At 41.6% G+C, this 144,179-nt stretch overlaps 1 protein-coding gene across 2 annotated transcripts; it reads left to right on the forward strand.

The window, feature by feature from the left end:
- Positions 1–12,779: 12,779 nt before the first annotated feature.
- On the forward strand, positions 12,780–88,371 carry SEPTIN7 (septin 7). Of its 2 annotated transcripts, XM_087713079.1 has the most exons (14): positions 12,780–12,798; positions 13,355–13,457; positions 28,901–29,007; positions 35,122–35,222; positions 35,908–36,042; positions 38,162–38,279; positions 46,890–46,982; positions 48,290–48,386; positions 49,650–49,701; positions 52,389–52,514; positions 57,408–57,428; positions 61,808–61,943; positions 84,972–85,111; positions 87,358–88,371. In XM_087713079.1, the coding sequence occupies exons 2-14, from the start codon at positions 13,448–13,450 to the stop codon at positions 87,395–87,397; spliced, it is 1,176 nt and encodes a 391-aa protein (XP_087569205.1). In that variant the 5' UTR covers positions 12,780–12,798; positions 13,355–13,447; the 3' UTR covers positions 87,398–88,371. The 2 variants fall into 2 exon arrangements, with proteins under 2 accessions (XP_087569205.1, XP_087569206.1); XM_087713080.1 differs by lacking the exon at positions 57,408–57,428.
- Positions 88,372–144,179: the final 55,808 nt, after the last annotated feature.

Raw genomic sequence — 144,179 nt, forward strand, 5'->3', positions numbered from 1 at the left:
ATTTATGGCAGTGGTTTTCAAGCGTATCTATTTTTACCAGTGTGGACTTCAACTTCTAGAATTCTCAGTCAGTATGTTCCCAGCCAGTTCCAAGTTTGAAAACAGTGATTATGATATCGAAAGCTTCTAAAAATCTCAGGAGTATAAACACACATACACATCCATTATAATTTTTCAACAGATTATCTGTCCCATTGGAGCAAAAAAGTTTTCTTTGTTAATTGCAGGCTTTATGTCTGTTTGCAAGAATGTTCCAATAAAATAGTATTAGGTGGCTGTGCTTCTGCACATTTGGTGGCATGCAGCCAAGTATTATTTTATCCTGAATGCTCTAGTAATTATTAAGAATTGAATATGAATTTTAGCATGCAATCTTTATAAAAGAGTAGTTTTTGAATAAAACTACATTTTATTCAAAACATTGTAAATGAAGTTATACTTCTTTATATAAATTATATAGCTGAGGATGTTTCTAGAGACATCATTATCATCGATGCAAGTTACCTCTACTACAACTATAGAAATTTTAGCCTTTAACTAGTATTCCAATTATGCATATTCCCAATTCGGAATGGCACCTGGGGGCTGCGGCATTTGTTGGCTTGCGTTTTATGGGATTTTGCTGCTGCTTGTAAAGCCTGCTTAGTATTTTCCCACCTTTTCCTTCAATGACTCCATCCATTCATTCAGCAACATGAATGAGGGGGGCTCACTGGTGAGTTTCAGACATGGCAACGAATTCCATGTCACTGGAGATCTGGAAGGGGGTCAGGCCGTTGTGACTGTGCATCACATTAATGTATGCTATCTCAGTGAATGACAGTAATTCTGCCCAATTAGACTGCGATAGTTGACATAGCACCTCAAGTACTAATCCACCATTGCATTTGTGCGTTGTTTTTTATTTGTTTATCCCTTAGCTTTTTTTTGATGTATGAAGGATCAAAGACTCAAGCCATTATAATTCTACATTCCTTATTTACATAAATCATAACAAAATTTAGAATAAAATTCTAAATCACTGGGAGCCATCTCATATAAGGCGGGCTCTGAGTCCCTCTAACCAAAAAGTGTTTATCGATAGAAGAGAATATTTGTAAGTCATGGTTGAACTGTGGGGTCCTTGGTGCTCTCTGAGCTTGATGGTTTTCTTGCAGATGTTTCCTTATCTAATTAGATAACATCATCAGTACTAGAAGGGAATGGAGTTTGCTCTTATTTTCATATACTAGTGGCTTACCCTGTCAGTGTTGAGCAATTGGGTCACAAAAATGTTATGATTGGTGCCAGGTCTCTACAGCCTCAGGCAGAGAGGGCTATTCTGCATGCCTCCCGCAAATATTCTTGAAACACAGCTTCCCAGCATTCTTTTAGGAACCTCCAACATGCAAACTGTGGTTACTCATCCTAGAATAAATTCTCTTTAGCTGCAGCTTCAAAATTTGCTGTTTGCTGAGAGGTTGTGTAACTAAAAGTCAGTCTCCAATTAGTGTACAATTGACTGGGAATATTTCTTCATAACCAAACAAAAGTGTATTTTCTGTACAGGTCATGGCCCTTGCTTGCTGGATCTGGAATCACAAAGCAAAGCCCACATTTTGTAATTAACTCCCGTGCCCCATTTTGGCTGGCAGAGTGCTGCAGGAGGCTGAGTGCTGTCATGGCCACGCACCCTGGCCATGCCCCTCCAGGTCTCCGAGGTCAAACACAATCCCGATGCAGCCCTCAATGAAATTGACTTTGACACCCCTGCTTTAGTTTTTATCTTCAGAATCAACCTCTCTCAACTTCTTTTCCTAGCATCCTTTTCCTCTTAGAACCTGCTCAGAAACATTCAAAGTGCCAGCTTCGCTAACATTTTTCCTTCTCCTTCATGGAGAGGAAGGAAAATCCCTTGGTGCAAGATTTGAAATCTATTGTTGAGGAACATATCTCAAATTGTCTGAACCTTCCCTGTCAGCTTTTCCAGAAGCAGGCATAAAAGATTGCAAATGTGATTACATAATCACAGGGTGCCTGGCAACAAGTTGTAAAGGGGTAATTCCTTGTCAAGTGGTCTGATTTCAGAAAAGTGCCCCACTCAACCAATATGGATTTGGATGAAATTTTGTGTGAACATGCACACATGTAACCAATGAACATTGGTAAAGTATTACGTGTGCTGATGCAATACCTGTGGAGATATAGTCATTTGTTTGACCCCATACCACAGCCTTCTACAGCAGTGGTCACCAATCGATGCTACATGAGAAAATGTTGGTGCTCCACAGAGAAATATTTGCATTTCTCTGGAGGAGCCCAGCTGAGGTTTCCTGTGCCACGTGCCTCAGTGCTTTGACTCCCAAGGACAGGATGGGGTCCTTCAGGCAGTTAGCTTGGCCACCTGTTAGCGGAGAGAAATGCCTGGGGTCAACCCTACCTTTGCTCCCCATTGTGGATGCTAGATTGCCCCCCTACACACTCTTGTCTCTTGAGTGCTTACTTAAGTGGTGCGGGAAACTTTGGCCCATTGACATTTCAGGGCTTTGGGGCTCTGCCCAGCGGTGGCAGTCTCCCCCACGCATGGCACCAAATGCACCTCGACTCTGATTTAGCAGAGCAGGGGGATTCCATCCACTTCTGCTGGCTTACGCCCTGAGCAGATGTTTCCCATGTGTGTCCCCAATTTTCCAAACATTATGGCAAAGGCTCTGCAGCAGTGTATGGCAGCTGTGCTACAACAACCACAAGCCCACTCCCACAGGGGGGCACACCCTAGAGCACCAGAGAAGTTGACATCCAGGCAGAAGATTCCCCTATCTTCCCTGTCCAGTCACAAGATGATCAGGATTCGAATTCGGAGGAAGGTGAAATTAGAGACAAAAACCTCTCTGAGGACGAAGGTATGCCGCCTGCCAAACCCACCTTTTCTGGTCTCTTCCAGCCATCTTTATTCAAGTCTCTCTTATTCAAGGCAAAAGTTTCAGCTAAATTTGGCAACAAGACATCGGATACACCTGTGCAACCTCCAGGGATATCAGCAGAAACTATCTTTGCTGAACAAGCCATTGTGGCGGAGACGATGCCCACACCAAAGATCTTTCTGGATCTGGTTAATGGACAATGGGCATCTCCTACTTCAGGCCCAATGCCCACCTCTAATGACAGGACATTTTTCAACATTGACAAGGATATAGCCCAGGTGCTACTGTCACCTAGCATTCATGCCACAGTGACTGCCTTGCATACTTCTGCTAATATGCCCGGGGCACCTGAAGATGCTCTAAAGCCTGAAGACAAGAAGGCGGACCTCACTTTACAACAGGGTCATCAGGTGGCGACTACGACTGCTTCCTTTTTTAATCATTCTTGTCTGCTCTGATTACAGGATTTACAGCAGCGGATCCTTATATCAGACGTCACCAAGACATTAACAAATTGGTAGCAGCCATCCAGTTTTCTTCGGTTGCAACCTTTATCTGCAGCCAGGTTTGCTTCTAGGGCAATAGCATCATCTGTGGCATCCTGCCAGTTGCTATGGCTATATCAGTGACAAGTGGACGTTTGCCATAAATGGCGTCTGGAGTCAGCGCCTTTCACTGGGGGGTGGGTGTTACTCTTCAGCACCTCTCTCAATCCTTTTTTGGTGGGGAATAAGGATAAAAGAAAGGTTCTCTCCACCGCACCAAGAAAGGGCAATTTCCAAGCTGCATCGTCTCTTCAACAGTCGTCCTTTCATTCTCATGACTACGGGTCCTCCTTCTGGGGTCAGGATTATGGATCTTCCATTCGGGATTCTGAATTTGGGGCCCTAGGGTTCAGGCAGTGTCATGGGGTCCCTAGGCAGAGATACCAGCCAGAAGGGTAGACAACAGAGACACCCTTTTAGAAGAGGTGGCGAGAGCGATGGTGGCCGCTCCTACCATAGGGTCTAGGCCTAGGCCTGGTTCCCCACCCATTGGGGGACGCTTGGTGTATTTCGCTGATCGTTGGAATTTATCTTCCTCAGATGCATGGGTTCAGTCCACTGTCAGATCAGGGCTTTCCCTGAAATTCTTCTCCAGGCCCCCCAAGGTTTTTTTGGATATGTCCAGTGTCAAATAACCCGACCGGGAGGCAGCTTATGCAGGAGGCCATTCAACACCTATTGGATATTAGGGCTATCCGGCCTGTGCCTCCAGACCAACAGGGTCAGGGTTATTATTCCATTCCCTTCATGATCCCAAAACCTCAGGCGGTTGGAGAGTTATTCTTGACCTAAAGGTGCATTATCAGAGATTCAAAATGCATTCACTGTATACTATTCTGGGAGGTATAAGGCAAGAGAACTTCCTCACTTCTATAGACCTCACTGAGGCCTATCTGCATATACCCATAGCTCCTGAACATCAACAGTATCTCAAGTTTTGTTATTTAAGGCAGTGGTCCCCAACCCCCGGTCCACGGACCGGTGCCGGGCCGTGGAGTACCTGGCACCGGGCCGCACAGCGGCCGGGGGCCATGATCGCTGCGCAAAGGCTCCTGGGCCATGCGCAAAAGCTCCTGGGCCGTGCGCAAAGGCTCCAAGGAAGAGAGCCCCGCGCTGGTACGCACGTGATATATAAACAATCAATGTGTCGTCGCGAACAACGCCCCCCACCCCTGCGCGCACTCAGCGGGCCACGGTAAAATTATCAAAGGCTGACTGGTCCGCGGCGATAAAAAGGTTGGGGACCACTGATTTAAGGCACCATTTTCAGTACAGGGCCTTACCCTTCGCATTGTCATCTGCGCCTCGGGTCTTTACAAAGGTAATGGCGGCACTGGCAGAGTACCCGAGGCAGGTACCTGTAAGACTCCAGTGCTATTTAGATTACATATTGTTACTATCATCCTCTGTTAATGGTGCCCTAAAAGACAGGCATTACCATGTCAACCTTGAGAGATCATGGTTTTTCTATTAATCTAGCGAAAAGGCACCTACAACCTATCACAAGGCTAATTCATCTAGGGGCCTTGTTAGACACAGTGTCAGGCACAGTCTTTCTGTCGCCTGAGAGACAGCAAAACCTCCAGGAGTTGGCATCCCAGGTCATCAGGGAGAGAAGAGTGTCCCTAGCTACGTTGTCCAGGTTGTTAGGCACTATGGTATCAGCCATTGGCATTGTCCCTTGGGCACGCCTGCACACCAGAGACATTCAATGGTTTCTTTTGCCATTTCAGCAAAGGCTCATGAGCTGCTCCCAGATCAAGGTCATTCTGCCAGCAGAAATATCCCGTTCCTTGATATGTGGAGGTCCCCAGCTATCATCAAGGGGGAATACTTCAGGACTCTAGACCTGTGACGGTCACAACAGATGCCAGTCTGTTTAGATGGGGGGCACATCTACATGCACAGATGGCACAGGGACAATGGAGCCAGACGGAACAACCTCACAATATCAATTGGTTGGAACTCAGAGCGGTCTGACTGGCTCTCAAGACAGTTTCGCCAGTCTGTCAGTGGCAGACATATACTTAACCTCACAGACAATATAGCCACCAAGGTGCATATAAACAGACAGGGAGGGACCAGGTCAAAGTCCCTCATGCTGGATGCCAAGAAACTGAGACTTTGGGCAGAGAGGAATGTACTGTCCATTACGGCAGAGCATATGCCGATTGGCTCAGCCGGACCGTGGTGGACAATGCTGAGTGCAGCTTCATCCTTCGATGGGCAATTGTGGACCTTTTTGGCAACCCTCTTGTTGACCTATTTGCCACCTCTCTCAGTGCTCAACTCCCGAGATTTTACTCCTGGTTTCCATCACCGAATGCGGAGGGAGTGGATGCGCTCTGCTGCAGTTGGCCCCGGGGCCTCCTTTACTCCTTCCTCCATTGCCCCTGATCCCGAGGATCATACAGAAGATCATAGAGGAGGGGACGGAGGTCTTGGTTTGCTGATCTTTGATTGCTCTCGGTGGACAGAACCTGGAGGATCCTTCAGGACATTATCTTTCTCAGCCAGGGGTCGCTGGAGCATCCAGATCCTCAATGGCTCCAGTTGACCACCTGGTGCTTGAGCGGAGTGTCCTGAGGGAGGACAATTATTCCTCCAGAGTCATACAGACGATCCAAGCAGCCTGCAGGCCATCCATGGAGCGGATCTATAACTCCATCTGGCGATCATTCTGCTCCTGGGGTGCCGGTAAGAATCTAGCTCCTGTACAATTCCAAAGCTACAATTCCACAGATCTTGGATTTTCTCCAAGCAGGTCTGGACAAAGGGCTGGCGCCTAATACCATTAGGAGACAAGTATCAGCGACATCCTCTGTGTTGATTTGTGGGAGATCTCAGCCACTGACTCAACATCCTATGGTTAAGCGATTTCTTAAAGGGGCTTCGAACTTTAAGCCCCTATGTACCCACGGTACATAGGTACTCTTCTTGGGATTTTCACAAGATGCTGGAAGCTCTTACGAGTGCCCCCTTTGAGCCATTATGGGACGTATCTCTTAGATTTCTCAAACTCAAGGTGGCCTTTTGGTGGCCATTACCTCCGCTAGGAGGATATCTGAATTGCAGGACGATTTATGCATATTTCATCGAGACAGAGTGGTTTTATGGTTGGACCCCTCCTTCATACCCAAGGTGTGTTCCTGTTTTCATTGATCCCAAGAACTGGTTTTGCCTAACTTCTGTCCAGATCCATTTCACCCCTTAGAGAGAAAATGGCACACCTCAGACGTGAGGAGGGCTCTAAGAATATATCTCAAAAGAACATTCCCAGAAAATCTGAGGCATATTTATATCTTTCCAGCCAGGATCCCTGGGGAACAAAGTTACATCTACCACCATTGGCAGGTGGTTGCGTGTCTGCATCGTGGCGGCTTATCAGTCACAGGGGGCCCGGGTTCCAGGGAGACTTACTGCACATTCTACCAGAGGCGCGGCTACTTTGACCACCTGGGCGACTCAAGCTTCCTTGTCAGAGATCTGTAGGGCGGCTATGTGGGCATCTCCTCCCTCCTTCATAAAGAATTACAAAGTAGACTCTTTTGCTTCAGCTGAAGCCGCATTTGGACACAGGGTCTTACAGTCTATTCATAGAGACAGTGATTCCACGGACCATGCAAAAACCCTCCCAAGGGACACCTTAGTTTTGGTATGTCCCAGTCTGGATGCTACTCCCCCCACTATGGGGAAAGGGCATTGGTCCTTACCTGATACGCCTATTTTCATAGTGGGGGAGTAGCATCCAGCCTCTCCCTAAATTTGACAGGGTGTTCTTTGATTGTTAACCTATTGTATATAGATGTCTTTACAGAATAAAACTGGCATTAACGACTTGATTCCTGGTTTGGAGAAGATGACATATCGAGTCTGATAGAAGTCCTTCGCTGGAAGCTGGGTCTGCCTAGCAGCGGGCGTGGCTTAACAGTCTTGTCAGACTCAGTCCAATCAATGAGCGGATGAGGTCAACCCAGTCTAGATGCTACTCCCTCACTATGAGAATAGGCGTATCAGGTAAGGACCAACACCCTTTCTCCATAAATACAGAAGACTCACCTGGTTCCTAGCCCTGGTCTTCTCCATCTAGGGGCAGTGATCAACACCAAACTATCCATAGTCTGTCTCTTGCAGGAACGCTGCAACAGCATACGAGTCCTTGTGAACACAGTCAGCTCTCACCATAATGTGCCACTAATTCTATTCTCCCACCTCTTAGGGAAACTAATATGTATCGGCATAATTCCATGGGCTCTTCTTACACCCATCCATTAGAATGGCTCTTTCTTCCACACCAAAGAGCTGGCACCTCCACGTCTCCTGCGATGAGCCACGTGCCTCGCAGTCCAATACCTGCAATGGTGGACCTCCCATGCAATACAGAAGGGGACCTTGTTGAGGGAGCCCATTCGGGTGACTGTCACCTTGGACACCAGCCTGTTTGGCTAGGGTGCCCATCTCCAAGTTCAGTTGGCCCAGGGTTGTTGGTCGAGGGACGAGCTGGGGAACAGCATCAATTGGTTGGAACTCAGGGCTGCCCATCTGGCCCTCCATCAGTTCCAGAGGCACATATTCAGTTGTCACGTCCTATTGCTGACGGGCAACGTTGCCACCAAAGTAGATGTGAACCATGAGAGTGGGACTCATTCCAGGGCGCTGATGCATGAGGCCCAATGTCTGGGCCTCTGGGTGGAGACCCACATCCTCTAACTGCGGGCGGAGCATATATCAGGCACAGCCAACATTGAAGCAGACTGGCTGAGCAGGGCCACAATTGACCACGCGGAGTGGTGCCTGCATCTGGAACTCTTCCACAATATCTCCCAGAGATTTGGTCAACCAACTGTGGACCTATTTGCCACCCCACAAAACACTCTCCTGCTGAGGTTTTCTTCGCAGTTCCAGACCCCAGGAGAAGAGGGCATGGATGCTCTTCGTAGCCACTGGCCACCACTGCTGCCTGGACAACTCGGGCAGCAGTAGAAGAAGTTTTCAGGGCACAACCTGGGCCTCACCATTGCCATTTATCAAACATTATAGGTTGGATTCGTTTGCCTCGACTGAGACGGCGTTTGGACGATGTATACTTCAGAGGGTTCTCTCTGCGGAAGGGACCCTGGACTAGCCTGTTGCCCGCCCTTGATCATCTATGCTTGGGTATACCCCATGCATGGAATCTCCAAGCAGCACATGGGAGAAAGATGGTTGCTCTTAACCTGAACGGTAATTCTCTGTGTTCTGTGGGAGACTCCATTCTCTCCCTAGGGATCCAGTCCAGGATCCACATCGGATTCTGAGGGGTTCACAACGACTTTCTCCGACCTACACCTTTGTTAAGAACTGGATTCAGTCAAGCCAAGGAGGAGTGTCCAAACAATTCAAACTAGTCTCTGGGCTAATAGGCAGATGTTATAATCCATGCATGGAGTCTCCCGCAGTGCACAGAGAGAAAGACCAACCGTCTTCTTTGTAAAAACGCCAAAAATAGGATATTTTCATCCCCCCCCCCCTTTTTTTTTTTACAAAAGAAGGATCTTCTGGAAAGTCTGTTAAATCATTTCATTAGAAAGTGCATGTTTCAACACCCCTAAAAAAGTAGGGTTGGTTTTTCATCACTGACGTATAAAGCCCTAAAAATAAGAACAGTTCAGGACGTTGCTGTGGCCATGTCACATGCAATCTATTATTTTTTGTTCTGTTTGTTTTATATAGACATTATTATTATTATATTGCATTGGTCAATGGTGACACTATCAGTTCAGTGCAGCCACTTGACCCAGCAACCCCATCACCTTAGGGGGCATCCCCGATAGCTGTGCTATACTAGCCATGGGGGGTTTCTTGGTTCAGGATCCCAAGCCTGTAGTTTGGTTTCTTCCTCAAGGTTCCAAAGCCTTGTGTTGAGTATCTGTCTGGTTCCCAAGCCAACAATTGGGCAACTTATCCTAGGTTCCCAAACCTAAAGTGGGTATCTAATATGGTTCCCAAGTCGAAGTCCATACTGTTGGCCTTGATCTTTCATTTTATTAGCTTGAAAGACAAGATGTTTGCTGAGTTCCAGAACCACATCTTTTTTGGGTGCTTCCAGCGCCTTCAGTTACATCATCAGGACAATAGTATCAATTCCGAGAAGCTACGCTAAAGAACATGGCACATAAATTCAATAATAAGCAATCATTGGAATCTGGCAGTTCATACAAACAGTATGGACTTCGGCTTGTGAACCATATAAGATACCCAAGATATCCAAATGATCTAGATGGATATTGCTCGTGAAAATGTTCTTATTTTGTTTAGTAGAGCACAAAAAGTTGTACAAGATGGTCAGGTTTTGTTTCTCTCAACAAAATATTGCAGGAGATGATATGTCTCAAAGTTGCTGGAACCTCAGAGTCATACTGTAGAAGGCTGCAGTATTGGGGTCAAGCAAGTGACTATATCTCCACATGTATTGCATAGGCACATGTAATACTTTACCAATGTTCATTGGGGACATGTGTGCATGTTCACACAAAATTTCATCGAAATCCATGATAGTTGAGCGGGGACCCCCAGACCACTTGACATGGAATGACCCAGAGGCGAACAGGCTGCCAAGTGCCTGAAGTACAGACATATATAAATTATTTTGAGTGGTGCAGTGCAGAGCAATTTTTCAGCACCACCCAAAGTAATTCAATAATATTATTAGATTTTATCCCACTTTTGTCATATTAACTCAGCTGCTGCTTCCTGTTTTCCCTGCATCAACAATCGCTTGGGCTGAGAAAAAGTGACTGGCATAAAGTCACCCAGCCAGCTTTCATGCCTATGGCAGTTCCAGTACTTGGTTTCTAGTAACATTTTAACCACCACACTAAATTGGCTCTTCAGTAAACATCAGGGTCTTGTTGCCTACCAGTACCTTCCCCTTTTCTCAAAATGTTTTGTAGACATCTTGTCAGGACAATTCTTCATGACCAGCCAATCTATTAAAAAGAAAAACATGCAATCATCAGACAAATGGATTGAGGACATCCGGAGAAAACTAATGAAGTAGAAGAAGAATTCTGCTTTACCAGGCTCTCTGCTGTGTAGCAACTTCCCCAGTTGAGCTGCTGGAGACCATTTCAATGGAGATGGGTTGGCAATGGAGTTTCACTGTGGGACTTCAATCTCCTGGGTTTGTCCTCAAGCGGACCAGGAGTTCAGGACAACCATGACAATTATGGGCTTATCTAGATCATCCAAGACTGTGGTCATTCTACAAATAAGATCATCTTGTCAGAGCAATAGCAACATAACCTCATGACCTTTCTAGGAAAGGTAATGGCTTTGCAACTCTAGAGGGTCCTGGATGAAACAGATTATCGAGACCCTTTTTGGTGAGGTTTCAGGCCTGGTCAAGGGATAGAAATAGCATTGGTTGCACTTATCAATGATCTCTGGGGAGAGCAGAATGAATCTATCCATCCTTGCTTTCCTTGGCCTCTTGGCAGCTTTCAGTACTATCAGCCATGGTACACTTTTGGAAAGATTGTGGGATTTAGGGCTGAGTGTTGCAGTGTTGCACTGGTTCAGTTCCTTTCTCTGGCCAGTTCCAATCATGTTGATAAGGGGCAAGAAGTCCAGCTCAAAGCCACTCCTCAGGTAGATTCTGTATTTTCTGCTTTTTAATATCTACATCAGGGGTGTCAAACTGGATTTCTTCGAGGGCCAGATCAACATTGTAGTTCTCTGCAGCCAGAAGGGTGTGTGTGGGGGAGCAGGGGCAAGACGGGATTGACACTTCTTGCAGCAACCTGCTGGCCAAAACGAGATGCAGACTGCCCCATTTTCAGCCTGAATGGCCTCCTGCAGCACTTTATCGGGCAAAATGGGGCACAGGGGTGCTGCATGCAGCCCACTATGCCTCATTTGGCCTCCCCAGCCTCTTACAGCACTCTGCCAGCCAAAAACAGGCTTCACGGAGGTCTCCCAAGGCCCCTGTTCAGCCCATTTTCAGCCTCCCCAGTCTCCAGCAGCCCTCTGCCGGCCAAATATGCAGAGGCTTCCCAAGGTTCTATAGGAGGCCAAAAACAGACCACGTGGGGGCGTCACCTGGCCTGTTTTGGCCGGCAGAAGCACTATAGGCCGGTCCTTTGATTTTTCCAGGCTGGCCCCATGGGCTGGATTTAAATATCCCTAATCTACATTAAACTGCTGGTGAATTTTGGTGTGAGATACTAATTTGCTGCTGATACTCAGCTTTACATCTCCACTATTGGTGATCCAAGTGACGCTATGGCTGCTCTTTCACAGTATTTGGAGGCTAAAGGGGCCTGGATGGGTAAAACAGGCTTCAACTAAACCCTAGATGGAATTGCTGTGGGTATGTGGAGCCTTGTGATTTGGAGCTTTATTATTTTTAGTTCTGGATGGGCTGGCAATATCCCAGACAAACATGGCGCACAATTTGGGGGTTCTTTTAGACTTGTGATTCCTGTTCAAAGAACAGACGACAGTTGTGGTTAGGAGAGTTTTCACACAACTTCCTGCAGTGCTCCAACTGCCATTTTTTAAATTCAAATTTTGTTTACATTAATATAAACAGAGGGCTTGACTGAGAGTATATACATAAAAGTTTAAAACTTATCCTTAGTTTCATGGTTTCCCTTTTAAAGCTCTCATAAAGAGATTGTGATTTGTGAAGTGCCTGTGAGAAGAAAAATTAAGGCTGTTCATCCATATGAGCCCTGATGATTACACTATCCTAACAAAAAAAATGAGAAATGCAGCTATTTGCTAAGTTCTAATATATAATTAAATTAATAATGTAATATATAATTTTACTCTGTGTTCTGCAATAATAATGATATACTGACTTGTTTTTTTACTTGATACTTTAATATTTGTTAAAATGAGTAATCACTTGTAAAGTTTTAAATTTATTTTTTTTAAAGTTCTTACCATATGTACCTTTCCTTCTCCTATAGAATAATAGTGAAAGATAGACATTCAAAGTATAAAAGTGAAATCATGACACATTTCTTCCTGGCTTGCTTGAGGCAGGCAGTACTGTTTCGTGATATCCATAGTAGATTTTAATTTTGGGATTTGTTTTAAAAGTTCTGTTTTTAACTGCTTATTTATTGTATGATTCTAAATACTTTATTCCTTTGAGCAATAAAACTAAACACACAAACACACAAAACTCTTCATTGTACAAATGTAAGTAACTCTATTTTTTTCCCCTTTCTCTTTTTGATAAAAACTGAATCTGGCTTGTGTTACCAAATTACTGGAATTCCTTGCTTCCTGTGACTTCTGGCTGTATTTTGGTTACTTATGGACATGTAAAATGATGAAAATATGTTGTTTACAAAGTAGCTGTAAGTATTATTGTCTTTTCTAAAGGTAGATTTTCTTTAAAAATAATATTGTATTTTTTCTTGTGTTTAAATAGCATATCTTTAAGAAAATGGAAGGGGAAATGTATATATCTTCAGTAAAATTAATAAATATGTAGAAGATAGCAGATTATTTAAACAACGTATTGGTTTATAATTTTACCAGTGAAAAATGATAGTACTTACCTATCATAGAACTCTTCAGGAAGATGTTACAGCCTGTTCCAGTTCCAGATGATAGCTTGTGTGCTATCTGAACTTAGGGTTTTTATTAGAAACAATATTCCAAGCTAATGCTTTATTGCATTTAAGATCAGATGGTATTCACTTATCAAAAACAGAATACACTATAATACTGAATATCAAAATATTTTAAAATAAGAGAGACTGAAAGTGTGTTTAGGTATTGTAGTTAGAATATGAGGTACAAAGAACATAGCCATTATCCTAGATAGAGAATATGGTTCTTAAAAGTAGTGTAAATAAGAAGTCAGTTATACTAAAACATAAATAACCTAACCATTTGTTTTTATCCTAGCAACAGAAGAATCTTGAAGGATATGTGGGGTTTGCAAATCTCCCCAATCAAGTTTATAGAAAATCTGTCAAGAGAGGATTTGAATTCACACTTATGGTAGTAGGTAAGTTATATTTTTGTAATTCCTTCATTTATTTATTTTTAGTTTAAAAATTTAAAATTTGTTTATAAATCTGCCTTATAAGTAGATGCCCCTCCCCTACTAATGGAGTACTTATTTTATTTTCTAAATCTCTGCTTGATTGTCATTACTTTGATGTAGAAGCATAAGTAATAAAATTAATAGGGCAGAACATATGCAAGCACAGTCTGTATTTCAAGTAACAGAAGTTTCTATTCTTGTTTTACTTAGCAAATAATAAAAGACATTCAATTTGTGAAGCAATTTGATTAGCTATGCTTTCTGACATTGAAAATGTATCATGAAAGATGGTTGATATAGTAGTGCTCTTCAGAATGTTATGCAAGAATTGTTTCTTATTCATGTCTGTCTTTAATAATTACTGTGTTTCCCCAAAAAATATTTTCTTATTTTCTTTTGGGCCAAAAATAAGCACCAGGTCTTATTTTCAGGGGATGTCTTACCCGCTTACCTTAGGACCACCTCAGCCAGGCCCCCCACACCCCAACACTTCTTGCGCTGCTGCTCGACTTCTTCTACATCCGCTCACAGAGAGAAGCCAGGTGGCATATTACTCTGGTGTTGCCATTCGTGGCAGAAGGATGTTGTGTGTTGTGCATGAGCGAGTGGCAGTGACGTGATGCGCCACATGTATTGCCGCAACTGATTGTGATGCACCATGTGACCTTCTGCCGCAAGCGGCGCACAAGCACAGTGAGCACGTAGCCTCCTGCCACGAATGGTAGCCCTGGCATGCTGTACCACATGGCACCCTGCTGCAAGCGGCAGCACCGTTGCGATTTGCCACTTGGCATCTGACTGCAAGTGGCTGGAGAAAAATTCTGGGCATGGGAGGCCTGGCTGAGGTGGTCCTAAGCGGGTGCGGGCATGTGGGGCAGCTCCACTACCCCCACCCCCACCTAGGGTTGGGGAATATCCAGAGGCAAGCACAGTAAAAGTCAAGGCATATAGTTGAAGTTCTACTCATGACATAGCCTAGCAAAGTGCACTCACTTGATCTGTTCTCACTGACTAGCAAAAAGAATTAGGGACAGATTGGGTTATAGTGTCCCTTAGGCCACCATTTTATCTTCCATGCTTTTTAATACCTACATGAAACTGCTGGGACAGGTCGTTCAGGGATATGGGTTGTCATGTCTTCAAGATGGCTTCCAGCTCTATTTTGCCTTTTCCTCTTAACACAGGTGAGTGGTCAAAGTATTGAATCAGTGCTGAAGAATACATTAGATTGAAATTCATGGAATTCTCCAGAAAAGCACTACTGATACTCATATAAACACCTTATTTTCAGGGGATGTCTTACCTGCTTACCTTAGGACTACATCAGCCTGGCCTCCCACACCCCCACACTTCTTGCACTGCTGCTCAACAACTTCTGCATCCACTCACAGACAGAAGCCACGTAGCACATTGCATTGCGGCTACCATTCGTGGCAGGAGGATACTGTGTTGTGCCCTTCCGTAAGCGAGCAGCAATGATGTGATGTGCCATAAGTGGTGGCACTGGCATGATGTGCTCCTGCCACGAACAATGGCACCAGTGTTCTGCACCATGTGACATCCTGCTGCAAGCAGCAGCACCACTGTGATATGCCACATGGCATTTGGCTGCAAGCAACTGCAGAAGAATTTGAGCAGCAGGTGTCTGGGCATGGAAGGTCTGGCTGCGTGGTCCTAAGGTAAGTGGGTATGGACACTGGAGCAGTTCCACTACCCCCATTCCCCTCCTAGCTTGGTTTTTACGTATTCGTCTAACCCCACCTCATACAAACAGACAGTTGGATGGTGTGGGAAGGGTCTTAACTGGGGCTTATTTTGGGGGTAGGGTTTATATTAGGCGCACATGTAAAAATCAAGCTAGAACTTATTTTTGGGATATGTCTTATTTTCAGGGAAACATAGGTAGTATAAATTTAATATTCAAAATCACTCTTTCTTGCCCCACCACACCCAGGTCCACTTGCCTTTCACCTTTTTTTATAGCTAACAGGTATGCCCAGCCTATGCAAGGTGTAGCTATAAAGCAAGCAAATGCAGTCTTTCTAAAGGCTAGAAATCGCTAGCTTTCTAGCTATATCTTTCATAGGTTGGGCGCATCTATCAGCAGCAGCAGAAAAATGTAAAGGAGTAGGTGCACCAGGCTTCCCAGGTCTTCTGGCACCCTTGCTTAGTCATTTAATGACTACAATTGGGAAAGCTGCGATTAGGGTCATTGAGCAAAGCAGTCACATTGACATCTCACTTAAATCTATTGATTTGCTAAGTGACTGAGATTCTGGCCCCAATTGCAGTCCTATGAGAAGGATTACTACTACTCATTTTTATTTTACCGTATTCTGAAAGATGCATTCTCTAAAGTTTTTGGGCACTTTAATATGAACTTTCTTCCATTTTGGAATAGTATAATTTTAGAGGTATATTTTGCTGTAATTTTACATTTCTCTGGAAACTATTATGTTTTTCGGTTTAAAATTAGGCTGGCTTTAATTTTTGAGCATCTTTATTAGTAATGCCTTTTGTTTTATTAGTGAGTTCAGCATTTTCATATATTTCATTTATTCAGCTCACATTGCAGCTTTCAGTTTCCTCCAAAGACAGATATTTTATTTTTATCTTTTAACTTTATGATAAAGTGCCATCTTTTCTTTGCTTCATAAATTCACTAAGAATTAAAGTTAAAAAAAGTTGGGGCGGGGGGCGGGAGAAATCTGGTCATGGATAATATAATGTACATTTATGTTTTCTTTGGAGTTTCTGATAATTTGCTGTCTCTTAACAAAAGTATACCTATGTCCTGCTGCCAAGTTCCAATTAGCGAATGAATTTACAGGGCATTAATACAATTTGAGATTTGATGTTTAAAGATCTCCGTACTCTATGGAAGGTCACATAAAATCTTAAGTCATAATATGGTTTGTACCTTCACATGTAATATATGAATCCAAACACTGTTGGGTTTCACATGTGTTGTGGCTTATCTTACCTGAGTTCTGATCTCCTTTGTGGGGTTCATTTAAAGCATCAGTAATTTCCACTAAAAAGCAGTGCCTTGGTTGTAAGTCATGATGGTCATAAAGTGGGTCATTCATGTGACTGACCCAATTTTATAAACTTTATTTTGTGGCGGTTGTTAAGGGAATCTGTAGTTAACCCATTGTTTGCTATGGTGTGTTTTTGCCAAAACCTGGAAGTAAACAGTAGTTTTCAGTAGAAACATTGTAAATTGCAGTGACATGATTGTGGTTCATTGCAAACAGTAATAAATGTGAGCCAGTTGTTAAGTGCCCAAAATGCAGTCACATGACAGCAAGGAAGGATGGCCATTGGAACTTTGGAACAGGGTTGTACCTACTTTTGGGAGAGAGTCTACCATAATTTTGACAAGTTATAAATTGAGGACTACCTGTGGGCAATCCCATATTAGGTACACTGCAATAGTATTATTTTAGCCAAAACTGCCAGAAGCAGATAAGGCTGCAATTACTTTATCAAAGCTTTGACAAAGACTGTTCTACCAATAGCTTTCAGAAATACACCCAAATCATGAAATACACAGGAAATGCAGAGATAACAATGGTGTTCATAGGCAACTGCAATGAACAAACAGCTATCCCATCTTGCTTTGGCTTAATGTTATTTTCATTCAATCCTTACAACCTTCAAGCACTGGGATAAGATTGACATTCCTCATAAAAACTGCATATCACCAGTGTATTGGCAATATCATACCCCAAATTATTAGATTACCTCTTTCACTGGTTCATATAGTTGTCAAAAAGCAGCAGAGAGAGGATTAAGATTGCCCATCGTGTAAAGCAGGAGCTACTGAGCTGACTTCTCATCCTCACTACTATAGATTGAACACATACTGAGGAAAGAATGGAACCATTGCAAAACAATGTTCCATTTTAGTGTGATTCCATGATAAAAGATACTGAAAGCTACAGTCCAAAAGGACCAAAAGAAATGACTACCTACATCCAGATCTTGACATAGGTCAGCCAAGAGAATAGCTACATCAGCCTTAGAATGTAGACCAGACAGGAAACACAACCAGATAAATGTCATGGTAAAACTATATTGATATATTCTTGCAGATCTGAAAATACATTTTCCCACTATCACCTTTACAATTTAAAAAAGATAAAAGATAAAATTTCTCCTTGCACATATGAGCTAGACTCTAGGGGGCGGTGCTCATCTCCATTTCAAAGCCGAAGAGCCAGCACTGTCTGAAGACATCTCCTTGGTCATGTGGCTGACATGACTCAATGATGAAGGTGCACGGAACGCTGTTAGCTTCCCACCAAAGGTAGTTCCTATTTTTCTACTTGCATTTTTACATGCTTTCGAACTGCTAGGTTGGCAGGAGCTGGGACAAGTAATGGGAGTTCACTCTGTTACGCGGCCCTAGGGATTCGAACCTCCAAACTACTGACCTTTCTGATAGACAAGCTCATTGTCTTAGCCACTAAGCCACCACATCCTTTGACATGGTATATTCTGAGCCTCTTGCTCTGCCCACTGTGAACAGCAGGCAACGCTGTTATCAGATTGTTCCCTCAGTAATATCTCTTTGCCTCATCTCCATGGTCTTTTCCACATACCATTATTGATCAATTCCATCTTAATCCCATAGGTCGGCCTGGGAGAAGGTCCAGATTTCTATGGTATTACATAATTGATTCTTTACCATTATCTCAATAACATTTCTCCAAAAGGGAAGGTTGGAGACCAATCAATAGTTACCTAAGACCAGCGGATATAATCTATTCAAAGGAGATATCCTCCAAGATTGCAGGCTACTCCCTTTACTGTAGGGAAACAATGATAATATCTGGCCTCCAGATCTGCATCTACATCTCTGCTTTTTCCTCTCAAAATCCAGGTTACTGGTGGATAATCTAGACAACCGTGTCTATTTTGAACCCAATGACAATTTTAATTTTGCTTTAGGTAGAAAAAAGTTATAAAGAGTTCCTTACATCATTGACTTTCTAAAGTTTATTTGTGGTTTATTGATAATATTTTAACAGTGTATTTATTACCATAAGAGATGTAACTTAACTATATTCTGCTATATTAAAATTGGTTTTCTGTGAGGGCTACTGCAAGCACTGGCATTGTACTGAAATAAAAAGCATAGTTTCTCTAAGTATAATAAAGCAGATGCAGAATAGGCTATTTCAGCCACTCCTGAAGTTCTTGTATTTATACTTAGCATTCCTTTGATCAAATGATAAGGGTGGATAATTAAAGGAACATGTTCAAATAAAAGCATTAGCAGTCTATACTTGTAGAATTTCTTTGTCCATTAATCTTTGTGCAAATTTTGGGATTTAATTTTATCATAGATAGTTGATTAGAAGGAAAACATCCTTAGGTTACTCCATTAATATAAAAGGATTAACTATATTTAATCAACTAATTCCTAAGTACTAATTAACTACATAGGAATTTGTCAGGTACTTGTTAGTTCTTAAGTAGCTTTGTAAATGACTGTTGAATGTAATAATGGCTTTTTAATCTTAAAATGATACACACTTATGTCTCTTATATTATTAACTTGGAAACGCCCAGAAAAAATTTGGAAAGGGCATTGGTTTATGCATTTTTCTTTAAATATTTTTTCAGTCTTTTTTCCCCCAATGAAATATACTGAAATAGAAACCCAAATTTTTCCTCTCATAAAATAATTAAATTGCTTTTGAGATAAACATCTATTTTACATAATATTTGCCAGTGATTGGTACTTAAATAATATTTCCATTGTTATATAATTGTAGTTCTTATATATTATATGATATAGTTCTGAATCTTAAATTTGAAATTTAGTCCTTTTTCAGATTGCTCCACACTGTAGTGCCAAGATGGCAAACCTATGGCACGCATGGCCGAAGTGGCACACAGAGCCATATTGCCTGGCACATGCAGCAGCTCCCGTGTTTCTGGCACTCATGCACACATGATGGTCAGCGGGTCTTTGTGCATGCAACAGTGCCAGAAACAGGGAAGAGTTGGTCTTCCATTTTCTAGGGTAAGCATGTGTACCAGCCAGCTGATCGGTGTGCATGCATACGTTGCAGTAACCAGTAGACTTGCTGGCTGACACACATGCACTCACTGGAAACGAAAAGTCAATTTTCCAATGAGTGGATGCCCCCGGGCAGCTCCTCTTCCTGGTTGCGGCCCAGATGAGCATGTGCCAAAGTGCTCCCTTTTTGGCATTGGTGCCGAAAAGGATCGCCATCACTGCTATAGTGTGAGCAAACATTCTCAACATATGGGAAACTTTGCTATAGTTGTATGAGATTATAAATCTTGCCAGGCACCAAAAATAATAGTGTTTTCTGGTATAATGTCCTGCTGAGTTGTGAAGGAGGAGAGAGAGGAAGAATGGTAAATAAAAGAGGAGTGGTCCCTTTAATTCCTGACTGTTTCTCCATAGTGGGGGGGGAGGAGTATCCAGACTGGGTTGACCTTGTCCTCTCATTGATTGGATTGAGTCAGATAAGCTCTTTGAGACAAGCCCCTGGCCACCGGGTATTCCCCAGTTATCGACTCAATCCACTCACTGGAAGGTTCACCATTCTGGATCTCCAGCAAATCGCAAAGAATTAAAAGGAAAAAATATTTGGACCCAACGAATCCAGCCATGCCAGCAAGGATCCCTACGGACACCTCAGGCCTGTGGGGCTTTACTCAGGGGTGGCAATCCCCACCCCATTCTGCAGTGGAGTCAGCCCTGCCTACTGGACTTCCACACTTGGGCATTACCCCTGCTCAGGGGGGGCATGGGCTCCAGCCAGACACCCTCCACAGGGGCACCCAACTTTCAGGAGTTGATGATGTGGGCTTTACAGCAATGCATGGCAGCGGCATTCCAACAGCCACAGGGGGCTCCCCTCCCCCCCAGGGTTTCTGAATACCCATGAGGAAGAGCTTCCCAGCTCCTCAGCCTCATCCCAGGAGGACAGTGACCTGGAGAGCGAGGATGGAGAGATCAGGGAGGACAAGCTGTCTCAGGACGAAGGCATGCCTCCCCCTAAACCAACATTCACCAGGTTGTTCCAGCCCTCACTGTTCAAGTCTCTGCTCTTCAAGCCAAGACAACAGCCAAGCTAGGCTACAGAGCAACAGAGGTGCCGCCTCAACTCCAGGGCTTCTCAGCGGAGAATATCTTCGACAAGCAGGTCATCGAGGCTGACACAGTGCCTACTCCCAAGGGCTTCCATGACCTGGTCAGGCGTCAATAGGCATCTCCTACCACCAGTCCCTCACCCTCATCCACGGACAGGGTGTTCTTTAACATGGACCATGAGTTGCTAAGGTGCTGGCACAACCCTCCATCGATGCGCTGGTCGTGGCTCTTCATATGTCTATCAACATGCCCGGGGAGCCAGAGGATGCCCTGAAGTTGGAGGACAAGAAGGCGGACCTTACCTTGCACAGGGGTCATCAAGTGGCTGCTTGGGCAGTGAAAACAGCCACCACAGCCTCCTTCACCACAGATCATCCTTGCTGTGGCTGCAGGAGCTACAGCAACGCACCCCCATAGCAGATGTCTGATTGCATCAGGACATCAACAAGCTGGTGGCAGCCATCCAGTTTTCAACGGATGCCACCCTAGCTGCAGCCAGGTTTGCCTCCAGGGTGATCGCTTCGTCGGTGGCGTCACGCAGGCTGCTGTGGCTACGGCATTGGCAGGCGGATGTTCGCCACAGGTGGTGCCTGGCATCAGCCTCCTTCACAGGGGACTCCCTCTTTGGTTCAGCACTGGGGCCCTTCCTGATCGAGAACAAGGACAAGAGGAAGGCCCTACCCACCACCCCGAAGAAGGGCAGCTTCAGGACGGTTCCATGCCCCAGATGCTCCTATTCCCGGGGTCAAGACTCTGGGTCCTTCTTTCGGGGTCAGGATTCATTCAGGGGGTCAGAGGCAGAGTACTCTGGGAACAGATAGTACCAGGGAGGATTCTCTGCTAGGCAGAGATACCCAGACAGGCAGCAGAGAGGCAGGCAGCAGAAGTGGCCCTTTTGAGGGGGCAGAGGAGGCGGATGCAAAAATTAAATCTAAGCCCAGCGCTCCTCCCATTGGGGGGTGCTTGGCGCACTTTGTCGACTGCTGGGACCTCTCCTCCTCGGACAAGTGGGTGCAGAAGACCATCAGGCATGGCCTTTCACTCTTAATTCCTTTCCAGTCCTCTGAGTTTCTTCCAGATATGCCCAGTTTCAAAGAACCCGACCTGGAGGTTGTTGATTCAGGAGGCCATCCAACACCTGTTTGAGATCAGAGCGATCCAGCCAGTGCCTCCAGAGCAACAGGGTCAGGGGCACTACTCAATTCTCTTTGTCATTTCCAAGACCTCAGGGGGCTGGAGAGCGATCCTGGATTTGAAACGCCTGAATCATTCCATCCGATATAGGAGGTTCAAGATGCACTCTCTGCACTCCATCTTGGAGGGGGTTAGATAGGGAGACTTTCTCACCTCTATAGACCTCACAGAGGCCTACCTGCACATTCCCATTGCCCAGGAACACCGCAGATTCCTCAGATTTTGCTACCGGGCCCTTCCCTTTGGGTTGTCTTCGGCCCTCAGGGGATTCACTAAGGTAATGGCTGCTCTGGCAGCGCACTTGAGACAGGGTCCGGTGCATATCCAATGTTACCTAGATGACCTGTTATTGCAGTCATCTTCCTTTAAAGATGCCCTACGGGATCTAGACATCACCATGACAGTCCTGAGAGAACATGGATTTACGGTGAATCTGGCCAAGAGCCACCTCCACCCCTCTACTAGTCTGATCCACCTAGGAGCCCGAATAGATACCCAGGCAGGCACGGTCTATCTGTCACCTGAAAGACAGCTAGCTATTAGGCAGCTAGCATCCTTGGTAGCCAGGAAGAGTAAGGTGTCCTTAGCCACTCTGTCTAAACTGCTGGGCACCATGGTCTCCGCCATTGGCATTGTCCCGTAGGCTCGTCTCCACACCAGAGACCTCCAATGGTTCCTCTTGCCTTTCCAGCGAAGGCACACAAGCTGCTCACAGGCCAAAGGACTTCTTCCTGCAGAAGTCTCCCGCACAGGGTTTTGGACGCTCTAATAGGCACACCGTCTGAGCCTTTATGAATGGTTTCTCTTAAGTTCCTGACTTTTAAGGTGGCTTTCCTGGTGGCCATCACCTCTGCCAGGCAGATATCCGAGCTGTTGGCGCTGTCCACCAGGGAGGATCTCTGCGTGTTCCACCAAGACACAGTGGTGTTACGGCTGGATCCTTCTTTCATCCCCAAGGTGTGCTCCTACTTCCATTGAGCACATGAACTAATCTTGCCAACTTCTGTCCAGACCCTTCTCACCTGTTAGAGAAGAAGTGGCACACTCTGGACGTAAGGAGGGCTCTGAGGATCTACCTCAAGAGAACCAGGCCAAGTAGGAAATCTGAAGCCCTGTTTGTCTCCTTCCAACCAGGGTCTCTGGGAAACAAGGTAACTGCTTACCAATCACAGGGTCTGCAGACACCAAGTCATGTTATAGCTCATTCCACGCGGAGCGCAGCCACATCCACGGCCTGGGCCACGCAGGCCTTCTTGGCTGAAATCTGCAGGGCAGCCACGTGGGCTTCCCCCTCACCCTTTGATAGGAACTATAAATTGGACTCTTTTGCCTCGGCAGAGGCCTCGTTCGGCAGCAAGGTGTTACAAGCGGTTCACAGGACGAGGGCCATGCCTCACCAGGCATGAGTTGGGGGCATGATGCCTCAGGGGTCTCCCTCCCTAGGGACGTATGGGCTTTGGTATGTCCCAGTCTGGATACTCCCCCCCCCTCACTATGGAGAAAGGGCGTTGGTACGCCTCTTCTAATAGTGTGGGGAGGAGTATCCAGCCCCTCCCTGACAGTGTTTGTGACTAAGCGTTATGTTTGTTGTTTAAAGAAGGTATATTTATGTTGATGTTTAAACCAATAAAAACTAATAACTGGAATAAGAGTCTGGAGTGAATGGTGCAACGAGTCAGATAGAGTTCTTCGCCGATAACTGGGGAATACCCGGTGGCCAGGGGCATGTCCCAAAGAGCTTATCTGACTCAATCCAACCAATGAGAGGACAAGGTCAACCCAGTCTGGATACTCCTCTCCCTACTATGAGAAGAGGCGTATCAGGTAAGTACCAACGCCCTTTTTCTCCTAACCCGAATTCAGCCCTCAACATTATTTTAGGAATGTGCTGGTGATTGGAAAAAGTTGTCAATTCTGGTATAAGAGCATGTGACAGAAATTAATTCATTTATAAATACATATAGTAGATCACTGTGTGGAATGTGCCAGCTTATGAAGCTAAATAAGAAAGCTTGCATTTGTGGAAGTATTCATTTATCTGATAAGTTGAAACACTGAAAAGACAGAATGTAAAGTACATAATTGCAATATTTTTGTTTTTTCATAAGCTTATTATTATTGAGAAGACTAGTAAATCAAATTATATATTCACTGATAAGTGTTTTTTTGTAATATATTATGTGGACAGATGTTTTACAGGTAATCCCTGGGTTACGAACATTCCCTTAGCGAACGTTTGAAGTTACACGATAAGCCCCCCCCCCTCCAGCATTTGCAAAGAAGTCCTGAAAATGCAAATATTGCAGCAGCATGGCAGTTGTTTGCCCTCGTGACCCGTCAAAAGCGCGGACGACAAAAGCGCGATCGACAAAATCGCGCCTTTGACGTCATCACAGCGCGACGAAAAAGATCGAAAAATTCAAATAAAAATTAATAAAAATTAAATTAAAGCAAGCCGATTCACATAAAGGTAAGGGTTAGGGTTAGGGTAAGGGTTAGGGTAAGGGTAAGGGTTAGGGTTAGCTTTAGAGCGTTAGCGTTAGGGTTAGGATAAGGGTTAGCGTTACGTTTTTCGTTACTTTAACGGTTAGGTTTAGGGTTAGGTTTAGGGTTAGGTTAAGAGTTAGGGTTAGGGTTAGGTTTAGGGTTAGGTTTGGGGGGGTTAGGGGAAGGTTTTAGCTTTATTTTTACATTTTTTCGATCTTTTTCGTCGCGCTGTGATGACGTCACAGCGCGCTTTTGTCGAGCGCGATTTTGTCCTACGCGCTTTTGTGGTGGAACCGTTTGCCCTTACGAACAACTGCAGAGGCTCTGCAACATTCATCCGGAACGTTGCCAGCCAAAATGGAGCTTCTGATGGGCGGATCGTCTCCTCTGATGCTCTGTTCGGGCCTCCAGAGGCCTTGCTCCCATCCAACCTCCCTGATTGTGTCATTTATCTTGTGAAGATCTAGTAAGTAGTTTCCTCTCCAGCCTCTCAGCCGAGTGTGCCCTCTGCAGTTACGTTCAGGCCTCCTCAGGCCTCGCTAAACAGGTTCTGGCTGAAATGAAACTTTTGAGGGGTGAATCTGCTCTGTGACACTCCATTCGGCCATCTGCAGGCCTCCCCCGGCCCATTGCAGGCCAAAATGGATCTGGCCCCCAGAAGCTCTATTTAGACTGGCAACGAGGCAGGGGAGGCCCACAGAGGGCCAAATGGAGCCTCCCAAGGCTGGATCCACCCCCTGGAAGCTTCAGTTTGGCCTGCAACAGGCTGGGGGAAGCCTGTGGAGGGCAGAATGGTGCCTTGGAGAGCCAGAGCCACACCCCGGAACCTCCATTTCAGCCTTCAACCTGCCAAGTTGGCAAGTTTTGGATGCCCAGATAGAAGTGCAGAGGAGTGCATGCAGGTCAAGAGGAGACTGCTTGTTAGATCTTCACAAGGTAAGTTATCCTGCGTGGCAGACTGGGGGTGGGGGAAAGCAACTGGGGAGCATGAGGCATTTCATGGGTTGGGGAGGATTTAGATGATCTTAGGCAGGTGGCCTGTTCTATCAGTATCCCCCCCCCCTTCCAATGGCCTTCCCCTCCCTGAAATTCCTCATGTGGACTTAATGAGCCTCACATTAAATTAGTGAATGCGTGGGCGAAAGGAGGGGTGATCTCCTTCAAGGTAGGAGATTCACTCCCATAAATCCTCAGTTTCCAAATGGAATAGGCAGGCTCCATTTCATTTGTAACTTGAGGACATTCTTTCTTTGATAACTAAGTGTTACATACTTTTGCAATTTTTAGCTAATTCTAAATATGCAGCAAAGACTGCAATCATACAAAATACCTTTCTTTGGTAAAAATATGCTTTATTTTGGGACTTTATCTTTACCCAATTTTTCACTTAGGATATATACAATATAATACAATAGCAGAGTTGGAAGGGACCTTGGAGGTCTTCTAGTCCAACCCCTGCCTAGGCAGGAAACCCTATACCGTTTCAGACAAATGGCTATCCAACATCTTCCTAAAGACTTCCAGTGTTGGGGCATTCACAACTTCTGGAGGCAAGCTGTTCCACTGATTAATTGTTCTAACTCAGGAAATTTCTCCTCAGTTCTAAGTTGCTTCTCTCCTTGATTAGTTTCCACCCATTGCTTCTTGTTCTACCCTCAGGTGCCTTGGAAAATAGTTTGACTCCGTCTTCTTTGTGGCAACTCCTGAGATATTGAAACACTGCTATCATGTCTCCCTTAGTCCTTCTTTCTATTAAACTAGACATACCCTGTTCCTGCAACCGTTCTTCATATGTTTTAGCCTAATCCAGTCCCCTAATCATCTTTGTTGCTCTTCTCTGCACTCTTTCTAGAGTCTCCACATCTTTTTTACATCGTGGCAACTAAAGCTGAATGCAGTATTCCAAGTGTGGCCTTACCAAGGCATTATAAAGTGGTATTAACACTTCACGTGATCTTTATTCTATCCCTCTGTTTATGCAGCCTAGAACTGTATTGGCTTTTTTGGCAGCTGCTGCACACTGCTGGCTCATATTTAAATGGTTGACCACTAGGACTCCAAGATTCCCTTCACAGGTTTACTACTGTTGAGCAAGGTACCACCTATACTGTACCTGTGCATTTCGTTTTTGTTCCCTAAATGTAGAACCTTACTCTTTTCACCATTGAATGTCATTTTATTAGATAGTGCCCAATGTTCAAGTTTGTCAAGATCCTTCTGTATCTTTAGCCTATCTTCTGGAGTGTTGGCTATTCCTGCCAGCTTGGTGTCATCTACAAATTTGATGAGTTCCCCATTTATTCCCTCATCCAAATCATTGATGAAGATGTTGAAGAGTACTGGACCCAAAACAGAGCTTGGGGTATTCCACTGCATACTTCCCTCCATAAAGATGCAGTTCCATTGAGGACTACACGTTGAGTGCTGTTGGTCAGCCAGTTACGAATCCATCTGGTGGTGATGCTGTCTAACCCACATTCTTCTACTTTATCTAGTTGTAGGTTATGGTCTACCTTATCAAATGCCTTACTGAAGTCCAAGTAAACTATATCGACAGCATTCCTCTGGTCCACTAATTTTGTCACATTATCAAAGAATGCAATAAGATTAGTCTGGCATTGTTTTTGACAAACCCATGTTGGCTTTTGGCTGTTACTTTGTTTACTTCTAGGTGTTTGCTAATTCGTTGCTTGATTATCTTTTCCAGAATCTTTCCTGGTATTGAGGTCAGGCTAATAGGTCTGTAGTTTCCTGGATCTGTTTTCCCCCTTTTTTGAAGATGGGAACCACATCAGCTCTTTTCCAATCCTCTAGTAGTTCCCTGGTACTCCAGGATCTCTGAAAGCTATAGTTCAGTGCTTCTGAGATCTCGTCTGCCAGTTCCTTCAGAACCCTGGGGTGTAATCCGTCTGGTCCTGGTGATTTGAATTCCTCTAGGGTAGATACGTGCTCACTTACCATTTTCTTCCCTATTTCAACTTGTGTTCCTAAACTGATTTTTGTGGTGCTGTTTTTGATAGGTTGTTTTATCCCTTTGTGTAAAGACAGATGCAAAACATGAGTTAAATAGTTCTCCTTTCTCCCTGTTGCTTGTCACCTTCTTGCCACTTTCTCCCAGCAATGGACCAATTGTTTCCTTAACCTTTTTCTTGTTTTTAACATGTTGGAAGAAGCTTTTTTTGTTATTTTTTACTTTTGTGGCAAGCCTTTCTTCATTGTGAGCCTTAGCTTTCCTCACTTCATCTTTACATGCTCGGGCTATTTGCTAATATTCTGCCTTAGTTATGTCCCCCCCCTTTCCACTTTTTATACTTATCTTTTTTGTCTTTCAATTTGTTAGAGAGTTCTTTATGCAGCCATGCTGGTTTCTTTTGGGAGCTATTATTTTTCTTCTTCATTGGTATTGTGCTAGACTGGGCTATTGTAATCTCATTTTTCAAAATTTCCCAAGCTTTTTGAGTTGTTTTCCCCTTGAGGATTCTCATCCATGGAATTTTTCCCAAGGTCTCTCTACGTTTATTGAAATTAGCTCTCTTAAAGTCCAAGACTCTAGTTTGACTTTGTTCTACTACTTGTGTTTGCATAATGTTGAATTCCAATATTGCATGGTCACTTGCGCCCAGAGTTCCTGTGGCTTCAACACCTTTTATCATTTTCTCTCTGTTAGTGAGAATTAAGTCTAATATGGCTGATCTCCCTGTTCCCTTCTCTACTTATTGGGAAACAAAGTTGTCTGCTAGGTTTGTTAGGAACCTGTTAGATTTTCCACTTGGTGCAGAGTTTGTTTCCCAGTTGATGTCAGGGTAGTTTAAATCTCCCACTACTATTGTGGTGTGCTTTCTACATACCTTAGTTAGCTGACTAGCAAAAAGTTCATCTAGTTCCTCTGCTTGGTTGGGTGGCCTGTAGTATAGACCTATGGCAATGTCATCCCCCTCCCCCCATAACCTTTAATATTGACCCAAATGCATTCAAGATAGTTCTCATCATTGTTGTGCTCTATTTCTGATATTTTCTATATTACCTTCCTTTCTGTTTAGTGTAGAAATGTGTTATAGCAGCATAGCACCATTGTAATTTTGAGCAATCACTAAACAAATGGTCCTTAAGCAAGGATTACCTGTAAATGTAAAAATTCATTTAAATTACTCATATAGCATTTTTCAATGTTAGTAATTTTATGTGATCTTCAACTTCCCTACATTTTATGTTTCTAAGATTGGGAAACACCAAACAGCATCTTATAATTCATGCCTCTTTATGCAGATAGGAGAGAAAAATTGTCTTTGTGAATAATTTCTTAATAAATTTATTTTAAATTTAAATCACAAGTTTTATTTTAGATGTTAAATCTTAAATATTTGGATGAAACTACTCCCTGCAAGAAAATCATATTAAGAATTGTATGCATATTGTTTTTTTATTTGAAACCTACAAAATAAAAAATAGTTATGAACACTGCAAAATAACATGAATTATGCAATAACATGAAGTATATAATAAAATGACCTTGAAAACATATCCTAATGAGTAGGATAGGAGTGTCATGTGATAATTCTAATTGTACTTTTGTTTTTGGTAGGTGAATCTGGATTGGGAAAATCAACACTAATCAACTCGTTATTCTTGACAGACCTGTATTCTCCAGAATACCCAGGACCTTCACATAGAATTAAAAAGACTGTACAGGTTTGCTTGAAAAAGTATACCTTATATTTGCATTCTTTTATATGCTAGATTGAAATAGAAACACCTTAATTTTATTTATTAGTTCAATTTTTTTTAAAAAAATAGTCAAAATCCTCTGAGCAATTTTCAAGAAAACAGACTAAAACATGTAATCTGAGAATATGCTAAAATCAAACCAGGTACAAAATAAAAAAATATATAAATTGGGCTGCAACCTAATACTCATTAAATTATGAATTTAATGTTTGGAAAATGTCAAATAAAAATATGTAGAATAAAAAGTTATGAATTAAAATACGGTTAAAAGTCAATTAAAAAGCTTGGGAAAATAGAAAGATGCCAGAATGTTGCTAATATGAGTATCAGTAGAGTTTTTCTAGAGAATTCCATAAATTTCAATCTAATATATTTTTCAACACTGATTCAACACATTGACCACTCACCTGTGTTAAGGGGAAAAGACAAAATAGCGCTGGAAGTCATCTTGAAGGCATGACAACCCATATCCCTGAACAACCTGTCCTAGCAGTTTTATGTAGGCATTAAAAAGCATGGAAGATAAAATGGTGACCTAAGGGACACTATAACCCAACCTGTCCCTAATTCTTTTTGCTAGTCAGTGAGATCAGATCAAGTGAGTGCACTTTGCTAGGCTATGTCCTGAGTAGAACTCCAACTATATGCCTTGACTTTTACTGCTTGCCTTCTGGATATTCCCCAACCCTAGGTGGGCGTGCGGGTAGTGGAGCTGCCCCACATGCCTGCACCCGCTTACCTTAGGACCACCTCAGCCAGGCCTCCCATGCCCAGAATTTTTCTCCAGCCACTTGCAGTCAGATGCCAAGTGGCAAATCGCAACGGTGCTGCCGCTTGCAGCAGGATGCCATGTGGTACAGCATGCCAGGGCTACCATTCGTGGCAGGAGGCCACGTGCTCACTGTGCTTGTGCGCCGCTTGCGGCAGAAGGTCACATGGTGCATCACAACCAGTTGCGGCAATACATGTGGCGCATCATGTCACTGCGACTCGCTCATTGATAGGCTATGTAATGAGTAGAACTCTGAATACATGTCTTGTCTTTTACTGTACTTGCCTCTGGATATTCCCCAACCCTAAATATGCAGATAACGCTCACACTGATGACCTTAAGGAAGTTATTACTGTTTTCCCCTGAAAATAAGACCTATCCCAAAATAACCCCTAGCTTGGCTTTTATGTCTGTACCTAATATAAACCCTATACCAAAAATAAGCCCTAGGTAAGACCCCATCCCTAAACGACCTGTCCTAGCAGTTTTATGTAGGTATTAAAAAGCATGGCAGATGAAATGGTGGCCTTAGGACCACCTCAGCCAGACTTCCCACACCCAGAATTCTTCTGCAGCCACTTGCAGCCAGATACCAAGTGGCACATCGCAACGGTGCTGCCGCTTGCAGCAGGGTGCCATGTGGTGCAGCATGCCAGGGTTGCCATTCATGGCAGGAGGCCACGTGCTCACTGAGTTTGTGTCACTGCTTGTGGCAGGAGGTCACATGGCACATCATAACCAGTGCCGCCACTTGCGGCAATGCACGTGGCGCATCACGTCACTGCCACTTGCTCATGCAAGGGCACAACACACCACACATCCTTCTGCCATGAATGGCAGCACCAAAGTAATGTGCTACTTGGCTTCTGTTTGTGAGCGTATGCAGAAGATGTCGAACAGCAGCGCAAGAAGTGTTGGGGTGTGGGAGGCCTGGCTAAGGTAAGCGGGTAAGACATCCCCTGAAAATAAGACCTGGTGCTTATTTTGGGGCACAAAAGAAAATAAGAATGGGTCTTATTTTCGGGAAAACATGGTACTAGTAGACCTAAACTTATGGCCATTCATTTTGATGACCATTTGAAGTTACAACAACATTGAAAATTGTGACTTAAAACCAGTCTTTGCACTTGCTACTGTTGCAGCATCTGTAGAGAACATTATCAAAGTTTAGATGCTTTGGCAACTGGCATGTATTTATGATTATTGCAGTGTCCTTGAGTCACATAATCACCATTTGCTACTTTCAGTGGGGAAGTCAGAGTCACTTAACAACCATGTGATCACAACCAGTGATCTGCTTAATGGCTGCAGAAAAAAAGGTAAAAATAATATAATTGGGTGCAGTTTATAGACCAATAGAAGATGATGGATAGTCAAAAAAAACCATGGGTAGTCAAGACTACTTTACATGCTGTTGAGAATATTTTTGTTGACTGGGAAGCAATAGTTAGAATGGAATGTAGGGTAATAGATTGTTACTTCATTTAACTTATGTGAGATAATATAAGGAACACTGGATTAGGGTGAAAAAATGGAAATGTATCTTGGATATGCTAATACCACCACTTGCATGACCAGAAGTGAGGAAGACTTATCTTGTTGAAGATGAAGAAGGGTGTGCCATAAAATTATGTTAACAGGCAGAGCCCTCATAATGCTCAAAACATTCATAAGGATGACAACTGAAAACTGAAATAGAAGATACCAGTGCTTGAAAGAAAGACTACAACATATGTAGTCATACTATACGCACTGCAGAAATATCACACTTAACATGAAAATTTAAGGCCATAATGTTTGCATCTATAAACTATGCCTGTGAAAGCTGAATCATTAGAAAGGCTAAATGAATAAAAATGGATGTCTTTGAATTGCAGTGCTGAGAAAATTCTGAATCTTAAGTGTAAAAAGAAATCATTGAGTGCAAAATAAACTAAAACCAAATTGCTTACTTGAAATATTGTAATAAAGAAAGTTAATGCTTAAATCCCAAAGGTGCTTTTTTCAAGAAGCAACTAAACTTTCTGGTTCTTTGAAGTTGTTGAACTTTCTATTCTCCACCATCCAGTCAGAGCTGAAGAAGCTTCTTGGATGAGAAGCAAAACATCTTCAAAGAAAAACCAGAAAGTCCAGTTGCCTCTTGAAAAAAGCACCTTTGGGACTACCATGACCTAGATGACTGAGAATCTCCATAGACATTAATGCTTTAATATTTAAGACATGTAATATGAAGGCAAGGACTAATTGGAGGAGAAAAGCCTAATGTCTGGGAAATTGAAGCTAATGAAAAAGAGAGTGACAGAAAACAAAGCACCCTGATGTTATTGTTGATGACAATATAAACATGAATGTAGAAGAATTCAAAGAAGCAATTACTAACAGACAATCCTGATAAATGTATTCTTTCAAGTTTACAAAGACTCAAATGTCTAAGCAAAAATTGTTACTGCATTTAGTCTACTAATCTTATTTTAACCTATTTGGCTAGAATAATATTACTGTTTTCAGTTTCTTTATAGCTTTATAGTTAGCTTGAAATAACATTTTAGCATCTTTGTATATGTGACTTTTATTTATTGATACTAATATGCTACCATGTTTAAAATTAATCATTTGTAATTATGTAAATTTTAGGTTTAAGAATTTTTTGATTCTTAAATGTAATGTTTAATTATCTTGCTACTACTGTGTTTCCCCGAAAATAAGACCGGGTCTTATATTTTTGCCCCCCCCAAAAGGCACCAGGTCTTATTTTTTGGGAGGTCCACTTGTGCCTCCTTGCCTGTCATACCAACAGCTTGGTGGTTGGAACAGCTGATCTGCAGGTGCACTCCTGCCTCTTCCTCCAAGAAGCGTGGCTGCTTTTGCAGCTGATTGAGGCTACAAAAGCAGCAGGAGGCTCCACACATCTCATGCCCCCTTCAAGAACAGTCTTTCCTTACCAGCAACTTGGTCAGGAGGCCAAGTGAGGCGCTCCATGTGCCTTGTGCCTCTGTGAAACAGCTGATCTGATCTGCAGGTGTGCTCCTGCCGCTGGCTTCAAGAAGCACAGCCTTGAGCTCAAACCAGATGCTCCGAAGCTGTGGCAGAGCATTGCAGTGGGAGGCCTCCACAGGTAACATTGTTTTCCATGTCTTGCTCCAGTAAGGAGTGCAGGCTAAGGGCTTGACAACTAGGGAAGATGGGGTTTTGAGGTGCAAAGGAGGAAGGGGCGATCTCCCTCCTCCATCCTGCTGCAGGGCCGCCACACAGCTCGCACAGGGCAGCGTGACTGCTGATGAAGGGGGCACTGGCAGGCAGCTGTGGGGGAGGTGCTTTGGAGATCTGGACCGAATTGCCCCACACCAGGCAGGAGCAGCCCAGCCAGATGGGTGAGAGCAGCCCAGCCAGGAGGGCAATGAGGCCCCGTGAAGCAAGGAGTAGCAGATCCAGCAGCCGGGCGGGGAGGGGAACCAATTCCAACGCCCTTTCTGCCTCATCGTAGCAGCAGCCTGAGTAAGATCCGAGCTCCAGGCCTGGCAGAGCACAAACTGTGGTCACCCTTGCTTCAGAACCACAAGTTAATTTGCAAAAGAGAGAGGCCCTCAGCTGCGAGGTTGCCTGGCATTGTGGGCAGGGTTGGGGCTAGCACGAGTGTGCCAGAAACACCTCCAGGTGCCTAGAAAGATAGAACGAGAGGCATTCCCAACCCTCATGGGCTGCAATTAGGGGCCAAGCTGCCGTCAGGTGCCCAGGGAAGGGAAATGTTGCCTCCTGTGCTGGCCATGCCCACTCTTTCACTAGGCCTTATTTTTGGGGTACGGCTTATATTAGGCCTACCCCAAAAATCAGGCTAGGATTTATTTTCAGGGTAAGTCGTATTTTCAGGGAAACACAGTAGTTGAAATACTTAGACTATTTTAGATTATGCATGGAAGGATTCACACTTTTATACATTAAATGTGTTGGGTTAAAATTAAATCACTTTAAATATCTCTGCTTCCCATGAAACAGAAATAACAGAAAGCTGTTCATAAAATACATCAAATAGACAACTTCTAAAGAATAAGAGAACTTTAAGTTTATAAATCTGACATGGTCTGTGAATCTGATCCATGTTTATTTAAAATAAGAGTGCATGGGAAAATAACCTTACTGTGAAAAAAATTGCTTTCTAAGATTGGAGCTAAATTATTTTTCCTAAATCCCCACGGAGTAGTTCTAAAACTAAATAGGATTCATTTGAAGTTGTAATGAGGATTGATGCTATTTACAATAGCTTTCTGGCTGGCTTCCAACAAATAGTGCATTATGAGAATTTGTCCTTGTATGGTCATTTACTTTTTCTTTTAAAGAAAAAATTGACCAAATAGAATGTACAAATGAATTTAGCTTGAATATTTACTGCATATTATATTCATATAATCTTGAAGCTAAGTCTTAAGAGGTTTTAAATAAAAAATTCTAATTGTAAAGGAAATACAATCATCAACAACAATATATTTATTAAAGCTGCAGCAGCTTAAAATAAAATATCTAGGACATGTCTAGGTAATGATGTAGTACAAAATAAAAATAATCACTAATGTAAATTGAGCTGTTTTGGTCTTTCTGTTTCCTTTCTGACATTTTGATCAGCTGTGGAATGGTATGTAGATATTACTTATCTCTATGCGCCTGTTGATGCCTGTTGATGCTTTCTGAGATGGCATTCAGACTATTATAACAACATGGCCTAATTGTAGTACATGAACCAACTAAAGCTCTCCAAAAGCCCTCTGTTAAGCAGAGGCATTGAAAACCTATCTCAATTTTGGTTTCTGCTGTTAAACCATTTATTTTTTTTATGTCATAAAACATTTTTTCCAGAGTTGGAAAAACAAATTGAGCAAAGAAATATGAATAGAGAAAAAAATACATGATTTGGATTCTCAACTGATATGACCAGAACTCTACATGTAGGATACTTTTTCAAGAAGAAAATAAAAAATATTTTTGTTCCGTTTCTTCTTGCGTACTCATTCAGCCTTTCCTGAAGAGTTGGGAAGATGCTTTTTATTAATGCTTCATCCTCTCCTGCCAGTAAAAGGATTCTCCACTGAATCAAAGTTTTTCCCTGAATCAAAAGAATTACTCCATTTATAGAAAAGCAATTTGGCATACATAACAATAACATATATGGTCATATTTTAAACAACATTTTTAGGAGCAGTTGACCTGTAATATTTTCTTTTTAAAAATTCTTAAATTATTCAAAGTTTTTATTAGCAAAGCACCATTAATATTTAATGTAGATGCATTAGTTATCTTTTTTTATTTTTTCTCAGGTTGAGCAGTCTAAGGTTCTAATTAAAGAAGGTGGTGTGCAGTTGCTACTAACAATAGTTGATACACCAGGATTTGGTGATGCAGTGGATAATAGCAATTGGTAAGAACATTCTAATATTAGTAATGGCTATTATCTTGCAATACTTGCATATATTTAAAGTAGAATAAGTTTTTTTCTTTGTAAGGCACTCTTACTGCAGTTCTCTTGGCCAAAAATTACATAAAACATAATTTGCCAAATGTAGTTATCAAACTGTCTTGTTTCTATGTGTTTGAATATTAGTATGTCTTGTTTCTCTGTGATTAGCTCAGAGTTAAATATTATTTGGTTATTACTGAGAAAAGTCAAAAGATTAAGTACCATTGATAAACTATAAGATACATTTTCTGATGTCAAGAATATGTCCTTGGTTATTATAAAAATTAATTTAATATTAATGTAATGAATAAATAAATATTCAATCTGTTAATTATTGTAGATAGTTAATAATAAATGAAATTTGATAAAGACTATTTACCAAATAGCTTTGGGAAGTATGGTTGTGTTCCCTCATACCATTTCTATAACTCTTCCTTTTACTACTAAAACTTCTGCTTGTTGCTCTTGTTTCATATATAAGAATGGGCATTGCTTTTCTCATACAGCAACCTAACTAAATTTCTTTAGGAAAATTATATTTGTGATATTTACATGTCATTTTTAATATTATGATGTGCAACTTGTACTAATATAGAAAATTTTCCAAGTTAATCTGTTTTTAAAAAAATGTGTTTGTACATTGCAGCTGGCAGCCCGTTATTGATTACATTGACAGTAAATTTGAAGACTATCTTAATGCAGAATCACGTGTGAACAGACGACAGATGCCAGATAACAGGGTCCAGTGTTGTTTATATTTCATTGCTCCTTCAGGACATGGGTCAGTATTAAACATTAATGTTAATTAATGTTTTGCTCCTACCATGCGATTTCTCCACTCAGAAACATTTAAACTTAGAAATTGTAAGGAACTTAAATAGTTTTCCTTCTGTTTTTAAAGAATCCAGAAGAGCAAGAATTGGGATTATGTGTTACTAGTTTTATACTTTGGATTTTTCCAATTGGTTAAATTGAAAATAGTTTTCCATGCTTTATTTACAGTATCACAATAAAAGATGATTACTTAAATATATGTTGACATTTTAGATTAGGTTATTTAATGGACTCAATTTGTGCCAATGCTTTGAATTGCTTTTTATCAAATATTTATAAATTATAATTTGAGGTACTGGTAATTTTTTATAAAGCACTTTGTTTTTGAAAGCAGTGGTAAATATTGCCCTAATTCTCAAATGATAATAGATATAAATATTTGAAAAGTTCACATAGCTTCCTCTTCTCTAACAAGTGTACCTTAAATAGAGCTGCAAGCTTGAAATATATCTATTACTTAGCAGTAGAAAGGAACTTTGCTTGTGCGAGTTTTGAAATTCTGAATCATTTTCAGAAGCATACATCTTTTAGTGTAGAAGTTTTATTGTATACATATTTGCAAGGCAGATGCAATTACAGTAGTCCTCCAGATATGAGAGATGAATTATTAAAAATTGAAAGTTATGACAATTACCCCAAAACTGCATACTGCACCTGAGGCCTTGTTTCAAAGTTAGGATGGCTGCAGGGCCCCTAGGTCATTCATCATTACCACTGACTAGGGGGATGCTGCAGTGCCGCTACCTTCCTTCCCCCATCCTGCTCCAGCACCACCCCACACCATTTGGGCTTATTCCTCATGTTTCCTAGCAGCAGCTGCCATTTTCAGTAGTCCTATAATTCCTTATAGAAAATGACAGCTGCTTTTGGAGCTCTTTGCCCTGATCAGCTGGTCTTCAAGAACTTTCAAACTTCTCCTAGCTTTTGCTAGATTTTGGGAAACCAGGCCCTGCATGCTAAGATAGGATGAGCTTCCTTTGCTTTAACCTTCTCCCTCCCCCAGAAAGCCACATTTCTTCAGTGAAAAAAAAAAGCTGGGCGGGACAGACTTCTTGATCTTGATTTTTAGAGTCATAGCTGGGTCCTACAGAATTCAGACACTCAGCTAAAAATTTTATGACCCAGATTTTGTCCAAGTTTGTTTGGATTTTTTTTTGGGGGGGGGGTGCCCTTGCTAAACTTTCTGAGCTGAGTTTTATTTCTGCAGCTGCTCAAGGCAGAAGGCTGGATAGTTTTTTGCTTGCTTTCTTCCTTGTCAGCCTGGAGTCAAGGTAAGGTTTTTAAAAAGGGTAGACTCTGGAGGGAAGAGGTGAGGACTTTACTTTTAACACCTAATTGGGGAAATGGGAGAACAAGAAAGCTGTTCCTCCCAGCTTTTTACTGAAAAATGTGGCTTTCTGGAAGAGGATGGGGGTTTGTAGCAAGGGAAAGTTTTTGTGAAGCTAATGCTGAAGCTGCTACCTTATCATGTAGGGTCTGGTTTCCCAAAGGCTAGTAAGAGCCAGGAGAAATTTATAGTCTTCCGAAGGATTGGTGGCCAGCTGATCAGGACAGAAAGCTCTGAAAAGGTAGGAAACTAATCCTTTTGCCCCAGAAAGGCAGGGACACCTTGGCAGGAGGAAAGGCAGTGGCAGAACCACGATGGGCAGGCACAGCTAGTGTTTCTTGTTGGTAAGACAGCTGTGCAGCAGGTGCATGTAGCAACCCCTGAATGGAGCATGGTGCATCTTGGAATGGGGGAGGCTTTGAGAGGTCTGACGCAGAGGGCTTTGCCTTCACTAGGCCTCTCAGGATCTCCCTCGTCCCTGAGGCACCTCGTGCTCTACATAGTAACACACACATTTGATTAATTAATGAAGTGGGAAGAGCAGGGATGACTGGCCATTACATGAGGCAGTTCATTTAGTGTTTCTCCCTACTTTGAACCCTAATGAGCAGATTCCATTACAGTCATAACTCACGTTCTATCTATATTTTACTTTCTGTACTGTACATGGGTCACATTTTGTTTGGAAGCCAAATTTGCAAAATCTCATTTTCAATTTTTTAATTTTTATTTATTTTAGGCTTAAGCCTTTGGATATTGAGTTCATGAAACGCCTGCATGAAAAAGTGAACATAATCCCGCTCATTGCCAAGGCCGACACACTCACACCTGAAGAATGTCAACAGTTTAAAAAACAGGTAATTTTCTTTTTTTTCTTTTAATATAATTATATTTTTCTCCTTAGTTTCACAATTACATGCATAAGAACAATTTTGCCAGATGCAGCCAAAGCCCATCTTAATCCAGCATTTTATATAGAGTGGCCAAACAGATGGTTCCAAGGTGGTGACAAGCAGAAGTTAGACATATGTGCTTCTCTAATTTCTGTTCCCTTGGATTTTATATTTAGAGACCTGTTATTTCCTACTTGGAATTAATGTTGAGTCTTCAAGATTATTAACCCTTGTTAAGCCTATTTTTCATAAATTTATCCAATCCTCTTTTAAAGCTGTTCAAGTTAGTGAACATCACCACATCTTATGATAATATGTTCCACAGAAGGATTATTTGAAGAAATTCACTCAGCTCATTGGATGGCCCCTGGAACTTATATTTTTCTCAGACATGTCTATTTTTATATATCTCAATAATATCTTTCCTCAGCTACTTTATTTCCAAAGAGCCTCCTAGCCTTTTCTCATATGGAAGATGTTCAAACCCCATATCATTTTACTTGTCCTCTTACGCTTCTCTAGTTCTGTTGTATTCCTATTTTGAGCTGCTGAATCCTCACCCAGCATCTCCATTGTGTTATCCCCTCTGAATCTTTTTCTGTGTGAGATATAAACAATTCAGATTCTAATACTATGTATATAAAGTTAGGAGGGTTTCACCCAATCATGTATCTTTTTTCATGCATTTGCATATAATTAGTCACACAGTGTAAAGAGATCTTAACATCTCTTGCTTGATTTTGATATTATGATTATTTTAGTATCATCCACAACTTTGCTGCTCTCCTGTGCGCTGCTTGGAGAGTCCTAGCATGGGTTAACACAATCTATCTGCCCTGGGACTGAGTGTATTTTTCTTGACCACGCCTCCCTTTGCCTCCTTGAGTTTAAAAACTCAGTCCGGCCGCTAGGACTAATTCTGGGGAGTTCCTCAGTCCTAGAACAGATAGCTGGACTCCCCAACCTCAGTAAATTTGAAATTGTTACTAGTACCTTTTGGAAAGATATTGACGGTTATTCGGAGAACTAACGCTGTTAATTTAAGGCTGAGAGAGTTGCTGGGACTGCTGGCTCCCGCTGGTCACAAGTGGAGCGGAAGCGTGAGTTGCTTGTCCGTTGGCTGCTGGCGAGCAAGGGGGCAGTGGGAGGCTTCCTGGCTGAATTTTCCCAACTGCCAGGTCTAAGAGCGCCATATGGAGTGCTTTTCAAGTTCCATCGGCGTTGGCGGTGCTCAATTCTGACGGGAAACAGCGGCAGCCAGTTTAGAGCCTTCGCGCACTTTCTCTTGCGGACATCGCTCAGAGACCACGAGCGGCACACGCAGCGGCGGCCATTTTTAGCAAAAGAAAATGGTGACTCAGAGCCGTTTGGAGCCGCGTGAAGGCCTATCACCAACGCTCAGTTCTCTCAGCAGCAGATCGCCGCCTGGAAGCGTTGGGCCTTGTCCGGGGCTCCGGCAAGGTCCACATTCCACTTCCCACTGCTCAGAGTTCTGAGGGTGGCCTGAGGAATGGTTCTGTCCCCCGGGCGTCCCTCGCCTCCAGAGTTGATCTGCGGGCACTTGCAGCCAGCTGGCTCATGCCGGGTGCCTGTCTACTGGCAATCTCGGCCTGCTGTTTCTGAATTCCTCGCAAGACTGCAGGGCATCATGGCAGATGGAGGTTTGGAGGCATAGGAGGTGCCGGCAGGGCCCTCCACCAAACGCAGTAGACTGGGAGGGAGGGAAGGGCACCACAAAAAAGGCCTCCCCGGGACCCGCAGGGAACAATGAAAAACCCACGGAGGGGTCCCGAAAACACAAGCCTGCGGAGATAAGATTCCCGCGGCCGCAAGGGCAAGATACATCCTCTGACTGGGTAGAGACATCATCAGGCCCCCCCTCCGGGCCGAGGGAGGGGAGGGAGCCTATTTCACCCTAGGGGAACAGGTCTCCCTTGTCAGCAGGAGACATTTCGAGGGAGTCCTCTCCCGATGCCTCCTGGGGTTACCCTGAATTGCCCAGCTCATCTCTCAGGGAAGAGCTGGAACCTTTCCAGGGCATCCTCCCAGCGGAGGAAGGCACCAATTCGAGTGAGAGCAGAAGCCGTTGTGCTTTGGCCAGATCTTGCCCTAGGGAGGACGGGGCCAGCCCTGTCGGGCGGAGATGAGATAAATAATTATGCTAGCCATCTCCCAGGGCATAGCCGAGGGCATCAAGCAGAGGGAGGCCTGCAAGGTTGGGTCTTCCAAACCTAAATAGACCCCAGGCCAGGCCCCAGTCTCTCCAGGCACCTCAGTTGCCATGGAGGAATCAGTCTGGGAGGAGGAGGAGGCTGAAGAATTTGAATTATCGGAGGATGAAGATCTTCCTCCCGATAAACTGGCCTTTACAGGACTTTCAGGCCCTCCCTCTTCAAGTCTATCCTTTACAAGGCCAAGGTCGCTACTCCTAAGAGTGCGACCACAAGTCTCTCATCTGCTAAGGAACCCAAGGAAGGCCTGTTCAAGGAGACGGCTCCTACTCAGGAGTTGATCCCAGTTCCAGATTTATTCATGGACGTAGTCCAAAGACAGTGGGTTCAACCCGGTACCTTGACCAATCCTAGCGGAGGGGATAAAACTCTTTACACTGTAGAAAACAGGATGGAGGAGGTCCTGAAGCTTCCTGATGCTCCGGTGGTCTCCTTAACATCCAATTTGAACCTGCCAGCAGACCTTCTGGAAGGTCTCAAGGCAGAAATCTGAAAAGGCGTGCCATAAGACTCACCAGGCGGCTGCCTGGGCCATCAGGGCATCCACCTCTGCCTCATTTTTCACGAGAGCATCTCTTCTCTGGTTGAGACAGCTGAGATCCAAACCTCCTTCTGGGGGATCTCGGTGGTGTCACGGCCTCAGCAAAATGATCACCGCAGTAGAGTACTCAGTTGACACCTCCTTGAATGCGGCCAAATTCGCATGCTGGCATCCAATATTACATCTCGCCACTTGCTGTGGCTTCGCCACTGGCAGGCGGACATGAAGGCTAAGTGGAAGCTTGCTTCCGCCCCCTTCAAAGGAGGTCAACTCTTGGGGACGCTCTAGACAAATTCGTCATTGAGACGAAAGACAAACGTAAGATCCTTCCGGCCACCTTAAAGAAATCTGAGCGTAAGGGCTCCGGCTCATTCAGAAGGCAACCCTTTCGAGCACAGGAGCCCGCTCAGCCTTCCACCTCATCTTTCTACCATAGACCCTACCCCCAGACAGGCGATAGGGGCCAAGACAGGAGCTCCTTTGGAGCACGGGATAGGCAGTAGCAGCATTGCTTTTGGAAGCCATTTTGTGGCGGATCCAACTCCTGCCAATTCCATCGCGGAAAGTGACCATCACAGGGCTCCCCCCCCTTACGCTGACAGGAGGGGGGAAATCACCACGGACTCGTGGGTTCTCAACACGATCAGGAGGGGCCTACTCCTGGAGTTTCTCTCCTTCCCTGAGAGAAGGTTCATTCGTTGTCCAACTCCCAAGAATTCCCTAAAAATAGATCTCATGAAGGCAGTGATTCACCACCTTCTCCAAATAAGGGCCATAGAACCTGTGCCAAAGGATCAGGAAAAGCAGGGATTTTATTCCATCCTGTTCCTGGTCCCGAAGAGTTCGGGGGTGGAGGGCCATCTTGGATCTGAAGCACCCAAATCAGCATCTGGCCTACAAACGATTCAAGATGCAATCCCTCCACTCCATCCTGGATTGCATAAGACGGGGAGGCCTACTCACCTCAATAGATTTAAAGAAGGCATACTTGCACGTTCCCATCCATGCAGCTCACAGAAGGTTCCTGAGATTCTACTTCGATGGGAGGCATTACCAGTACAGGGCTCACTCCTTCAGTCTCATCTGCACCCAGGACGTTCACAAAGCTCCTTGCAGTGGTGGCGGCCCACCTCCGGAACAGGCCGATTCGTCTAGAATACTATCTAGACGACATCCTCATTCACTCCTCAAACCGAGACCAGGCCTGACGGGACGTCCGGGTGATCATACGAACTCTTCAACGATACGGCTTTTTGGTAAACCTGAAGAAAAGCCATCTCGAGCCAACCACACACATCCAACAACTGGGCATCATCATGGACTCGATCTCTTGCCAGGTATTCCTGTCGCCGGACTGGCTGAAAAATCTCCGGAGCAGAGTGCATCAATGCAGGCTGTCCAGGTCAGTGCCGATCATCAAACTGTCACAACTCCTCAGCATTATGATCTCATGCCTGAAGGTAGTTCCCTGGGCATGACTCCACGCCAGGGAACTACAGTGGTTTCTCCTGCCAATGCAAAAGGCAAGAGCCAGCAATTCACACAGAGGCATATGTCCGCCTCAGACGGTGATTCGCTCTCTATCTTGGTGGAGAACAGCGGCAGTCAAGAAAGGGTGCCTGTTCAAGGAACCTGAAAGAATTGTGGTGACCTCCAATGCCAGCCTTCTCAGATGGGGGCGCATTGTCAGGGCCAGCTCACTCAGGGACTGTGGACCCAGAGAGAATCTTCCCACGGCTGGAACTGAGAGCGGCCTGACTCACATTACGTCAGTTCTCATCACTGATTGTGGGCCAACATGTACTAACAGACAATGTAGCAACAAAGGCCCACATAAACAGACATAAACAGACAAACCTCAAATAGACCTATTTGCCACACATGCCAACACACACCTGCCACGATTCTACTCCCGCTACCACTCAACCTGGGCGGAGGGGACGGATGCACTGAGGTGCAAATGGCCCCCAGGACTACTGTACGCATTTCTCCCACTCATTCCGCAAGTTGTGTCCAAACTGCTAGCGGAGGAAGCGGAGATCATACTTGTGGCACCTCACTGGCCCAGGCAGTCCTGGTACGCGGATCTTGTCCGCCTCTCCATCCAGAAACCATGGAGAATTCCTCAGCAGCAAACCTCTCTCAGCCAAGGGGTGGTCTACCATCCGTATCCCCAGTGGCTGCAACTAGCCGTCTGGCACTTGAGGGGGACCTCCTGAGGAAACAGAACCTTTCTGACATGATCATTCAAACTATCCAAGCATCCAGAAGACCCTCTACTACTAGAATATACAAAGCGACATGGGTCGCCTTCTCACCCTGGTGCCGGAGGGGTAGTATACGAGACACTTCTGCCTCAGTCCCACAATTACTAGACTTTCTCCAGGAGGGACTGGACAAGGGTTTAGCATCCAACACTCTCCGCCGTCAAGTTGCGGCCTTGTTTATTATAATTTATTACTTATGGGGAAATTAAAAGCACTTTCCCCATCAGAGATACACAATGGGCTCTGCTTCTGTTGTCTTTGTCTCTGTGTGTGGGGGAGGGTATTGAAATTAAGTATATTTTTTAAAAATTAAAACTTTAACACAACTAATACACAATAAAGAAAGAAGAAGAAAAAGTGCAGAAAAATAATGAACTAGAAATAAGGTTCATTTATAGAAACAAAGTTCCATGTTTTTTTCCTACTTGTCAGTCCTTTAGTCCCAAAAGAAAAGCCTTTGATTTTAATTGTACTTTGGTTTTTTAAATCTTCTGAATTAATATATGTATTTGTATTCAAATTTGTTGGCTTTTTTATGCATCCACCAAAGATGATAGGGTGTCTCTCCACGTTATCATTTCCAACAAAGATTCAAAGTACCTTAATGCCTTCTAGACTATTTAGTGAAAAATGCCAACAATACATCATTTTATAAAATTCTCTTTAAAATTAGAACATAATATAAATTTCAATCCTTACAACCACATATTTTCCCATTGATCCACCAAAACTTTGGCCCATTTTGTTACACATTCTTTCACTTGTCTTCTTGTCTCATATTTCAACTAACATTTATACATTTTAGCATAACATGTTCATCATTAGTGCTTAATCATTAGTGCTTTCAAACTCAAGTTTTATATTGTTCAAAATCATAAAATCTTTTATCTTCTTTAAACCTTTCTTATAATTGCACATTAGAAAACCACGGAGAAGTACGTATATCTGTTCTTGGTTTTATTTTACAATCCTCTTAGGGAAATTATAGTACATCATGATAAATTAGCCATTTACTTGTTTGTTGTCTAGAAAATGCTTTTTGTGCTGAAAGCCACAAAACTGTTTTCAGCAACATCCTGTATTTATATTTATTCCATACTATAAATATATATGTCACCCCAATTCAGATTCATGTCCTTCTAACTCCAATAACCTGTTTCTTTGCAACACCTACTCAAGGCTAAACAATAGGAACAAGATAGAAATTCAAATCTGGTAGACCTAATCCTCTTTGACCTAATCCTCTTTCCTTTGTATCTTGCAATACCTTATATTAACTTGGGGAGTTTTTATCTTATGCTGTACAAATTCCACCAAACCTACTTCTGACTTTTTTCCACTGAGAAAATCCCCATTTGTTTGTATTCTTTGTTTTCTGCTGTTATTGAATTAGCAATCATTGTTCTTTATTTAAGAATCTTTGCTGAGAAACATTGTCAGAGGATTAGTAAATACATATTAGATTTTTTAGTGAATGTCCTCAGGATCTCATGATCAATTGTTTGTTTGTTTATGAGACTTGCAGGTCATGTGACAACAAAATGATTCTGTGCAGCTTGCATTAAGTAAAAACAATAAACAAAATCATGTAAAACAACAAGAAATCCCATCTATCTGGATTATTATATTACAGCCTTTCAAGAGGTCCTAGAATATATTTTCTTTTTAGTTGCTCTAATTTGTTTAATTGTTCTTATTATATCCATGAGAAAGTCTGTATGATTCAAGTATCACAGGACTCCCCAACCCACGTGACGTGGGCTGCTATTGGACGGTGGCATGTTCGGATCCAGGTCATGCAAGCAGTGGGCAAGGGCATGTATATGAAGCTCCCCTCGCATGACCAGCGACCACTTGTACTCACTTGAAAAGCTCCCCTCATGTGAGCAGCGCGTGTCCTCTGCTCACAAAAGTGAAGCTGCTCATGTTTGCCCACCTGCCACTCGCAGGGAACTATGCCTTTTTCCTCCTCCTCCCCCCCCAATCGGGCCACCAAGCCAAAAGGTTGGGGATCGATGAAGTATCAGTCCTTTATCTCCTACAATGAAGATAGTATTTATAAATACCACTTTCATATATCATATAGTAGCAGATTAGATACTATAATGTATAATATCTAAGCATATTTAATTTGGATGGTGAATAGTTAATTTATTTCCTGAAGGCAAAATATGAATGGTATTTCATTCATATTCATTCATATAATGATAGAGCTCTGACAAGTAAACTATGTATATCTAGTCCTTGACTTACAACTGTTCACTTGATGATTGTTTAAAATTATGACTTGGAAAAAGTGACTTAAAATCCATCCTTAAAATTTCTGTTACCACAGCACTCCCATCATCAAGTTCAATTGAGATTCTTAGTAACTGATTTACACTGCTGCAGCTTCTTGCTGTCACATCATAATTTGTAACTTTGCTGTCCATTTTCTAACAAGCAAAGTCAATTGGGGATGCTGGATTTGCTTAACAGCTGTTTGAATCATTTAATGACCATAATGATGAGATTCACTTAATGATCAGGGTAAAAATGGTCATATAAAATTGGACCTGGTCATATGATTTATTTAATGATCACATCACCTAACAACTGAAATTCTGGATCCAACTGTGATCATAAGTCAAAGCTACCTATATACTGATGTTATAGCACCAAATAAATAATTAAAATATAAGAATTCTTCACAACACATATACACAATCTCTCTCCCTCCCTCTCTCTCTCCCTCCCTTCTCTCCCTCCCTCCCTCCCTCCCTCCCTCCCTCCCTCCCTCCCTCCCTCTGTCAGACACACATAGACATAGATGCATACCTATACAGACATAAAGGAATGCATAATTACCAATTACAATTAACTTTGTTTGAAAATTTGCCATGTTTGCATAAAATGGCAGGTTAGCCAATATGTATTCAATAATACACATTACTCTTATAATGCCTGTTGTAGGAGATCGTATATTTGTGATTTGAAAAATAATATATAGCATTTGAGGTTTCTGTAAGGATGACTACGATTACCTGTCAGAATAGAAACTTAAATTTAATGTTATATAGTTTTCTGAATTAAAAAATAGATATAAATCTAGTAATTTAGACACATAAGGAATGTACTGCAAATAACATCATACATGTAAGATCAGAATTGTTGCATAGATTTTGAAACAATTGTGAAACCTATCAGTTTGGATGCTTACAGTCTATTCTTAAAATTATGACAATATTAAAATCTCCAATGATCCTATATTAGGAACTATGAAGTAACAGAGCAGTTTATTACTATATTGTAGGAATTGGAATGAGTGAAAGTATGCTGACTTTGGGAAAGGGAAAAGAGAAAAGTACAACTTTATCTAAAAAATGACAAACACATAATCTGAATTTCAAAAGACATTGTAATTATAGAAGTATTTATATTCTGACATAAATTTGTGGTGTTCATTTTTTATACATAAAAATAAAATTTATCAGCATACTTTATTAATTTATTCAACCCTTGTTACAGTTCCTTTTAAAAATATGTTTATTTTTAGATAATGAAAGAAATCCAAGAGCACAAAATTAAAATATATGAATTCCCAGAAACAGATGATGAAGAAGAAAATAAACTGGTTAAAAAGATTAAGGTACCAAAATATATTGAAACAAATTTTTACAGTTTCATGTCACAAATTTCTCTGCAAATGAAGTCATTCCACAAAAGAAAGTGTATCAGATATCTATCTATCTATCTATCTATCTATCTATCTATCTATCTATCTATCTATCTATCTATCTATCATCTATAGAAAACTCTGGTATATATAAACTTTTAAACACTTTGGCATACTTCATAATAGTACCAGATTCTTAGGGAAAGTTTTGATTGTTGTTTAATATCTCAAGACTATTAAAACATTTTTTTAATAAAATGTCTTTGCTTTTACTCTGTTGTAGTGACTGCTTTTGGATGCTTCATGTTTCTAGCCTAATGAAATGTTTGTAATATTTCTTATTTTTTTAACAAGCAAGATTTTAAAATGAGAGGATGTAGTACCCTCTTAAGGTAGATTGCCACACTGTCATGCAGTGAGGCGATAAATATACTTAGAAAATATATTTAGATTTCATATCCTAGTGATTTCCCAATCAATCATTTATCTGCTCATTTTATTATTTTGTTATTTGGTTCTAAATGGAAATGCATGTGATTTTGCATGAAATATATTGGTTGTAAAATCATTTCAATTCGGAGGAATGTTATTGAAATTCACTGTGTGGCAGTTTAAGTTTAGCTAATTATATATGTTTATATAACATTCCTCTGAATTGAAAAGAGAGTCTGGATGACCCTAAAAAGAGTCACTGTGGGAGGGGGGGCATTCTGTGAATGCAATAAGAGCAGAGAAGTATTGATGCTCTTACTGCGGAGCCTTAATAGTGGTTTTAAGTCGTGTTTGGTTGAGTTCATTCTTTCTTTTCCTCCAGCAATCTCTTGACCTTTTTCAACTCCCTCAACTCCTCCATGAACCACAGGGAATAACTGGAGTGATGGGCCAAGAGAGGCCACATAGTCGCTATCCTATCAGAGCCTCAGCAAGACTGTGTAGCAAATCAAGTATTTGCCCCAGCTGCTTTGAAAACCAATTGGGGCCATTAATTGCTGGGGACAAATCAATCAAAAGGTTCTGCCTTCTGGTGGATGGGATTAAAATTAAAGAATATAATCTTCAATTCCATTAGACCATGACCAGTCTTGAACAAAAAACTCTCTTAATTTTATAACCAGATGATGTTCTTCTTTATACTTATAGTCCGTCTTGTATTGGCTCTTTTTTCTAATCTCCTTTGACACTTATTTTTATTGTGATCTCAGAGCAGTACAAACTGTTTTACTTTCTATCCAATCTGTTAATAAGTTATTTTAAGAAAAAATATTCTTTTTCTTTTGTAGGACCGTTTACCTCTTGCGGTAGTAGGTAGTAATACTATTATTGAAGTCAATGGGAAGAGAGTTAGGGGAAGACAGTATCCTTGGGGTGTTGCAGAAGGTAAGTTAATTATACTTTACATCTTTTACCAATATTATAACAAAATCATAAGAGTCACATGTATGTAAATTGAGAATTTCCTCAGATACTCAATTGAAGAATTATATTGTGGATGTTTGAATTATTTTAAAACTCTTCTATAGACAGTTCATTTGAACAGTCTAGACTCTAGAGCAGAGTTCCTCAAACTACAGTTCGTGGGCCAGATATGGCCCGCCAAAGCCATTAATCCAGCCTGCGTGGGATCATGACATGGCTGCCCCGCCCACATCATCTTACCTACCTGCCAGCCCCCACCCACCTTCTGGAGGCCAAGGCCAAAAACAGAATGCGCAGAGGCCTCGGGAGTCCAAAAATGGGACACACTGAGGCCTCAGGAGGCCAAAAACAGGCCTGTTTTGGGGCAGCACAGTAGTACTGGAGGCCGAGGAGGACAAAAATGGGATGTATGGAGGCCTCAGGAAGTCAAAAGCAGGCCTGTTTTGGGGCAGCAGAGTGATTCTGGAGACTGAGGAGGCCAAAAATGGGTTTGTTTTTGGTCTCCCCAGAAAGAGAAGAAGACACACACACACACACACACACACACACACACACACACATCCCTCACACATACCCCAGGGCAGCCAGATCCCTTCACTAACCCAGGAGCATAACAACTTAAAGTTTAATTTGTGTGTGTTGTTTAATGGACTGCTAAATTGGCCATGTCCACCCATTCACATGACAACCTAGCCACGTTCACGCAGATGGTTAGCCCCCCCCCCCCAACAGTCTGAGGGACCATGAATTGGCTCTCTGTTTAAAAAGTTTGAGGACCCCTGCTCTAGAGCATCATTTTGCTTTTGAATTGGAAGCACAGCACAACTTTATTATGTATAATATTGTTTTATTACACTTGGTTTATTTCTTTAATTGTACATTTGGATAATTATAATGATTTCAATAATATAACATTACATGTATTAAGCTTGTTTTTACCTTTTTATTGATTTTTAAAGAAATTAACTAATTGGACCTGGTTAATACTTGAATGTGAATCTGTAGGCAAACAGTTATATACTAAAGTGGGAAATTATAGAAACTTCCTGAAAGAAGGCATTGGCAAAGCATGTTAATATTATTGCAACAAAATAACATGGATGTATCTTTTGAATTACTAAGTTTCAAGGGAAATTTTACTAATGGCAAATACAGGGTTTAATTTGCAGCTCGCTCATCTGATGCTGATTAAAGTGTTAAAAATGAGCATTTTTTTTAATGCAGTTGAAAATGGCGAACACTGTGACTTCACAATTCTAAGAAACATGTTAATAAGGTAAACAAGTTTATAACATTAATATTGGCAATGCATTTTTAAGTTATTCCATTTCTTGAACCTTTCCTATATTCTGTGATAAGGAGTAATAGAGGACTGGGTCATAATTTCAGTGCAGAGTAACGTGGTGGCACAAGTACAAAGAAAGAGTATGAAAGGAAAAGTAAAAGAAAAACTTGATATCCGATGTGAAAACACTTTATTTTCTATTTTCATATAATTCATTTGAGAAACAGTTTGTTGGATATAATTTAAAATAACATAAATATTAAATGCATCACAGAATAATGTTGTATTCTGCTCTTTGGGGGTATAGATGTAGAATTTTTCAGCCCTGAACTAATTTACGGTAACCACAATACAGATGTTCCTCGACTTATGACCATAATTGAGCCCAAAAGTTATGTTGTTAAGTGAGACATTTGTCGAGTTTCCCCCCATTTTATGACCTTTCTAGCCATAGTTATTAAGTGAATCATTGCAGTTGTTAAGTTAGTAATATGGTTGTCAATCTGACTTTTCCATTAACTTTGCTTGTCAGAAAGTCTCAAAAGCTGTTCATATGATCCCAGGGCACTGCAACCGTCACAAATGTGAACCAATTGTCAGGCATCCAAATTTTGATCTCATAATCACAGGGATGTTACAATGGTACTAAGTCAGTTTTTCAGTGCTGTAACTTTGAATAGTCACTAAACGAACTGTTGTAAGTCTAATACAGTGGGGCAAAAAAGTATTTAGTCAGCCACCAATTGTGCAAGTTCTCCCACTTAAAAAATGAGAGAGGTCTGTTATTGACATCATAGGTAGACCTCAACTATGAGAGACAAAATGAGAAAACAAATCCAGACAATCACATTGTCTGATTTGGAAAAAAAATTGTTTTGCAAATTATGGTGGAAAATAAGTATTTGATCACCTACAAACAAGCAAGATTTCTGCCTCTCACAGACCTATAACTTCTCCTTTAAGAGGCTCCTCCGCCCTCCACTCATTACCTGTATTAATGGCACCTGTTTGAACTTGTTAGCAGTATAAAAGACACCTGTCCACAACTTCAAACTGTCACACTCCAAACTGCACTATGGTGAAGACCAAAGAGCTGTTGAAGGACACCAGAAACAAAATTGTAGACTTGCACCAGGCTGGGAAGACTGAATCTGCAATAGGCAAGCAGCTTGGTGTAAAGAAATCAACTGTGGGAGCAATAATTAGAACATGGAAGACATACAAGACCACTGATAATCTCCCTCAATCTGGAGCTCCACGCAAGATCTCACCCTGTGGGGTCAAAATGATCATAAGAACGGTGAGCAAAAATCCCAGAACCACACGGGGGGACCTAGTGAATGATCTGCAGAGAGCTGGGACCAATGTAACAAAGGCTACCATCAGTAACACACTACACCGCCAGGGACTCAGATCCTGCAGTGCCAGACGTGTCCCCCTGCTTAAGCCAGTACATGTCCGGGCCCGCCTGAAGCTTGCTAGAGAGCATTTGGATGATCCAAAAGAGCATTGGGAGAATGTCATATGGTCAGATGAAACCAAACTAGAACTGTTTGGTAGAAACACAACTTGTTGTATTTGGAGGAGAGAGAATGCTGAGTTGCATCCAAAGAACACCATACCTATTGTGAAGCACGGGGGTGGCAACATCATGCCTTGGGGCTGTTTCTTTGCAAAGGGACCAGGACGACTGATCCGTGTACAGGAAAGAATGAATGGGGCCATGTATCGTGAGATTTTGAGTGCAACCCTCCTTCTGAGATGGCGCAGTGTTTAGAGTGCAGTACTGCAGCAACTTCAGCTGACTGTTAGCTGCAGTTCGGCGGTTCAAATCTCACCGGCTCAAGGTTGACTCAGCCTTCCATCCTTCCTAGGTGGGTAAAATGAGGACCCAGACTGTGGGGGCAATATGCTGACTCTGTAAACTGCTTAGAGAGGGCTGAAAGCCCTATGAAGCGGTATATAAGTCTAACTGCTATTGCTATTCCATCAGCAAGGGCATTGAAGATGAAACGTGGCTGGATCTTTCAGCATGACAATGATCCCAAACACACTGCCCGGGTAATGAAGGAGTGGCTTTGTAAGAAGCATTTCAAGGTCCTGGAGTGGCCTAGCCAGTCTCCAAATCTCAACCCCATAGAAAACCTTTGAAAGTCCGTGTTGCCCAGCGACAGCCCCAAAACATCACTGCTCTAGAGGAGATCTGCATGGAGAAATGGGCCCACATACGAGCAACAGTGTGTGCCAACCTTGTGAAATGTTTACAGAAAACATTTAACCTCTGTCATTGCCAACAAAGGATATATAATGAAGTATTGAGATGATCTTTTGATATTGACCAAATACTTATTTTCTACCATAATTTGCAAAAAAGTTCTTTCCAAATCAGACAATGTGATTGTCTGGATTTGTTTTCTCATTTTGTCTCTCATAGTTGAGGTCTACCTATGATGTCAATTACAGGCCTCTCTCATCTTTTTAAGTGGGAGAACTTGCACAATTGGTGACTAATAGTTTTTTGCCCCACTGTAGATAGTTGCTATCTAGCTCAGTTTTTAAAGAAACTTTTGAAAACCATTTCAACATTTTATGAAAGCAAAATTTAACACTGTTGCTTATATATAACATTTATATATCAGGAAATAAGTTGTTGGTCGGTTTTTGGTTTCCTTTTCTAGAACTCACATGCAAGACCTGAAAGATGTCACTAATAATGTCCATTATGAGAATTACAGAAGCAGAAAATTGGCAGCTGTAACATACAATGGAGTTGACAACAACAAAAACAAAGGGCAGTTAACAAAGTAAGTAGTAATTTAGATGGTGCTAGAGTTTGGTCCATCTGGTTCTGGAGAATTATTTGAGATCAAATAGTCTGAATCCTGTTATATTTTTAGGCTCATAAAACAGTGTAGAGTCATGCAGCCTTCCAGGTTATTCTATCTCAAAATGCAAATGATTGGAGTATGGTATAAATACATCACTATTTCAATATACATTTTCATAATAGATTGGCAGAGTGAGGAACAGGATCTTTTGAAGTAAATAGAATTTATCTCATCCAAACAGACTCTACCACAGAATGCAATCATGTGCATGTTGTATTGATTTTAGTTAAACCTAATCTCAAATATGTATATGTTTTGCTTAGTAGCTTGATTTCTTTCGAAATACTATACATATAATGTACTATCAGCTATTTGAAATTATTTGAAATTATATGATACATATATTTTTTCCAAGATGATTCAAATTTCAGTACATTGTTTTCAAGATTTTTACTACACGTTTCATAAATTACATTTGGTATTTGTATGTGTGTATTCCTTACGCAAACCTGGTTGGAACATTTTTTTTCTCGGACAAAAATTCATCTTGCTGTTTTGAAAAGAAACACCTGTATTCTAGTCCAAATGAGGTTAATGTAATGTATTGTGGTATATAGTTGTTTATGGACCAATTGTATAAAGACCAACTCTGCATAGTCATAGATAACATATAATAGGAAAGATGTTTGATATTTTATATTGCCAATTATATGAATATTTGTCTTCAAAAAAATAATCCTGTTTATTTTGGAACAGTTTTAAATTAAAAAAAAATATTTATAAGGTATGCTAACAAATTGGCCCTAGCATAACTTAAGGTTAGTAATGTTTTCAGTTTACTTCCTGTCTCAGAATTTAAAAATTTAACATTACTGGAATTTTTTGTTAATTTACTACTGAGAATTATTTATGTAAAATCAAAAGTGAAAGTGTTTGCACCCTGATATTATTACCTTTGCTTTTCATACTGACAAATATTTGCAACATTAAACATTGTATTTCCAAAGTTAAAATACTAACTGCAAACAAAAAAGAGAAAACAACTAAACTAAACTAAATAAGACTCCACCAAAAATGTGCATAAAATTTCTGATGGGGCTCAAGGTTGACTTCAGATTTAAATAAAACTTGATTTGTGAATTTGATATTATTCATAGATAGCACTTTAAAAATAATGAGGACCCGGATTGTTGTTGGGGGCAATATGCTGACTCTGTAAACCGCTTAGAGAGGGCTGAAAGCCCTATGAAGCGGTATACAAGTCTAACTGCTATTGCTATTGCTATAATCAACAGTGAACCCAAGTTTGCATATATTTGTGGAATGAAAGTCTTATAAGTGTAGCATTTCTCTTAGACTAAATATCAAATACTATTCCATCCAGCCCATACTATTCCATCCAGCCCATTCTCTTTTTATTGAGTTAAATTCTATACAGTGTTTAAAATGTAACATGTGGCACATATTTTTTTGGTAGAATAACATATATGCCATCATAAAAAATGTAGGCTTTGCAGTTGTAATAATATCATGAGTTATTGAGAGAAACATGGAAGCAATTATCCAGATTCCAAAGATGCAGTTTAAAGATCAATATTAGTGCGTTAAATTAAGTCTGTAAACAAATTGACAGCTAATGCAATTCAGATAAAAGAAACATATTGGATCAAAAACTTTGGCTCCAGCAGGCAAACAACCAAAGCTTAAAAAGGGGAATAACAATCGATAACAGTAGTAGCTAATTTTTAAGTATTTGGGATCTGAACAATTAAATGTAAAAATGTAGAGTAGAGTGCTTTCAGACCATGTTCTACAGAAACTTCCTCAAACCATTAAAACAAAGAATTCTTGCATTGTTCTATACTGTATCAAAACTATATTTATTTTCTTACTTCTCCTCCGCAAAATCCAAAGCAATAAACTTGCTTTGGGGACAAAGTGGGACAGAAAGGGAATTGGATATTTATTTATTAAGTTTCCACTGCAAACTTTAAATTGCCGAGTTGAAAATGAAACATCCCATCACAGAAGCTTTTTAAAAATTCTGCTTGTTTATATAGCTGCCTGTCTAGCTTCATTTGGATTTTTATTATTATTATTTATCAGATTAATTGAGGAATTTATTTTGAATATGGATCGCAAATGAAGATGTTATATGTGTCCAAGAATCTCAGTAATTTGTTCAGTTTGATATAGACTGAAAAATTGAGAAAAATAGCTTTTTAATTTTCACTATTTAGCACAGAAACATACTGCTTAAATGTTGCCCACTCCTTTTAATACCATAGATTATTTAAATTGGATAGGTTTATAAATGTTTATGAGTTTCGGACAAAACATTACAGATTTAATGTCTGCTTTTGTCTGTGACATAAAACTTCATTGCTGTTTACTGTCTATGTCGGTATATATAGTCTTTAGTAATTCTTTAACTCAAATAAATTAGGCTGTGGTCTTGCATGTAATTGGTATAATTACTTAGGCTGACAGCTTCTGTTTTGTTTTACCAACTAACAGGGAAATATTTTTAAAGGATTTTAACAGCTGCATGGCTACAGCTTTTAGGTTAAAGTTTAAAGGTTTTTTTAAAACTCATTTTTTTACTACCTTTCTTTAAAACCTTGTGTCATCTTCTACTCTGATGAGTATCTAAATTAAATTAATACAATTTATACTAATACTGTGTTTCCCCGAAAATATGACATCTCCTGAAAATAAGGCTATGGCAGATTTTTGGGGTGGGCAAAAATATATGCCCTCTCCTGAAAATAAGCCCTCTCTGGCTGGGCAGAGTTCCACTCACTGACTTAGCGGTATCCTGAAGGCACCAAGCTGGTGGCAGGGGACCTGCGCTTGCACAGCTTGCTGCCTTCAGGATACCGCTGGGTCAGTGAGTGGCACTCTGCCTGGCTGGAGGTGGGGTTGCGTGAGCACCTTTCCCCCCACCCCACCCCTGCTTGCGCGCCTCCCATCTCACCATGACCTGGGCCAGCTCTCCCTGCAGGGTCACCGCCACCACCATCCCAGCACTGATGGCTTCTTCTACAGCTTCCAAACCTCAGCTGGAAGAGGCCAGTCAGGCCAGCCGCCTGCAGCCGAGTCTTCCGGGAGCCGGGGCAGAGTCTTCCGGCAGCTGGACCACAACCATAGAGTGGGAAGCACACTCCCAGAACGGCCATTTCCAGAAGACTCTCTGCCCCGGCTCCTGGAAGACTAGGCAGCTGGCTCAACCAGCCTCTGCCAGCTGGGGTTTGGAAGCCTCAGAAGAAACCATCCTCAGTGCTGGGATGGCGGCAGCAGCTCTGGTCCTGCAGGGAGAGCCAGCCCAGGCCCTAGTGAGGAATGGGAGGCACGCGAGCAGGGAGAGAACAGGCGCTCGTGTAACCTCCCCTCTCCAGTTGGGCAGAGTGCCACTCACCGATCAAGCAGTATTCCGAAGGCACCAAGCCCCGTGAGTGCCTGTTTTCCCCCCTCACACGGCTTTGCGCCTTCGGAATACTGTTCAGTCAGTGAGTGGTGCTCTGCCTGGCTGGAGAGGGGGAGTTGCCGGATGGCTGCTCTCTTGCGAGCAGGCTCTCAAAGAGCCTGGTGCGGGGACTGGAGGATGTAGGCACAGCCTCAGGGGCGAATGGCTGTGTTGCGCTGTCGCAACAGTGCAACACAGCAGCCATGAGGTGACCATGCTTGCCTCCTTCACTTCCAAAATAATAAGCCCTTCCCCTGATATTAAGGCCTAGCCATATTTTGAGGGTCAAAACATAAGACCCTGTCTTATTTTGGGGAAAACATGGTATCTAATTCATTCCATAAATTTGGCTGCAACCTGATTTGGTTGTGATCCGAACCTAACTAAAATTAATGCAAGTGGCCACATGAAGTCACTATTGTTTGGCACTTACAAAAGAAAAATGCACGGAAGGGGAAATTTGCCGCGGCCATGTTTGATCGCCTCTTGAGTATGTGTTTGTGACCAGATTCAAAAGTTTTGTGAATTTTTTGGTCAGAAACTGATTTGGTCATAGTCAGAAGCATTCATGCTTCTGACTATGTAATTGTAATTGTTCTATTGTAATTTTTTCATGATCCTTGAAAATATGTTCCTATGCGTGCCATAGAAAATTGGAGGTAATTTTTAAGGCAGTGGAATTTTTTCATTGGTTTCTACAGGATATAAAACTTGTTCGATTGAAACTTAGAATATCATACTTTTAAGTCAGATGTGTAAGTTATCTCAAAATATGGAACATTTTAAGTTTGGGCCGAACGTGTTTCAATGCAGTGAACCTGCAGTCAATGTATAATGTTAAACTTGAGTTGTTTTTCTGGCTTTATTAATCAGTAATGAAATATGAGTTCTGCTTTACCAAGACAAGAGTTGCCATTTGTATCTATTGTTTCTTACTTATAGTGTTATCCAAAATTAATTATTGTCAGTATTTTCCAGAAATATACCTTTGATGTGGTCAGTCAAATGAAGTGGTTGCAATATTGCATTTTAATATACTTGCGAGTAGTATAGGCCTAAAGATAGTTGTAAATTGAAGTTTGTTTTGAATAGTTAATTAGATGAATATTTAGTCCTCTTTTTAAAAAGCATGCATAATTCTGGGCATACCAACATAGGCAAAGGATTTTGAAAGCTTTGCACAGCAGTTGCATTAATTATGTGCAACACTTGTCTAACAGAATATTTAAAGCCTAGCTTTAACTTACTATCTTCCACTATGATGGAAATCTTGCTTGCGAAGATCATAGAAAACGGCATAGCTTTAAATCCATAATGAATTTGCTTTTTTTTTAATTGCTGCTTTTTATTTTTGTGGTTTTATTTAAGCATGCTAAGCTTCTGTATATTTTTTTGTTTTTTAGATTTGACACAGTTGAAGGCATGTAAGTGGTCATTTCCATTTTTCAAAAAACTGAAGAAATTTTAAAAAAACAAGGCTTTTAATGTTAAATGTAACATTTAAACTTTAATTTCAGCTTGTGCATTTTATTTTGCTTTAATATTTCTTTTATTCTAAAATTTCCCTAGCACATGTTTAAATATTTATGAGGAATAAGAGCATCTTTATTCACAGTCTAGAAAATGATTTGGCTATAATTGGGTATAAAATACATTATTAATACTATTATATGAAAACATGTCAAGCTTATTTCTTACCTCTTTAAATTAGAGGTTATCTGAGCACATAAAAGCCCTATCTTGTGAAAACAAAGAAGGCTTAGAAATGGTTTACAAAAACTCATCTTTTGGTTTTGTATTCATAGGCTAATTATTACTCTGCTTTGTGTTCAACTGGTCACATGCATCCAAATTTTGCACAATACAGAGAACAAGTAATTAAGCAGCATTGATATCATTAAAATGTGGTATTTCTCTGCCCAAACTTCTTTTAAAATTTCCCCCTTTTCCTCAATGCACAGCGTGTGTGTGTTGAAAGACTGAAAGATATTATATCCTGCTTATTTGTACATTTTGTTAGCATTTAAGGCCAGAGATTCCTCTCAGATTAAAAATTCTCTCTGAGATGAAACACACTAATAGTTCAATGAAATAGTTTATTTCTATCAAATATTTAGTTAATTTATCTGAATTATTACTTTTAAAGGCTTAGGTCAGTGATTGCTAACCTTTTTGTCCTCACGTACCAAAATCATGCATGCGCGTGTGATAGCAAACATGTGCGTGCCCACACCCACAGTGCAATGCGCCCTGGCTCCCACATATGTGCATATGCATATGGCCCCTGTGTATGTGTGCACAAACCACCACCCCCAAGGTGGGGGGATTTTTCGCTCTCCCCAGGCTCTAGAGGCTTTCCTTGAGCCCCCAGGAGGGCGAAAATGGCCTCCCCTGGGCTCCAAAGGCCCTTTCTGAAGCCTCCTGGCACCAAAAATGGAGCATGGGGGGAGCATGTGCATGCGTCTCTCACATGAGTGGCAGAACCAAAAATCATCTGGCCGGCAGGAAGTGTGCACTCATGCGTAGTGAAGCTTAGCTGGGTGACAGCTCGCGTGCCTGTAGAGAGGACTCCACGTGCCACCTATGCCAACGTGTAGTGGCTACAAATGACATCAAAAGCCGCATTGGCAATGCTACAGCCGCATTCACCTCTTTAAGGAAGTGCCTGTGGAGCCAAAATGACGTGACAATTGCGACCAAGATGAGGATATTTAATGCTTCCATCCGCACAATCTTACTGTACGGCTCGGAATCGTGGACTTTACTTAAAAGCGACCTGAACCTATTAGAACGATTCCAGCTAAGATGCCTGCGCAACATTCTGCACATAACTCTACGGGACCGATGGAAAAACGAAACGGTATTGCAGCTGTGTAAAAACCAAACTACAATCGAACTTTACCTAAGAAGACAACGACTTAGATGGTTTGGACACGTTTGCCGTATGGACAATAGCCGATTACCTTACCGATTGATTAACTCGCTGCGACCGGATGGGTGGAAAATCGCACGAAATGCCCCAAAGAAAACGTGGATATCCCAAGTGGCTCACGATCTTCAACCACTCCATTTCTCGATAACCGATGCCCAACAAGCTGCCCTAAATCGGAATCAATGGCGTGCTGTAATCCGTGACGTCCTGCCCCTGGCCTTCACAATGCAACGGTCACTGCCTTATGGACATTGACATTTACGAAGATTAAGTCCAAGTCCAAGTCCCACCTATGCCATAAATTCGCCATCACAGGCTTAGTTTTTATAATATCTGCCAGGGATTAGGGAAAGGGATTTTTTTTTTAAAGAAATCTCAGCCACTTAGCTTTTTCTCCCTCTGAGAAAATATTTGGATTGTAAACTAGCAGAGCACATTAAAATAACTGCTGGATTCTAGAAACTGTAATCTAATAACAGTCTGCACAAAGGGCTACTTTATTAAAATACAGATAATGAATTTGTTATGTTGCAAGGGAGGGGGATCCCTGCAGTATACATATTGATGTATATACTTTTTAAATATACCTTTACTTTTATGTTACAAAACATTTCAATTCAACTTGGATTTGGTTTAGAACATTAATTCTGTAGTTCTCATGAAATCTTCATTGTTTACAGGGTTCTAGTTCTATATGCTTAGTTTCCTAGTATAATAATTTAGTAAATAATACATTCTTTCTGTGATTTCACCTTCCATCTTCGTTTGAATTTGAATTTATTTAATACACTTGCTGCTTTGTCCTCATTGAACTAAAACTAGCACTTAAAAGTTTTTTCTGATTGAAGCGGCTGTTCTGTTTTGTGATTTTGAGTTCAAGAGGTTTGTGTGTGTGTATCATATATATATGGTAAGAATCATTTGTTTTTTTTTAAATATTCAAGCAGGTATAATTAAACAAAAGTATTATCTTTTTTTCAATAAATTTACTTAAGATACATACTCTGATTTTAGGAGTATAGATTGATTTAGTTCTTCTTTACATTGTTGGATAATTTTGAAAATAGAAAACTGGCAGACATCTGAAGGTTTGCTGTAATTACAATTTTAAACAAAATCATTTAAGAAATGTTAGCATAGTATAATTCTGGTAGTCTCGTGAAGAACAGATTGGATTTGTATGAAGACTTTGGTATGTTCAAATTAGAATCTGGAGCATTTTCTACTGTTTGAACCTACTTATGACATGGATTCATAAAAGAACTTCTATGAAAAATAATTCATTTTGAATTGTTTAGAATGTGAACATTCTCTATTTCAATTATTATTTTTTTGTAAACCACTCAATGTCATTGCTAGTGAGTGGGAGGCCATATAAATTCCCTTAAATAAAATAAATGAATAAATTTCCAAAATGTTTCAAATTGAAATGTTTGAAATATTTTGTTTTGAACCTGGTATAAGCATTCATGTTCAGGACAAGCAGTTTCAAGAAGCTTTTTGTTTGAAACCCTTCAAAATGAAACATGTTGTGCATTCTTACTTGTGATATACTTCTGTGTGAGAGGTGGGTTGCTAATTTTTTACTACTGGTTTGGGGGCATGCTGATTTGCGCGCACGACACGCAGAAGTGTCTGGGTGGGGGGGTGCCTCCCACTGCCACTACTACCAGTTCAGCCGAACTGGCAGCATTCCACCTCTGTTCTGTATATCAAACACTATAAAACTATTGGTTGAGTTTTAGAACCCTGTTGCCAGTTTTACCTATTCATGTACAAATTCAAACTCCAAATTCTATTATCCCTTTTCCAGAAGCAGTGACTCATTAATACAGCTCTAAAGCACTTCAAGAGGGTTGTTGAAAATTCTTATTTACATTGCAGTCTATTTTAGTTGGAGATAATATCCAATACATCAAGAAAATTCTCTATTTTTCTTCTAAATTTTTTGTTAAATTGCTGTATTATATACTGCTATAGTAATAGTAAAAGGCACACCTAGAATAATTTCCCTTTGAGAATCTAGACCACATTCTTCCCCAAATTGGCACCTTCCAAAGAATTTTAATTGCAACTTATTTAAGGGTACCATGTTCCAAATATATCTGTCTGATTACTTTTCCTCAGTCTTCTCTAATACTTGCTTACTACTACTTTCTTATGTTAGTTCAGTCTCTTTCTTTCTCATTTTTGTCAATCTATTTAGATTTGATTGAATAACAATTTCTCAATCTTCTTTTCCCTGTCATTCTTTCTTTTTTCCTGCGTTCTTTCTTAGCTGCTATTATATAAATCAATTACCAAGTCATTTCCTGCTACAATTGTCAAATTGTGGCACCAATCAAATTGATAGCATTTTCTTTTATCATAAAAACCTGATACAGGGTGGGTGGCTATGGATTAATTGGCATTGCAGAATTCAAAGCCTCTGTCTGTCTGTCTGTCTCTGTCTATCTGTCTCTCTAAATGTAAGGGGAATAGCAATAGAATTGTTCCAAGTTAAACCGACTGACAAGCAGTGATACTGACATTTAGTACACTGCTTCTTAAGGATATCCATTATATACATATGGTATTAATACCCACTAGCCTGACATATATTATTAACATTTTAGAATTACTGTTTTTGTTATACCATTGTAAGTAGAACATCAGATGATTTCATTCTCTCCTAAACTAGTTTTTTATGTTATTTTTTAGTATAGAACACAATAAAGTGAGGCATATAAATCCTGTTTGTTAGCTGTGTCTCAACTCTGGGTTACTTCCTATTAGAATGTTGCTTGATTGTTATTGATAAATGTCTATTACATTTCTCCTCAAAGAAGTAAAATAACATTAAATATAATTGTCTGTTTTGATTTATTCCAGGAGCCCTCTGGCACAAATGGAAGAAGAAAGACGGGAGCATGTGGCAAAAATGAAGAAAATGGAAATGGAAATGGAGCAGGTATTTGAAATGAAGGTCAAAGAAAAAGTTCAGAAACTGAAAGACTCTGAAGCTGAGGTATGTATAGCTTGATTAAAAAAATTGCAATCTAGCATCAATTGAATAATAATTAGAAGCAATATAGTATTTATCATTGTAATTATGTTACTCTAAAGGCAAACATCTATGTAAATAATTCTATCAGAGAAAGTACTATCAGAGTAATTTTTAATGTACCATGAAAGATAAGCATAACTCCTAATAACGTCTTACGACAATGGGCTGTCACTGCAAGGCACAGAGATAATACAACTATATCACTGGAAAGGCTTTTGTGAAACATTTAACCTATTTTGATGGAAGGTGATGAATGATTCTGGAATGATAAAATGGAATAATAAATGTGTTAAGTTGAATTTCAGATGTATTTTCATCACAATGGATTAAACTTTGGACTATAAAACAAGACAATCAATGTAGTTTATATCTGATTAAGGGGCTTTTAAACATAATGATAAAGATTTGTGTCAGAGTAAGAAAAACAGTCATCCATAAATAGAGAAAGAATCGAAAAGGATATGTTCTCTCTATCAAAGAAAAATTAGATTTAAAAAAAATGAATAAACAAACTCCAAAACCATTCTGTACTTCCTGGCTTTTCTGTTTTGTTAACAAGAGTTGCCAATTTCTTTAAAAACTAAATATCCCCCCCCCCCCCCCCAGAAACAACTGAACGTGGTCCATTTATATATGTTTGGCACCTAATATGTAAACCCCACTTAACCAGAAGCCATACATCAAAAAGGTTAGAACAAAAATATGATTTGAATATGAATTTAACTTTTAGTCCTCATTAACTTTAATTGCCTTTAAAAATAAAGTGTGTCTCATTTGTAAAATTAATTGCTTTTTCATAAATGCAGACATCATTGCCTCACAAAGGCATAGTTAGTTACATCCTCATGTTTTCAGAGATACAGGACAAATACATCCTCATGTTTTCAGAGATACAGGACAAATACATACTCAACAAGCAAAATATGTGCTTTATGTATATGTATTTACTTTGTAATAATCTCATTTAATTCAGTGGCTGTTATTTTTAGTTAAATATGTACAGTATTATTTGCTTTACACTAAGGATGGATTTGTTTAACATAATAAGTTGTCATAGCATGTACAATGGTAAACATTTGTGAAGGTTTTAGAATTATTTTTAATCTTGCACTATTGTAACCTACAATGTTGTGATAAGAGTTTCATTTAAGTCCTAATAATAGGGATTCTGGTTAGATGATACTAAAACTGTGTCATATCTATATTGAATACATCGAACCAATATTCACTGTATTTTGGAAAAAGTAGTAAAACTGTAGGATGATCAGTGAAAGTGAAAATTGCCTCAATTCAAAGACATCTCTGGTCTTCAGAAAGAAATAATGTAGCTTCTCTTCAGAGAATCTGAAGACCATTCCTTATGATCTATTATTACTATGTCTTCCATTAGAAAAGCATTAAACAAAAGTAGTTTCTTGGGTTGGCTAAAGACCATTTGAACTATACAACTGGCTGTTAGCAACTTCAGGTCCTGGATGGCTCATATTTATTCATGAGACAAAGGATCTCAGTTATTCAAGAAAACTCTGTGGGAGAATGTAAACGTTATCTACCAGTGACCTGAAACAGATATGAGTGAGGGTTTGTTCTCCAAACGTGGATTGGTTTCCAAATGTTAAGGGCATGGATATAAGTCATGCACAACAGTGTCAGATCACAATGGTGATCCTAACCCAAAAGTAAATCTACAATAGAATGGCTGAATCAGAAGAAATATTGGGTTCTCCTGTGCACTGCTTGGAGAATCCAAGTATGGGTTGACTTCAGCCCATTAACCTAAAGACTGAGTTAGAAAAAGTGTTGACCACGCCTCTTCAGCTCTCCAGAGTTCAGTTTTTTAACTCAGTCTAGCCTAAAAGAGATGTATTCAAGACCACCTCCAACTCAATTTCCTCAAATATCTTTTTTTCTGTTTTGCAGCTTGGATTCTCTGTTTTTTTTATAGCATGACATGGGACTTATTGGAAAAATTAGGTGCACTAACTCCCATGCAACTGGAGATACTGCCCAATCACTCGGGCTAGACTCCATTAAGCAGTTTGTGTGTGTGTGGTAGCTGGCGATTGAAGAGCTGGTTCACCGCTCTCACATGCTGCTCTTGCACTTTGAATTTTTGAATTTTGCGGCAGAGTTAGTGGCGCAAGGAGATGGTATCTGTTTTCATGCACAATTCCTTATGTGTCTAGCTGCCAGAGATTTTTGGGTGCTGGGAGCTGGTTCGCCGCTCCTGCACCATTTTGACTGCACATTCTCTATGGAGATCTGGACAGTGCAGAGGCTATTTTGGAGCTCCTCGGTTTTCGGCTTTACAAACCTGTATTTGCTGTGACTGTTCTCTGCCTTGTGGCTAACTCCAACTGTGCCCAGCTGCTGCCTATTGAGATCGCAGTGAGGTGTCAGCCTATGGTGTTGCTGAGGCTGTGTCAATGTTCAAGTTCCTTGGTGCAGACTTGATTGCCTTTTTCATGGAAGGCTGCAGAATGGCGGATCATTCCGTATCAGGCAGCAGTGTGACAGCAGAGCTCTCCGCCAGATGATTGCCTTCTGCAGAGGCATCCACTTCTAGGGCAGGTAGGGTCACCAAGAAGGGGTCATCAGTTAGGTCTAGGACCAGCAGATCAGTGACCCATTCAGTGTTAGCTGCTGCAACCAGGGATGCTGAAAGAAGGCACAAGGCATTGGAGAAGCAGTTCTCCAAGGCCTCTAGCTCCAGCCTTCCACCTTCTCCGATAGCTGGGAGTTTTCCTTGGTATCGCAGGCAGATTTCCCTACTTCTCTAGAGGCCTCACAGTCATTGTCCCCAGATAACTCCCATCCAAAGGGCCTCTCTGAGGCAACCTTTGGGCCAGGACCAGATTTACCAGCCTGCCTAACACCAGCAGGTCTCAATCCACCGGCCAGGGCAAGGCGATCCACTCTGGAGGCCACCTTCTCTTCCACTGTAGCGGGGCTCCACACAAAGGATGGCTCCATGCAAAGGATCACTCTTCCCCGAGAGGTTAGGGATCTGCTCTCTGTAGCCATTTCCCATGGGGTGGATTAAGAAATACAGCATAGAGGACAATCACTCTATCCTCTGATCATGCCCAGGGTGTGCCTGCTGATCTGCTTCTGGACCTGCCTTCCCAGCACAGCGAGGCCTCACTGTTAGGGGAGGAGGATATGAATTTTTGGAGGACGGGGGCCTAGCTCCTGACAGGCCCACCTTTTCAGGATTGTTTCATACGGCCTTATTTAAATCTCTTTTATACATGGCCAAAGTTACAGCGAAAATGGGTGGTTCAGATGCCCTGGCTGGGGCTGCCTTAGGGTTGGATTCCAATGTCTATTTTCCAAGTTAGTTCCTGAGGAGGAGGTCATTCCTTCTCCTAAGCTATTTATGGATGTTATTCAGAGGCAATGGAACCAGTCCGGCTCCATACCTCCCCCTAGTAACAATGATTGGAAGCTCTATGATTCTGATCAGAAATTAGAAGGCTTGCTATAGACCCCATCTGTGGTTGCGCAGATTGCCACTCTGGATTCACCTACCATAGTGCCCTCTGATGTTTCGGAGGAGCTAAAGGCAGAAGATCGCAAAGCAGAGCTCTCGCTCCATAAGACTTATCAGGTGGCCACCTGGGCAATCTGCATGGCCACGTCTCAGCAGTGGTATCAAATGTTTTGCAAATAGTATTTCATAGTCCATAAATTCTTTGATATTTTCTTCTCCTTCTATGCCCTGTCCTTTGAAGTAAATTTTCTCTCAATTTAACTTGTCTTCAAATATTCCATTCTTTCCTCCCTCAGAAATAAACCAATTGTCACGAATATCAACAAGCTCAAATTCTTTATCTCCGTTTTCCATCTTATTTTGTATTTGGTAAACATCCTCAGTTTTTTCCTCATATTTTGTTGCCAAAAACACCAAATAATCCAATTTTCTCTGAATTCTGTCCTCTGTATCAAACACCCTCTTCAAAGCTGAAAGTATCGCTTGGAGAGACGCTTGAAGACACGCCATGTTTGTACGCAGTTGTTTTTTTTCTTAAAAGCTCTGAAGCATTCGCAAGTGAAAGCAGACTACAAAGGGAACAGCTGTACAATCTTATCAGATCTTAAGCCAGAACAGCCAAACAATAAAAGTGTCAAGATGTAAACAGTCAAATTGTAGTCAATTAGTTTACAGCCAGCTTACAGAGAATCAGAGGAAATGTTGGAGTAATCTATCCGTTTGAAAAAGTTTACTTAGAATCAATCCATGTGAATAAGTAAGATAACCACTGTCCAAAACCATTAAAAAGATCAAAATCGCCACTAAGTTCTTCTATTCTTTAATTTAAATTAGTTTCAAAAAATTTTAGGCAGCCCGTTTTTCTTTAAACAATAAAAGGTTCTTACCAGCTGAAAAAACTTCTTCAAATTGCCCTGACTTTGTCAGCCTTAAAAGACTGAATTTTTACTGCCAGATGAAGACTTTAAACCTGCTTTTCTCGGAGATTTTGCGATATCCGCGAGATCAGCAAGATGTAATCTTCTTGTTCACCATCTTTTCGGGATGATTTAGGTCCGTTAGAACCCCCCAGCAATAAAAGTATCGAGTGCGATCTCAGAGCTTTGAGATCACACATCGTCTCGTCACGGCATCCAAGCTCCACCCCCCCTTCAGGCTGCAATGTTATCTTGAAGACATTGATCTAGTTGTCATCCTCGCTCCAGGCGCATTCAATAGCACAGATTTGCGGTGAACTTCGACAAGAGCCACCTGATGCCTTCCACCAGCCTGCTTCATCTGGGAGCAGTGATAAATACTGAACTATGCAAAGTCTTCCTGTCTCAGGACTGGCGCTCCAGTATCCAATTGTCTCCAAGATCCATGGTAAGCGGTCACTATCCTTTGCAGCCCTTTCCCAATTCCTGGGGGAAATGATTTCATGTATAGATGTATGCCCTGGGCTCAGCACCCTTCAGTGGTTGCTGCTCCCATACCAATGAGCCAGCAATGCCAGCTCCAGCCTCAGGTACGAGTGCCGATCAAGGAGCTCCGCTCGCTGCGATGGTGAACATCTTACGCTCTGCTCCACGGATGTCTGTTCAGAGTTTTGGATCGTGTGACAGTCACCTCCAACACCAGTCTCTTTGGGTGGGGAGCCCACTTCCAGACCCAGGTGACCCAGGGTCGGTAGAGCCCACAGGAGCTGGCCAACAACATCAATTGGCTAGAGCTCCATACTGTGCGCCTGGCTCTTCAACACTTCCGGACTCTGATTTCAGGGTGCCATGTTTTGATCATCACTGACAACATAGCCACATAGGCCCACATCAACCACCAAGGGGGCACCCACTCCAGGTCCCTCATGATCAAGACGGAGAGGTTAGCTGGGTTCTGCTGGGCAGAAAGCCACACACTTTCCATCATGGCTGAGCACATCTCCGGGATCACGAATGTTCAAGGAGACTGGCTGAGCAGATCGTCCGTGGATCATTTAGAATGGCGGTTACATCCAGACATGTTCCAAGAGATCTCCCGGTGGTTCGGATAGCCAAAAGTGGACCTGTACGCCCATCTGACCAACGCTCAGCTCCCAAAGTTTTTCACCAGGTTCCCAGTACACAGGGCGGAAGGAGTCAAAGCTCTTTGCTGTCCTTGGCCTCGGGAGCTCTTATACGCCTTCCCTCCTCCCTCTCATCCTGAGAGTCATTCAGAAAGTGTTGGCAGAAGGAGCAGAAGAAGTCCTCCTCATTGCTCCCCACTGGCCCAGACGACCCTGGTACGCCAATCTTGTCAACCTCGCCATCTCCCATCCCTGGAGAATTCCCAATGACAGGATAGTCCTCAACCATGGGGCTCTACTCCATCCAGAGCCTCAGCGACTTCAATTAGTCATATGGCACTTGAAGGGGACATCCTAAGATAAACTAATTTCTCCAGGAAGGTCATTCAGACCATTCAGGTGGCCAGACGTCTTTCTACCACCAGAATATATGATGTCACATGGGCAGCTTTCAGCAGATGGTGCCATAGGAGAGTGATAGATTCACTTGCAATTTTGATCCCGTAGATCCTCAATTTTTTTCAGGATGGTTTGGACAGAGGATTAGCCCCCACTACCCTCCGAAGGCAGGTCCCTCTTTGTTTCCTTTCACGGGCAAGAAAGTGATTCCTTCTACCATAGGCCAGTGGCTTAAAGCCTGCTTAAAGCCTGCATAGCTATGGCCTATGAGCAGCAGTCTCGACTACTACCCAGGCATATCACAGCTCACTCTACCAGGAGTGTGGCCACTACTGCAGCTTGGGCTATACAAGCTTCAGTGGAAGAGATCTGCAGGGCGATGTGGTCTTCCCCATTGCCCTTCATCAAACATTACAAGTTGGACATGTTTGCCCCGGCCGAAGCATCGTTTGGGCAACGAGTACTACAGAGGGTTGATTCGGCTTCCGGGGTCCTGGACCAGTCTTCTCCCCACCTATGAGACTTTTAGTTTCGGTATATCCTATGCTTGCCTGTGCTCCAGTGCACAGGAGAAAGTCCATTGGCTTACCTGAATGGCTGTTCTCTGTGTGCTGCAGGAGAATCCAACCCCGTCCTATGACCATCTGATCCAGGGTCAGCAGGGGACTTACCTGTTAGCAACAGCTTCTCTTCATCGTGAACATACTTTCTTACGGCTGTGTCCCGTTAAAAAACTGAACTCCAGAGAGCAGAAGACATGTGGTCAAGACTTTTTCTAACTCAGTCTCTAGGCTAATGGACTGAAGTTAACTCATGCTTATATATATATATATACATTACTATGCAAAAGTTTTAGGCAGGCGTGAAAAAATGCCGTAAACGAATGTTTTCAGAAATATAAATAGTAAACTATTAAAAAATAGTTTATTTTTGTCAATTTTCAAAATGCAAAATGAGCGAACAAAAGAAAAATCTAAATCAAATCAATATTTGGTGTGAACATCCTTGGCCTTCAAAACAGCAGCAATTCTCAATTCTTGCACAAAGTCAGGGATGTTGCAGGATTATAGTCAGGTGTATGATCAACCAATTATACCAAACAGGTGCTAATGATCATCAATGTCACATGTAGGTTGAAACCCAGTTATGAACTGAAACAGAAACAGCTCTGTAGGAGGCTTAAAACTGGGTGAGAAACAGCCAAACTCTGGTACCAAGGTGAGGTTGTGAAAGACAGTTTCATGTCATGGCAAGATTGAGCACAGCAACAAGACACAAGGTAGTTATACTGCATCAACAAGATCTCTCCCAGACAAAGATTCAAAGCAGACTGGGGTTTCAAGATGTGCTGTTCAAGCTCTTTTGAAGAAGCACAAAGAAACGGGCAACGTTGAGGATCGTAGACGCAGTGGTCGGCCAAGGAAACTTAGTGCAGCAGATGAAAGACACATCAAGCATATTTCCCTTCGAAATTGGAAGATGTCCAGCAGTGCCATCATCTCAGAACTGGCAGAAACCAGTGGGACCCAGGTACACCCATCTAATATCCGGAGAAGTCTGGCCAGAAGTGGTCTTCATGGAAGAGTTGCAGCCAAAAAGCCATACCTCCGACATGGGAACAAGACCAAGCGACTAAAGTATGCACAAAAACATAGGAACTGAGGTGCAGAAAAATGGCAGCAGGTGCTCTGGATTGATGAGTCAAAATTTGAAATATTTGGCTGTAGCAGAAGGCAGTTCGTCAAAGGGCTGGAGAGCAGTACAATAATGAGTGTCTGCTGGCAACAGTGAAGCATGGTGGAGGTTCCTTGAACGTTTGGGGCTGCATTTCTGCAAATGGAATTGGAGATTTGGTCAGGATTAATGGTGTTCTCAATGCTGAGAAATACAGGCAGATACTTATCCATCATGCAATACCATCAGGGTGTCAGCACTCCTCCATTAGATAATTAGGAAAGGAAACCCACGAGACTTCATTGATAGAAATCAAGTGTACTTTTACTAATTATAAATGATGAGAAGCGTAGCAAAGCGAAGACTGATTATTTAGGCGCGAAAGCAAATGATATAGCAATAGCAATATAGCAATAGCAGTAGACTTATATACCGCTTCATAGGCCTTTCAGGCCTCTCTAAGCGGTTTACAGAGAGTCAGCATATTGCCCCCAACAATCTGGGTCCTCATTTTACCCACCTCGGAAGGATGGAAGGCTGAGTCAACCCAATATATAGAATAACCCATTCCCCACCCCTTGGGATCCCAATTACAGTCCAATCATAATTCTCCCAAGTGTCAGGTGTGAGATAACTTCGAAAGGCATCACCAAGATGGAATGTCGGTGCCGTTGGCCTTGGCGGGAAACCTCCTCCGCATGCGCAGTAAGACAGGCAGCAGAACTCCAGAATCTTCCTCCAGCACAATTAGTAATCCCCTCCCAAATACCATGCCCCCCCCTCCCCGTTTCAATGGCAGCCGAAGCAGCAGCAAAGCAGAGGCTGACACAGGGAGGCGTATGATTGGCCCCAAATTTATTCTGCAACAGGACAACGACAGCATACAGCCAAAGTCATTAAGAACTACCTTCAGCGTAAAGAAGAACAAGAAGTACTGGAAGTGATGGCATGGCCCCCACAGAGCCCTGATCTCAACATCATCGAGTGTGTCTAGGATTACATGAAGAGACAGAAGGATGTGAGAAAGCCTACATCCACGGAAGATCTGTTGTTAGTTCTCCAAGATGTTTGGAACAACCTACCAGCCGAGTTCCTTCAAAAACTGTGTGCAAGTACCTAGAAGAATTGCTGAAGGCAAAGGTTGGTCACACAAAATATTGGTTTGATTTAGATTTTTCTTTTGTTTGCTCACTTTGCATTTTGCAAATTGACCAAAATAAACAATCATTATTTATATTTTTGAAAGCATTATTTGTTTACAGCGTTTTTTCACACCTGCCTACAACTTTTGCACAGTGTGTGTGTGTATGAATTTTATACTACCACTTTAAAGTATATACTATGATTGCTAATCTTATTCTCTTTTTTCTTCCATCACACATAGGAAGCTAAAAGATCATTTTTAATATTGTTTTTAACTGAAATTATTTGTGGGTACAAGTAGTCCTCAATTAAATACCAGTCACTTAAAAACATTTTGACGGATTCCTGAAAACTACCATGATTTCCCGGAAATAAGACTCTGCTTTATATATTTTTCCATCACAAAAGGCACCAAGCCTTATTTTCGGAGGGGATGTCGTCCACTGACTCATCTCACATCGCATGTCGCCCTAGCCTCCTTCTCACTGTCAGAGGCCTTCAGGAACTTCTTCTGCGGCCAGCAAGGCTTTCCTGAAGACCCCTGCAACTGATAACAGAGCTCCTGATTGATCCAGAGTTCTGTTATCGGCTACAGAGGCATTTAAGAAAGGGCCTGACTGCAGAAGAAACAGGCCAGCAAGGCAGGTGTCAGGGTGTGTGAGGCCAGGCTGCAACTATCCAAAGTTAAGTAGAAGGGCAGCTCCACCCCCACATCTTAATTTTACCGTGCACCCTAGAGTGGCGGGATCTTAATTAGGGCTTATTTTGGGGAGATGACTTATATTGGGCACACGTGTAAAAATTATGTTAAGACTTACTTTCAGGGTAGGTTGTATTTTCGGGAAAACACAATATAATTCATTTTGAAGTTACTACTTTTGAAGGTTCAATTTAAGATGGCATAATCAATTCAAGATGGCAACAACGGAGGAAGCATAGTAACATCACGGGCAGATAAGTTGCTACTAAAATAAAATAAAACAGTAGTAGACTTAGAGAGGGAAAGATAAGTCATAGAAAAAGAAAACAGACTGGAGAAAGGAAAGGTAGAGGAAGATTGGAGAAATTAAAACAGAAAGATTTCTAGCTGCATCTAAGAGGCTTAACCATTGGATGACATCACCAAGTCTTGCTGCTTTAGCAGAGTAAGGTACTCAGAGATGATTCACACCCTGGTCAGTGTCTCTTCGCACTTCTACCATCATGCAGAAGACAACAAAGCTTAGCCAGCCAAACAAAAAGGTTTAAAAATAGTTTCTATCCTTGACCTGTCAGGCTCTTAAACACAACCACAATTACTCCATGCACACGTGGAAACTTATGACTAGTTTGTTCGTTTTTTTTTCCCTTTTCCGCTATAATTTTGCACCAGTGATGCTAAAACCAATTTCATTGTATTTATTTTGTACAATGACAATAAAGACTATACTATACTAACCCAAGAGACCGGAGGCACATCAAAGTGAGGCGAACAGAGAGGCAAACCGACTGCAGGCAGCAAAGCCAACCAGTCGAGGCAAGCTGGTGAACAAGTGGGGCCAGCAGTGAATCGGGGAGGAAAAACAGCTGTGAGGCAGAGAGGACAGCCAACTGAGGACAGCGCAACGACCGGCAAAGAACAAAGAGGTGAGCCAGTGAGAGAGCAAAACAAAGAAGAGGAGAAGAGAAGAGACATGAGCTTGCTAGGGACCATTCAGGCAGTCCTGTTGGCTAGTGGAAGCAGTGCCATGGACAGCAAATGGGAGCCACATGGTTCCAGAGCAACAGAGCAGCAGGGAGGAGAGAGAGAGCCAGCAGCAGTATGTGAGCTAGAACCTGAGAACACCACAAAGACCAACTGGGAAAGTGATTGTGGAGCAGACTGGACAGCAGAGCTGAGGTGACCAGAAAGCTGCACTGCAGACTGAGAGCTGACCAGAGAAGGGATGAGGCTGAAAAGATTGGAACACCAAGGACAGAAGGAAAATGGCAGAGAAAACAACAAAAAGCTGGAACAGCAAACGAGGGAAGCAAAGGCAACAAATTAAGCCTGAGGTTCCAATAGATGAGGGAAAATCCTGGTAGAGAATAAAAGTAAACACAGGACATAAAATAAAAGATAAATAAATAGGCAAATAATAAGGACACCTCCAAGTAGCCTTCTAGCCCTAAATTGTTGTGCTGTCTTTCTTTCTTTTTCTTTTTTTCTTTCTTTCTCTCTTCCCTCTGTGGGAAAAAACCCCAAATAAAATATTAGTCATAAGAAAAGGCTCACAGAAAAGCAAAGTAAAATCAAGCTGCTAACAAAGAAACCTGCCTGAGGCTCATTCCACATTCCTGCCAGATAAGTTAATGAGCCTATAGAAAGTTTGGCTCCATTCACACAAGCAGGCAAAACCCATTCAAGACAGGACATTTTGAAATTTCCCTGTGGCAAGTTTTGGCAGCTAACAAAACAGAGTAATAGAATCAGAGTAAGCAGCCCCACTCCGACACAGGATGAAAGTCATTTAGCCACAATGGGAATCATCCAAACCCTTTTAGAAACACAATATTGCACAAACCCCAAAATTTCAAAAACATAGAACCATATAAGAATCCTTCCTTTTATCCAGTTTGTTGTTCAGCTGACCCAAAAACAAACTGCTGAATGTCACTGTGCTTCTGCAATTAAAAACCTTCTGAGCAGCTTTTCAATTTAAAGCAGGGGTCTTCAAAGTTTGCAAGACTTGTGGACTTCAACTCCCAGAATTCCACAGCTAGCCATGCTCAGTTTGGAGACTCCTTTTAAAGTGACAGCATTTGTTTTTCTCCTTTGCTGAATCTCCTGGCTGAAAAGTGAGTTTCCTTCTAACACCTCCCTCTTTCCAAACTGCTCACTAGATTGTTGAAAATGTAGCCAGGCCCACAGAACATACTATCATAGGTGGTGGACGTCTATAGCAGCAAAAAACATATTGAATAAGAAGAAAAAACTGGCTGGAGGAGATAATTACACAATCAATAGAGCTAAAATCAGATTATTTTTTTTAGGAATAATTACAGGGAACAGAGAAAAAAAAATCAGTACTTAATACTACATGTCATATCTGCAGCAAGAATTATATATGTACAAAATTGGAAGAACAAAAATATACCATCAGAAGAAAACGTGATTAAAAAAAAATTAAGAGTGCGCTGAGATGGACAGACACTCAAAAGAAATAAAAGATAAAGGAGCATCTGATTGCTTAGTGTGGAATTTATGGTACAAATGGCTGGAGGAGAGATGTAAAGAATAAGAAAGCATCAAGGGAAGAAATTAAGAAATCAGAAAACAATAAAAACTGCATAAATAAATAAGATGGGGGGAAATGTAAGATATAAAATATATAAAATAGTACAGACTAATAGGTATAAGAAGAATATATGTACACAGATAGATATAAGATGTATAGAAATTAGCACATTAAAAGTAATATGTATAGAAATATAAGTACATATCCATGGATATAAGAAAATGTATATGTACGTATATACGTATGTACGTATGTACCTATACATATATGGACAAAAAGTACAATGGAAGTATACCGATGTGGAAATGTTGCAAAGATGATAACTGTGTAAAAAAAATGGAAAAAACTGTTTAATTAAAAAAAAAGGAAAAAAACCCCATACCAAGCAATTTCTCCCGTTAGTTGAAAATTCTCACAACCTCCCTCTCAAAGAAAACATGAAAACACTTAGAAAAGAGACATCATCCAATATCTCTAAAAAGTCACATCCAGAAACTCACCTGGGATAAATGGAAGAACACCCCAGACTACACCCCCTAAAAAAGGAAGACAAGTGTTTGTGATAGTAGATTCTATTCTCAAAGGAATAGAACCAGCCATCTGCAGACCAGATATGCAATCTAGGGAGGTATGTTGTCTCCCTGGAACAAAAATCAAGGATGTGGCTGAGAACCTAACCAAAATAATTAGGCCCACAGATTACTACCCTTTTTTACTACTACATGTAGGGACAAATGACACAAACAAGACTTTTTCATCTGTACTGAAAACTAAAGGACAACATTGGTAGGAGAACAAAGAATTCTAGAGGTGAACCACTAACTAAAGGGCTGGTGTTGCCAAAAAAAACTTTGGATTCCTGGACCATGGTCTGCACTATCTCCATGATGGGCTTTTGGCAAGGGATGGGCTACACCTCACAAAGACTGGGAAGAATGTGTTTGGAAACCGACTGGCTCAACTTATCAGGAGGGCTTTAAACAAAAATTGAGGAGGAAGGGTGACCAATCTTTAGGATCTCCAGGATCTAATTCCAAGCAACAGCCCCTAGAAAGCATGTCAAATAATGAAATAAGGAGGGATGGGAAGGAAGACAAACTCAAACACCAAATAGGAGACATAGGAAGCATACTCAGACATAAATATCTCAAGTGCCTATATACAAATGCACAAAATCTGGGGACAAATAGGGTGAACTTGAACTATTAATACATGACGGTAGATATGATATAGTTGAAATAACAGAAATTTGGTGGGATGAAACCCATGACTGGAACATACTAATAGAAGGATACAAACTATTCAAGAAAACCAGACCTAATAAAACAGGAGGTGGAGTTACACTGTATGTAAAGGACGTCCTTATTGCTAACCAACTAACAAATATATGTAGGAAACACACTAGAATAGTTATGGGGGACTTCAATTACGCTGATATCAATTGAAAGACTAATTCTGCACCGAGTGAAAAATCAAATAAGTTCTTAATCAACCTAGGTGACAACTTTGCTGTCCAAAAGGTAGAGGAAACTAGAGGGACAGCCATACTGGACTTAATTCTTACAAACAGAGAAGAAGTGATAGAGGGAGTTAAAATTGCAGGAACCTTGGGTGAGAGTGACCATTTCATACTAGAATTCACCGTAACTCAAACACAAGCAATAGAACATTAATGATACCAGAGTCTTAGATTTTAAAAGAACTGATTTTAACAAACTTATAGTCTAGGAAAGATTCCTTGGATGAAAATTCTAAAGGGGAAGACAACTCGAAGAAACTTGGTAAACTCTGAAAAATATAATCATAAAAGCCCACACCAGGACAATACCACTGAGAAAGAAAAGGAATCCAAAAATAAACCAGCTGCATAAAGATCTCTCTGACAAATTGAAAGACAAAAAGGACAGAAAATGAAAAAAGGGACCAATAAGACAGAATATGATCAGATAGCCAGAACCTGCAAAGGCGAAGTCAGGAAACCAAAATCTCATAATGAACAAAGACATGCAACAAAAGTCAAAGATAAAAAGTTTCTTCCAACATATAAATTACAAGAAAAAAATCAAGTTAAAAGTTGGTCAACTAAAGAGAGAAGATGGCAAGGAAGTAACAGGCAATAAAGCAGAGCTGCTTAACTCATTCTTTAGCTGTAAAAGGGACTAGAAACAAAAGTTAAAAAGCAAAAAAAAAGTAAGAGAACACCTGTAAGGGCTCCTCTTCTAACTTAAGAAAGTGAAGACTCTTGAAATGGAGTATTTCAAAAGGAACATTTTATTAAGAAGAATGGAAGCCATTAAAGTCAAAGCAACATCTGATTCCCCTTAGGCAATGCAAGTAGAATTAAAGCAGTAGAGACCCCTCCCATTTCTTAGAATGCAGATTCTAGCCAATACACAAGTGTGAAGATGTTTCCTTTATCAACTGCCCTGAGAGCCTAATAAACATACATTCCCATGGCTATCTTCCATTAGATGTTAAAGTAAAATGACCCACCTGGCCATCATAAACATTCCCCCAAAAGATATGGGGATCTCAAGGCACTTTGGCGCCAGGAAACCAGTTGTAAAATATCAGTTGTCATAGGCACTGCTAATAAATTTGACTCCCAAAGCCTCCCTCCTCCCAGTTGAATGCCAGTATCACTTTTAGGGATCTGACATGCAGCGTTCTTTAGAAAAAGGGGAAATCCACCTGTAAAAAGATAGGGGAAAAAATCTATCATAGTATTTTAACAAGGTTTGTCAGGGTATTGGGAGTGAATTTGTTTCAATAAGGTAGGGGCCCTAACATGGTGTTTAGCTACCCGTTCATTTTGGGCTGAAGGTAGATGCTTTCAAGAAACTAAGTATTGGGTTTTTCCCCTGTGGATCCTAGAGTCAAGGATTTCCTTAATTTCAAAGTGTTGTTCGCCTTCTATCATGATAGGAACAGGTGGTGTAGGTACAGGTGGTCTGAGTTGTGAGATTACTTCTCATTTGAGTAAACTAATGTGAAGTACTGGGTGGACCTATCTGAGTGTCTTTGGACAGAGTAATTCTACTGTTACTAGGTTGATGACTCTAGTGATAGGGAAAGGTCCAATGAAATTCGGCCCTAATTTCTTAGATGGCTGCAAATAACACTGTGGCTGCCATTTTTGATTGAGCTGGCACAATGAAACCCATTGTTAGATTTTTCTCAATGAATGTTCTCAGTTCTTCCAGCTCCTTCAGGGACATGCTATATATCTTGGGTTTAGGGAGTTTGGCACCGGGTAGGATTTCTATCGCACAGTCAGTAGAGTGGCGTGGGGGGGGGGGGGGGTCATTAGAGGCTTTTTTCGCTAAAAATCTCAGCCAAGTCTTTGTATTCTTTGGGTACGCCCTGGGTTGGCATAGTGTAAGCGGGCATTGCTGTTTATTGGTGCTCTGCCCCTCAGTTTCTTTTTGTAGATTCTCAGCAAAAGTCACGTGCATCTGCACTCTTATGGTGCCTTGCTTCCAATTAATTTTGGGGTTCCATTTTTTCAGCCATGCAAGACCCAAAACTAGTGGCCATTCCATGCCAGGTGCCGCTATAAGTGTAAATATTTCTTCGTGGCTTCCAATGCCTATCTGTAGAGACTCAGTGGCAAATGAAGCTGGCTCCCCCCCTGCTATTGAGCCATTTAGTTGGCAAAAAGCTATGGGGCTTTTCAGCTTCCTTACATTAATCCTCAACTTTCTTACCAGGTTGGGCTGATCAAACAGCGGGTGCACCCTGAGTCCACTAAAGCAGAGATTTTTATTCCCCTCTCCCAGTTGGGGATAAATAGTCTTAGGGGGAGGGTAAGCAGTTTAATTGGTTTCCTTACCAGTGGTTCGGCCTCTGGATCGCTTCCAGATGAGTATGGTTCCTCCTGGGAAGCTGAGGTTTCCTCCTCAGAGGGGAGGGGGTGGAGATTCTACGATCTCCCTGCTCCTCAGGGCCATCTTTCTGCACTGGTCAAATTTTGTAGATTTCCCCCCCCCCCCAATGGGCGCTCTGGTTTCCTTGACGGTGCTTGAGAACGGCATTCTGCAGCTTGAAACAGGCTGAGGGTTTCGGAGAAGATGGCGTTAGAGGATTGAAAGGCTCTTGCTTCCATTGAGGTGGGGCTTTCTTCCACACTCACCCTGCTCGATACTGGTTCCTGGCCATGTCGATCTCTGACTTTTCAGCAGTGTGATACCACTCATGTAGGTGGTTTGGTGCACCTCGAGCCATGCAGGCATTGTAGAGGTCATCACTCAGCCCATCCCTGAACCAGCTTACCAGGATATCCTCTGGTCAGTTCACATGACACGCCAGGTCTCGGAATTCTTCGGTATACTCTGCCACTGGCCAATGTCCCTGCTTCACAAGTTTAATGCAGCCGTGTGCTTTGTGGTTTGCGAGGGGGTCCTTGAAATGTCGACGCAGGACCATCATGAAACGGTCGAAGTTCCGCAGTTCTGGTGCATCAACATCAAGTAGGATCACCATCCATCTGGCAACGGCTCCTTCCAGGGCTAGGGTAAATACTCATACTTGGGTTCCTTGGGTTTGAAAATCACGCCCGTATTCTTGCGTGTAGGTGAGCACATGTGCCACAAAGAATCCCAAGGGCTCAGAGGGGGATTAGTCCCTCTGGCGTCATCCGCGGGTGCTGCCCTTCCAATGCCTCTTGGCTGCCATCCTGGCTCCCCTCGGATGTTGAGATTTTCCAAAATCTCCATAACCAACTTACGTGTCTCTTCAGACGATATATTGCTTCTCCGGGTTTACCATTTTGCAAAGATGTTACTTTATGTAAGGGCTCCTCTCCTAACTTAAAGTGAAGACTCTTGAAATGGAGTATTTCAAAAGGAACCTTTTATTAAGAAGAATGGAAGCCATTAAATTCAAAGCAACATCTGACTCCCCTTAGGCAATGAAAGTAGAATTAAAGCAGTAGAGACCCCTCCCATTTGTTAGAATGCAGATTCTAGCCAATACACAAGTGTGAAGATGTTCCCTTTATCACTGCCCTGCGAGCCGAATAAACATACATTCCCATGGCTGTCTTCCGTTAGACAGTAAAGTGAAACGTCCTAGATGGTCATCATAAACGTTCCCCCAAAAGGTGATGGGATCTCAGGCTTTTTGGCACCAGGAAACCAGTTGTAAAATATCAGTTGTCACAGGCACTCCTAATAAATTGACTCCCAAGGCCCCCCTCCTCCCAGTTAAATGGCAGTATCATTTTAGGGATCTGACAACACCTACCTGATCTTAATGAATACAAGAGCAATAGCACTTAGACTTATATACTGCTTTGCAGTGCTTTTTACTGCCCTCTCTAAGCGGTTTACAGAGTCAACATATTGTCCCCAACAATCTGGGTCCTCATTTTACCAACCTTGGAAGGATGGAAGGCTAAGTCAACCTTGAGCCAGTGGGACTTTGACTGCTGAACTTCTGGCAATCAGCAGTCAGCAGAAGTAGTCTGCAATACTGCACTCTTAACCACTGCACCACCACTGGGACCTGATGGATTATATCCCAGAGTTCTAAAGGATCTGGCAGATGTCATCTCAGAACCACTGTACCACGTCTTTCAAAAATCCTGCAGCACCAAGGAACTACCAGAGGACTGGAAAAGAGATGATGTGGTTCCCATCTTCAAAAAAGGAGTGCGGGGAGACTTAGGAAACTACAGACCAATCAGCCTAACAACAATACCCAGGAAGATATTGGAAAAGATAATTAAACAAACCAGATCTGCCAACATCTAGAAACGAGTAAAGTAATAACTAGTAGTCAGCATGGGTTTGTTATAAACAGATCATGCCAAACCAATCTTATTTCATTCTTTAACATAGTGATTAAATTAGTAGACCAGTAAAATATTGTGGACATAATATACTTAGACTTCAGCAAGGCATTCAACAAAGTAGACTGCAACCTACTTCTTGTTAAGCGAGAAAAAAGTTGAATAGATAGCATCACCACCAGATGGAATCGTACTGGCTGACAAACCATACTCAATGGGTCTATGTTAATGGGTCTATGTCTACATGGAGGGAAGTAAGCAATGGGGTACCACAAGGTTCCGTTTTAGGCCCAGTACTCTTCAATATCTTCATTAGATGAGGGAATAGAAGGGGAACTTACCAAACTTGTAGATGATACTAAGCTGGCAGGAATAACTTAACGTCCTAGAAGATAGGCTCAAGATCCAAATGGAGGCATTGTAGAGGTCATCATTGTAGAGACTTGAACACTCGGCCCTATCTAATGAAATTCAATGTAGAGAAAAGTAAAGTCCTACACTTAGGCAAGAAAAACCAAAAGTACATATATAAACTGTGAAACCAGGCTTAATAGCTGTAACTGTGAGAGGGATCTTGGAGTCTTCATGGACAACCAGTTAAACATGAGCCAACAGTGTGCAGCAGCATCCAAAAAAGCCAATGTCATCCTAAATTGCATTAAGAGAGGGATACAATCAAGATCAAGTGGTAGTAATACCACTCCTTAGTAAGACCACACCTAGAATACTGTGTCGAGTTTTGGTCACCACACTAGAAAAAAAGATGTCAAGAAAAAATGCAGAGAAGAGCAACCAGGATGATTAGGGCACTGGGGACTAAAACATGAAGAACGGTTACAGGAATTGGGCATGTCTAGTCTAGTGAAGAGAAGGACCTGGGGAGACAATATAGCAGTATTCCAATATTTGAGTGGCTGCCACTGAGAGGAAGAAGTGAAGCTATTTTCCAAGACACTAGAAGGCCAGACAAGGAATAATGGATCAAGGAGATTCTGATCAAGGAGAGATTCAACCTAGAAATAAGGATAAATTTTCTGCCAATGAGAACAATCAACCAATGGAACAGCTTGCCTTCAGAAGTTGTGAGAGCTTCATCACTGGAGACTTTCAAGAAGAGATTGGACTGCTATTTGTCAGAAATGTTTGGACAGGCGGGTTGGACTAAATGAATTGAATTGAATTGAATTTATTTCATTTATATGCCGCCCTTTTCCCTGAAGGGGACTCAGGGCGGCTCACAATCCAAGTCAAGGGAAGGGGTACAAATAAGAAATAAAAAAGATGAACAGAACAATATACAATTTAAAAGCACACAACAACCATTCCATTCGAGGGGGGGGCAAAAACTCTTTAGCCCCAGGCCTGTCGGAAAAGCCAGGTTTTAAGGGCTTTGCGGAAGGCCTGGAGCGTGGTGAGGGTTCAAATCTCCACGGGGAGCTCGTTCCAGAGAGTCGGAGCAGCCACAGAGAAGGCTCTCCTCCGGGTGGTCGCCAGTCGGCATTGGCCGGCGGATGGAATTCGGAGGAGGCCTAATCTGTGGGATCTAATCGGTCTGTTGGAGGTAATTGGCAGCAGGTGGTCTCTCAAGTACCCAGGTCCAATACCATGAAGGGCTTTATAAGTGACGACTAGTGCCTTGAAGCATATCCGAAGACCGATAGGCAGCCAGTGCAGCTCGCGGAGGATAGGTGTTACGTGGGTGAACCGAGGTGCACCCACGATCGCTCGCGCGGCTGCATTCTGGACAAGCTGAAGTCTCCGAATGCTCTTCAAGGGCTGCCCCATGTAGAGCACGTTGCAGTAGTCCAGTCTAGAGGTCACAAGGGCACGAGTGACTGTTGTGAGGGCCTCCCGGTTCAGGTAGGGACGCAACTGGTGGACCAGGCGAACCTGGGCAAATGCCCCCCTGGTCACAGACGACAAGTGGTGTTCAAAAGTCAGCTGTGGGTCCAGGAGGACTCCCAAATTGTGAACCCTGTCTGAGGGGCGTACTGTTTGACCCCCCAGCCTGAGAGATGGAGAACTTGGCCAATTAGTGGGAGGGAAACACACCAGCCACTCGGTCTTATCCGGATTGAGTGCAAGCTTGTTAGCCCCCATCCAGACCCTAACAGCCTCGAGGCAACGGCACATCACGTCAACCGCTTCACTGAGTTGGCACGGGGCGGACAGATACAACTGTGTATCGTCCGCATACTGATGGTATTTTATCCCGTGCTGTCGAATGATCTCACCCAGCGGCTTCATGTAGATATTAAACAGGAGGGGGGACAGGACCGAACCCTGCGGCACCCCATAATTCAGGGGCCTAGGGGTCAATCTCTGCCCTCCAACCAACACCGACTGCGACCTGTCCGTGAGGTAAGAGGAGAACCACCGTAGGACAGTGCCTCCCACCCCCACCTCCCGCAGTCATCGCAGAAGGATACCATGGTCGATGGTATCGAAGGCCGCTGAGATGTCAAGGAGCACTAGGACGGAGGCATGACCTCCATCCCTGGCTCTCCAGAGATCATCGATCAGCGCGACCAAAGCGGTTTCTGTGCTGTAGCCAGGCCTAAATTCCGACTGAAAGGGATCTAGATAATCGGTTTCCTCCAAGGACCGCCGGAGCTGAAAGGCCACCACTTTCTCAACAACCTTCCCCATGAAGGGGAGGTTGGAGACTGGACGATAGTTGTTTAAAACGGCTGGATCCAAAGATGACTTCTTCAGAAGGGTTCTCACCACCGCCATCTTTAAAGCGGGGGGAAAGAACCCCTCCTGAAGGGAGGCAGAAACAACCGCCTGGATCCAGCCCCGTGTCACCTCCCTGCTGTTAGCAACTAGCCAGGAGGGGCACGGGTCCAGTATACATGTGGAGGCACTTACGGCTCCCATGGCCTTGTCCACGTCCTCAGGGGTAACAGCTTGAAAATCAATCCAGTGATGTCCATCCAGATTCACCCCTGGTGCCTCGGCTGGCTCTGTGTAATTGGAGTCCAGGTCCGTCCGAAGGCGAGCAACTTTATCCGCGAGGAATTGGACGTATTCCTCAGCTCTGCCTTGCAAAGGATCGCCCGTATCCCTCCTGTTTAGGAGGGAACGGGTTATCCTGAACAAGGCGGCTGGGCGCGACTCAGCGGAAGCTATCAGAGAGGCAATGTGTGTTCTTTTTGTCGTCCTAATTGCCCGAAGGTAGACTCTGATGCTGGATGTTAAAAGCGCTCGGTCTGACTCAGACTTACTGGATCTCCATCGTTGCTCTAGGCGTCTCTTTCGGCGCTTCATCTCCCGGAGTTCCTCAGTAAACCAAGGAGCCCGTAAAGGCGCAATCCGGTTAAGAGCCTCTGCCGCTGCTGAATTCCAGGCAGCAACCAGAGACTCCGCCGGACTGCGGGCGAGGGTATCAGGAACAACACCAAGCTGTGTCTGAAAGCCCAAAGGGTCCATAAGGCGCCTGGGGTGGAACCACCTAATTGGTTCCTCCTCCCTACAGTGGGGGTTTGGTCTCCAAAAGTCAAGCCTCAGTAGGTAGATCATGACAGGGGCAAGATCTCACTACCCCTCAAACCAAGATCACAACTCCACTGCTCCGAGAGGAATACGAGGTCGAGCGTGTGACCCGCCGAGTGAGTCGGGCCCCAAATTACTTGGGTCAAGCCCATGGCTGTCATGGAAGCCATGAACTCCTGCACTCCATCAGAATGTTCACCGAGCGAAGGCAAATTGAAATCCCCCAGAACCATAAGCCTGGGGAACTCAATTGCCAGCTCGGCTACTGACTCGAGGAGCGAGGGGAGGGCTGCTGCAACGCTGTTGGGAGGCAGGTACGTTAACAGCAAGCCCACTTGACCCTTGAGGTCCAACTTCACCAGCAAGGACTCACACCCGACAAGCTCCGGAGCAGGGATCCTACGAGGTACTAAATACTCTCGGATAACAATAGCCACACCCCCACCCCTTCCTGGGGTCGCGGCTGATGAAGCACCTGAAAACCCTTTGGGCACATCTCCGTGAGGGGGACTCCTCCCTCCGGGCCCAGCCAGGTTTCAGTAATACATGCCAGGTCTGCCCCCTCGTCTAAAATTAGGTCCCGGACGAGGGGAGCCTTGTGAACTACAGACCTGGCATTTAGCGACAGCAGCCTGAGACCAGGGTCCTGATTACTCACGCCATCTGGCCTTGGAGTGGGACTCATAGGGCCGGAAGGAGGGATCTCTGTAACGTAGCGAGCCCTCCTTCCCCGGTAATGGCCAGCCCTAAAGTCCCCGCCATATCTGCCCCTCCCTGTTAGGACCGTAATGCTCCGGCCCACTCCCGTGTCCATAGTCCCTCCACCCACCCCCATAGCCCCCGCATTTCCCGACAGGCCCTTTGAATCAGTCATCCTGAGATTGGAATAGGCCCAGATCCCCCCAACACTTCTGCAAAGCACTCAGTGTGGGGGAACCCGGTTCCCATCCCAATCCTCGCTTACACACCCAAACGCTCACTCACTCACACCCCCACAAAAATTTAATATACAACAATATAATTTAAAAAGGGAATTACACAGGTTAAAAGGTGGGAACATTCACTTACAATACACATCCACACTACTTACAAGAAAAAAATTGTGCAGGTATAAAAGATGATAAAATAAGCGAACAAATCCGTACATGGAGACATAAAGTCCATAGAGCAACAGCACAATAGACCGGTCAAAGCCGGCACGATATGAGGGAGCTAAAGTGGCCTCTTTCTCTAAGGGTCTAGTATAGGAGGAATAATAGTCGAGATGGCTAGGGTAAAGTTTCTGAGGTAGTAGTGGACGATGATTGCCACGATAATAGACGCAGTCCGGGGGGAGAGATGCAGAACTAAAAGTCCAGCGGGCTAAGTCCATAAAGATGAAACATAATTGGAGGGGCCAGCTAGGGTGGATGATGAGGATGGTAAACAGAGATGCCACCCCCCAGCCACAAAAAAGGGCAAACCGGGGGGGCCTTGCACGCCCAATAAGATGGAAAGACGGCTGTTGCAGATTGAAAGGGGAAGGTGCAGGAGGGCCGTAATAGCGGCTACAAACTAGCCACTCAATCACCCTGGGCCCTAACCCCTCCATCCAGGCTAGCCACCCCTTCTGACCTACAAGTATTTTTTTTAATTACAATTTAAAATGAATTTTTAATCAAAAATGAGTAACCAGGTTTAATATGTTTTTCCTTAGCTCCAGCGACGTCATGAGCAAATGAAAAAGAATTTGGAGGCCCAACACAAAGAACTGGAGGAAAAACGACGTCAGTTTGAAGATGAAAAGTCAAATTGGGAAACTCAGCAACGTATTTTGGAACAACAGAATTCTTCAAGGTAATTTTTTGGTATTTCTGATGGTATGATTTTGAATTATAAAGATAGACTCCCATTACATAGAACAGTGTCTTGTTCTGCATACAATCCTATTTGCATAAACCAAATTTGACCAAAACTTTAGATGTATCTAAAAATTGACTGCTTATTTTGGTTGACACAAATAGAATTGTATATTTGTGAGCTATAATTCAAGTTTGCTATATTTTAAAGATAATATATTTGTATCCCTTTCATAAATTGGTCTTGTTTGTATTTATATGAATTGATTATTATTAAAAATACAAACAGTATCTGATTAAAATTTCTCTTAACAAAGATAATTTTTTCCTGATCAAAAACTTTGTCTTTTTTCATTCTTTTTCCATTCCCATTTCAAGTTATTTTATATATATATGCCTGAAATTGCCATCCCTTTTATAGCCATATTCTTCTAGCACATAGAATAATAGGATTGGAAGAGATTTTGGAGGGCTTATAGTACAACCCTCTGCTCAAACAGGAGACCTATAACCTATATCATAATGATAATTATAGGCATATAACCTATATCATTCTAGACAAATTGTAGTCCATTCTCTGTTTGAAAATCTCAGCAATGAAGTACTGACAACTTCCAGAAGCAAGCCATCCCATTGATTAATTTTTCTTATTAATCGTTATCAGGAAATTTCTCTTTGGTTCTAGGTTGGATCTCTGTTTAATGATCTTCCACTCATACATCTTGTCCTGCCCTTATGTGCTTTGAAGAATAATACCCTATCTTCAGACCCTTAAGTATTAGAAGATTGCTATTATATCTGGTCATCCTCTTTGTAGAGAAGACATACCTAGTCCACTCAATTATTCATCATATGATTTAACCTGCAGATCTTTTACCAGCCTTGTTGTTGTTTTCTGCACTCTTTCTAGGGTTTCAACATATTTTTTGTATTGTGGTGAACAGAACTGGGTGCTGTATTCCAAATATGGTCTCATCAGTGCAGTATAAAGTGATATTTTCTCTTCATATGTTCTTGAAACAATATCTCAGTGATACAGCCTAGGACTTCATTGGCTTTTTTGGTAGTGCAGCATACTCCTGCAGTAGTAGCTGTGAGAGAGAGAGAGCTGGATCTCTCCCTCTCAGCTACTGTTGAGCCATCTGTTCTGTACCTATGCATTTGTTTTTTTCCTGTCCAAGTGCAGGCCCTTTCTTTTTTCATCACTGAACTGCATCTTGTTGGATAAAATATGTCAAGATTCCGCTGAATCTTGAGTCTATCTTTCAGAGTGTTAGCAATTTCCCCCAGTTTGGTGTCTCTGCAAATTAAATGAATTACGTTTTTCCTTTCCTATGTGCAGGACCTTTTCTCAGCACTAAATTGAATTTTGTTGGATAGGGCCCAGTGTTTAAGTCTATCAAGATCCCTCTGAATCTTGAGTCTATCTTCTAAAGTGTTAGCTATTCCTCACCACCCACCCCAATCTTGCCATCTGCAAATATGATGAATTCCCCTTCTATCCCCTCATCTAGATAATTTTGAAGACATAGAAGAGCTCTGGATATAAAACAACTTGAGGTATCCCACTGCATGCTTCCTTCCATGTAGAAGTAGTTCCATTGTGGACTACACACTGAGTGTGGTTGGTCAGCCACTTGTGAATCCATCTGGTGGTGGTACTGTCTATCCCACATTTTTCTATCCACCAAGAAGTGGGTTGTGGTCTACTTTGTCAAATGCCTTATTGAAGTTGAAGTAAACTATATCCACTGCATTTCCCTTATTCACTAATTTAACCACATTTGTCAAAGGATGTATTAAGGTTTGTGTGGCACAATCTGTTTTTGATAAATTCATGCTTGCTTCTAGTAATGGTTTTGTTCATTTCTAAGTGCTCACAAAGTGCTTGATTATCTTTTCCAGGATTTTCTCAGATATTGATGTCTGGCTGATAGGTTTGTAGTTTCCTGAATCTGTTTTTTTCCCCTTCTTGAAGATTGGAATCACATCAGCCTGTTTTTGTTTCCTGCCATAATCTATATAATTTAAGGCCATTTTTCCCTTATAACTATTATTGTTACAATTAGGCAAAAACTCACTTCACATTATATTTGCATAATGTTCAGTACTGACAGCTTTTCAGAACATAAGTTTTGGGAAAGGAAATATTAGATATATAAGTAGCATAATAATACAAAGAGAATATTGATTATAATATATACTGTGTCTAATATATCTGATGAGTTCTTTTTTCTCCTCCAGAACTTTGGAAAAAAACAAAAAGAAAGGGAAGATATTTTAAAGATATTTGCAAACCACCAGTTTTGTTTAATTACCAATATTCTACCCTTGGACATCAGTGTGTCTTGGATCTGTTTGACCAATCTTGCACCGGTTGTATCCATCTGTTTGGATTTATCAGCATGATAAGTTTTTGTGTTAATTTTGATGACACTTGAGAATGCCTTGAATTGTTTAGAATGTTGTAAGCTTAGGAAAACAGCTCTAAGTACTTTTTTTTTTACAAAATACAAAAAAGAACAGACATCATTTAAATGTAAAGAAATTTTCTGTTGTACAATCATATTCTGGTGGTTTGATTTGTTTACAGAATATTCCAATATATAAGGACTTGGGAAAATTTTCCATAAGGATACATTGCCATAATATAATATGAACTATGCGTCTATTATATAAAATTCCATTCAGTATGTCATATATAATAATGTAATTTAGTCTAACACAGTTGGCCCTATTTTTGACATTTCCATTGTTTTAAAAATAGACATGGAAAGACAAACTTATAGGCTTATGGGGCACCTAACAGCTTTTTATAACAATCTTTTGTTTGTTTGGGATTCATTAAATATGTATGCTATTCTCATTTAGTATTTGCTTTAGCCCAATGGATTTCATTACTGCTTCATTTTTTGTAATAACATATAAATTAGATATATTTCCACTTATTGCCTCTGCTAAATAGAATGTAGGTTTTTTTTTCATATGATAGGAACCAGTGAATAAAACATTTTCTTTAATTCTCCTTTTACATTTTATGATAAGTAGCAAGAAAATGCATTTATAAGTCATTTCTAAAAAACAGTGTGAATTTAACCATCAACATGTTTCTACCTGCGTGCAGTCAGTCTGGAAATGAGAATCATGGTCTTTTGAGAAAAGTCACCATTCTATATTTAGCTGTATTCATATACTGCATTTCTGTATTTTTGTTTGTATTGTAAAAATTAACATAATAAACAATGTTGTGATGTAACATACTTTAGTATAAAAGATTGTTTGTTGAAAAATGAGATTATTTTAAATCCTGGTACTATTTTACCTGGCATTTTATACCTATTTTATGTATTTTATTTAAATCCCACCTTTATTATTTTTGTAAATAACTCAAGGCAGCAAACATGCCTAATACTACTACTTTCTATTTTCTCCACAACAATCCTGTGAGGTAGGTGGCTGAGAAATACTTTATAAACACGATTGGAACCTTAGTCTTTGAGCAAAGCAATCATTAAGCAAGACATCACATGACTATTTCACTCAAAGACCACAAACCCAGCACTTCAGTTACAATAGTTAAGTGATCTGGATCATTAAGCAGATGGAACAAAAAGGCTGACTGCCAAAGAATTTCAGTTCTTTCTAGCTGAAATACTCCCAAAAGGCAGCTGTTTTGAGAGAGAGAGGACTGCCTGCTGCAGGGTTTCAAATTTGCACAAATATGAAATCCAACAGGCAGCTGATTTGTTCTCAAATATTTGCTCTCCAAAGGATTTTCACTCTCTTCCATGGACAGAGAGGGAAATCCTTTGTGATGCTGCTGAAATCTCTCCATTTCAACTTGCAATCTTCCCTGCTACCTCCCCAATTGATTTTCTGGAAAATCTGGCAGAGAATATTGTAAGTGGCAATTGCATGATCATCAAGCACTTGGCAACTGGTCATAAATATGGGCCTGTGGCCAAGCATTTGAAATATAATCATATGACCAAGTTTCTGATAGTCAGAATTGCTTTAACACCTGTAAGGCATCCTTTCCAAGGCCATTGTAACTTTGAAGGGTCATTTAAAAACTGCTCATAAGATGACTAACTGTACTTTCAAATCAAATAGAATTTGTGACCAATTGTTTTGAAACATAACCAGCACTAACAGAGGTTTTTTTTGACAATAATGAAATCTTGTCCTCTATCTCTCCACTTATTTATACCCCTCAGACAGGGTCCGCAACTTGGGAGTCCTCCTGGACCCACAGCTGACTTTTGACCACCATTTGTCAGCTGTGACCAGGGGGGCATTTGCCCAGGTTCGCCTGGTACGCCAGTTGCGGCCCTACCTGAATCGGGAGGCCCTCACAACAGTCACTCGAGCCCTTGTGATCTCTAGGCTGGAATACTGCAATGTGCTCTACATGGGGCTGCCCTTGAAGAGCATCCGGCGACTTCAGCTAGTCCAGAATGCGGCCGCGCGAGTGATCGTGGGCGCACCACGGTTCGCCCACATAACACCGATCCTCCATGAGCTGCGCTGGCTACCTGTTGATCTCCGGGTGCGCTTCAAGCTGCTACTCACCATTCATAAAGCCCTCCATGGTAGTGGATCTGACTATCTGAGAGACCTCCTTCTGCCAATTACCTCCCTTCGTCCCATCAGATCGCATAGAGTAGGCCTCCTCCGAATTCCATCCGCCAGTCAGTGCCGACTGGCGACTACGCAGAGGAGAGCCTTCTCAGTTGCAGCTCCGACGCTTTGGAACGATCTCCCCGTGGAGATTCGTACCCTCACCACCGTCCAGACCTTCCGCACAGCCCTCAAGATCTGGCTATCCCATCAGGCCTGGGGATAAGACCCGAACCTCGCCCCACCCGAATGCTGAATGAATGTTGTGTTTTATCGGTTTATTTTTTTATTCACATTTTTTTTCTTTCTTGTGTTTTGTCTTACACTCCCTTCCCATTAATTGTAAGCCGCCCTGAGTCCCCTCAGGGAAAAGGGCGGCCTATAAATGCCAAATAAATGACTAAAAATTATTGTTTTCATCATTATTTTTATGCTTTGAAAAAATAGTGATAAATTAATGGGAAAATGTCAATTAGGAACCAAATTATGTGCAGCTTTTCAGTTTTTTAAAATGAGTTCTGAATATAACTTTCAGAATTAATTTCAGAAAAAAGAAAATTATTGTGAAAAACTGAGAATCTAATATTGCAGATGTTAGTGCATAAGTGAATATCATGTATATTTCTAGACTAGATGAACTATTATACTGAAAATCTACAAGTAAACTATAACTGCTGTTATTTTTGATACTTCCACAAATCATATTGAAATGGGTGGTAAAGTATCCATTATAATTATTATCCTTTCCCCCCAAAAAACTTAAATTTGACACAAGATTGCTTCACTGTTTCAGTTACAACCATTTTCCTATTTTAATTATTATATTTTCATGGTTCATATACTATATGGCTCAGAAATGACATCTGTCAACATGAGGGCTGGACTTAGAATTGCATGAGGACACTCCAAATGCAGACAACACCGAAAGTTTTTTAGCAAGTTAGGCTTCAGACTTTTTAAGAGTGAAGTGAACATTTTAAGAATCATCAAAGCTTAAAACATTCATTTTGAATCTAAAACTAAAAAGAACAGTGACAAAACCAAAAAGATTGGAATTGTGACTCCAATTCTGAAATGTTTGCTAACGGAGAAAAGGAATACTTGTGAATCACTTGCAGCACTTGGTTATACCTTCTTCAGTCTTTTCATGTAAGCTTTACTATTAAGAATCCATCCTCTCTATTTTGTGTTTGTAATTCTTGAAGGGATACATTTTCAAAATTGAATTTTAAACTCTTCTAACAGGTCATATCAATTATACATCAATGTATAATTGATATGACCTGTTAGAAGACCCACATATGTATGTCCCACATATTTCAGAGGCAAAAAAAATAATTGTGATTTCTTCCACTAAATCAGTAGGAAGCACAGTGGCTTAAAGAAGCTGGAGATGTTCTTTGCTCCAGCAGTTCAAGTCCTAGCACACTGGGTGAGTGAGCTCCTGTCATTTTTTCCTCAGCTTCTGCCAACCTAGTTGTTCAAAAGCATGCTACATGTAAATACATAAATAAACACCACTTTGGTGAGAAATAATTACATTTTGTAGGATAGTGTACCAGACCTTTTCCAATGTGACTCAAGCATAAGGCAACTAGCGGAGGAAGAAGACTTGGATGCTGCTGCAGAATGCTGTTGAACCTTTCTGAGTGTGGATTTATTCACTAAATAAATGTCTTATCCCAGTGATGGTTAACCTTTTTATCCTTGCATGCCAAAAGCACGCACACATGCACAACAGCACGCAGGTGTGTGCCCACACCATAATACAAAGCATGTGCAACTCGCCCCTGTGTGCGCCCCGCTCCCCTGCACATAGATGTGTAACCCCCCTGGGCACAATGTATTAGGCCTAGCAGGCCCTCTGAAGCCTGGGACCAAAAATGGGTCATGGGGGGGGCACCATACCCCTGCCCATGCTACTCTCCTTGCATGCCTATGTTGTTACAGGTGTTATATACACCTTGAATGCAGCTTTATTCCTCCAGCATTCATCTCCGTTGTTCAGTGATGCATTTCCTGTCTCTAGGATGTACTCTATCTGCTCCTGTGAGGAAGTTCCTGTTCCTGTTGGATGTATATTGATGGCTTGTATAGTGTTTTGCAGAGACCCAAAAATCAGCTGGCCACTGGGAGGCACATGCTTGGTGGAACTCAGCTGGGACGATAGCTCATATGCTGGCAGAGAGGCCTCCGCATACCATCTGTGGCACGCATGCCATAGGTTTGCCATCACGGTCCTAGGACCTGGTCTGAAAAGGATATCCCATATGGAGGGAGGAGGGAGCAACTGCCAGCTAATCAGATGTGTTCCCACTAAGGATCATGGGATTGGCAGAGTCCCTATCCTGTGGGCTTTGTTGCTGGGTGGTTGCAGGGATAGCTGCTATGTGGAGAGACAGTGTGGATGGCTGCTGGGGGAAGCCCAGCAGTGAGGATACAGAACCAGGACTAAGTTTAAGTAAGAAATTGTTAGATTTACAGTTATTTTTAGTCTGTGTTTTCCCAGGCCATGTTTTACAAGGCTTTTCCTCTCAGAGCAATCTGGGGCTGGGCCACGCATGGATAGACCTTGCCAGACCTGTGTGATTCACTTCCACCTACTAAACTACCAAAACATTTCCCCACTAAACTGGAGGTTCAAACCGGGTGGGCAAGTGGGGGGGGGGGTCCATAGGTTACAACCCCCCTTTTGTTCATGACACTCTTATTATTCATAAATTAAGCTAAGAATGTTTTTTTAAAAATTTCCCTCTATGAGCCATCTTCTTTTAATATCACTGAACAAGACTTGAGAATGAAGCTGACTAAATCGGAGCCTAATATAAAATCTATCTGCAGCAGACATCAAGCACAAGAATTTCACTAACTTAAGTAGACTAAAGCTGCAATCCTACAACATTTTCCCGGAAATTACACCTCATTAAAGACAATGGTACTTCTGAATAGACATGCATAGGATTGTATTATAAATAATAATGAGCACAAATTGTATTTTCAATTTGTTAGGTTTATTTGCTGTTTTTTCATATCCCTTCATACTATTATTTTTTAAGTTCCTCAGTACTTCTACTGTCTTTTGTTCTTTTATTTTTCTCTTTCATGGATGCCATGTTCTTTGGAACTTTGTTTAAACCAAGTTAATGGCCTTTTAGGCTTCCTCCATGTGAGTAGGAGTTCACTTTTTGAATAGTAAGAATTATATGTCATGGGGGTGGGGATCAGGATTTTAGAGATGCTTAGGTGGGACATGGCCAAAAAAAGGTTGGGAACCACTGCTTTAGATGTTCATTTCTTAAAAGAGCCGCTTCAAATGTCATACGAAAAACATGCTATAGAAGCAAAGAACTTCAAAAGGAATCAGAAATTATAACAATGGGAGTAGGGAATTTATAAATAATTTATAATTCCAAATCTTTTAAAATTTCAGTTGGGTTCTGAAAAATTAGTGTGAACCTTATGGACTTTACTATAGCCCACTACTTTCAACCACTACTTTAAAATACTACAACTAATACTATTTCTACTAATAGCAGCATGTAGGTGGTGTCACTACAATGACAAAACAGAGGAAGAATATAATCCTGCACAATATACTATGTATTAATGTTAATATACTGTAATAATACCAATATATCTGCATACATTACTAATTAAATCAATAATGCTGCTATTGGTGCCAAAGTGGCACTTTAATATAGCATTCTGCATTTTCTATGATTTCTCAAACTTCCATTTACACTAAACTGCACTGTCGAATATTAATCAATAGTAGGGGTCAGCAACTTGCAGCTCTGGAGCCACATGTGGCTCTTTCATCATTCTGCTGTGGCTCCCTATCACCAGTTGGCACCACAATTTTGAGAGGAGCTTCTGGTTGGGGGAGGGAGCAGCCCTTACCAGGAGGATCCTCTATGGCAAGGGGTGGATTTTCCGGTCAGCTCCACAATTAATAGGGCTTTTGGTTACAAGAGGTAGAGTAAAAGGATGCTGGGGTAGGAGAAGACTCTATGATGGGGAAACTGGACTTCCATCCAGCTCCAGAATTGAATGGGGGCTTCTGGTTAGGACCTTTGTGGCCCTTTGAATGTTTAAGATTGCCAACCCCTGATCAATAGGAATAACCACTAATTTAGATTAACTAGCAAAGAATGAAGTGGCAGGTACAAGGAACCAAGAATGACCAGAGGAATGATTCCAGTGCAGTTTCTTTACGTATTGTTGCTCACTTAGGGATCAGAATCTTGTCAGACTAAAGCATATTTCTGCATAACTATTCGATACACTCTTTGGAAGTTTTGAGAGGAGTCTGCCTTGGCTTCCTTCCTATATAACAAAAACAATGCTAAACTACATCTTTGCTCCTTTGGAAAGTCACTCCTATCCCTTCCTGTGGCACTACTACTTTCTCTACATCAGGTAAAATCAGACCTGATTATACTAAATAGGAATTCCTAGCAACAAACTAAAAAGGGCTTTAACAATTAGGTGATAGTTGCAATAAAAAAGGAAAAACAACTTGAATAATTACTACTACATCTTCTCTGAGAAGTAAAGGGAGGAGTTTTAGGCTTTGCCTCTTGTAAGGTAAGGGTAGTAAAAATTATTGCACAAGGAGACTATTAGCAGTATTTTCCTTACCTCAGGGAAGATAGCTACTGCAAAATTGGTTATGTAATATGTACCAAATTATGGTAGATTAAATTCAGCATATAAACCAAGACTAGACTTCAGAGGGGACAACAGCATACACGGCCCTTGGAATTCCCCAGAAATAACATGTAATAACCTGCTGACTGGATACCCCCACCTATTTGCCACCACAACTAGTTTTATATTGAAATCTACAAATTAATGAGACTGCTACTTATAATAGTGGTAAGTAGAACCTTTCCATATTGAATCATTCATTAACAGTATAGTGTACATAAATTCACAGGCAACACACAAAACTAAGCAGGAGAGCCACATATGCAGGAGAAATGGTAGTGATAATGAATGGGAAAAGGAAGCATTCAGTAGAATCCAGCATCTGATTCATTTATGGAATAAAATATAACATAGAACTTGAGCCAAGATGAGAAGAGGGAAGTAGCATAAACAGTTAAGCTATTTGATATTGTCAACAATAATAACTAATACAATTTTAAGAAAAAGTATCAGTGAATTAATAAATCAAGGATCTCTGGAAAATGACTTGGAAGTTGGAATAAGGATCTAGAAATTATGATTATCTGAAAAAATAATTAGAAAAGTGTTTAAAAAAAGATCATGAAAAAACATAGTTTGCCAAAGAAGGAACCAGTGAATATAATGCAGCAAAGCCTAAGATTCAGCATCCTTCCAGAAACTAAGGTGATCGGAGCACCATTCCCTATGAATAGAAGATTAACTGTTAACTGTTTGCTAAAAATCTGTCCACTACTTTTCCTGTTGACAGCTATTAAGAATGTCAAGGCAATGTACACAACCAATGTCCAACTGTTTGCCTTATTAGTCCAGTCTTTGCTAATTGTTATAATTTCAAAGTTTCTTCTACAGATAGGTTAAGAAAACAGTCTAAACTGTACAAGACAACCTTTTGCTTAAAGACTATTCTCTTGGAAGGAGTAACTAATCTAGATCTGACATAAAGAACTAGCCTCAAAGTCTTGAAATTGATCATTAAGACCCATGGATGTGATTCAAGGATACTAGTGATTTCTTTCCCAGCTTGGCTAGATGCATTTCTATTAAGTGAATAATTTGTTTTCCATGTGCCTATTTTGGATTTTCCATTTTTGCATTAGCTATGTATTTCTGACAGTCTTTAATGGTATATCTATGCATTAAATGGCCTATATAGAAAGTCATTTGGTAAAATAATTCTTTTTTCTGACCTCAAAGAATAAAATAGAGGTATCGGCTACATACAGACCCGCTGTAAATTCTGGAACATCCCTATATTTTACACTTTTTCTTCCAAAGAGAACCCATAGTGAACTCATTGTGAATCAGCAGTGTCATTACTCTTGAAGTATCAAAGCTGTGTACTATCAACACTTTCATCTTGACTGATAAAAAAGCAATCCTTCTGCTTGTTGGAAGCACCCAAATAAAATCTTGTACACAACCCTAAAACTATGTGCATGAGATTCTAGACCAAAACATAAACATGCCATGGATTTGGGGACATCTGAAAATGTATTCTTTATTGAAACAGCCCAAAGTTCTTAACTACACTTAAAACAGTTTAATTCCTAGATCTTAGTAGTAGTAACATTTTGGAGGCAATCAAGTCAGAATTCAATTGATCCACAGAATAATAGCATATCTTTAGAAAGTATGTTGAGTAAATTCTGATTGATTGATATTATATGCCATTAAATTGATGTCAACTTTTTGTGACCATGTACACATATTTTCTCCATGGCAATTTGTTATTAAACTAATCCTTCAGGTCTGTGCACCTATTGCCACTGTAACTGGATCCATTCACCTTGCTACTAATTTTTTCTTCTTCTTTCTACATTTCTTATCTTCAATGCCTTTTTTCAGGCAGCAAAACCTTCACACAACATTTTCAAAGTGTGATAACTGGAAGCTATCACTTGTGCCTTGAGTGAATTCTGAATTGATAAATTCTATGATCTATTTGTTTGTTTTCCTGGCTGTCCATGTTACTCTCAGAAATCTACTCAAGAGCACCAAAGTTCAAAAGTGTTAATACACTTTCTATTCTGGATCTACAAAGTCCAATTTCTCCTTTTGAATATCACAGAAAATACCATTGCTTGCACTATAGTGTTTGTAGGCATAGACACATCATAGAATTTGAATAACTTTTCCAAGGCTTTCAAGGATGCTTTATGAAATGCTAGCCTGCAACATAAGAGAGCCGAGGTGGCGCAGTGGTTAGAGTGCAGTACTGCAGGCCACTTCAGCTGACTGATATCTGCAGTTTGGCGGTTCAAATCTCACCGGCTCAAGGTTGACTCAGCCTTCCATCCTTCCGAGGTGGGTGAAATGAGGACCCAGACTGTGGGGGCAATATGCTGACTCTGTAAACCGCTTAGAGAGGGCTGAAAGCCCTATGAAGCGGTATATAAGTCTAACTGCTATTGCTGTTGCTACATTTCTTAATTGCTTGCTCCTTTATTGTTGATGGATAATCTTAAAAGGCAGAAGCTGTCCATCATGCTGATATCTTCATTGTCAATTCTAAGGTTGGGTGTCTTGTCATGAGTTTGGTCTTTTTGACTTTTATTGCTAAAGTTTGCAGGAGTTTGCATTTTTAGCTATTGGAGTATATCATCAGCATTGGACAGGAAAGTATATGGCCTTGTTGCATTCCTTTGCCAACTTGGAGTCAATTTGTTTCATCATGTTCTGTTTTTATGTGGCTTTCTGACTGGTATATAGGTTTTACATGAGAATATGAGATGTTCTGATATTACCCTATTTCTAAGCATATTCCACAGTTTGCTGTGGTCGACACAATTAAAGCCTTTCTTTAATCAATAAAGCACATACTGTTTTCTTTTTTGTATTCTCAGTTATCCAGTTTGTATTCAACTATAATTTCCCTTTTAATATTTCAATTTTGTCATTCCAGTCTCCAATCAAAAGTACCATGTTTTGTTTATATGTTCTGTCAATTGAACTTGAACTTGATAATGGAACTCATCAATCTTTTTTCTATATTACCGTAGTAGTGGGAACATAAATTTGAATTCATATTAAAGGATTATTCTCAAATTATATTATTCAATCATTATTTGCTTTCTAATCAATTACTGTTCTTGCTATGCCTTTTCTAACTATAAAAGCAATGCCATTGCTTTGTTTTTCGTATTCTGTATATTAAATGGCATGCTTTCAATTGAAAGAGTCCAGTCGCAGTCCATCTCAGTTTAAAATATAGTCATTTTAAGGACAAAGGCTTTGAAACACCCTAACTTTTAAAATTTGCTTCCTACTCCACATTATGCTGCCTGATAGCTCCTTTAACATATTTTTGTTACAGAACCATCACCTATCAGACTTCTGATGTTCAAAAACTCAAGAAAGAAAATTCCCTCCATTGTTTTAGAGAAGAGCTACTTTGACTAAGTTTGAAATTATAGCAGCAAAAGCAAAGCAAGATCTGATTCAAAACACGGGAAAGTTACAGATTGAAAGTCACACCAAATCCTTCCCTTTCAGGGTCCAGCACTGAGAGTCCAATCAACGTCCAATGTGATGTTGTAGAAAAGGCCATCTTCGGGTATTTCTCCCATATGAGTCTCAGGATGGTTGGTCTCGACAGAGTGTAAACATCTCCCTTCATCACAGTGGTGGATTGCAGGTGGTATGCCCCGGTACGGGTATACCGGTGCCTGCTGGGAGCACCAGGTACCATTCCAGTATGATGCTCCAGCGGGCCCACCCACCCATCTGGTCTCCTTACCAGTATTTTAGCTGTTTGGGGCTTCCGTGCATGGAGCGTATGGCACCTGCGCGACACTCCTTCGAGCAGCTGGAGCATCGCAGAGGCATCATGGGCGGTAAGTATGCATGCGTGCACTGTGCACATGTGCTGCATGCATTCATGTGGTGGACGCTGGGCCCCTTTACACTGTTCCAGTTGCAACGAGATCCGGAACCCACCACTGCTTCATCAGCACCATATTTCATGAGTGCAAACCTTGCTTTCAGTTCTCATGAGACTACACCAGTTCACTTCCCCATCCCAAATACCCAAGCCCCCCTCCAAGTTACTATGGCAGCCGATAGAAAGCACACTGAAGAAACCAAGCAAAGCAGCCACACTGCTGTTCTAGTAACACTATTGTTTTACAATCCCTTTTAGTAATTAAGAGGAGGCTTTTGTATAGCTTAACCTTTGTGTTAATTTAGTATTTTGTAGTGACTTGCCCAAAACAGAACAGGCCCTTGCGTCTTTTTGTCAGTGTTTTACAGGCATTGGAGCATGTTTGCAATAATGTCTCCTGGTTTTATTTTATTTTATCAACTTTTAGTATGCCCATTGGATCCTTTTTTATTTAATTAACTTTTTTCGGTGGAGATAACAGCATAGCCACAGACAAAAGTTTTTGTTGCTGCCGAGGATTAAAAAGACATGGGGGAAAAGAAAGAAATGTCATGGCACCAGCCTGGGATCTCTCCCTCCAGTGAAAACAGCAAAACAACCAAGAACTGAGGAGCACTTTGTTGGCAAGAGATCTGTAAGTAAAACTAACCTCCACCTCCCATTTCCAACAATCTGGAGAGATTAGAATGGGACCTGCAAAAAGGTTTGGCAAAACAGCAGTTACTTTCCTGATCTGGTGAGAGGGGGGAACAAATTGAAAGCCGGCTGTTCTCACAAACAACTAGTCCAATTACATCCTGTATGGAATTAAAGGCTAAAAAGGTAAAGAACAATCAGATAATTCAGAGTACAGAGAGTTTACCTTGGGAAAATTCAATGGAGTTTATGGCAAAGCAATGTTTTCTCACAGAGCAAACGGTGGTTTCAATATTCGAACAACTAATTGCCACCCAACGCGATTTAGAGACATTGAAAAAAGACTTAGCTGTTTTTCTTCAAGTACAATATCGGGCCCCAGGTACCCCCACTAAAGTTCTTACAGTAGACTTGGTTAACTCCCATATGCAGGATAAGGAAGAGGAAAAAGAGCAAAGAGCCAGAGAAACAGTTAAAGATTTGGATAAAAAGTGGCAGTCCTCTCAGAAAAACAGTCCCCCACCCAGACAAGGCAACGAGAGGGAAACATATTAATAGAGAAGTCTCACGAGAAGTCAAGAAAGCATCTCCCCCCCTCCAATTACAACAATCACATCACTACTACAACACAACGGATTGCTTTTAGAATTCATATGAACGGACTTAATCATGGATGTTGGAATACCAGAGGTGCAATACTAAATTCCCTAAGCCAACTTCTTCACTGTTACAGGGGGCTGATTGATCTCCATGCTGTGGAGTGTCTTCCTGAGGCCCCAAATTGGAAGCAGATTCTCCTGTCTTTCAAACAGCCCACCACACCGCAGATGCTATTTAAGATGAGGCCACATTTAGCTTCCTTTTAAATCTTTCCCATCAGAGTCTTGTTGTTAATATGCAAGCTCCCAAGGTGGCTGTCTCTTCCTCATTTTCAACCTTGGGAAAGGGAGGGAAAAAAAGTGGGAGTCAGCCAGCCTTGTCCTGTGAAGAGATACTTAACAGCACAGAAACTGGTCTCATTAATGCTTTTGGCACTCTCCCAAGGAAAGAACAAGACAATATATTATTCAAGTTAGAAAATTTAAAGAAATTCTTATTGGTCACAATGGACGCAGCAGAGCCACTTATAGATCTGGTCTCCCCAATAATTGAGCCTCTCACTTCTCCCCCAGAGGACAAGGGATTGCATGAACATGGGATCATGGGAAATAGAAGCCAAGACCCAAAGGGGCCATTAGATGTCCCAGTACAGATAGTGATGCTTTCATCATGACACCTTCAGCACCAACCCAAGAAATTGAGAGATGACCCATGTCAGAGCCACCATCTCAAAGAAAGAGGCATGACCTAACAACTCCTTGCCCTACACCCAGAGAAGAGGCATCAGAATGGCAAGCTCTGTTAGCTGGTGCTAAAACCTCTTACTCTGAACAAGCTCCTCAGGAGTCTACACAGGACTTAGATGGGACCCCCCCTACTTTTAGAGAAGGCTAATTCTGTGCGTGATGACACCTCAATCCATGGCAACAACCAGACAACTTCCCTTTGTATAAATCAAGTTTCCTGATGAGCTGCAAAAGATGACCCACTTTCCCTTATAACCTGGAATATAGCGGGTTGGTCTGTTCCATCAAAAGACCGACTCTTTTTTGACTATATATCACAATTTGACATCCTCTTCTTACAGGAAACCTGGGCCTCCGCAGAGATACAGTTTGATGGTTATTGGGTTAACTCAATCCTGGCTGTCCCAAGCAAGGTAGTGGGGGAGAGCTAAAGGGAGTATGTGACATTAGTTAATACATCCTTGGAATTTAAATGTGTATCAGTGCCATTTTTCCAGCCATGGGTTGTGACTACCTTACTCTTATTTAAACGGGTGAAGATGTTGCTTTTTAATATTTATATTCGTTCACTTAATAAGAATAATGTGATCAACAAGATTTGGGACAGCATAGAAGATTTTATTCTTGACTGCTCACACAAATACCCCAAAGCAGCAATAATTATCGGGGGTGGTGGTGGACTTAAACGCTAGAATGGGACCAAATGATCAAGCATTATTTAATCAATTTAAGATCCACTATAATGAGAATGTAACAGGAGAACCCCTGCATTCCAGACAATTTAAAGACCCTAAAGCAAATTGGGCAGGTTTGTGTGTAAGACAGGTGACTGTATTTTTGGATCTTTGTATCCTTAATGGATCCACATGGGGCAACCACGCAGCAGAATATATTTATCAGTGAGCAGGAAGAAAATCCACAGTTGATTACTGGATAATATCATATGGCCTCCTGAAGTTCTTACAGAAGATGGAGGTAGACTCGCGACTGGAAAGAGATCATGATGCAATAATCCTTACTCTCACATTACACCAGAAATCTCTAAGGCAGGCATAGCCTACCTACTCAGGTTAGAGAGTCAAAATACCCAGGTAAAAATTAAATGGAATGAGAAAAATGCTAAGGAAGTTACTAAATGGATATTAGTTCCAGAAACCATAGAGCTACATACATCTCTACTAAGGAATAAGTTTGAAGGATCTTACTTAGAGGGGTTTGAAATCAATAACAGAGCACTAGTTCACTCCAAAAGGTCGGTCTCAAAGAATAAAAAATGGTTCAATAGAAATTGCATGCAATTAAAAAGGATATATAATATGGAGTACAGGAAAAGTAAAAATGTCCCTTTTGAGAATCACACTCACTACTTAAAGCAGTTGAAAGCACAATATAAGACCCTTCTAAAAGAAAAGAAAAGTGAGGCTCTAAATGAGTCTTGGCATAGACTAATTACATCAGACAGGACAAAAAATGCATCCCCTTTTTGGTACATCACCAGAGGATTGTTTGTTTTGTTTGTTTGTTTGTTTGTTTGTTTATTGGATTTATATGCCACCCTTCTCCCAAAGGACTCAGTGTGGCATACAACATTAAAAAAACATATTACAAAAATTAAAAAGGAAATTAAATAAAGAATCCAAAAATAAACCCAATTAATATTAACAATGCAATTTTAAAAATTAGATTAAAATTAACAATTAAATTAATCATTTATTTTATTCTGTTCAGGCCAGGCTGGCTTGCTGGAAAAGCCAACTTTTTAGGGCGCGTCGGAAGGACCAGAGGTCGGAGATTATACGAAGCTCTGGGGGCAGCTCATTCCAGAGGGAAGGCACCCCCATAGAGAAGGCTCTCCCCCTGGGGGTCGCTAGCCGACACTGTCTGGCCGACGGCACCTTGAGGAGGCCAACTCTGTGGGATCGCACTGGGCAGTGGGAGGCTACTGATGGCAGTAGATTGGGTAAACCTATCCTACCCCCAACTAATCAGGTACCATTTGATGCCTGGGAAGAATATTTTAGGGAGCTATATACAGACCCTGATTATGTAACCAAGGAGAGCCAAACTAGTTTGAACCAAATTCCTTACTGGCCCCCTGTTACACCAGAAGAGATATCTCGGTTGATCGGAGCCCTAAAGGCTAATAATGCCCAGTTAAGAATTGAGACAGGCATGCCTCAAATTCAGGTAAGAGCATGGAAGATGATGATCATTCATTGGCTTAAAATGCATTTCTTTCCAGAGGGACTGTTGCCACTAGTATTGACTTATAACTTCCCTTCCCCCTGGAAATAGGCAATTGATCACAAGCTGTACTCTTATGGGCTTTCACCAGTATTCTTAATGTCTCTAGGCTTTCACCAAGCAAAGCAAGTAGTAATCAATAGAATGAGGGACATGGAGTTCCAAGAAGAACTAAATAGGTTGCCTCTCTACAGTAGGGACAGAATCAAACAGGGAATGTGGGAATCGGTAAGATATCTAAATGACCTGATCTTCCCAAAACAAAGAATAGTTTTCTTCAGAGCCAGATTTAACATTCTTCCTTCAGCACTCCTCCAGGGCAGGTATAAGAGAACACCAATAGCAGAACAGGTTTGTATATGTGGTAAAGGAGAAGTTGAAGATATCTCACATATTCGATTACACTGTGAGCTATACAGAGTTTGCAGGTCTACATATGCTCTCCTCTTATGAGAGAGATTGCCAGGGAGGGCAGATCATTTTTATGTAGACTTTCTCCTCCAGGACACAAACCTGGCTACCACATATGCAGTGGCAAAATTCTGTGTTGCTGCAATGTCCACAAGAAAAAAATTGGTTACAGAAGTATAGTTGTCATCTTGTAGCAATTATTTGGACATATCGCTAACAATTTCTGGACCATTGTATTTACTCCCATATTTATCAGCTTTTCACCCACGTAAACCAGGGAGTGACCAAACAATTTGAGAACATGTATGTTATTATTAAGGTGACCAGATTTTAACATTGGTAAAGAGGGACACCATTGACGGGGGAGGGGTTGATTAATTTTTTTAAAAAAAATCAGGACTTTTTAAAAATGCCGCAGGATGCGGGACAAATTGATCAAAACCGGGACTGTCCCGCCAAAAGTGGGACGTCGGTCACCTTAGACTAGAGGTACTGACTGAGGAGGAGGAGGAGGATGAAGATGTCTCCTTCAAGCGGAAGCATGTGACTGACAATTCTATATATAACTGAACAGCAGCTTGGGATGTGAGGTGGGAAGGTTCTTGGAGTGGGACTGAAAATTTAAAAAATTGCTTTTCAAACACTTGAAATAGAATGATGCTGTATTAAACACTGCTTGTAGACATATAAACATCCATATGGGTGTTATATGTGCACTAAAGCAGTGCACCTGCTTTGTATAAATAGCAGTGCGCTTTGTTCTCACACTATGCAATCTTGGATCAGTGTTGTGTGGAGTTTACCAGTGTGTTAGTGGATGGCTCAAAGTGGGCAAAACAGGCAAATGTAATACATGTGTCAGCTGAACATGGATTGTGCAAAACACCAAAGAAATGCTGTACTAGCATTTCATGGCAGGATCATAGCTGCTTCTCAAATTAATGTTGACCCAGGCAGTTTTCCCTCGGAATTATCACCTTTCCCACCCTCCTGCCTGTTGTATTTATTTGATCTCCACTTACATAGTGTAAGGATTGAGTGAAAAATAATGGCTCCGAGGTTGTCAATTGCCATAAAAGGTAGTACTGACATGTTAGAAATGCTGAAACATTGTTTTATTTTGATTGTTGAGAAGTAGTTTTGAAAAAATATTGGGTTGTTATTGTTTGTGAAATGGAAGGCTGTGACAGGTTCTCAAGCATGCTTTAAGCAACATGCCACGACTGAATTTTTGAGTGCTGAAGTTGCTTCAACTGAAATTCACTGCTGAAAGCAGCTTTTTTATGGTGATGATTATTTGCCGTAAGTATAATTATTGGTGGGCCAAAAATATAAATATGGTGAACCAGAAAGAGCTGATTTGTATGATCAAAAATGAAGTGAATGTTGCAATAACATCATCAAGCTGATGAATTGATTCAGGGCAATTAAATCACTCAAAGGGAGATGCTGCCAATCTTGGTATTTCACAGGAATATGTGAGACACAGTATTCTTCAATATCAGCAGTACAGTTGTGTGCACAGTGACAAAGTATTCTTACTGACAATGACAAACTGCTTTATGATGTCATTTTATGATTTCAAACATTTTGTACATTTTTCTGTGTACAACAATAATACTTATATATTTGTTTTTTAAAAGGGTCCTGTTAGGAGGGCTATGTGATTAATGTTGGAGGATGACTTGCTTTTAAATACTTCAAAATAGTCTTGTGTCTTTCATTTGTAAATATTTAAAATTTCTATACAAGTCCCTCCACCAAAATATGTATTTTATATTCTAATGAGATACAAGTAACAAATCTAGTATTAATGTTTGCCATACCATGGGAATTAAATATGTATTGTCTGATGAGATTAATTTCAAATTACTTGTCACTTTAAATAAACAAAAATAAAAACATAATGCAGTATTATTGTTCTTATTGGAGTTCTAATAAAAAATTTCTCTAGTACTTCAATCCTGTGTATATTTTCATAAAAATGGCACCAATTAGCAAAATGTTTACAGTTTACCAATAGACCTGTTAGCCATGATAGTGAAGCTATGAAGAAATAAAATGTAGTCATTTAACTACCAACTCACTCCAGATGCCTTTACCCAGTCATTAGGTCTCAAGTTAATCTACTTTAAGGGAATGTTGCTGTGAAAGAGAGTATAGTACAAGTTCCTCTTCCTTGGTTTATAAGCATGATAATTAGTAAGATTTATCTCTATGTAAATAGTCATAAAATATAATTATATGAATTAAATGCAGTCTTATTCAAGGATATAAATTATTGGCTATTTTTAAAAGATTAAATGTAATATAGGCAATCCTCAATATACAACAGTTCATTTAGTGACAGTTCAAAGTTACAACGGCACAGAAAAAGGACTTCTACTGTTTTTCACACTTATGACTATTGCAGCATCCCCATGGTCACGAGATTTACATTCTGATGCTTGGCAACTGACACAGATTTATGACAGTTGCAGTTTTCTGGAGTCATGTGATTTCCTTTTGCGGCCCTCTGACAAGCAAAGAATGGGGAAAGCAAATTCACTCAACAACCATGTTACTAATTTAACTGCAATGATTCACTTAACAAATGTGGCAAGAAAAATTGTAAAATGGGGCAAAACTCAATAAATTTCTCAACAACATAACTTTGGGCTCAATTGTGATCGTGCATTGAGGACTACCTGCACCTATCTTCAGTGTTACTTCATTCTGCTGTAGCATTAAATTTCATATAGAACAAGCTTGTTCTTTCAGAATTGTGGAATTGTTATATAACTTTCTACCTTTAGAAAAGTTTTTCTTGAGTTAAACTCAGCAACTATAATTTTATTGATGTGTCGTAATTTTCTTAGCAGTAGTATGGAAATTGTCATTGTTGCTTTTGGACAATTTTTAATATTTTCCTATTAAATATACAGTACTGAGATTCCCAGGTGGGTTCCTCTCCAATTATTAGCCAACTTCAACCCTGCTCATCTTTTTGAGAGCAGGCAAAAACAGCCAGGTTACATCCCTACAAATTGAAAGCTAAATGGGAAAAACAACAATTTCAAAAATAACCTGGCAGTTTTTGAATATGTGTCAGCATCACTTCATTCAGTAATCAGGAAAGAAAACCACTGGACTCCATTTGTATTGAAATCAAGTGTACTTTTACTAATTATAAATAAACAGTTGCAAAGCTAAGTTGAGTCTGGTTAATTAGGCGCGAAAGCTAATAATATAATGTATAATTCATTCCCCTCCCCTTGGCATCCCCATGCACAGTCCAATCATATTTCCCTCAATTGTCAGGTGTGAGTTAACTTTGAAAGGCATCACCAGGATGGAATGTTGGACCATTGGCCTTGGCAGGAAACACCCCTCCTCCACATGCGCAGTAAGGTGGTCAGTTCAGCGTCTAGAAACTTCCTCCAGCACTGCAATGATTCCCCTCCCAAATACCATGCCCCCCCTCCCCGTTTCAATGGCAGCCGAAGCAAAGCAGAGGCTGACATCCGGCCCTCCTCCAGAAAAGGGTGCAGAAACGAGAAAGCACAAACAAACAGATGAACAACAAGACATGAAAGGGGAAAAGGGGAGAGGAAGAGAGAGAGAAGAGAGAGAATTTTTTTTAGGAGAATGGCCAATTCAGGGCTTGTCAGGATAAGTAGTGTAGAATATTAGTAAAAACTCCTAAAGGGCCAGCAACAGCCTATGCTACCATGCTCCGGCCCCAGGTCCTGTCTCTGCTCCACAAGGACCACCCTGGCATAGCGCGAATGAAGGCATTAGCCCGCAGCTATGTCTGGTGGCCTTTGCTGGACACAGAGATAGCGGCCTATGTAGGCTGCTGCACCACCTGCCAGCTCTCCTGGCCCAACCCCCCAGCCGGGCCTGCTCAAGAGTGGGAGGCTCCGAGAGGCCCGTGGTCACGCCTCCACGTCAATTTTGCCGGCCCCTTTCACGGCCAGAACTTCCTGATTGTGGTAGATGCCTACTCTCAGTGGGTGGAGCTGGTCCTTATGACCTCCACCATAGCCGAGAGTACGGTCGGGGCCCTGCACTGGTTGTTCGCAACCCACGGGTTGCCGGACATCCTAGTCTCGGACAACGGGCCGCAATTCACCTCTACCACATTCCAGGGGTTCTTGGCTGATCAAGGGATCCGGCATGCGCCCACAGCCCCGTACCACCCGGCCTGCAATGGCCGGGTGGAGCGGGCGGTCCACTCAGCGAAGGAGGCACTGGGCCGCATGGACTGGGGTGATTGGCAGATGAGGGTGGCAGCTTACTTACTAAGCCAACACTCCACCCCCTGCCCAACAACCAACAAAAGCCCCGCGGAGCTCTTGATGGGCCAGCGCCTGCAGACCCCCCTGGATAGGCTTCATCCGCTCTATTCAGGGGACCAGCCATGCAACCTGGGGGTCACCCCTCCCCATTCCTTCTGTCTAGGAGATTTGGTGTGGGCCCGGTCCTTTGCAGGGAGCCTAAGTGGGTAGCTGCTGTGATCAATTCCATAACCAGCCCGTGTTTCTACAGGGTCGGACTGGCCGATGGATCCGAGTGGAGGCGCCACCTGGATCAATTAAGGAGGCACCTCCCTACGGAGACCAGTGGGCCGAAGGATCCAGGGCCCGACAACATAGCTGCCTTCCAGCCGGAAGGCTCCAACAAACTCCACAGACTAGAAAAACAACAGAAGTCCAAAGAATCATCCCCAAAGAGAAATCTTCCAGATGCGCCAAACTCTATGGCCTCCCCAAGATACGCAAAGAAGGAACACCACTCAGACCCATAGTCAGCTCCATAGGCTCACCTCTACAGAATCTTGCCAAATTCCTCGCCAAACAACTCCAACCCTATGCAGAATCCATCCCCTCACACATACAAAACTCACTCCACTTCATAGAAACAATAAAGAAACAAAAGCTACAACCCAGCAACCTACTCGTGAGCTTCAATGTCATATCCCTCTTCACCCAAGTGCCTATAAAAGAAGCCTCTCACCAGTCATCGCAAACTTATACATGGAACATTTTGAAACTAATGCCTTAGATAAATCTGAACACAAACCCAAACTCTGGCTTAGATACGTTGATGACACTTTCATGATTTAGCCACACGGGAAAGAAAAACTGGACAACTTCCTCACACATCTCAACAGCCTACAGCCCAAAATACAATTCACTATGGAAATAATCTACAAAAAAAATCCAATGGCTCCCTAGGACACACCATCTACCGGAAAAAAAAAACACACCAACTGCTACCTAAACGCACAATCCCATCACCATCCTGCACAGATCAACTCTGTAGCCAAGACCCTCATCTCCAGAACCAAATGCCTAGCCGACAAACACCACCTGAAAACTGAATTACACACTCTCACAAATGTATTAATCTCCAACAGGTTCCAAAGAAAAACAATTACCAACTTAATCCAAAGGGAGACTCCCCCCCAAAATTGAGACACAGAACAGGACAACAGCATCTCCCTTACATCAAAGGCACCACAGATTAAAATCAGCAAAATTTTCCACAAACACAATATCGAGACAGCCTTCAACACTGACCAAAAAATAGTTAACCCCAAAGTCAAAATCCAGCTAGAAAACCAAGGAGTCTACGAAATACCATGCAAGATCTGCCCTGCAACATACATAGGACAAATGAACAGCAGAACCCATGTAACATGACCACCTGACAGATATCAAGCTACTATAGCATGTCAAGTAGATAAAGTTCCTGTTACTTATCATGAATTAACCCTGTTTCCTACAGAGGAGGAGATAGTTTGGAAAATAGCAAAGGAACTGAAATCCTTACAAAACTTAGAGGTATATGAAAATGTAAGGTTACCCCCAGATAAATGGATTTACAAGATTAAAACAAGTGTAGATGGGATTGTTACCCATAAAGCCAGATTTGTAGCACAAGGGTTTGATCAGTCAGCCAATGACTATGGTGAGATATTTGCACCTAGTTTAAGGGCTACAACATCATTAGTTGCATCATTAGTTTGGGCAGCTAGGCATGGATATGTAGTGAATCATTTAGATGTTGAGATGGCATATCTCCATGCATGGTTGCAACATACTATATATTTAAAGACACCTTTAGGATTAAACACTGATAATAACACTGATTGTTGGAAGGGAGAGAAATACCATCCTCCCCCCTCTATGTATTTTCAGCGGACTGGAACTGGGCCTTTAACCATCCTGCCAATTAATTGCCAGAGGAAGGGAGAGGAGTGGAGTACCTCTCCCCCCCTCCCCCCTAGGGGAGGGTGGAGGACGCCTTGGACTATCACAAGCTTAGTACGGACTTGCCAACTTGCGCAACTTTTAATTTTTAAATTTCAATTTTTTAAATTGGTATGTTGAGTGCATGAGATTGTCTGGGATGGTGTGAATGACCTCACTTTTATTATTATTATTGTTGTAATCTGTGTTTTTTAACTACTCGTGAGGACTGCTTGTGTGAGAGCTTGGGTATGATTGACTCGGAGGACCTGCCGGGATTTGCGGGGGTCACCGGGGTGGTCGGGGGGACTACGGCCACGGGAGAGGGTCGGAGCATTGCGGTCATAACAGGGAGGGGCAGATATGGCGGGGACTTTAGGGCAAGCCATTACCGGGGAAGGAGGGTTCGCTACATCACAGAGATCCCTCCTTCCGGCCCTATGAGTCCCACTCCAAGACCAGATGGCGCGAGCAGTCAGGACCCTGGTCTCAGGCTGTTGTCGCTAAATGCCAGGTCTGTTGTTCACAAAGCTCCCCTCGTCCGGGACTTAATTGTTGACGAGAGGGCAGACCTGGCATGTATTACTGAAACCTGGCTGGGCACAGAAGGAGGAGTCCCCCTTGTAGAGATGTGCCCAGAGGGATTTCAGGTGCTTCATCAGCCGAGAGCCCAGGGAAGGGGTGGCGGTGTGGCTATTGTTATCCGGGAGTCTTTGTTACCTCGTAGGGTCCCTGCTCCGGAGCTTGTCGGGTGTGAGTCCCTGCTGATAAAGTTGGACCTCAAGGGTCAAGTGGGTTTGCTGCTAACGTACCTGCCTCCCAACTGCGTTGCAGCATCCCTCCCCTCGCTCCTCGAGTCAGTAGCCGAGCTGGCAGTTGAGTTCCCCAGGCTTATAGTTCTGGGGGACTTCAATTTGCCATCGCTCGGTGAACGCTCTGATGGGGCGCAGGAGTTCATGGCTTCCATGACAGCCATGGGCTTGACCCAGGTAATTCGGGGCCCAACCCATGCAGCGGGTCACATGCTCGACCTCGTATTCCTCTCGGAGCAGTGGATGTGTGATCTTGGTCTGAGGGGTAATGAGATCATACCCCTGTCGTGGTCAGACCACTGCCTACTGAGGCTTGACTTCCGGAGGCCAAACCCCCACCGTAGGGAGGAGGAACCGACCAGGTGGTTCCGCCCCAGGCGACTTATTGACCCGTTGAGGTTCCAGACGGAGCTTGGGGTTATTCCTGATACTCTCGCCCACAGTTCGGCGGAGACTCTGGTTGCCGCCTGGCATTCGGCGGCGTCGGAGTCTCTTGATCGGATTGCGCCACTACGGCCCCTCCGGGTCAGTGGATCCCGGAGGCCTCCTTGGTTTACCGAGGAGCTCCGGGAGAAGAAACGCCGGAGGAGATGCCTAGAGCACCTGTGGAGGTCCGATAAGTCCGAGGCGAACCGAGCACTTCTGACCACCTGCACCAAGGACTACGTTAGGGCATTAAGAACTGCCAAAAGATCATACATCTCTGCCTTGGTTGCGTCCGCCGAGTCACGCCCAGCCGCCCTGTTTAGGATAACCCGCTCCCTCCTTAATAGGAGGGATGCGGGAGACCCCTTGCAGGGTAGGGCTGAGGACTATGCTCAATTCTTGGCGGACAAAATAGCTCGGTTTCGGTCGGACTTGGACTCCACAGCAGTAGATCCAGCCGAGACACAGGAGGACCACTTGGCAAATCATCTCTGGTTTGAGTTCCAGGATGTTGCCTCTGGGGATGTGGACAAGGCCATTTGAGCTGTAAGTGCCTCCACCTGCATCCTGGACCCGTGTCCTCCTGGCTGGTTGCCAACAGCAGGGAGGTGACACATGGCTGGATCCAGGCGGTCGTGACCGCCTCCCTTCGGGAGGGGCACTTCCCCGCCGTACTTAAAACGGCGGTGGTGAGACCCCTCCTGAAGAAACCATCCTTGGATCCAGCCATTTTAAACAACTTTCGTCCTGTCTCCAACCTCCCCTTTATCGGGAAGGTTGTTGAGAAGGTGGTGGCCTTCCAGCTTCAACGGGCCTTGGAGGAAGCTAGTTATCTTGACCCCTTCCAGTCTGGCTTCAGACCTGGTTACAGCACAGAAACCGCTTTGGTCGCATTGACCGATGATCTCTGGAGGGCCAGAGATGGAGGCTATGCGTCCATCCTGGTTCTCCTTGACCTCTCAGCGGCTTTCGATACCATCGATCATGGTATCCTTCTGCGACGACTGCGGGAGGTGGGAGTGGGAGGCACTGTTCTGCAGTGGTTCTCCTCCTACCTCTCGGACAGGTCGCAGTCGGTGTTGGTCGGGGGGCAGAGATCGTCCCTGAGGCCCCTAACATGTGGGGTGCCCCAGGGTTCGGTCTTATCCCCCCTACTATTTAACATATACATGAAACCGCTGGGCGAGATCATTCGGAGGCACGGGATAAAATACCACCAATATGCGGACGATACGCAGCTGTATCTGTCCGCCCCGTGCCAACTCAATGAAGCGGTGGACGTGATGAACCAGGGTCTAGAAGCCGTTAAGAACTGGATGAGCGCTAACAAACTGGTACTCAACCCGGACAAGACCGAGTGGCTGTTGTGGTTCCCTCCCAATAATTTGGCTAATGTACCAACGCTTAGGCTGGAGGGTCAAATTTTATACCCCTCAGATAGGGTCCGCAACTTAGGAGTCCTCCTGGACCCACAGCTGACTTTTGACCACCAGCTGTCAGCTGTGACCAGGGGGGCATTTGCCCAGGTTCGCCTGGTCCGCCAGTTGCGGCCCTACCTAGATCGGGAGGCTCTCACAACAGTCACTCGAGCCCTTGTGATCTCTAGGCTGGAATACTGCAATGGGCTCTACATGGGTTTGCCCTTGAAGTACATCCGGCGACTACAGCTAGTCCAGAATGCAGCCGCGCGAGTGATAGTGGGCGCACCGCGGTTCGCCCACGTTACACCCGTCCTCCGCGAGCTGCACTGGCTACCTGTTGGTCTCCGGGTGCGCTTCAGGGTACTGATGACCACCTTTAAAGCACTCCATGGTAGTGGATCTGGGTACTTGAGAGACCGCCTTCTGCCGATCACCTCCCTACGACCAATTAGATCGCACAGACTGGGCCTCCTCCGAATCCCATCTGCCAGTCAATGCCGACTGGCGACCACACGGAGGAGAGCCTTTTCTGTTGCAGCTCCAACCCTGTGGAACGATCTCCCCGTTGAGATCCGTACCCTCACCACCATCCAGACCTTCCGCGCAGCCCTCAAGATCTGGCTCTCCCAGCAGGCCTGGGGATAGGTTTCCAATTCACCCGCCCGAGTGTTTGATTGCTGAACGAAAGTTGTGTTTTTACTATTTTTCTTTGTTCACATTTTGTTTTGTTTTTTTGACACTGCACCCCCCTCCCTTGTGGTTGTAAGCCGCCCTGAGTCCCCCCAGGGAAAAGGGCGGCCTATAAATCCCAATAAACTCAAACTCAAACTCAAACTCAAGTTAAAAAAGAGTCTTTATGGCTTAAAGCAATCAGGCTATGAATGGAATCAATGCATAGTAAAGGAATTAGCAAACATAGGTTTCAAAGCTGGAATGGCTGATCCATGTTTGTTTAAAAAAGAAAGTGATTGTGTGATTTCATTGTTGCTATTGTTCACTGATGACATAGCATTAATCACTAAGATTGAGTAAGAAGCTCTTGAGATTATTACTCTGTTAAAAACGTGGTTTAAAATAAAACACCTTGGTGAGATTAAGCTATATCTTGTTTTAAAAATAGATAAAACTAGGGGAGATATAAAATATCATAAACTGAGAAGATTAACCAGTAACTCGGGACTTTTAAAATGGAACTGTGTAAACTCCAATGGGTCAAGAATTTAGCCATGATGTTGTAAAAAGCCCTGTATTTGATAAAGGTATTTATCAATCTCTAATTGGTAGCTTATCTTATCTTAGTAATTGGTCAAGGCCAGATATAGCATATAGTGTTAATCAATTAGACAGGTTTAATGCTGAACCTACTGAAAGGCACTGGCAAGCTGTTAAGCATGTATTGAGATATCTTAAACAAACAATACACTATGCCTTATATTTAGAGCCTAAGGATGAACTGAGCTTAACTGCATATGCTGATGCAAGTTTTGCTACAGACGTGTCTACATGTAAATCCACATCAGGTATTGCTATATTCTTAGAAAAAGCATTAATAGGATGATGGTCTATTCGTCAAAAACATTTAAGTTTATCAACAATGGAGGCTGAATTTTCATGTTTGTTTTTGTTATATACGGATTTGGTTCGTTACAAACAACTCCTACTGGGTATGGGGATTAATGTACAAGAGCCTATTGTTGTATATGAAGACAAGAAAGCAGCGATTCAAATGGCATACAATCTTGCTGTAAAGACAGGGACAAAGCACACTGACTTAAGATATCTAAATGTAAGACAAAGTGTTAGTAGTAAACTGATTACACTAGAGTACCGTATGTCTAAAAATAACATTGCAGATCATTTTACCAAAGCCCAAAGTACTATGAAACATAAACATTGTTGTGATAAATACGGACTCAGACTGTAAGGATATATATATATATATATATATATATATATATATATATATATATATATATATATATATATATATATATATATATATATATATATATATATATATATATATATATATACACATACATACATACATACATACATACATACATACATACATACATATATATATATATATATATATATATATACACATACATACATACATACATATATATATATATATATATATATACACACACACACACACATATATACATATACACACACACACACACACACACACACACACACACACACACACACACACACACACACACACACACACACACACACACACACACACATATATATATATATATATATATATATATATATATATATATATATATCTCCTACCTAAAGGGGAAGCCATGATAGTAGTACTGTATCTTTAAGTACTACTGTAAATGTGATTGGTTGCTGTTACTTCAAGCGGCCATAAGATGGAGCCAGAATGACTATTAGCTCTCTGTTAGATGCTGATAATTGGATACTGCTTCTAGATGTGTCATGTATTGCTCATTTTGAATTACTGTGAGTTTTGCTACTGTTAGCGACTTTATGTGCTGAACTGATTATATGATACTGGACTGTGTTTGATGGATCACCCCTTAACTGAGAACGTTGATGACTGACTGTCTTAACCATGTATGACTTGGATTCTGCATATCTCTATTTCCACAGAAGTAAAATACTATCTGTTTTACAATTCAGTGTCTCCCTATGCTGGTTTATGTGTCCTTCCACACCACTCTCACTACGCTTCTCTGCACACACTTGTTCTCCTAATGGGGAGCTTACCTAACAGACTTTTTACACTACGTGAGGGGACAGATCATGGAAAGTCAGAAGAATCTTAACACTGAACTGTAAGTTTTGCTATTAAGGATGCCCTGATAATAAACTTGATCAAAAGAACGTCCTAAGCATGGAGTTTAGCTGCCTGACTCGGGCAAACTGACATCGCTGAGGGAGAACAATGGCATTAAATTCAGAAGTGAATGAAGTTGAAATAGAAACAAACATTTGGGAAGACCACAATCCAATGACAATCAGTTGGAAAGGACAAATAAAACTTGCAAGATGAACTTTTAATAGATTGATACTAAAGGAAGAAAAATTTAGACAGATGATGGAAAAACAAATGGGCTTTAAGAAAATAAGAAAGAAGATACATCCTTGTAAAATCTATGGGACACTGCAAAAGCATACATGAGGAGAGTCGTTATAGCATACACAGCAAATAAAAATTAAAAAACGAAACAAAGAAATATTTAGAAGAGGAATATAGAAGACTTGAGGGAGAGTTACAAAAGGAAACACAAAAAAGAAGCATAAAAGAACAAATGAATGGAACCAAACATAAATTGAATATCCTTGAAAAGGAGAACTTGGCACAACAGATAAAGAGAACTAATCAAAACTTCTTTCAAAATGCAAATAAACCAGGGAGATGGTTAGTTTATAAATTGAAGAAGCAAAAAGAAAAAAGGTGGATTGGCAAATTACAAAATGAAGATGGGAATATATGCTATCAAAATGAGGAGAAAAAGAATATAATACAGAAGTTCTATAAGAATCTATAACGATAGTTTTACAGAAGAAAAAGCATTACAATGTTTTGAGAAAGCCGCTTTGCCCAAAGTTCCAGAAGAAATAAAAAGTATACTAAATGAGAAAATAAAGATGCCAGAACTAATAGAGGCAATAAAAAAAATAAAAGAATAATAAAACACCAGGTCCCGATAGATTACCAACCGAAATTTACAAAGAACTCCAAGATACACTAAGACAAATACTATTGGAGGTATATAATGCAGCTTTAAGAGAAACGAAGACACCAGCATCATGGGTGGAAGCTAATATTACATTAATTCTGAAAGAGGATGCCAAATCAACTCTAATTAAAAATTATATACCTATCTCCTTGCTGAACATGGACTATAAAATATTTACATTGATAGTAGCCGAATGATTGAAAAGGTTCCTGAATTAATTTATACATGTGGACCGAAATGGTTTTTAGCCCAAGAGGCAAATAAAGAATAATATAAGGATAATTTTGGATATACTAGAATATTATGAAAAACATAGTGAAAAGCAAGTAGTAGTATTATTTTAGATGCCCAAAAACCATTCAATAATAAATGGAAATTTATGTTATGACAATTAGAGTATATGGAATTTGACAACAAGTTTATAAACACGTTCAGGGCAATTTATTCTGAACAAGAAGCTATAGTATTTGTAAATGGCGAAAAAAATTAAAATTCAGAAAGAGACAAGACAAGGATGCCCATTATCACCACTATTGTTCATATCATCTTTCAAAGTACTCACAAGAATTATTCAGAAAGATATACAAATTAAAGGATTGGAAATTAAAAGAGAAATTTATAAACTGCAAGCTTTTGTAGATGATTTAGTATTTTAGAGGAACCTTTGCAATTGGGTCTGTGGCTTATGGAGGTATTAGAGGAATATGGAGAAGTAGCTGGATTAAAAGTAAATAAGGATATGGCACGATGTGCGATCTTGGTGTTCCGAGATCGCAGTTGAATTTCTGCCACTGGGCGGTCCATTTAGACCTAAACCGTCCCGCAAAGATGGTGATCGAGAAGGGCACTTCCTGCTGATCTCAGGGACACCGCAAAGTCCCTGAAAGATCCAGGAATAGCCCTTTTTTCCAGTGACACACAGCTAATGAAGCTGCTGAAGTTGGGACAGCTCCAGAACGGGAAGAAAGTGGAACGGGAAAGTGTGTCGAATTGGTGAGGAAATTTTATTATTAGAGAAAGAGACTACCCAAGAAAAAAAAAATAAGTTAAGTTAAGATTGAAGACAAAAGACTGTAGGCGGAAAAATTGATCTGCATTGAACTTAGTGTGTTATCCAATTTCTAATTTCTTCTTTTTTTCACAGATGGAATTTTTGCAGGGGCTCCCTATTTTTTAAACTGAATGAATTAATTCTTTCTTCTTTTTTCACTTTTGCTTATACCTATGGATTAAAATTCTCCTTCTTTTTTTATAATGCTTGATTGGGTTGATTGGATTGTTTTTGATCTCCATTTAAGGGTTTTTTCTTTCTTAAGCTTGGAATATAAAAAAGAAAATAAGAAGGATTATAAAGAGGGTTGTAACAACAGGAGGAAAAGCAGTTACATTGCCACTTAGAGGCTGGAGTCTGGATACATTGTTTTTTCTTCTTTCTCTTTGATCACTTGAGATTCAAGGTTCTTTCAGTTTGTTTACTGACAGCGATAGTAGGAAGAGCACAAGTTGTTTATACAGGTGCCTTTTGGAAGTTCTATCACTAGCTATTGGAGGGAAAACAACATTTTGACTCGAAAGATAATAAATGAACCTGTTTGAAGTTTATTAAAATAGCCTTGAACCCTATAGTGGCAGTGTCTGCAAAATTGAAAGAATGGCTGAGCAGGAAAAAGAAACTGTAACATTGCAAATGATTATGTTTAAAATTCAAAATCTATTAGTTGTGACAGAGAGAATTGAAAAGAGATTGGAGAATATGGAATACAAAACAGAAAAATCTGAGGGAATTTTATACAAAATTTATTAAGAAAGTAACTAGAACATTAATGTTACAAATGGCAAGAGATATAAGACCATACTATTGCTGGAGGGATACAGGTTGATGCAGTGAAAATGTATAACAAAAATTAAGCTAAATTTAGTTTACTAGTAGTATGTATAAAATGAACTGACAATAGCTATAGTTAAATAATGATTAATAATGGTAACAATACATATAGATATATTAGTTTGATAATATGAAATTGTATATAAACAACATATGGAGATTATGAGAGGAGGTTTAAAAGCTTTATCTAGAATATGTTATAAAGATGTATTGTGATTGGATGATTTTAGGATGATTTAATGGAATGTTATCATATAATCTTATTCTAGATTTTGATTATATATAAAAGGACGTTAAAACAATTATAGGCAAATTAAGGTTGAGATATAATAATTGTGATATACATGGATATAGGTGAATTTAAAATATGTGATTTGATATGAAAAGCAGGTGGTGATTATGGAAGAGATGCATGGAAATACTGTAACCAACTGACATACTTTCTACAATTTGTAATGGAAGATGGGTTTTTTATTTTTATTTTTATGGTTTGTCCTTGTTTAAAAACAAATAAAAATTGTTTTTTAAAAAAGTAAATAAGGATAAAACTAAAATTATAGCAAAGAATATGACAAACAGAAAGATGATCTGACTAAAGAATAAATATTCAATTAACAAAAAAAAAAAAGAAATATCTAGGAGTCTACCTAACAGCAAGGTGTATAACAATTAAAGAGAACACACCAAACTATTAAATCAAATAAAGCTACACTTGGAGCAGTGGAAGAATCTCCAACTCTCTTTTATGGGCAGGTTAGCGGTAATAAAAATGAATATTCTATCAAAGATACTTTTCCTATTTCAAAACATTCCTATAAAATTAAAGAAAGAATATTTTGGAAACTTGAATAAGATAATGTCAACATTTATATGGCAAGGAAAGAAACCAAGGATTAAGATGAAATTATTGCAGGAATCAAAAGATAGAGGAGAATTTGATTTGCCAGATTGGGAATTATATTATCAAGATGCACAATTATTTGGGTTAAAGAATGGATAATGTTATAGAATAAAAGGTTATTAACATTAGAGGGACATGGTATTCAATCAGAGTAGCACGCATTATTCATGTATTTTCATACATGTATCATACATGCACTATGTATGATATGCTCTATTGGTGGTATGGAACAAAATTAAACAACAGAATTACACAAAAATCCCTCCACCCTAGAAGCACTGGTACATCCCAATCTCATTAATCTGGAGAAAAGTGTCTCATACAAGGATATACTAAATGAAAGAGGGGAATTGAAAACTAAATTAGAACTTAAAACACAAGAGGTAGAATTGGAGTGGTGGTCATACCTACAAATTCAATCTTGCTACATGAAGGATATGAAAACGTGGGGTATTAATAGAGAACTAATGTCTCTAGATAAATTATTATTGGGGATAGATGAAAAATTGATTAAGGTAATTTACAAATATTTATTAGACTATAAAATGAAGGACGAATCAGTTAAAGAGACTATGGTGGTGTGGCAAACAATTTTGTGTATAGCATTGAATTGGAAAAATGGTAAAAATTGTGGGATAAAAATAGAAAACTAACTATGGCCAGAGCATACAAGGAGAATCTATACAAAATGTTTTACAGGTGGCACCTTCCACCAGCAAGATTGGCCAAAATGTTCAGCAATGTATCCCCGAATTGCTGGAAATGTAATCAAATACTGGGCACATACTATCACATGTGGTGGACATGCAAAAAAGTGAAAGAATTCTGGTGAGGTATCCAGAGATGGTTGGAATAAATGATTGGACAAAGGTTAGAATTTAAAACAGAGTTATTCTTATTAGGAATCATAACAGAAAAATATAGTGAAGGGTCAATATATTTAACATTACATATACTAATGGCAGCAAGAATGGTATATGCCCAACAATGGAAAATGAAAATATACCTTTAGAAAGGGAGATAAGAAAGAAAATATTTGTATGTGCAGAAATGGATAAATTGATGCTAGAATTAAAAAGCAAAGGAGAATCAGAATATCATGATATATTAAATAGATTCTACCAATGGTTGGAAATGAGAGGCGGAAGTTGGAACAAGAAATAATTAGGATTTGTGAACTTGGAATGTGATGTAATATATGTAATATATGTAAATATAAGTGAGTATATTGAGTAGAATATGAATATATATATATATATATATATATATATATATGTGTGTGTGTGTGTGTGTGTGTGTGTGTGTGTGTGTGTGTGTGTGTATGTGTGTATATATGTGTATATGTGTATATGTGTATATGTGTATATGTGTATATGTGTATATGTGTAATAATATATATATTATTTGTGCTGATAAATAAATAAAGGGAGAACCTGTGCTGTTCGAATCCCAGTAAGGGGTAAGGCTAGCTGATGAGAGCTAAATAGCTTGAAATAGATCTATACCAGTCTCCCTTTATTTATTTATCAGCACAAATAAAATACAAATATAACAAAGGCAACAGTAAAAATATTGGGTTTCTGTCGTGATGGACTCTTGTGATGAGCCGATTGACAGATGATGGAAGCAGTTAGCTTCCTCCCATAATTGGGGCTTACCAGGGGTTGTGACACTAAATATAAACCTTCTTCCCTGGCTTCAGCTGATAAGGAGGAGACCTGTGGCATAATGGCTAAGAAGTTTGCCTAAGATGCAATACAGCACAGGTTCGAATCCCAGTAAGGGTAAGGCTAGCTGATGAGAGCTAAATAGCTTGAAATAGATCTATACTAGTCTCCCTTTATTTATTTATCAGCACAAATAAAATACAAATATAACAAAGGCAACAGTAAAAATATTGGGTTTCTGTCGTGATGGACTCTTGTGATGAGCCGATTGACAGATGATGGAAGCAGTTAGCTTCCTCCCATAATTGGGGCTTACCAGGGGTTGTGACACTAAATATATATATATATTTATATATTTATATATTTATATATATATATATATATATATATATATATATATATATATATATATATATATATATATATATATATATATATATATATATATATATATATATATATATATATATATATATATATATATATATATATATATATATGATTTTTTTACAACCCCCGGTATGCCTAAATATGGGAGGAAGATCACTACTTTCATTCTCTGTCCTTCGGCTCGTCACAAGAGACCATCCAGGCAGAAACCCAATATTTTTACTGTTGCCTTTTTGTTACATTTTGTTGTATTTTGCTGATAAATAAATAAAGGGAGACTAGTATAGATCTATTTCAAGCTATTTAGCTCTCATCAGCTAGCCATACCCTTACTGGGATTTGAACCTGGGCTATATTACATACTAGGCAGAAATCTTAGCCATTAGGCCACAGGCTCTTATCCGTTATCAGCGAAAAAAATGTAAAAAATCTAATAGATACCTTTCACCCTGGCTTCGCTGATAACGGATAAGAGCCTGTGGCCTAATGGCTAAGATTTCTGCCTAGTATGTAATATAGCCCAGGTTCAAATCCCAGTAAGGGTATGGCTAGCTGATGAGAGTGTTTTTTAAAAAGAAATGTACGTACATTTATCTTTTTATTTCTAATTTATGCATATTTATAATGTTTTTAACTTGATAAAGTTTAATTAGAAAACAATGAGATCTTTGAGGCTGATGCTGCGAGACTAAATATTTGATATCTCGTTCGATTTTCGTAAGGAACAAATGAAGGTCTCCTCTTTCGGTGATATTCAGACGGTTTCTCTGTTTGCTCATAATATGATTAACAGCACTAAAGCCTGATTCTACAAGATATGTGGTAGGGAAAGGTATCAATAAATTGAACATCATTTTCCACATATTTGGATATAACGCAGACTTTTTTTTATTTTGCCAGAGTTTTTGGTATCCATCACTTCCAAAATTACATTTACACACTTCGTCATATTTAAGTTCTAATAGTTCTTCTTGGCAAGTTATATCAACCTCAGCAATATTTGCTGTAAAAGGATTTTTCATCCAATCATGCATCTTTAAGTTCAAAATATCTTGAAATCGTTTTTCCATATCCAATTTGAGTTCGTTGAGGTGGCTACTGAACCTTCAATATCCCCCAGAGTTACATCATTGTTTATAGAGGACAATTCAGGAAACTGATGAAATTCTCTCTTTAAAATATTATGACGGAGAAGATAAAGCTTTTTGATAAATAATGACACAATATTTTTGCAACTTATAAGAGTTATATTGGCTCCTTGAAACTGCAAATTAATTTCATTAAATCTCTTGAAAATGTCTGCCAAATAAAAGGCATCATTCTTTACGGTTTTTAATTGTTCATAGAGACCAGCCTCATTATCACTTTCAAAAAACTGTATGACACTATCAAATAATGCAACAAAACGAGACAAGGATGTACCCTTTGAGAGCCATCAAACTTCTGTATGTAAAAGTAACCTAATAAACTGCTCGTTATTGTCCTGGCACAGCTGTTGAAACATTCTATCACACTTGGCATTAGATTTGATCTTATTTACAGCTTTAATTATTATACTTAATGATGAATGGAGACTTGTACTTAAATATTTTCCTACAATATGTTGTCTGTGCATAACACAATGAATACACAAAACATTTGGCACTTCTTCCTTCAAGCAAGCAAAAACCCACGATAGTGGCCTACCATTGATGGTGCTCCATCAGTAGCACATGCAACAATATTGTTCAAGGGTATATATTTTTTGCAAAGTATGATTTCATAGTATTAAATATTGATAATCCTTTTGTATCTGTAATCAGAGTGACAGTGAATAGCATTTCTTTTTGCAATGTATTGTTTTCATCAAGATAACGCACGTATGTCATCAGTAGAGCATTATAGCAATATATAGCAATAGCAGTAGACTTATATACCGCTTCATAGGCCTTTCAGGCCTCTCTAAGCGGTTTACAGAGAGTCAGCATATTGCCCCCAACAATCTGGGTCCTCATTTTACCCACCTCGGAAGGATGGAAGGCTGAGTCAACCCTGAGCCGGTGAGATTTGAACCGCTGACCTGCAATGACAGATTCATCCAATTGTATGGAAAATGAAGAATTTTGGAGAATACCTATAAGTTTATTTTCAACATTAGCCGCCATTTCGTCAATGGCGAAATGGTCTTTACAGCAATGGTCTTTACTGTGTTATCGCTAAGGGGCAATGTTTTAAAAACTTCAGGTATATACTGATGCATTACTGTTGAGATAAATTCTTTGATAGAGGGTATTATCAAAATTTCTCCAATATTATGACTTTTACCACTTTTTGCAATTAAGTGTGATATGCGATAAGCTGCAGTTAATCCATCCTCATTTTTTGCATGTTGTTTTTGAAATGATGCAGCTATTGTTGAACAATTTTGAAATCATTTATAGATTTCTTGAAAATATTCAATGGGCTTATCTTTATCTTGCGAATGCTTTGTAGCAAGATGTTCTCGCAATCGACTTGGCTTCATTGCTTCATTAGATAATGTCTTGTGGCACAGTAAACACATTGGAAGCCGTTTATTTGTAACAGATTCAATGAAACCCATCTTCAGATAGTCACGAGCATGTTTCTTTTTTTCAGACATGGGTTCTAAATTTGTTTCACAATTTAACAACTACTTTTACTCTTACATTTTGATCTGCACTCCACACAGTGCTTTTTTCCCTCCTCTTTTCCCTTTTGTTACAAACACCAAAAACAATGCTCTATTAGATGCCAATTTTTATTAAGTGTCACCATCAAAAAAATTCCTTTTCCTGCCTTCTTCTTCTTTACCTTTCTTATAGTATTTCACTATAACAAGGATCTCTCTTTCCCTTTTTTATTTTCTCCTTCTCCTTCCTTTACTTATTTCTTTCTTTTATTTTATAAGATAAAAAAACTTAATTTATAAGCCAGACTAAACACTGCTTACTCTCCTTTATTTTATCCCCTTTTCTCTATTTTTCTTCCCTTTTTGTTAATTTTTTTTGAACTTTTCCCTTTTATCTCCTTTTTTTTACCTTCCTTAGAGCAATGTACAAAAGTAAGGCTGAGCTAGTTAGCCCACTTATTATTATTAGCCAACAACAATTCTCTCCTGCCTAGAACTTTTCTTTCTCCTATTTTGCAACTGCTCTGCTCTGCTTCTGCCTGTCCCTGCTATCCACTCCTCCCCTTCCTCTTCCCACGTGTTTGCTTCTCCTATTTTGCAACTGCGCATGTTGGTTTATTGATGTGTGCACTCGCACCTGGCCACTTGCTCAAAAGGAGGTTTTAACCTTGGAAGTCCCTACCGTCCACCTGGAATGATGTACCAGGTTGATGACCCATGGTTTATACCTACCCCATAAAAATGGGAGCAGAATTTTATTTCAAATCAAGCAAACAATTATTAAAGAAGAAAAACATGTACTGACTAATTACCTAAAAGAAAAAACAATGATGCAAGTTAGAAATTGGAATCTACTGCACGTTCAGGAAACAAAACATGAATATTGAAATAATGCAGTAAAAAACAAGAGGAGAGAGAGAAGGAAATAAGAGAAGGATAGAATATGAGAGGAGGAAGGAGGGGTTTTTGGTCTGGTGGGGAAAGCTGGATGTAAGGATAGGAGGGGATGCCTGGGGAAAAGGACACTTGAGAAGATAGGAAAAGAGGCTTAAGGGGGAATTGGAGAAAGAGGTATGGGGAAAGGGAGAGAGAGTGAAGGTAATAGGAAAGATAGGAGATGATTTTGTGGGACAAGCCTGAGGGAGAGAAGCGAGATAGGATAAGAGAGGATTCTATGGGGTAAGCCTGAGGGAGAGAAGGGGAGAGGAAAGGTTTTGTGGGGCAAGCCGAGGAATCCACGAAGGAGCAGTGAAGCGGTGAAGGAGAGCCCAGCAGGAAATTCAGGGGGAGAGAGAAGAAAAGGGATGGTGGTCTGTGTCTATGTGTAGACTTTCAGGGTATAAACGGAGAGTGCGTAGAGCATATGTACCCGCTGCCACTCATAAAGGATATGCTGGTCCGTTTATCTGAGGGAGTGATTTTCACTAAGTTAGATCTGAGGGAGGCTCATTATCGTGTCAGGATCTGAGAAGGGGATGATTGGAAGACAGCCTTTAACTGTCCCCTGGGGAGCTACCAATATCAGGTAATGCCATTTGGGTTACAGGGGGCACCGGTGGTGTTCATGCAGTTAATAAATGAGGTACTGCATGAACATCTCTATAAAGGTGTACTCGTTTACCTGGATGATATTTTGATTTACGTGAAGACCATGGATCAGCACATAAAATTGGTAAGGGACGTTCTGACCAAATTGTTAAAAGCCCAATTGTATATCAAAGTACCTAATGTGAATTCCACCAGACCCGTTTGGACTACTTAGGCTATAGAGTTTCCAAGGTGGGAATAGAAATGGATCCGGCAAAGATACAGGCGGTAACGGACTGGCAAGCTCCAAGAACTCAGAAACAATTACAGAGCTTCTTGGGGTTTGCCAACTTCTACTGTCAGTTCATACCATCATTTGCCAAGGTGGCTTTACTTCTAGGAAAGTACGATGGGTGCTCTACTTCCGTAGGTTTAACTTCCAACTGAAATATATTCCTGGTGGGTGAAATTTAATGGCAGACGCTTTGTCATGGAAGCCACAATTTAATAGTGATTGAGAGCAGACCTTCCAGCCTATGTTTCCGCAGTCGGCGAATATAGCTTTAGCGGCCAACAGTCAGGACAGAAAGCCTCCAATTGATATCATACAGTCTATTAGTTTAGTTTAGTTTAGTTTAGTTTAGTTTAGTTTAGTTTAGTTTAGTTTAGTTTAGTTTAGTTTAGTTTAGTTTAGTTTAGTTTAGTTTAGTTTAGTTTAGTTTAGTTTAGTTTAGTTTATTAGTTTTGTATGCCGCCCACTCCCGAAGGACTCTGGATGGCTTACAATAAAAAGGGAAGGGGGATAAATAAGACAATATAAAATTTAAAATACAACAACATTCACAATTAAAGTGGGGCTGGATACTTCAACAGTCCCAGGCCTGCCGGAACAGCAAGGACTTAGTAGCTTTACGGAAGGCCGGGAGGGTAGTAAGGGTCCGGATCTCAACGGGGAGGTCGTTCCAGAGGGCCGGAGCTGCAACAGAGAAGGCCCTCCCCCAGGGGGTCGCCAGCCAGCATTGGCTGGCAGATGGAATCCGGAGAAGGCCTAGTCTGTGCCATCGAATCGGTCTTTGGGAGGTAATTGGCAGGAGGTGGTCTCTTAGGTAACCAGGTCCAATGCCATACAGGGCTTTAAAAGTAACGACTAGCACCTTGAAGTGTGTCCGGAGACCAATGGGCAGCCAGTGCAGCTCGCAGAGGATAGGTGTAATGTGGGTGTACCTAGGTGCACCCACAATTGCTCACGCGGCTGCATTCTGGACTAACTGAAGTCTTCAAATGGTCTTCAAGGGCAGAGATGCACTTCCACTAGATCCTTGGTTCCAGGTGAATCAGCAGACTCTAACCAAAAGAGATGGTTTAGCCTGGAAAGGGCCAAAAATATATGTTCCAACAGAACAATGGATAGCAATTTTACAGCGTTGTCATGATGCACAGGTAGCAGGACATCATGGATTCTTGAAAACACTGCATTTGATGAATTGGCAGTTTTGGTGGCCAAAGATGAAGTGGGATATTGAGGAATATGTTCGGGGTTGTAACGTTTGTGCAACTATAAAAAGCCAGCCAGAAAAGCCACCTGGCTTGTTACAACAAGTAGCAAAGCCCACTCGGCCCTGGGAAGACATAGCAATGGATTTCATTGTAGAGCTGCCAGAGAGTAAGGGAAAATACCGTTATCTGGACAGTAGTTGATTTGTTCTCAAAACAGGCTCATTTCATTGCCTATCTAGGGCTTCCATCAGCTAAAAAATTGGCCAAACTATTCCTAGTACATATTTACCATGTGCATGGTATACATAAATGTATAATTTCAGATCGTGGTGTACAGTTTACTGCTCAATTTTAGCGCAGTTTCCTGAAGAGGGTGGGGTCCCCTCAGGGTTTGAGTTCTGCATTCCATCTGGCTACCAATGGCACAGCAGAGAGAACTAATGCTGCAGTGGAACGGTATCTCCATTGTTATGTGCATTACCAGCAAACTGACTGCGTGTGTCAACTGCCATTTGCTGCAGTTGCACATAATAATGCAGCACATAGTAGTACTAGGTATACCCCCTACCATATTGTGAATGGGTTTGATTTCATGGCTATTCCTGAATGTTCTCAAGCCACTGCTGATCACGGAACTATAAAGGAATGGATAGACTACATGTATCCAGTGTGAGAAAATGTCCAAAAAGCATTGCAGGTTGCAGCGGACATGTACAAGAGACACAACGACAAGAAACGCAATCCACAACCAACATTTCGGGTCAGGGATAAGATATTTTTATCTACCAAGTATATACGCCTTAAAGTTCTCTGCCATAAGCTGGTTCCCAAGTTCATAGGTCCATTCCCAATAGTCAGAGTAATTAATCCGGTCACTGTAGAATTAATTCTTCTTCCCATGTTGGTGAAAACCCACCCGGTGTTTCACAGCTGTTTACTCAAACCAGTGACCACGACTGGGCTGCGTAATCTTCCAACACCACCGTCTCCGGTGCAGGTTGATGGTGAACACCATTATGAAATCCAACAGATAGTAGATTACCGTCATCATCATGGCACAGTATTTAGTAGTTTGGAAAGGATACCCGTTTACAGATGCATCGTGGGTGAGATCATCTGAGGTGTGCGCACCACGCCTGATCGCCCGGTTGCATCATCGATACCCTGATAAACCTATAGAGGATACTGCTAATAGCACTTTTTGTCTTCCAGAATCCTCTCCACTGGTAGGGGGGTGGCATGTCAGCCCTCAGGCTGCCCCCATCCAGGGGGACCTGTCCATCACCATGCCCGCCACTAATGCTGCCATGTTGATGTTGCCTCTCTGATGTCGATTGAGCCTGTAGCTGCATGTGGCTCTTCTACTCGGGTGCAACTGCCTACTCTGATGTAATTCTTTTGCTTGGATGCGGCTAACCAGGAAAGAGGCTATGATGACACTGAGTGGGGGTGGGGCTGAGGGGGTGGGTCATGGTGATTGGTGATGGTGGGTGGGCGGGCGGGTGTCATCTGGGTGGAGTTGTGGATGGAGCTGGGTGGGGTAATGGTATATATATATATGGGTGATGGTGTTAACTTGGTTAGAACTGACTTGGATTTGATTATCTTTGTATCATTGTCATTTAGTGCTGGTTATCATGTAGTTTCTTAGATAGAGATAAAAGTTTTTCACCAAACAAACTGAATCTCTGTTTGTATCAACTTGAATGCCGGAACGTGACACATAGAGCCTGTCCCGGTACCTCAAGAGGTTATCGTCATAGGTCCACAAAGAGGCTGGCCCCTATCTCTGCCCTCTGTTGCTCCACCCACTCATCGTCCCGCTGCGCATCCCGTATCCAAGGCCGTAAGTCTACAGGCTCATGTACTGCAGCGAAGGATTCGATGGGCAAAACTGTCCAGCATGAAAGCGGGTCTGCAGTGCAAGAATACTCAGGTTTCAGGGACAGAGCATCTGCCCTTTGGTTGCGCACACTCGAGATGTAGGTCACTCTGAAGTTGAACCGGGCAAAGAACAGGGACCACTGGATCTGGTACTGGTTCAATTTGTGCACCATTTTCAGGAACTCTAGATTCCTATGGTCTGTCTGGACCTCGACTTGATGCCTGGCCCCCTCCAGGTGATGCCTCCAGACCTCAAATGCCACCTTAATGGCCAGTAACTCCTTCTCTCACATGGTGTAATTGTGCTCAGAAGGATTGAGTTTCTGTGAGAAGAAAGTGCAAGGGAAAAGGGTGCCACTAGGGGCGTAAGCCTGCAGTAATACCGCACCCACCGCAATGTCTGACGCATCCGCCTCCACCACAAATGGACAATGAGGATCAGGATGCTTCAGAATTGGCTCCTTCATGAAGGTGTGCTTCAGGGCCTCGAACACGTGTTGCTCCATGGCCCCCCAGCGAAATGGCACTTTCTTCTGTAGGAGCTGAGTGAGGGGTGCGGTCAGGTAAGCGAAGCTGGGGATGAACGTCCGGTAGTAGTTGGCAAACCCAAGGAGTCACTGGACATCTTTCACTCACCAAGGAGGCTGCCAACTGCGCAACGACTCTACCTTGCCCGGCTCCTTCGCAATTCCTTCAGGGGTGATACGGTGCCCCAGGAACTCAATGGTCTGCCAGAACTGACACTTCTCCAACTTTGCGTACAGACAATGCTCCCAGAGTCGTTGCAGGACCAGGCGTGGGTGCCGCCAATGATCCTCCCGAGAAGTCGAGTAAATCAAAATGTCATTGTAGATGATGACAAACTGGTCCAAGAAGATATCACACATAAAATGCTGGAAAATGGCCAGGGCTTTGGTCAATCCAAATGGCATGATCATGTATTCACAGAGCCGAGGTGGCTCAGTGGTTAAATGCAGCACTGCAGGCTACTTCAGCTGACTGCAGTTCTGCAGTTCGGCTGTTCAAATCTCACCGGCTCAGGGTTGACTCAGCCTTCCATCCTTCTGAGGTGGGTAAAATGAGGACCCGGATTGTTGTTGGGGGCAATATGCTGACTCTGTAAACCGCTTAGAGAGGGCTGAAAGCCCTATGAAGCGTTATATAAGTCTAACTGCTATTGCTATTGCTATTCAAAATGTCTGTATTGGGTGCCGAAGGCCATCTTCCATTCGTCCCCCGCCCAGATTCAGACCAGATTGTAGGCGCCATGGAAGTCCAGTTTTGTAAACACCGTTGCCTCCTGCAGCTGCTCCAAAAACTCAGGAATCAGGAGCAGAGGGTAATGGTTGCACACCGTGATCACATTCAAGCGATGATAATCACAACAGAGTCTCAGATCCCTGGTCTTCTTCTTGATGAACAAGACTGGGGCAGACTGGCGAAGACGAGGGCTGGATAAAACTCCAGATGAGGTTCTTGTCCAGAACGTTCCGCAATGCAGTCAACTCCGGCTCGGACATGGAGTACAGGCGACCCACAGGGAGCTTCGTGACTGGTACCAAGTCAATGGGGCAGTCATAAGGCCGGTGCAGCAGCAATTGGTCTGCCTCCTGCTCGCTGAAGATGTCCGTGAACTCTGCTAAGTCTGGCGGCAAGGACACCCTGGGCGAACTCAGCACCTGGCCTGCACAGACGTGACGGGTGTGGTTGACACATTGCAGGGACGGAAATGTGACCATGTTCTGGGACCAATAAATCTGGGGGTTGTGTGCCCGCAGCCAGGCCAAGCCCAGAACCACGGGGAAGTGCAGGCCCAAGGTAATGTAAAACTGGGTGGCCTCCTCGTGCCTGATGACCAGGTGCAAGGGCTGCATGGCACCCTTGATAGGCCCAGACAGAAGCATCTGGCCATCAATGGTCTCGACCAGCATCGGTGGGTCCAGCGGACACAGAGGTATGGCATACTTAGTCACAACTGCCTCGTCCATGAAGTTTGTGGTAGCCCCGGAATCGACCAGGGCTTGGGCTGGAATCCCCGGCGGACTACCTGACAGGAGAATGTGTGCTGCCAAGATCAAGTGCTGGGGAGGGCTGTCAATCTCTGTCTCAGTGTGTGCCCAACCTAAGGTCTCCCTCAGATCGGGCTCCGCCCATTTCCCAATAAGTTGTTCTGGAGCTGAGGGGTGGACCCAGACCTCGTAGCCCCCTTACTCTTCTTGGGGCACACCACTGCCAAGTGTCCAAGATCCCTGCAATAAAAGCACAACCCCCTGCGTGCCGTCTGTCCATCTCAGTTTGCAACAAGTGGGGTTTGGCAGCACCCAAGTACATGGGCTCTTCCCATGGAGCTAGGGTCTTCCGCGGGATTGGCACCTCTTTGGTCTCCTGGGATGCATGGTGACACCCCCACCTCTGCAACCGGGCATCTATTCAGAGGCACAGATGGATCAGTGTGTTGAACGTTGGTGGCCTGTCCACCTGCACCAGCTCATCCTGCAGGTCATTTGACAGCCCATTTTGAAAAGTGTCCATGAAGGCTGCCTCATTCCAGGCCAAATCTTGGCTAAGGAGCTTGAATTCACTGACATAGTCCTGCAAAGAGCCACGGCCCTGCTTCAGCATCTTGAGACATCTGATGGCTGTTTCCTCCTTAATGGGGTCCTCATACATAAGTCTGAGATGATCACAAAACCCCCTGAAATCGTCCAGCAGAGGACTAGCCTGAGCCAACAAACGAGTTGCCCAACGAGCTGCAGAGCCGGAGAGTAAGCTGATGATAAACCCCACTTTAGCTCGGTCAGTGGGAAAGTCCTCTGCTCTCAGACTGATAAAGAGCTGGCATTGTTCCAAGAAAGCTGGAAACATGGCTTGGTTGCCGTCAAACTTATCTGGCATAGCAACTGGACATTTTCTCTGAGGCAGGGGAAGCATGCCCTTGAAACTGAGCTATCTGGCCAGCCAGCAAGGCCACCTGCTGTGCAAGTTGAGCATTTTCGGCATGAAGTTGTTCCATTGGTGGCTTAATGTAACTTTTTTTGTTTGGGCAGGAAACAAACCAGAACACAGCCTTGGCTGTTTGCCACTATTTAATTAATGAGATAACAAATCCTTTGGCTGAGAGCCCAGACAACTCACATTCAATATAAAAGCTTGGCAGCAACCCAGATAGTTCAAATGAAGCAACGCAGATAATCCAAACAAACAGACACGACTAGAATACAGACAGATTTCTTCAATACTACTTCGAATGGTTGTTTCCTGCAAATGTCCCCTCCCAATGCCTCACTTATAAACTCTCTTGGGAGGGGCCAATCCACAACCACCTGTGCTTAATTATCTTCTATGAGACTGCCTATGGAGTTGCGTCTTTCGTTTCTCAGCCCTTTTCAACCTAGCATCAGGGACAAACTGCCTTTGATATTCCTGACTGCTCCATGCCTCAGGCACCTCCTGGTGGCCAACCAGACTCTCTGGTCCCTGCTCTGAGTCTGAACCTTGCACAGGATCCTCCACATCTTCCATGGCAGATTCATATGGTTCCTCGCTATCCGAGTCCATCAGCAGCTCAACCGGATCCTGCTGGGCCACAACATATATGTATACAGTATTTATCATTATTAACCATTTGACTATTATTACTTCATTTTATACAAAATATTCTAACTTTAAATAAATTCAAATTATTTTTTATTATAACATTTATTGTTTATTGTATCCATCCAATAGTAGTGCAATCTTTTTTTTCTTGCCATTTGTGGTATTTTATTCTAATTGCTTTTTTAGTAAATCTTGTATGGACATCTCTTGGAAACTTATATTTCACTGCATATTTTGTGAAGGCTCGAAACCCCACATCCGTTCCTTCCATCATCTTCCCTTTAGTTATCACCAATGCTTCTGCCAGAATTTCTATCATTACTTCTGCCAAATTTTCTCCCTTTTCTTCTTCTCTCTTCTGGAACCTAAGGTAAAATTCTATCGATCTCCCATTCCAATATTCCACTCTTATCTTTTTCAATAGCACTCATTCTGCTGTCAATATCTCCAATTTTCTTAGCTCTTTGTTCATCTTTTTCTTCAGTTTTTTGAGATGTCCTCATATTTCATCATCTTTTGGTGAGTATTCTCAATTTTTTCATCTATTTTTTCTGTTCTTTGTCCAATAATCTCCAATCTCTTTTCTTTTTTCTTTTTTCAAAAGTTTTTTTTATTTTTTTTAAACAGACAAAGACAAACAAAAACCTAAACATATACAACCTTCTGCCATTTCATATAGTGTGTCATTTGGTTACAAAATTTTGTGCGTCCTTTCCATGGTCACCACTTATAATTATATATCAAATCACAAATTGTTCAATACATAAACATAAGTACCTTATTGTTATATATCAATTCTTCAATATAATTATTATTCCTTAATTTTAAATAGAATATTCTAAATATTGAATTCATGCATACAACATCATTCCAATACACCATTCTAATCTGTTTAACAATGCTAAACCCTTATAGTATTGCATATATCATTCTATTATTTTTAAAATATAAAAAAAATCTTCAATATTTTCCATTACCATGATTTTTTTATTTAACCATTGATAAAACAAATCCCAAACCTTCTAAAACTGTTCATCTTCTTGTTCTCTAATTTCAAATGTCAATTTACTAATTTCCAAACATTCCATTATTTTTTGGATAATTTCCTCCTGCGTTGGTATTTTCTCATTTTTCCAATATTTTGCAAATACTATCCTAGCTGCTGTTAAAACATTTACAATCAAATATTTCAAATCTTTGTTCTATATTTCTGGTATAATTCCCAATTTAAAAAGTCTCTGGTTTTTATGCGGTTTTTTTCTTTGTCATTTTCTCCAACTGCATGTGGATCTTATTCCAATATCTTTTAGCTTCTATGCAAGTCCACCACATATGGTAATATGAACCCGGTATCTGATGACATTTCCAACGCTTTTCTGATTTGTTCTTGAACATTCTTGCAATTCTTGTCGGGCGGTAAATGCCACCTGTAAAACATCTTATACAAATTTTCTTTATATGCTGTTGACATTGTCATTTTGTAGTTTTGAGACCACAGTTTCTGCCACTTCTCTAGTTCAATCCCATGCCCAAAATTTCCCCCCCAGGCTATCATAGATCCTTTAACCTGTTGTTCTTCTAACTTAACTTCTAGCAAGTGCCCATAGAGTTTTTGAATTACCTTTAATACTCATCAAAATTTTATCTAACTCCGTCATTTTATCATAAAAACCTTCCTCTTTGCAATCCTTGTCATATCTAGCTTGAATTTGCATATATATTTGCATATATGAAAACCAACAGACACACACACACACACACACACACACAAAAGAAGCTTGGAAAGCTAGAGTGGCAGTGGCTATCAGACTCCTCTTTTCTTTTTTTCTACTTTATTTTTTTGGGAAAAATGGATCAATATCCAGATGAGAAAACCTTAAAATTTCAAAACATCCTGGCTGGAATTCAAAATATTTTAGAAGGATTTGGGAGATTTGAGAAGAAGTTGGATAGACTATTGTTTATTACAGCAAAAAATGATGGGGTTAGAACCCCAAAAATTAAAGAAGAGAATAAAAATATAGAAGATAAAGACAAGATAACAGATGAACTTATTAATGGAGCAAAAATGGGTGAACGCGGAAAGAAGGGAAGATGGAAAAGTGAATTTGACAATTTGGAGCTTTATCCCAGATTTCAAGATATAGGAGGAAAAAAAGGGTGATAATGATGGAGCTAAGAAGAGAAACCTATTCAGAAATAAGTTTGACAACCAAAGACAAGCTAATGTTAATAATAATTCAAGGGCAACGAGACTATTTGAGAGATCTTTTAAGCAATAAAGTGTGGACAGAAGTTTATAAAAACTCTATAAAGGAGCTGAAAAGAAAATTGACACAACAATTGATAAGAGAGATAAGACTGTTTTGCAATTGGAAAGATACAGGTTGATAATGAAAGTTGATGATAAAAAGTTAGCTAATTTAGGTGATTAATAAGTAGGAATTTTAGTATTTTGTAGATTGTTTTAGATTATCATTGAATGTTTATTCGTTAACATATAATTAACTATGACAATAATAATGAAATGATACCCTTAATTAGTATAAGTAACCTGGTTATAAATTCTAAATTGATATTTGATGAAAATACCTATACATTTTATTAATACATTTTTGCTTAGATCTTGTTATAAAGGTATAATTACTTTGGGTCTGAAGAGAGGAGATGTAATATAAATATTTAAAAAAAAAATTGTTAACCACAATAATAACAAGGAAACGTTAATGGATATTTTTGATGATTAATAAGTAGGAATGTTAGCATTTTGTAGATTGTTTTAGATTTTTATTAAATGTTCATTTGTCAATATATAATTAACTGTAATAATAATGAAATGATAACCTTAATTAGTAAAAATAACTTGGATACAAATTGTAATTTGGGACTTAGGGAAAAGACCTATAAATTTTATTAATAAATTTTTGTTTAGAGCTTGCTATAAAGGTATAACTTCTTTTGGGCCTGATGAGAAGAGAGGTGATATAAATAGTAAATAATTTTTAGTTAACTACAATAATAACAAGGAAATGTTGATGGATAATCTTTAATGATATATGTGTGTGTGTTATACTAGTTAAAGCAAATGGGATATAAACTTTAAATTGTGAGTTGTGGGGGGAAAGGGTGGGAAATGCTTAGATATTTTACTAACTGAATTTGTTTCAGAATATGTCATAAAGGTGTAATGTTATTGGAAGTTTATTGAAACCGCGAATGAATGCCAGTAGTGGTTGTGCCTTTAAATACAAATGATTTTAGATAAAAACATGTTTAAATAATTGTAATTAAATGAGAATTGTGGTACAGTGTAGTAAAATACATAATTTTTCTTCTTTTATTTAAAATGTACAATTCAATTTGATTGAAGTATATATATGTAAGGATTGTGGAAGAAATGCACGAAATGTATTTGTAACCAATCGACATGCTTTCTACAAGATGTAACGAAAGATGATTCTTTTTTGTGTTTTTGTTTAATTAAAACAATAAAACTTTTTCAAAAAAATATTCTTCCATCGTCATCTGTATAGATTTGTTCCACTGGATTACATCTTTAATGTAAAGAATCATTCCTCTTTTCTTACAGTTTGCCAATGAAGTAAATATTTTCCCCAGCTTTGGTTGCCTTAATAAATGTTCATGTTGCTTTTGAATGTGCACTTCTTGTAGACAAATTATATCCAATTTTAGTTTCCCTAATTTGTAAAATATTTTCTTTCTTTTATTTGCTGAATTGAGTCCATTTATATTAATTGAAATCATTGTCTTCTCTTCCATGTTTATGTTTTATACATAGGATTTATTGCTCTGGTGGCTCTAGGTTCCTGTCGTTCTCTAATGTCCATGCCACCTACAGCACCTTCTTCTATCTCAATCCTGCCTACAGCTCCTTCTTTTTCAGTCGAGGCTGAAGACACCACTTGTAGTTCTGCCATTGATTCCTTATGTCCAGTCAACTTGGCCTTCCCACTGAGATGTTATCTGAAGAATGCTTCTGCTTTTTCAATTGAATCTATTCTGTATCTTTGTCCTTGCCATACAAACATTAAACCTTCTGATAGCAACCATCTGTAATTAATACCTTTTTTGAGTAGAATTTTAGTCAAAAGTGGTATTCTTTTCAAAACTACGATCTCCTTACCTTTGTACTCCAGTTTTCCATCACTTGTTTTTTGAAGTATTTGCATCCTAATTGCTTTCTTGGTAAATATTATGTGAACTTCCCTTAGAAGTTGATTTCTCGCTGCATATCTTGTATAAACTCGAAATGTTTCATCTATAGCATCAGCCATCTTTTCTTGGGTTAGGTCAAGGACATTTGTCAGAATTTCTATCATTATTTGTAACAGGTTTTCACCTTATTCTTCTTCTATATTTTGAAATCTTAAAAAGAATTCTAACCTTTCGATCTCCCAATTCAGTGTTCCAATATTATCCTTTCCTACCAGGCTTAGTCTGTTATCAATCTCTCCAATTTTCTTCTCTCTTTGGTCATCTTTTTCTTCAATTTTTGTAGCCTATCTTCATATTTCATCACCATTTGTTGAATACTATCAATTTTTTCATCAGTTTTAACTGCTTTTTGCTCCATATTTTCCATTTGTTCTATACTTTCAATTCTTTTTTCCATGTTTTCTGTCCTCTTTTCAATGGTGTCTGTTTTTGCTTGTAAGTTCTGAATTCCTTGCATAATCATCTCCAAGGTAACTGCCTTCTCTCCCTTTTCCTTTTCCTGTTGCAACATTGTCTGTATTGATCTTTGTCCTCCTTCTGGTGAGGAGGAAGGTGTTGCTGTTGCAGAGCCGGTGGTTATTATTATTTTACTCATCTCCAATTTCTTCTAATTGTAATCCACTTGGTATAGAAATCAATTATAATCCAAAATGACAATTGGTTAGTCAAAGGTCAAAGTAGAGAAAAAAAATCAATTATAATCCAAAGTGACTGGCTGGTCCAAAATAGAAGGGGAAATATCAATATCAATTATAATCCAAAGTGCCCATGGAATGGTCAAAGGTAAAAAGAAAAAAAGTTAATTTTAGTCCAAAGTGACCATGGAGTGGTCAGAGATAAAAAGGAAAAAGAAAAGAAAAAGTCAGTTATAACCCAAAGTGATCATAGAATGGTCCAAGGTAGAAAAAACATAAAAAGAGTCTACTATCAAAAATGTAAGAAGAAAAAAAGAAATACTCCAAAAATAGAATAAAAATCTTAGATTTAGATTTATTTATTTATAGGCCGCCCTTTTCCCTGAGGGGACTCAGGGCGGCTTACAATCAAAAGGAAGGGGAGTGTAGGACAATACGAAAAAAGAAATGTGCACAAAGTAAATTAGACAATAAAACTCAACATTCACTCAGCATTCGGGAGGGGCGAAAATAAGATTATCCCCAGGCCTGATGGGTTAGCCAGTTCTTGAGGGCTGTGCGGAAGGCCTGGACAGTGGTGAGGGTACGAATCTCCACGGGGAGATTGTTCCATAGTGTCGGAGCCGCAACAGAGAAGGCTCTCCTCCGAGTAGTCGCCAGTCGGCACTGACTGGCGGATGGAATACGGAGGAGGCCAACTCTATGCGATCTGATGGGACGCAGGGAGGTAATTGGCCGAAGGCGGTCTCTCAAATAGCCAGATCCACTACCATGGAGCGCTTTATAGGTGGTGAGTAGGACCTTGAAGTGCACCCGGAGATCAACAGGTAGCCAGTGCAGCTCACGGAGGATCGGTGTTATGTGGGCGAACCGTGGTGCGCCCACGATCACTCGCGCGGCCGCATTCTGGACTAGCTGAAGTCTTCGGATGCTCTTCAAGGGCAGCCCCATGTAGAGCACATTACAGTATTCCAGCCTAGAGATCACAAGGGCTCGAGTGACTGTTGTGAGGGCCTCGCGATTCAGGTAGGGCCGCAACTGGTGCACCAGGCGAACCTGGGCAAATGCCCCCCTGGTCACAGCTGAGAGATGGTGGTCAAAAGTTATCTGTGAATCCAGGAGGACTCCCAAGTTGCGGGCCCTTTCTGAGGGGTTTAAATTTTGTCCCCCCAGCCTGAGTGATGGTATGTTGGTCAAATTTTTGGGAGGGAAACACAACAGCCACTCGGTCTTGTCTGGGTTGAGTATCAGCTTGTTTGCTCTCATCCAGTCTTTAACGGCTTCCAGTCCCCGGTTCATCACGTCCACCGCTTCATTGAGTTGGCACGGGGCGGACAGATACAACTGAGTATCGTCCGCATATTGGTGATATTTTATCCCGTGCCTTCGGATGATCTCGCCCAGCGGTTTCATGTAAATGTTAAATAGTAGGGGGGATAGGACCGACCCCTGCGGCACCCCATAGGTTAGGGGCCTCAGGGACGATCTTTGCCCCCCCACTAACACCGGCTGCGACCTGTCCGAGAGATAGGAGGAGAACCACTGCAAGACAGTGCTGCCCACCCCTATCTCCCGCAGTCGTTGCAGAAGGATACCATGGTCGATGGTATCGAAAGCCGCTGAGAGGTCCAGGAGAACTAGGATGGAAGCATGGCCTCCATCCCTAGCTCTCCAGAGATCATCAGTCAATGCGACCAAAGCGGTTTCTGTGCTGTAACCGGGTCTGAAGCCAGACTGGAAGGGGTCAAGATAGTTAGCTTCCTCCAAGGTACGCTGAAGCTGGAGAGCCACCACCTTCTCAACAACCTTCCCTACAAAGGGGAGGTTGGAGACTGGACGATAGTTATTAAGAACAGCTGGATCCAGAGACGGCTTCTTCAGGAGGGGTCTTACCACCGCTGTCTTAAGCGCGGTGGGAAAGTACCCCTCCCGAAGAGAAGCGGTAACAACCACCTGGATCCAGCCTCGTGTCACCTCACTGCTGTTGGCAACCAGCCAGGAGGGACACGGGTCCAGTATGCAGGTGGAGGCACTCACAGCTCGCATAGCCTTGTCCACTTCCCCAGAGGCAACTTCCTGAAACTCAACCCAGAGATGGTTTGCCAAGTTTTCTCCTTGTGTCTCGGCTGGATCTACTGGGGTGGAGTCCAGGTCCGCTCGAAACCGGGCAACTTTGTCCGCCAAGAACTGGACATACTCCTCAGCCTTACCCTGTAAGGAGTCCCCCGTCTCCCTCCTATTTAGGAGGGAGCGGGTTATCCTAAACAGGGCGGCTGGGCGGGACTCGGCGGACGCTACCAAGGAGGCAATGTATGTTCTTTTTGTTGTTCTTAAGGTCCGAATATACTCCTTGGTGCATGCTGTTAAAAGTGCCCGTTTCGACTCGGACCTATCGGACCTCCACGAGTGCTCTAGGCGTCTCCTCCGGCGCTTTACCTCCTGGAGCTCCTCAGTGAACCAAGGAGGCCTCCGGGGGCCGCTGACCCGGAGGGGCCGTAGCGGCGCAATCCGGTCTAGAGACTCCGAAGCTGCCGAGTGCCAGGCAGCGACGAGGGTCTCCGCCGAACTGTGGGCGAGGGTATCAGGAATAACCCCAAGCTCCGTCTGGAACCTAACAGGATCCATCAGTCGCTTGGGGCGGAACCAGCTGGTCGGTTCCTCCTCCCTACGGTGGGGGTTTGGCCTCCGGAAGTCTAGCCTCAGTAGGTAGTGGTCTGACCACGACAGGGGTATGATCTCATTACCCCTCAGACCAAGATCGTAACTCCACTGCTCCGAGAGGAATACAAGGTCAAGCGTGTGACCCGCTGAGTGAGTTGGGCCTCGAATTACTTGAGTCAAGCCCATGGCTGTCATGGAAGCCATGAACTCCTGCGCTCCATCAGAGTGTTCACCGAGCGAAGGCAAGTTAAAGTCCCCCAGAACTATAAGTCTAGGGAACTCAACCGCTAGCTCGGCTACTGACTCGAGGAGCGAAGGGAGGGCTGCTGCAACGTAGTTGGGAGGCAGGTACGTAAGCAGCAAACCCACTTGACCCTTGAGGTCCAGCTTCACTAGCAGGGACTCACACCCGACAAGCTCCGGAGCAGGGATCCTACGAGGTACTAAAGACTCCCGGACTACAATAGCCACACCGCCACCCCTTCCCTGGGCTCTCGGCTGGTGTAGCACCTGAAATCCGGCTGGGCACATCTCGACGAGGGGGACTCCTCCCTCAGGGCCCAGCCATGTTTCAGTAATACATGCCAGGTCTGCACCCTCATCAGTTATCAAGTCCCGGATGAGGGGGGCCTTATGAACAACAGACCTGGCATTTAGCGACAGCAGCCTGAGACCAGGGTCCTGAACACCCGCGCCATCTGACCTTGGAGTGGGACTCCTAGGGCCGGAAGGAGGGATCTCTATGACACAGCCAGCCCTCCTTCCCCGATGATGGCCTGCCCTAAAGTCCCCGCCATATCTGCCTCTCCCTGTCATGACCGCAATGCTCCGACCCTCACCCGTGGTTGTGGTCCCCCCAACCACCCCGATGACCCCCGCATACCCCGGCAGGTCCTCCGAATCAGTCATACCCAAACTCTCACTCAAACAATCCTCACGAAATAATTAAAACACAAAGTTACAACAGTAATAGTAATAAAAGTGAGCTCATTCATATCATCCCAAGCAGTCCCATGCACTCAACATACCGTATTAAAATAAAATTTAAAATTTAAAAATTTAAAAATTGCACGGGCTCATAGACACAATGTTCAGTTTATGGTAGTCCAAAGGTGTCTTCTGCCCTCTCCTAAGGGAGGGCCTACCTTGAGGGGGGGCTCTTCTGAAAAGTTCAGTATAGTCCAGGGGGGGGGAGGGGCTGGGGGGTAAAGTGAGTTCGGGAGTCAGCTGCAATGATGAGAACCGGGGAGTTAACCATAGTAGCAAGAAGTCTGGTAAGTGTATTCATTTCAACAGCTTCTTTTGATGTCATTTCCAGGATCAAAGGAGTCCAAAGAGTCCAAAGAGGGAGGAAGGGAAGCTTATCTCTGGTAGAAGGGGAGGGGGGGGCGCTCCATTCAATAATCGGGCCCGACGTTCTTAGGGCCCAGCGCGTCAAAAACAAGTCCAAGATGGTCAATTTCATTAGCCAACAATGTTGGCGTCTATGGAGGCTGGCAGCTCGGAAAATTAAAGTTTGCCGGTCCGCTGCCAGCTCTGAATCACAGGACACTCCGCATTCCCTCAACTCTGTCCCAGGGACCAATTTCCCCCTCACCAACTCTCCCTTAGTTCTCCTTTAATCTCCACGGTCTCCACCAGTTCCTTCTGTTCAAGCCGCGATGTTAGGCGGCATTAGATGGCAACCACGGCCGGCAATGTCGGTGGCCAGCAACAAGCAGCATCCCTCGGCGTCCCTGACGCTTCCCAAACTCCCCTCTCACCAGCTCTCTCGTTGTTTAAGTCAGTTCCAATCTCCACCGTCCGCTACGCTCGTTCGTTCGAGCCGCGATGTTAGGCGGCTCAGATGGAAAGAGACACAACGCTCCCACAGCCAGCGAGCCAACAGACAACGAGGGCCGCAGCAGCCAACAATAGTCGGGGGAAGATCAAAGTTCCCCTGGCAGCTTGGCCATGAAGTCCCAAAACAGCTGAGCTGAGCCGCGGCGTTTTTCAAGCCGGTGACAGCTATGTCATAATCCAATTGAAAAAGCCAAAAATTGAAAAAGAACAGATAAGGGACCCAACTTCACAACCAAAATAAGTAAACACTGCCACCAGTAGAAAAAAGAGAAAGAAAAGTAGTTTCAAGGCTTCTTAGAGGACAAAAGTTCTCTAAGCAAGGAGAAATAATTTCAAAAACTTTTATAGAATGAAAGCTTTACAAGATTACTGCAGGATTGCTCTTGCAGTTATTATCTATTCTCTCCAGGCAGAATTTCAAGGACTGAGGATTTCAAAGTAAGCACCTGTATAAATAACTCCTCTCCTATCAGTCCTGACAGAGCTAATAACCTTGGAAAGGAACCTTTTTCAAAACATTCATTCACAGAAAAAATAGCAACAAAATTTCAAAGCCTCTAGGTGGCAGTGTTGCTTATCCAAAACTTTCCCTCTCTGTATTACATTCTCTGTCTTGTTAGGAAAAAAAAAAGCTGAACGTGGAAAAAGAAATAGTGCAATGTACTTAAAACAGTTAAATATTAAAAGAGTTCTTAACCAATAAAACTTAGTTATCAAACAGTCCAAAAGATAAAAGACAAAAAGAAACAGAAAAAACAGCCCATTTACCATAGCACTAGTTAGAAAGTCCAGTCAAGCTTCCGATGAAAAAAAAGGGGGGGGAAAACTTTCACTTTGACTGTAGCTTTATATCCGCCGCTTACTTTCTCTCATCAGTCATTTATTTTAAATTAGTTCTCTTCATTTAGGATGTTCTCATAAATCAGCAAAAAAAAGTAGAAATCTCACCAAGGACAACATGCTCTCTCCTACACTTTCACTTCCGAAGCTGTCAGCCCTTTCAACAGCCTTAATGGCTGCTTCCTAGCCACTGGCAAAAGGACTATTCCTGGGTTGCCAGAGAGTTTGCGGCAGGATATGCCCCTTCCTATCACCGTCTCTTCGGGATGGTTTAGGTCCAGTTGGACTGTCCTGCGGCTGGAATTTTGGTGGCATTCTCAGAGCCCTGAGAATGTCCGTCGTATCACAGCGACATCAGCTTCAAGTCTCTCCAATCTCTTTTCAATGCTCTTCATCTGCAATGTCACTTCCTTTTCTTTTCCCTGTTGCAACATCATCTGTATTGATCTTTTCCTTCCAATAGTGCACACTGCCACTTTAAAATCCAAGGCTCTTTTCCAAACAAAGTTAACTGTTCTCGGGAGAGGCGGATCTAATGTCACGATGAAACAACGTGCAATCTTGGAGCTCCAGGGTCGCCATCGATGTCTCTGCCACTGGACGGTTCTTTTGGACATAAACCATCCCGTAGAGATGGTGATAGAGAAGGGCACATCCTGCTGATCCTGGGGACATTGCAAAGTCCCTGGTAGATCCAGGAGAAGCCCTTTTTTCTGGCGACAAAGAAGTAGCCATTGAAGCTGCTGAAAGTTGGAACAGCTCCAGAAACGACAAGCAGGAGAGAAAGTGTGTCGAATTGGTGAGATAATTTTTTACTATTACATGGAATTTCTACAAATGCTTATTTTTTAAACTGGACTGATTTTATTTTTCTCTTCTTTTAAAGAATTTCATTCCTTTTCTCTTTTCAACGCCTTATAATATTTTCTTGTTAAAAAATCTTTTTTCTTTCTTTCCTGGAATATAAAGAATATAAAGAGGGATGTGAAAATAGAGGAAAAGAAATAATGCTGCCACTTAGAGGCTTGGACGCTTGGAAATATTGTTTTTCTTTTCTACGTTTGAGCATTTGATAATCTTGTGTAAAGTAAGAGATGGTGTTACACTTCAAGGACTTTGAGTTTGTTTATTGAAAATGATAGTGGGAAGAGCACGGATGTTTATACAGGTGCTTCTCTGGGTACTATCAGAGTGAAAAGCTTGAAGTGGAAAAAAAAGATTGCACTGAACTGGGAAAGAGAACATTTCTATTGTATCTTTTCTTCTGAATCTTTTCTGTCATTCTTCTATAAATTATTTGAATAATCCTCCCTAGGATTTCTCTTTTTCTCTTCACACTATTTCTCTCTTTGTTTTTGAATTGTTCCTTTTTTGCATACCATTTCCCTTTTTTCCTCTCTGCTCTTTCTGTGCCTCTGTAAATCTCAACCAGATTATCTAACTGATTTATTTTCAGCATTTTTCTCTACAATATTACTGTATTTCCCCGAAAATAAGACAGGGTCTTATTTCCTTTTGATCCTCCAAATAAGGGGTTGGCCTTATTTTCAAGGAGGTTTTATTATTTTTCAGGTGCAGAAAGCAGCAAGCCCACCAGCCCCACCCTCTCTATCACACCACCTGCTTGCCTGCGGCCACAATGACCCAAATTCTCCTTGCATCCTGGCCTTCGTCTGCCCTGCTTGCTGGCCACAGAACAGCTGACTGTGCTGATCTGGCCTCACAGAGGGATCTTCCTGGCAGAACAAATGAACACACACACACACACACACACACACACACACACACACACACACACACACACACACTCCCCCTCCAAGGCAGCCACATCCCTTCACTAACTTGCTTTCCAGCTCCATTCTCTGCTCCACATGCAGGACAAGAAAAGTAGACTGTGTGCCTATGGTAAAAAAAAAACCCAGAAAGTACCTTCTAAGTTCTCACACACACACACAAAAAAAAGATCTTGCAAAATTGGAAGTAGTCCCACAAACTACTTTTCTTGCCCTGCACATGACAGTGGAGACTGGAGCAGGAAAGCAGGTTAGTGAAGGGATGTGGCTGCCTTGTGGGGGGATAGGGATCTCTCTCACACACACCCACACACCATCCTTTCCTTGGGAACTCTACACAGATGCAGAGAAGGCTTCGGATAGAGCATTTGGGGGATGTGCATCTGCGTTGAGATCCCAAGGAAAGAACAATTGCCAGGGGAAAAAAGGGGGAGGATTTTGTCTCTTATCCTGTTCTGAGTCTGTGCTGAGCACAGACAGAACAGGGTAAGAGAAAGTAAAATCCCCCTCCCCATTTTCAAGCGGTTTGCAAAAATGCCCCATTTGATGCCTTCAATCCTGCAATCCTGGATAATGTGAAGGATCGGAATGGGGCGTTTTTGCAAACGGCTTGAAAATTGGGAG

The sequence above is a fragment of the Thamnophis sirtalis genome, unplaced genomic scaffold (genome assembly GCF_051295495.1).
Source record: "Thamnophis sirtalis isolate CommonGarterSnake01/CBP01778 unplaced genomic scaffold, rThaSir2_p1.2 scaffold_4, whole genome shotgun sequence".
Taxonomy (NCBI): domain Eukaryota; kingdom Metazoa; phylum Chordata; class Lepidosauria; order Squamata; family Natricidae; genus Thamnophis; species Thamnophis sirtalis.

Bases quoted from the DNA above. Each gene is read 5' to 3' on its own strand.
- SEPTIN7 (XM_087713079.1), top strand. The intron at 46,983-48,289 runs GTACCAAAATAT...TTTCTTTTGTAG, and splicing joins AACTGGTTAAAAAGATTAAG to GACCGTTTACCTCTTGCGGT. The intron at 52,515-57,407 runs GTAAGTAGTAAT...TTTGTTTTTTAG, and splicing joins AACAAAGGGCAGTTAACAAA to ATTTGACACAGTTGAAGGCA.